Source organism: Copadichromis virginalis, linkage group LG9 (genome assembly GCF_057382275.1).
Source record: "Copadichromis virginalis isolate Kocher_CV1m ecotype Utaka linkage group LG9, C_Virginalis_male_GT1.1, whole genome shotgun sequence".
NCBI lineage: Eukaryota > Metazoa > Chordata > Actinopteri > Cichliformes > Cichlidae > Copadichromis > Copadichromis virginalis.
Genome location: NC_140626.1, coordinates 26,031,786 through 26,175,964, shown reverse-complemented (window position 1 = coordinate 26,175,964; position 144,179 = coordinate 26,031,786). Strand labels below are relative to the sequence as shown.

Below are 144,179 nucleotides of genomic sequence, written 5' to 3'. Positions count from 1 at the left end.
TCTAATTGTTCGAACTCTGTCAGCCTCCGACACTTTGATATTTTTCCCAGGCTTCAAAAGAGCATGACAACAATAGGCTTGTGCCTGCAGGGCATACCGAGGTAGCCAAGACTATATTAGTTATCACGTCTTTATGTCACTGGCACGGCTCAGAGACTTTTACTGGGTGGAGGCGGGTGCTTCGGAAGGAAGGAGACTTGTTAGTGGTTTCTCAGGCGGCTTTTTCTACGCCTCGGGATATTTTTTTGGTTTGCAACTTACTTTTCGATACCAGCTCAGGTAAATATCAGGGGGTGTATGGTGTCAAAGACTCAAACGGGGCAGTGTCTTTTCTATGTTAATAACAATGTTGAGGTTTCTGTAAATGACACTGTCTTACTGTGTGAAATTTTTTACACATTGTTATTCACCCAACCACAAGGCAAAGTCAGTGTTTAAGGGTCTGGGATTAAGGATAGACACGCTCAGATAATTTGTTACAGATTTAAACTTGGCAGCACTTCAGAAACCCTGTGGGATCATTTCAGAGGCAAAGTTTTAACAAACTTTCAGTTGAACCCAGATCTTTAAAGAAAGATGTGACCTTTTGGCATATTACACCGTTTGGTATATTATTGAAATAATACAGAAAAATAAAGCAGCCAAAGTTAGATACCATGCTCAAACTGTGATTAAGCTAAGAGGATTTATTCAGCCTTTATTACCAAATACAAATGTGATTTAGTCTCCATTTTATTTACACATACCTGTTTAAGACTGTTAGGAAAATGACAGTGCATAAGGAACATTTACCTTGGGATTACAAGCAGAAGAACATCTCTGAAACAGCAGAAGACCACACTGGGTTCCACTCCTGTCAGCTAAGAACTGGAAACTGAGCATAACATTTTAAATTTGATTTCTTCTTTATTCGGGTTGAGCATTTACGCTAATTTTCAATCAGACGTAGCCCAGTATGCAACCTAAAGACATCCCTGTTGTTATTCAATTACTTAGAAACTGAGGTTACAATTCACACAGGTACACCAAAATTGGATAACACTGGAAAAATGTCAGCTGGCCTAAAGAGTCTCAATTTTTGCTTAGACATTTACATTGTAGGGTCAGAATTTGAGGTAAACACCATGAAACTATCAATCTATCCTGCCTTATGTCAGTGGTGTAATGCATGGGGATATTTTCTTGGCAAATGTTGCTATCGTGGCAATACAGACCAGAATCTGGAAGTTGACCAAGTTGAATCCATGCCACTAATAATTAAGGCAGTTCTGAAGGCATAAGGACGTCCAACACGGTACTAGGAAGGTGTGAGTATAACTATCCCACTCATGAATCTGTAAGCATTTATATGTCCCAGATCTGCAGAGTTGCTAGGAAGAAGCTAATTGAAGCTGTGAACGCTTAGTGGTTGTAACTTTTAAAATATTTAGTTTGTTTATAAAGCCAAAAGTTGCTGCTTTATTTTGTCTAAGTGTCAAAAGATTATATTTTCTGAGACCATCTTCAGCTAATTGTTAAAGGAGGGAAATGCTAACATTAGCTGGCTCTTAAAAATATCTCTGTAGCATTCTATTAGAATTGTGTTTGCTGATTGAATTCACTAAAATGAGTGTTCTCTGCATGCGCTATTGTTATTGTAGCATTTATGCTAAATCTTTCATGTTCAACTATTGAAATGCATTGGGCTACACAGTAAATTAGCATTTAGCCGTTAACTAGCAAACTGTGTAACTATTACAGCATCAAATCTGACCTCGTTTAAATAGTGTGTTGTCTTCGCTTGCATTCACACCTTTACTCTATGTCTAACTTTCTGAGATAGATGAAAATGAAAACAGGAAACACTCAAAATAAGATAACATTTTAAATTTGATTTCTTCTTTATTCAGGTTGAGCATTTTTGCTAATTTTCAATCAGACGTAGCTCAGTATGCAACCTAAAGATATCCCTGTTGTTATTCAATTACTTGTAATATAATTCTGTCAAGGGATCCAGCACTTGACAACAATAAGCATTAGATTGCGTTACACTTTCTTGTGTTTTACTCCACATAACATTAGTTCACTTTTCACACAACAGTGATCCAATTTCTGTGTTTCTCTGTAACAAGTATTGTTTAGTGTGGAGGTTGCCAGCAGCAGGTTAGCACCTACTCAGCCCTGCTAACATGATATGCATTCACCTCCATTGGGATATGCTCTGCACGTTCTATTTATGGATGCTGAGTAAAATGACACTTCACCCTCAAACTCTACTGTCTGAAAGAAAAAAAAAAACAAACAGAGGCCATACTCATGTTGCGTGGAGGACAAAAGGTGGTCATGCATCCTGAAGGTATGCCTCAGGTGGCAGCACTCCTGCAGAGCATTGGTTTCATTCAGATTCTCCTAACCTCCTAACCAGACGAGAATATTATGGGTTAGTCAAAACCTCAATGATCAAACCACCAGACCCAAATAAATGGGATTAATTTAGTTCCCTCTCCTCCCATCTATGTAATCAATTAAACTACTGCAAAGACTTTTACCAGCTTGAACAGTGTATGAAAATGGTTTTCACTGAGTCTCTTTTCAGCTCTGTGGGATTTCCTCTTGTGTCCCAGCGCTCCTGTTGAACAAGGAGTGGGTGAAGACAGAGCCGCCTAACAAGCTCCCTTCTCCGTCTGAGACCAGACTTTAACTCACTGTTGCAGAAAATGGCACTTTCCGCTGGGACAAGCGAGGTTTGGCCCACGCTTCAGACGCAGATCGCGGCGAGGCTGCTGGCAGTAGCAGTCACTCAATCTCCAGCTCCTCTTCTCCCAGCAGCTGGGAACAGTGGGAGTTGCAGGCCTGTGATTACTGGCCAGGACACCGAGGTGAGGTGAGCTCAGACTCGCTGGTTTTCACTCACTCACCGGGAGCTCTGTTTTTACAAGCCTCCAAATGTGACAGGAAATGGGTAGCAAATGAGCTATGATGTCCTTCGTCAAAACACACCGCGTTACAGTTCGCTTTTTCCCAGGCTAAATATATCATACAATATCTATAATTAAATTCCAAGCTATATCAAGCAGACGTATAATAGAGATGGATAAAGTACAGAGAAACTGTCTGTGTGCATCAAAATGGACATCTATCTGAAAATAGCAGACAGTGTTTACACAATAACCGGCCTTAACACATATGTCCATAAAAGTAGATGCACAGCCCGCAGGAAGCAGTCTGCATCCTGATCTTCAGATATCTGATTCCCTCTTTTTCAGTCTGCTTTCTGCTTTTTGTCATGCATTTGCTGGTGTAGAAAACCCAGTGTGTTATCATGTCTGATATATTTAGGCTTTCCCTTTTATTGCTTTCCTTCCTTTTCTGTCTCCCTGCATGTGGAGCATCACTGCTCCCCCCCTCCGTGCTGATGTGTTTGCTTTGATAAGGCAACAGTGTCGAGCATTTGTATTACTGAGCTGCTTTGGGGCAGATATCGTGCATTTCTCCCTTAAAGTCAGAAAAAGACGCCTATGATTTGTTGAGACAGATGCACATGGTTCAGTTTTAAACAGTCTAGATTTAGACTGGGAGAAATTATTTCTAATTCTCGAGGCTTCTCATTTCTCCTATGTTTGCACAAGCTGCAAAAAAGCCAAAAGAAACTGAAAATCGGAAGGCATTCTTGTCATTCCACCTGTCTTCATGAAATGGCATTAACTATACTGTAAAATGTATTAAAATAACACTTTAAACCTTAAAGCAACATTAAACCAGCGGCCTCTTTAACAGAGAAAATTCTTTTTTTATCACTTTGATAGAAAGCCGTCCTTATGCCATGCTCTCGCCGGGCCATTTCCTCCCATTTTCTTCCTCTGGTGACAGCGAGTGGATTTATGTGTATGCGGTTGCCCAGAAGACCCTGTACTGTACCCTCCCTACAGAGCCTGTCACGCGGGTTGATGTATTCCCCTCCACCCCCTCTCCCTGGCCGAGCTTTATGATGGAAACTGATACAAACACTGTGATAGGGTTTCGGGATAAATTATTCACGCTTCCAATGCTCTCTGCTGCTGTTTCAGTTCTTAGAGGACGTCCATTTTACAAATGGCCCTTTTTTTAGCCCTCATCCTTTTAATTGATCCGTGGCAAAGACAATACATGTGTGATTGAGAGAGGGGGACGATCGCACGGTAAAAAGTTCAGGCGTAACACTTCGGTCGGGTTGGTGCGCGTCGTCGGTTGCTGGCTGCCTGTGCAGCGGGGCAATAGGTGCCTTAAGATTTACTGCCTGGTAAATGAAATGGCTGTCCATCGGTTGCAGGGGCGGCACATCAGCAGAGTCCTGCACTAATGTCTCTACCATCTGGTAGGATAGGCCTTTAATTGAAAAGAATTTCTGGACTGAAAGGGAAGAGCTGGACCAAGTCTCTCAGTCCCCCAAGAGAGAGAAGTAATGAAAAGAAAATAACTTCTCTCCTCTTTAGTGCCTATGGAACCCATAAAGAATAACAGGACATGGTGATATAACAGACGCACGGCCGTAGTGAGTGGGTGAATAACTTTCATATTACAGGCTACCATCTGCTAAGACGGTTTTGGAGCTAGGAAGCCAATTGGATTAAACGTTATGGCCACTTTGCTCACCGCGGCTTTTAGGGCTACCTTCAGGTGGCAGTTCATAAAGCATTTCTTTGTCAGATTTATTTAGACATGAAAGATGTGTTTTTGCTTTTGTGTCAGACGCACTCACTCCGTACTCCCACTTTGAGAGCGGGATTTTTCTTAAAACAAACAGGAGAGTGAGAGGAGGGGATGGCAGACATCCTGGAGGCCATAGAGGATAACTGATGAGTCTAGCAGGACTGAAGGGAGAATAACAACGCTCACCTTTAATGTGGCTTTTACCATTGGGATCCACCGAGTCCCAGACACAGCCGCCGTTGTGTGCGTTTGTATGCGAATCGCATGTGAATCGGAATCACGCAGGATCACTTCGTGCTTTGCACAAATCACGAATCTGAATGACTTTTGGGCTTTCGTCAGTCGTGAAGAAGATCGAGGCACGTCAGGGCTTCGGTATGCTCCCGCGCCACTTTGAAACCCTTCCACCTGACAATATTAGCTTCTGTGATGAGCGCACTGGCAGTGTGCATGTCTGCAAGGGCAGCCGTGAGCTGTGCTGGCTACGTCTGTGACAACCCTCCAGGTTTCCAGACAATTGGGCTATGTGAGAAAATATATCATTTCCATCCACTTAAAAAAGAAGAAGAAGAAAAAAAGAATCCTGCACCAAAATGTGCTGTATGAACCTATTCCATGCTTACTTTGGTTGACAAGTGTGCATACTGAATGAGGTCATCGTCTAAATCATTTTCAGCACCCAAAGGAATCACCCAAACCCAAGGTAAACAGATATAGATACTAAAGGTAAACAAGAGGGGCTGTTTAAAGCAGGCAACATCAATGGGAGATACTGTACTGCGGCAGATGAAATAAAAACAAGACGTAATAATGATGATTTTCTACATGTATTTTTCCACGTCTTTGTAAACATCAGCAGTGTTGAAATCAGGCAGACAGACCCTCTTTGAGCCCACATCCAATGCCTCTTGTGTGTTTTGGCATTTGCTGCCTTCTACCGGCATCGCGGCACGCACGCGCGCAGCTGAAAACGTACACACTGCTTTCCAGGGCGTGAACGCAGCAGCAACAGAGAGATACTCATTTTCCAGTTTTTGTCTAGAGGCGGCGAGGTCCAAGACAGCTAGCAGCATTGCATGTTGCACGCACAGAGACAGGCAAAGGACTGTTTTCACTCTCTGGCCTTGTTTTTTTTTTTTTTTTTTTACTTAGATTTTTTGAGTCAACAGAATAGGAACGCCGTCAAATCCAAATCAGCAAATAAAGAAGGAAAACGCTCCTGTCAACAGAGCGCGAATGCGCAAGCAAGCCATGAAATTATGGCAGGAAAAATGTAATCAGATATATCTACCATTACAAATACAGCACTCAACAAATTGCACAAGGGTAAAGCGCTCTGTTAAAACAATAGCCAAGAATATAGGCGGCATGACATGGGCCCCTGTGTGTGTGTGTGTGTGTGTGTGTGTGTGTGTGTGTGTGTGTGTGTGTGTGTGTGCACAGACATGGGTCACAGCTTGTCCACTGACACGGACCCCATTAGATCAGATGACAGCACTTCATAATATTGACACATTCACAGCATGAGGTGCGCTATTCAAGAGGTCACAGTGCTGATGATATACTGTACGCACCTGACGTGTCACAGGCTAATTCTGATTCGGTAAACCGCCTCAGTCACAACACTAAAAAGGAGAAAGCTGAGCTACATGGAAATATAAGCGTTTAATAGATGGCACACACATATATGCACACATACAGGTAGTGCATGCTGTAGTCGTGCATACATAAAGTTGTATAAAAGCACAAGTTAAACATATAGAGTGTAGCACACTTACAGAGGTATTTGTGTGTGCTCCAATAAAGCTGTATATATGTATTGTATTTGTCTCTAGGCAGATTTATGAGAATTTTCTTTGGAGATTAGAAATGTTTGTTATTGGGAAAGTGAGGCAGTTACAAATGCATTTGTCTCTGACAGATTTTCATCCAAGCCACATGTTTTTAGGGTAAACCAAATGTGCTCATGTTTTTTATTTTACCTCCGCTGAAAGCTCTTGCGCATGTGCAGATTCGCCATTAAGTTTATAGCCACATCCAAAAAAAAGTGCCTGTAACAAAGATCCTTGTGTCATTTGAGTTGTGCCGATTTTTAAACTTACACACTCGGGCGACAAAAATGCGATAGTCAATGAGTAGCTCTTAAAAGAAACAGGTGTTTTCTAAACTTTTAGCAGGGCTTAAGCTGATTTTCTGTGCTCATTTAGGGTTATTATTTTATGCCTATGCACTTATTTAAAAAAAACACACACACACAATCAGGGAATCAACCCTGTCCACTTTCAGAGCTGGTCAGATTACCTCAGAATAATTTGTCAGTGTTTGGAGGGCAAATGGGATAATTATGATGCTGACGGCCAGGAGATGATTCAAACTCATGCTGAAGCCTCCCCAATTATGTGTGTGAGGTAAAGTGGCCTCCGCCAAAGCCAATGAGAGCCACTGTGGCTCTCCTCGCCTCCTTGCTCTTGAACAAACACGCCAGTCAGACATCAATAGGAAGTCTCTCTGTTTTAGCATGCCTGACCTTTAGCCGCTGTCTCAGTCTGTGCCCACCAAGAGAAGGCCTGCACGTCCCACACATTCAGCGGTAATCACTAATGCCCGCGTGAATAACATCATAAACCTGGTGTGACCCTCCTGTGGCTACCCAGCACCAAGCTGATCATCAAAGCGTGATGGACAGATTGCTGCAGAAGACTAAAATAAATAAAACGGGCCTGCTGGGTGACAGCGAGGGGCTTTAAACGGTCGGTGATTGAGCATGGGAAAGAGGAGGAGAGAAGAGGGGAAAAGAGTGAGAAGGCATGATGGAGTGTGTGTCAGAGAGCGGGAGAGAGAATAGCAAAGGCGGGGCCCCTTGTGGGGCTAGCATAGTCTGTGTTGTGCCATGCCACGGGGCCAGCTGGCAGGGCCCAAAGCTGGCATGACAGAATGTGACAGAGGATCCGGAGAGCAGGGACTCGGGGAATCCCGGCACAATAATGCGGATGGCAGAGGCTAAAGCCCAGATTTAATCACAGCCATCACACACCTGCCAATAGAAAATTACACAACCGATATCAATGGCAGCCTCTCCAAAGCATCGAGCCCCCAGCAGTGTTTCCAGGCAGGGCTAAGCTGTCGGTCGCTGTGATTCACATTCAGATCAACGTTTATTAATCCTAAAAGAAGGACGATTAGCTCACAGCCTACTCCCACAGTCAAACTCACAAAACCACTAATCACAAACACTGTTACACGTCAAGGCAGAGCTCAACAACAATGAGGTCAAAAAATAAATAAATACGTATGATAAAAAAAAATAGAATAACAGAGAAATGTTTAAAAAATGAAAAACTGAAGGATGATTAACAGCATTAAGTGATCGAATAGCTGAGGGAATGAAGGATTTTAGGTATCTGTTTGTTCTACATTGCAGTACAAGTCAACGGTGACCGAGATGTTTATAAGACTGCACTAACTGGGTGTCAGTGTCACGAATAACACTGGCTTTATACTCAGTGTTACAGCACCAACTTAGTACGAACGACTAAAAGTTGTGAAACTACTCCAAGCAGTAAAAGAAGTGGCGCTCTTTTAACAGCCAAACAACGTGATGATCGCTGACCAGTTGTCCTGCAGATTCACCGTCTCAGCGGTTTATCGGTGTGTACATTTCCAGAAACATAATGAAGGTTTTTATCATCGATCCTTACACATTAAACATACACGTTTTCATTCAGAAAATCTACAGTTTACGGACGTTTCAACATGATCTTTGTGGTTATGTTTTAGAATATGTTTATATTTTCAGTTTCAGATGTAGAAGTTTTGAATATCGTACAGACTTACAAAAAAAGAAACGCACACACACCCACGCACACGTTTGTTGGGTTCATCAAGGCTCGGTTTCGCTGCAAATTGACTTTTTTTCTGCGTTGTCAGAAATCAAATCACAGAGAATTTAGATTATATAATGACGATGTCGGCCTAGAGCGGCGCAAACACTCTGATTCTAACCAGAGCTTTTTTAGTATCCCAGGCAGGCCTCATTTTCAATCATATATAATCATATACATACACACTAATCTACACACACACACGCACACATTCATCAAGTCAGTACGCAGTGCTCAGACTTGACAGGTAACGGTCCTGTGGTTTGGATACTAATCAGTCTCCAAAAATGTTTACATTTTTCAACCGCGCTGCATGCTTTGACTCTCAGGTGCCCCTGTATGGATTGCTCGGCCACAATTAAGATCCGCCAAAATTGGAGCAATTTTACACGCATAACACACACACACGTACACACACACACATATATATATTCCCTTATGTGATGCCTTATATCTTTAGCTTTCTGTTAGATTAAGTTTGGGTGTTGTTGTTGTTTTTTGTGTCCAAAAATGTGCTAATTTTTCACACTTGTAAATTTCCTTCAAATAAAGTGACATCGTTCTCCACTTCCCGCCGCTCATAACACCAGCTCAGACTCAGCTCGAATCTCTCACATGCTCTCGATTTCAGCCTTTCTTTTATGTGCTTTTGCATGGACTGCGTGTGTTTATGTGTGTGCGTGCGTGTTTATGCTTCTGTGTGTCAGACCCTGACAGCTATCGCATCTGACACAAAGTGGTTGTTTTCTGAAGGCTTTGCCCCGTTTCATGTTCTAATAGCTTCCCTGTGATGGCAGGGAGGACCTCTGCTCCGCACTGCTCTCAGCCATGACTCCTGCAATATTTACATGTTTACGCTCACAATTTCCATCTGTTGTTTCTGGAACAATCAGCAGCAGAGGCCTGGAGAGAACGGCTGTAAGTCGCGCTCAACTTGGGTTTCATGATTGGGAGGCTGGGCCTGATTATGCTCGGCTTGGGTGGAGGGGAGTAGTAGGCGGGGGGGTGGTGGATTCGGTTTTCTTTTCTTCAAGGCCTTCCCAAGGTTTTTGATGGCGGGCTGGAAGTAAGCGAGGGGCTCTGGGGATCTGTTCGAGCTTGCCCTCGGAGAGATGCTTCACTAGGGTGAGATCAGTCGTTGCGCCCCGCTCGTGAGCCAACTGGCTCGGGCCGAGCTCACTAATAGATTTCAGATATGACACAAAAATCAATTGCAAGGGTTCATATTTGGTCAAAACCCATTTTTAATGTGGCTGATTATAAACTGGTATGTTTACAGCAACCATTTCAAAAGGAGTGGAAGAAAATACAGTCATGGTTAATAAGTGGCTTGAGCTTAAGGACAACTTTCAACTTTTACCCTTTCTTTTTTTCACTTTTATGATGTTGACTTTCAAAAAAAGACATTTCTTGACTTTAGGAAGAACATTGTGCACATGTGTTACTTAGTTAGGAGTTAAAGAGCAAACCCAAATCTTGTATACTCTGCAGACCAGAAAAAATAAGGAAGGTTATTCCTAGAGGCTAGTTAGATATTATCAAAGTATCAGCAACATTGTTATGGGCTACAAATGGAACACTAAATAATCATTTAGAAGTCAAAAGAAAACTATTACTACTGAGAAGTAAAGTTAAAACCCCCCAGGGACAAGTGGGAGCTCTCAGAGAAAGGGTGATACTGATGACTGTGTGGATAGAGGGAGAAAAAAAGCAAAGAAACACAGGCAGGATGAAAGGGTGTGTTGGTCCCTTGTGATGTGGCTGCAGACGCACCGGGTCTCAGCGTCAGGCTGGCCCAGCGTCGGGTTTCCCCATGCCGGAAGTGGCGCGTTTCCCCCTGGCGACAAGCTCTTCCTGCAAAATAAAGAAATCATTAGAAAGATGACAGCTGGGCCAGCCGACAGAAAGCCCAGGGGGCTCAGCCTCAGAGAGCTGCCACCCAGCATTAGCTGGCTACATTTGGCTTCGCCGTCGTTTCTTTTAGAGAAGGTAAACCACCGCACTCCAAAGCGATTCCCATCGAGAGCAGTGCTCACTATGTCGTCCTCTGTCCCACTCCTTTCTTTCCACCTCTGATCTCGGTAGGCCACTCGCTCACATCCTTCAGCTTCGTACGGTCCCTGAGGATGACGAGTTAAAGAACAATGTTGGGGTTGGCCATCAAGCGGTGAAATATTCTGACCCTTTGACCCTGAATCATATGAAGCTGAAGGGTCCGGGCTCAGGCGCTGACCCCTGGCAATCATGGCGTGTGGCAGCCACACTGGGGCCTCCATAAGATGACTGTCTGGGAGCACAACACGGCACATTCCAACTCAAAGTCCTCCCAAAGCATTTCCTCCACAAACCATTGCTTACTTCTGTCTGCCAGATGAACATAGAGCCAGGCGACTTAAGAGTGCATTAAGAGAGCTCTTCTAAAAACCATCAGTACTTGACCTCAGCTGAAATGATTACACTGTAAGGAAGATATTTGAAGTTAATCCCAAAAGATAGGCTCATCATGAGCTTAAAGGCCTACAGAGGATCAATTGATGCGGCCTTACAGAAATTATGCTGTACTTGAATTTAGTTTTTTGTTAATTTAGGAGATGTCTCAGTCATTCTTTTTTTTACATTATGAATAAACAAATCATTAAAGACTTGGGGAAATAATTATTGCAGAGACAGTTAGCTTTGATTTGCATTATGTCTGGGACATTATGTCTGGAACATAGACTGAATATTAAAGAAGGGCAGCCTCTGGATCTGAAAAGAAAAACCAGTGCCTTAAAATCCACACTTAACGGCCAGCAGGGGGCAACTCTTCTGAGGGCAAAAGGAAATCTGGTTATGTAAAAGTCAATGCGAAAGTGACCTTATTGATTACTAGACCTATAGCCTACAAAGACAACAACACAGACCTAGAGACCATCTGACTACCGCTTTGTCAAGAGAGAAAACTATGCAACTGGGGGGTTGCTGCCAGTTGCAAGGTAAAAACGGTCACAAGAAAAGGCATGCAGTGCTGCACTGAAAACCTTGCAAGTGCTTTTTTTTTATCTCTAGTTTACCAACTGGTAATGAAAATGAGTGACACAAACTGGAAACATAGACCATTTGCCTTCAAAGTAAAAGTCTTACTCTTACTTACCTATTTCTAGCTTGCGTTGCACCTTTTCAGGTTTCAAGCATTTGGAAAGTGTCTGTCTATGCAATGTCCATACACCTACTGGCAACCATGGCAATCTGCTAGCAACCAAAGGAATTGCAAAAAGAGGCTTTTGAAGCAACACCATCATTGCATCTGCCACCACCAGGAACCAACTGTTTGGTAAATCCAGATTTCTCTGTATCAACCAGACGCATAAGTTGACCAGCGTAGCAAATGGTCCTTTGAAGGTCTTTAATCAATTTAATAATACGGGATGCACATTTTGTAAGATACTAATCTATTCAGAATACATCAGATGATAAAGTAGGGTATTTTTTAGGGGATAGCTACCCTTGTAATTGAGAAATCACATTTCAGCGTGCATCATCCTCACTCCTCACTCAAGCTAGGAAATGCTCAAGTTGAGATGGGTCCTCACAGGTAGCCACAAAAGGGTGACTACTTTCGTCTTTCACATACGGTCTGCACTCTTGATAAGGTGACAATCAAAAGTCAGTTTGATTTTTAAAAAACTAAATACCTAGTTATTTTGATTCATATATAAACAAAAAACAAATCACTCCTCTGGGCTTAAAAATAGGCTGGTAGACAGTGACTTGCAATAAGTTTGGACTTTTGTAGGGAAACAGAAGTATATGCCCATTTGTCTGTTAGAGGTCGCAGCAGCTGTTTACGATAGTTGTCAAGTTTTTTTAAGCTAAGCTAACAAGTGGCTGCTGGCTGCAGTATATAGCTGAATCTAGAGTAATCAGCACTTCTATTAAAACACTTAAAAAAAAAGAATGAAAAAAAGTTAATTTGAATCATTGGGCTTAGGTGATGATCAAACCATGACACAGCCTCACAAACACCTCCAGGTGCCATGACTCTGTTGCCATGGCGATTAGGAGTGACATAGGTTAACACCTGCTAGCGCTCACTCATGGAGATTAATGTGGCTACTCGAGCAAGACACACATACAAAGGCACACACACTCGCATACTCACGCTAGACTCCTGTCCCCTCTAATGGGGACTGATAAAAGACAGGCTCCATCTCTCACAAACAGGACTGACTGGGCTGCTGGAGGTCAGCTCAACCATTTCCATGTGCTGCTGCATTTAGACATTCAGACTCATGACTGGAAAGCGTTGCGCAGTTTCTCTGGATGCGCTACACTTCCTGCGACACTGTGACAGAAGGCCGGTGGTTGCACGAGGCCACTGTGATACTAACTTACAAAATTACATGTCAGCCAATCAGTGCGTTTTGTGTTGGTTTTTCATTATTGTTTGTCCAAGACATGCTTTACATAACCAAAATAAGAAAGACCCTCTCCCCAACCCTCACAGAAAAAGAAAAATCAACTTTTCTCTTACAAATAAATGGCATGGTAAAACCTAAATGAAGCTGGATGAGCAAGTTGATATAAGCTGCTTTGAGGCTGTTGACACACTGGGGCTCATTTCCATTGTTGATGTCTGAGCCAGAGGCCATTGTGGTCATGGTTCAGGCTTATTTACACACACAAATGAGGCTGACAGCAGAGGCAGACGTTACACTGATGGGTAGATTGCCAGAATCAGCACTTGTCAGGATAGTTCTGTTGGATGCACCTAGAAGTGTTTCTGAACTTTAAAAGCATGCTAATCTAAATTCTAGAATGCAGTGCATATCTTCTCATGTATCTTATCCAAACATGATGATAGTCAGGGATAAAGTTTGTATATATAAATTATATTGTTGTATATAGTTACACATAGAGGACTGGCTTTATGTCACATGACCATACGTCCAGGATAGTGCCAAATTGGTGCATATATGTGGATGTGTATGACTGGTTCTTTTGTTTTTACAGTTAGCCTATTTGTGGTTTGATTTATTTTTTATGACAGCTCAGCAAAAGGATGATAATAAAGGATCAGACAATAAAGTTGCTCTATACAATACTATCAATGAAATAAAGTTTGCCAGCCAGAAGACTGAGGTTCATTTCTTGATCAGGACTTTGTTTTCCTTTGTTTGCTGATCACTTGCTGCTTATTTTCTAATGTGCAACACATTATTTCTTAATTTGCAGTGTTAGGAAAGATAAAAATGTTTAAGCTACAATCAGCAGGGCTGATATCAGTAAGTAACGTCACTCAAATGTTTGTTTTCCTATTTGTCAAGCCTGAGCACCCATACAAGTGATATTTAGTTTAGTTTCTGGCTTTTTACTTTCAATTTGACTTGCTGGGCAGGTTTAGGCACCAAAAAAGCTTGATTGGGTTGAGGAAAAGATTAATATCTTCACAACTCTGCATATTGAAAAGTAACACCCAGTGCATTTCAATTTGATGGCAGAGGGCTTTTGTAAAAGTTGTACTTTATGTGACAAGCTGGGAACGAAAGACTCGTCTCATTGTTGCCATCAAAGCGCAGATATCTAAAGGCAAGCTGTGCATGTCTGTTAGACGCCAGCAGCTTTTTACAGAATGGAAGTGTGTCATGGCTGCAATGAAAACTGAAATCAGTCCATTAAGTACTACATGGAGATGTACTACTAGGAGTAAGTGAGGAAAATATATTTTTTAGTAGATGAACCTTTTAAACTGGTATTGCCCACATTTTCAAAAATAATGATCTAATTCTCTTTGATCACTGTCCTGCAATTAAAGACTTTCCCTTATTCAAGAGTTCACCACTGACTCCACAAGTGGTTTTCATTGGGCTGAGCCGCCTAGAGCAGCTACTAGCCTCCATGTCGGCCGGCGTGTGTCCCGGAGCAGTGACTGTAAAATCCATTTGGGACACTAAGCCCATAATGATGACGGGATGCTGAGGTAAGGCAGGTACTCTGCCTAGCCTCCTAAACTCTGATGATTTTGGGGCAATTCTAACTCCCCTGGACTTGGGTGTCCATCTCAGCCAAATCACTCACATGGTACTATTTACTTGGCCTGTTAGCGGGATAATCGGACCCCCCCCCCCCTGCTTTTTTTTCCACCTCCTTTCTTCTTCTCTTTCCCTCCCCCTGGTTCTAATAGGAATTGATATGCGCTATTAGAGGGTATTCGCTGTGTAGTTTTTCCCCACATGAAAGCGGTGGTCTGTTTACAGAGTTCTAAATAATTGGGATTTGGAAAGCATTGTCATCACAGTTAAAACCAGGGGAAGGATACAAGGCACTTAATAACAACAAAGAAAGAGATCCACAGGCATGCCGCACAGACAGGGCAGAATGTTCAATCCATACACTGATATGTAACCAGTAAACTGTGGGTTGGCATGTTTTTATGGAGCACATATTTCCTGGAGAATTTAAGGAAGCGCATTATTTTGTAATGACTTGGAACAATCTGTTAGGCAGAGGATTCCTGGTTCACTGTGGTATTGTTTTGTTTTGTTGGGGGTTTTTTTCAGGAAACTGATTTGATATCAAATATAAAAGACCGTCCAAAACTGCTCCTAACAAAACAAGCCCAATCAAAATGAGCAGCAATATTTCACTTTTTGGAGGGTTTTCCCCATCAGCTAAATCAAATGCTGCAGAATGCAGTTATAGAAATAACAAGATTACTAATAGCAAGACTTTTTCTTTCCCACATACTTCATATGCCAACTGCAGTACTCTTAATTCATGGAACACTGAAGATCTCAATCTGTTCGTGATTATCAACAATGCGTCGCTCAGCACTGAATCTAAAAAGAGCTGCTGTCACAGTGCTGTCACGCTATGGTTGCCACCATAATGGCAGACAACAATAATAAGGCCTTTTGTGGAACAGCCCTATAGGCCACACTGACCTATTCCAGTGTTCCTTAAATTCTTATTCTTTCTTTTTCTCTTTTTTCTGCAGTTGATCTGCCCTGTCATTTTGTGCATTTCTGAACAAGACAGAGGATGGAGTACAACAAAGCTTGGAGGTGCAAAAATAGCCTTGAGGCTTTAGGATGCATTGTTTAGTGTCTCAATACAATAGGGAGGAGTGAGACGAGCCAAGGCTGGGAAAAACCCCAAGGGATGAGAGTGGTGAGGTGGAGGCAAACTAAGAAACAAAGTCCCAGGTGACATTCTAGTGTCAGTGTCACGCATTTAGGGCACGGCACAGCGGTATCGGTGACAAGAACCGCCGCGGGCTCCGGGGCTCTGTCAGTGCTGCTGTGATCCCGACGGGGAGGAGAGGTTTTCAGCACAGACCTTAAAGAACACAGCGTAGATGTTATATAAGGCCCCACTGATTGTACATGTTAAATGCTGTCCCTTTTCATGTGGTGATGGATGTCCCTGTGTCATGCAGCGTATGCATAGGTGAAGTGAATGATTCTTGCTCATCTCTTCAGTGCTGTGGAATCCTGCAGAGCTTAACTGCAGTTCATTTTAATAATACATAAAACCAACTTTTTTTTATTAGTTGCACTTCTTAGTCAAACCATCCTGGTGTGCAATAGATTCATGGTCAAGTTAGCTTAAGCAAAGATAAATACGGTGCCTTTTAAGATAAAATTATAAGGAAAACAGGAAAAACAGCAGAACAGGAAATAGAAAATAACACAGTAACACACATTAAATGCTACTTGAATACCAGCTTAAAAGATAAGTCTTCAGCTGCTTTTTGAGCTCATAGATAACACAGACTAACCCAACACACTGGAGACTCTGCTACACAGCTGAGCTGCTGCTCCCCAGTGTTAAAAAAAGCCAGATGAAGTGATTTAAACCTACCAGTTGCCTAAAGCTACAGTCACACAAGGGAAAACAAGTGATAATTTTGGTTGCAAATATATTGTGGCTGGATTAATTTTATTTTTTGTTGCGCTGCAGTTGGAGATCACAGCACGACCAGTGAAATAGTTGCTTTGAACACAGGGAACAGATCTGTTACCGTAAAAGTACGTTTGATACAAGAAAGTCAAGACAGCAATAAAATGACAATAAGATGGACTCAGCCTGGAATCAGTTTGCTATTGAATTTGGTGGAGTTGGTAATTATATGCAATCCATTTTTAATAACACTTAAACACGGTGATAAATTTGTTGCCCAGTGCAAAGAGATTCATCACAAACTAGTCCAGCTTATCGGCAAAGATCGATTGCTCCGATTGATTGCTCCGATTGATTGCAATGTGTCGGCAATCTGTCTGTGTTTATAAATTAGAAGGCAACTGTTTGCAAACCTTGGTCAGTTTCTTTGAGAATAATAGAAGTCAGTCTGAGTCAAACTGTGATTGTTTGGAGACAAGTTGCCTCCCACGAGGTGACCTGTGCAATCACGATCAAAAGTAGTCGCCCAGAGGTTGAGGGTGTTGCCTAGGCAACCAGCTGGTCTCTGACAGCAAAAAAAATGAAACGCAATCACCGGGCAACCGCTGATTTTTCCTGGTTGCAGTGAGGTCCTATTTTTACTCTGGTGTGAGTGAACTCTAACTACAGTGATTGCCTCCCACTTGGAGGGCAAGTGCAACACACCCTGGAGGTATCAGCTGGTCCAGTAATGATTAAGGATCCCTGCAGGAGTCAGGAAGGACATCACATCTATTTTATTGGGACCCAGATAAGCAGCATATATGGATTCAGATTACATTTCAGAGCTCCGGTTTTGCATCTGTCTCTTTCAGGTGTGAGTCTTTTCTGTTTTGAGATCCAGGCTGGGCCTCCTTCCAGGCACTGTGGTGGTCGAGCATTTTCCTATGACGAAGCAGGGCCTAGAGTAATGGATCCATTTAGCAGTAATATTCCTTAATGGAAACAGCCTAATTACAACCGCAAATAACCACAAGCCTTCACAAAGGATTAAATATACAATAGCCGAAAAAAGGCAGGTATACATTTTCCAAATGATGAAAAAGTGAAACATCTGCAGTTCTTAGCAGGTTCAAAAAAAAGAAAAGAAACGTCTGGCCACGGGCTTGGAAGGAGAGAAAAAAATGCTTTGTCACTTTAGATTTCACAGCGCCGGTTTGAGCTACAATGCAGCCGGTTTGGATTTCAAAGTGCTCTAGTTCCAGAGAGAAAACAAAAACAAATGTTTGTTTTGTGGTTTATTGTGTTTTAATATGGCAGCAAGATGAGACACAAATTGAATGCAGGAAGAAGTAAGATGCAGCTGCTGAAATCAACGAAAAGGATCTCTCTGTCCAACAATCACGAGTAAGCCATGACCTAATCTTCCTTTGAGGAATATTTGTGATTTTGATTACCGACCAGTTTGATTATTTGACTTTTAATCTTTTGATTGTATTGCCCAGATACAGATTTCTTGCTTTTTGGGGGGTTTTTGTTGTGTTTTTTCACTATCTCAAAGGATTTGCTTGTTTTAGTTTTTTCTGACCTTTCAGCTTACACAGTTCCTAGCTCCATGATCTCAGAAATGAGTTTCATTAGAACTTCAATGGGCGAAAGGACAGAAAACTGACATGACCACTTTAAAAACAAACACTTAATATCAAAACTGTTCATGTCAAAAAAGGCTTGGATAGAAAATCCAAATGTCCAGGCTTATTAATAGCAGGCCACAGTAAATGACAGGTATAGTGAAACGAGGCCACCAGGGACTGTTGATTGTGAGTGAAGGCCTACGAGCATCACTCATCGCCGGTCGTTACACCCGTCGCTCCTTTGGTTAGCCCCACTGGCTGCTAAAATTGAATCTCAAGTTGTGTCCTATTTTGGTTGCAGGAACAGGTGATGTGCTTGGCCCAGCTTGTTCCCTTGCCTCTGCACCACCCCCTTGGGGCTGTTAGTGAATGCAATGACAACATAGTTTGCCAAGAAAAGGAGCAGAGGCGAAATGGGCCCTCTAATCCTACGTCGTGGATCGATACCTGATTAGCACGGCCTGCGTGTGCACTGCTGTGCTTAAAATTGGGAATAGACATATTTCCTAATGAGCATCTGGATAAAAGACACCCGTCCCCTGATTTTGTTTGGTACAATAAATCCACCTTGGACAGATAGTGGTAATTAGTCCAGTACTGTTTAATATTACTGTCAACTCGTGTGGCACGGAGCTTTCAGTCTCGCTTTGTTGCCGTTTGTTGACAAATGCTCGACTGACTTGAAAATATCTATCCAAATGAGGCAAATCTTTCATCCCCTGTGCCCTCTAACAGAGTCGCACACCATAAAGCGACTTAAAGCAATAATTTAACCAAGTCACTTTTTTAGTACATTCTATTATATATTGCTCTGGTCTCTAAATAGAAGTCAACACAGAGCAGATTTTTTGTCATTGTCAGCACACCTGGACTTTCCCTTGCACTGCACCTGCCTGTCTGCTTGCTTTCAGTGTAAACTTCTCCCGACGCACTATTTACATGCCGGCCAAATCCTATTCAAATGCCTCCATCCAAACAGAGGAGCGTTTCAAAACAGACACCCTCAGTTGACTTGCGATCATGCATCAATTTGTATAAGGTCTGCTCGGATGCAAAAGCTAGAATAATCAAATCGAAGCTGCAGACATAATCCTTTATTGTTAATAATGCCACGATGGGCCTTTACATATCAAATCTTCAATCTGAATCTGGCAGAGCATAAATATCTTTCCTGTTACTCCGAGCGGGGCCCAGATCGAGGGGAATAATGCAAGAGTGCTGTGACAGAATAGTTGTTATTTGCCTGGCACACTAACTAAAACTTTCCAGCAATCTTTCAGTTATTTATACCATGTGCATGATTACAAGGACAGCAATATATATGCACAAGCAAATTATACTACAATCTGGGATGCTTAGATTCGAATACCAGCATGCTTAATTCCAAAGGCCACACTAGAGAAGCGCATGAATCATGTGAGAAGGAGGAAATAAGAGAAATACAACATGCAGCCAAGAGTTCCACATCCCTGGTTTCAGAGGTACGGAAAGGAATATTAGTGTAGATTTATATATTTTGTGTAATTATGAGAATGAATGTGAGAGAAAAAAGTTCTGAGAGATGCTGAGAAACTACATTCAGGGGAGCCCTGGTGCTGTAACTTCAACTTGAAGAAATGAACCGTTCATATTAACTACAACGAAAGACAAACTAGTACAGTGGTTGCCCTTTCCTGTGAAAGTGATCACATCTTTATGGCTCCCGTCGCTGCTCTTTACAGATCTGTTTCCCAGAGGTATTCGATGGGGAGAGCCAAAGCAGGAGGAAGTGTGGGTCTGCAGCCGGCATGTTAACAATGGCTCCCCTCAGACCCCCAGCCCGGGCCCAGCCAGTCATGAAACACCGTGGAGATGTTATTGACCTCAAGGTTAACTCTCCTCAGGTAAGCCTGGGAGATAATGGACAAAGAGCAGTTCTTTTACAGGTGGAGTGACACGGCATATCCGCGCCGCGCAACTCCTCTCGCATTGACAGATTTTCTAATTCACTGCAGATTCCCATAAAACTGGGTGGCCAGGGTCAGCTCTACCCAACAGAGGGCCCATTCATGCTGGGTGGGATAGGGGGCCTGGCCAAATTAACCTGGATTAATTTAAAAGAGCAAAGGGCCCTTACATCCGAATAAAATGAAGATCAATAAATTAAATGTCCAGGTCAGGATGTCAAGTTGCGGCGATGATCGACTTGCATACAGAAAGCTACGTTCTTTGGCTCAGGCTGGTTTCTTCCTCCCCACCCCCACAAAAAAAAAAAAAAAATGAGAGCGAGAACCTTAATTACTTTATTCCAAGGAAGAGAAGTGCTTCCATGCGTCTCTCTTTACATGCTAGAGTTGTGCTCCTATAAACACACTCATGTCAGAAAAGAATGCTCATTACTTCTCTCATTTGGCCCGGGATTAGTTACTGCAACAGAAAAGTCATCAAAGAAACCACTCAGAGGTTTTTAAACATGTTTGTATTTCACAGCAAGAATTATTATTTAAATGTGCGATTAATCTCTCTCATGGTTTTTCCAGATTTTTTTTCTATTTACAGCTAGATTGTTTTCCACTATATATATAGTGTTGGTGATTTTTTTTTAATCAAGTCTCAATGCGTACATCTTGAATTTGCCAACCTGAAAGGAATGTAAACTTATTCTTAAAGAGTACATGGGCCATAAAGGAAAAAGAAAACGCTGATCGTGGAGAAGCTAGACCTAAACCTGAACCACATCATGTCATTCACTGCACGATCAATTATCCAGTAAGGGCGGCCTTGTAAGGAGGCCATCTCATCATGCAGCCATTAATATCTAAACAGTGTCTGCCTGGAGATGACATGTAGACAATGGAAAGAAGGCCTAAGAAATGACCAAGTGGCCCAAGCCCAAGCTGTTAGCAGATTAAAGTGACTTAAAAACGCAGGGGCATGAGTTCTCCATGACAAAAAGATAAGACTGGTGACACAGATCATTAAGGTTATGTGAAGGTTGTCTGTAATTTTAAGTCAAAGACCAAAAAACATAAAATACACGTTCTTCCTCTCATATTCATATGCAAAAAACACACACTTCACTGTTAAAGGAGGAATTCTTTGTGACTGTTTTGTTTTGTCTTCGGTGCAGATGTTAACTCAGGCCTAAAAGTGAAACTTATTGTTCTCACGCCTAACACCCCTGTATACCCACATTTGTATTTTTATTGACTGTTTTTCACTTTCGTGCCTATATCTGATATTTGGAGTGAATAAATAGTTTCCCACTGACGTTTTACATGTGCAGCCACATACAGAGTGCTATATTGTTCTGAGATGGGTAACAGGGGTTTAAAACACTGTGGGACACTGTACACTAACCTTCACACCAGCCATGCTGGCTATATAGTGGAATGGGCACCGACCAAGGACACAAAGATGGCGCCCAGTTAGCTAGCTAGCCAACTGTGTCGCTGCAATAGACTGTATGAAATATGAACGTAGCTTCCACTTTCAAGTGACTTACACCTGCATTCTACCTGAAGGCCTCAAGGTGATAGCTGTGGTTTCCTGTCATTTTTCAGAAGTCTACAGGAAAATGGTCGTTGGGTTCAGAGAAAGATGGCGATGGATGATGACAGTAATCTCAAGGCCTCGAGTACTTCATAAATCAATGGAATGGTAGATTTTTTTAAAGGTAGCCTGCACCGTCTTTTATAATGTGGTGTTGTGTGGTTTTTGTCCCCCTTACATTGACATCTTTGATGTTGAAGATGGATCAGAACTGGAGGTGTGACAAATACAACTCCCACTATGGCAGTACTGCAGTTTTGTTGTTGTTTTCTTTTTCTTTTCTTTTTTTGGCACTGAAAACATTTTTTAAATTTCCACCTCGACTATCAGTTGCATAACGTTTATGCAGTGGCTTTCCAAATGAAATACCAAAGCTGTTGCATTGGTTGTTTGTGTGTTCACTACACAGGCTTGCTGAGACAGGCTTCACAAATATGCTAGCACGATACTTCCTCAGATTAGCAGTGCTGTTTACACAGTCCCCTGGTAATCTGGGCCACAGGGGACATACCTGTACTGTGTCAGAGACTGAGCTAGAGTTACACAGTGGGACCAACCAGCCTCAACAGCCCACACCAGAGTAAGATCCAAAGGGTCCAGTGGGATTGGCCTGGTTCCAAAAGGGTTGGCACTGGGTACAGCTGGCCTCGGCTCCCCCTGACAGATAAGGGGATGACTGGTGTGTGCATGTGTGTAGTTTATGTAAGGTGGTGAGTGGAGGAGTATACTTGCTGCCACCTCTATATCCTTCCTTCCTGTTCTTATTTTTTTGGGTGGATACTTTTGTAATTAGCTTGTCCACAGGTCCATAAGCTATACTGGCAGATACACATGCATGAACACAAAGAGGAAGCTTTCCGTCAGGTTAAAAAAAAAATGTAACCATGCCTTATGGGCCTGGACAATGACAGCACACAGATAGGAGAATACTGGTGTTATTGTGTACTGAGGGGAGGGCTGTTTTAATGGAGCCTAAAGCTGATGGAAAGATAATAGATAATAGGAAAGAGTTGCCCTGTTTGAACTGCATGTATTGTAATCAGGCTTACACACACACAACCACAAAAATACTATTTTGTGTGTGCACCGGTGAGTGTGTGTATTTGTGTGTGTACTCACTGGACAGGGCCTTTCTTCCAGGCTGTCTTCATCCTTCAGCTGCTTCTGTCTACAAGCAGATGTCTCAGGACAAAGGGCAGGGATGCTCAGCACCTGTCTGCATACAAGCAAACTCAAAAGGTACCATTTTTCTTACTCTGGTATATGTAGAATTTGCTGTTTTGGATCGAAATCCTTGAGGAAAAGCTCGAATGTGTGTCTCTCTTCCAACAGTAACAACGCCAAAAATGACACCACCATAATTTCCTGCTACATGTGTACCAAGGAACAACAGAACAGGTTTGGCACGCTGGCCTTGTTCTGCATATTTCTGTGTCCATCTGCACTTCAGGTTATCTGTATGTCCATCCATCTATCGTTACCACACAAGGATATTCTAACAGTAGGTAATAGTTGACTACACAAAGACTTCCTTTATCACTTCAGGATTTCAGACCACGAGTTCTGTTTTCACAAGCCTATAAAGATCTTCTGCAAGTGTATTGAAAAGACATTCAAACACTGAAAAAATTTCACCTAAAGAATTACACAAACCACCCACACACATGTATTAAGTATGTGGTAAGCTGCAAGCTGCAAAAGAAGCCAACGTAGGTCTTCTGGGCTGAAAGAGCAAAGCAAAACTGAAAGATGGAGCTGGGTGTAGCTGACACAGGAGTGCTGGTGCATTGATCTACTGTGCAGCATCAAGAGGCAGCACCGAAGAATCATCAGCGGGAAATGCAAGCAGACATCTGAAGTATGCAAGCAACAGTGACGGCAGTCATCGTGGAAACAATTGCTATTGACATAGTTTTTTTATGTTTGGTGAAAAAAACAAAAAGGAGAAGGATTTGATGATCGGAACTTTGAGGTTATGTGACACACACAGAGAATTCCACGATATGTCAGCAAATTATGGAAACAAATATTATGCAGTCAGCCAAAGACAAGAAACTGAAAATAGGCTGGCTTCTACAATAGGACAATGATCCAAAACATGGCACAAAATCTGCCATGAACTTCTCAAACACAGGAAATCTGCGGGTAGATCTTAACTTGTTTAAGATCTCAAGGAAAGTGGCAGAAAATTCCTGAGACTTTTAGCTGGCTACACAAAGTATTTGCAAGCTTTAATTCTGCCTGAGTGAGGTAACTAAATTCTGACAGCTTTGCTTTTTTTCCCATCAAAAATCAGCAGAACTTTTGCATCCAGCTGTGTAGTTCAGCTGAAAAGAACATTTGCACATCTGGTGCACTGCTGCAGTCAAACAGAGGCAAACGGAGAGCTGACAGATAGCAATACTGCTCGTGACAATGACAACAATGATGAAGCCATTATCTACCCCGCCCTCCCTGGTCCCCGCCTTCTTCCTTAATGTAGGAGGCAGCTAAAGGGTGTGTTTAACATGCTAGTGAAGCAGGAGGATGATTCTGGAGTAAATCACTTGTGGAAAGGTGAAATGTGGCCAGCACGAGTCGGCCTAATCCATGCCAGACATGTGCAGAACACCAGAGGAGCAGGTGCAAACAATTGAAGCAGCTGTCAGTGAGCTGCCGTGATCTCTTTTGATATCTTAATTGTTAGTCAATCCAAGAGCAATTTTGGCAACATTGCTGTCAGCCCCAGGACTTGCCCCGCTTAGCTTCAATCTGTCAGGGCCTCGTGGGGCTCTGGTGCTGCTGCTCCCTCCCTGACTGAGGGCCCGTGTCTCCTGGATGTGTGTGTCCAGCCCATCGAGCATCTCCGAGGGAAATCGGGCCTGATTGCTGCCATTTCCGCTCACTTTGGAGGTTTGGGTCGGGGGTGCAGGCTAATGCTGATAATTGCCTTGCTTCAAAACTACTGGAATTCCTCCCACCCAACTCCGTCCGGCCCCGTCCCGACCCCCCTCGTCTGTTCAATATTCCCAAACATTGTGATTAGCATAACAGCAGAGTGTGTGTCAGTACTGATTTAGGTCTCCGATCTGAGACTCTCCAGATACTTCTGCTGCGGAGTCATTTAGGACAGGGGTGATCAGGAGCTACGCGGCTCGAGCTCGACAGATGTGGGGCCGAGCAAGCAGACTGTAAGAAGCACCACCAAGCTATGAGCTAATGCAGCTCTCAGCCAAATCTAGCCGAAGCAATTGTTCTAATTTAATGTGATAGCTACATTAAAATTCAGAAGTCCTTATATAAAAATGAAATGACACATTCATGTTTTCACACACACACACAAGCACACACACACCCAAGCACACCCAGACGCTCACACACATTCGCAGACATCCAAGTGGCGTCATTATAAAGAGATAACTCACAGTGCAGTGACAGTAAGTGACCTGTCTCTATCCATTCAAAGTGAGGTGAGGCCCGACTGTAAGGCCCAGCCTGACCCTCTCCGGGTGATTTATGTGGCCCCAGTAAGCCGGGTCTATTTGAGGGTCCGGCGAGGAATGAAAGTGTTAACAGCGGGTGTTGGGGAAGGTGGGTGCTGAAGGAGAGTTATGAGTTTTCTCAGCTGAGCGCCCAGCTTTGGGTTTCTGACATTGTTTCATCGGGGAGGGAGGGCAGAGTGAAGTAGTAAAAGGTGGTGAGCAGGCGGGGGGGGGCAAAAAAGATGGGAGCAGAGAGGGGAGTGGGTGGAGCCCGCAGGCTTGAACTCCACAGCTGAACCACTGACCCCGACCATCCATCAGTGCAGGGGTGTGACAAGGCAGGGGCAAGGGTATGTGACAGGAGGGGGCAGGAGTGATGGGAGATGGAGGTGGGGGGAAAGGGACTGAGGGCTCTAATGGGCTTCGGGACATGGGAGGGGCTGGTCACTGAGGAGGATAAGGAACGGCTAGTGTACTGTAAAAGGATGCAGCAGACTAATAGGCGGCGATTTCTGGTTAAGACAGAACACTGATGTAGGTGCTGTGCATTACAGTCATTTGGTAGTGTGCAGGTCTAAAGATGGGGCTTGATTGAGGTTTGACTATGATCATATTTGAGGTCAGAATGCTTTGCTTGACTCCTTTTTGAGCAACAATTGCAAGTGACCAAAATGTAAGAAGTCAAAACTTCTACTGAGTAGCTTTTAAAAACCTAAAGTTAAAACAAACGCTTGTGCTTTTGGTTCTGATCTCTACTTTTATTCACCGTGGAAACAAGTTGGTCTGTTTGAGCACAACCGGCTGCAAAGTTTGTTATATATTAGTTTTATATGCGACGCCACTTTTAGAAATAAAGCTACCAGTGCTGGTCAAACCACCCAAACCTTTAAGAGGCAGAGCAGGTTCGCAACTGACTGCAGTAAATGTTTTGCACATTGCAGTTTGCTGATAGAAACTCGGGAAAATAAAAGATTTTATATTTATCAAAATGTTGCTTTGATGAGTCCATGTGTTACCAACTTTGATCAAGAATTAAAAAAAATTCTAAATGGGAGTCGAGCCATTCCTCTTCTGTAGACAATGGCTACAATTCTCTGTTACACTGTTTCCACTTTTGGGAGATTTAGACTGAGCTCAAAGCCAGACTGAACCCTTCCCCCATTTAGGCTCACGCTGCCAGCGTCTTTCAGCTGTTGCCCAGGACTCACTGTCACTTGGCTCCACTCACACAATGCATGGCCAGTGGGTAGACTGGACCCCGGTATCCGTCCTCAAAGGGGCATTGGCCCTCAGCCAGACAAGCCTGAGCCGCCCCCCTCGTCACACTGAAAGACTAGAGGAACACTAATGGTTAACTCTGAATCGGGACATGAGGAAGAGTCTGGGAGAGAGGGAAAGATGGTTTTAATATGATCCAGTTTGAAACTCCATAACACATATTCCGATTTCATTAGGGGCCAAAGATGGAGCCTTATGTCGGCAGCATTAGCAGTTATAGGGGTGACTGTGTTTGTCTGCTTGACACTGTGTAAAAGAGGGTTAGGGTCTGGAGGATGAAGACACGGAAAGCGAGGAGGGGGCGGTGGAGAAGACACGAAAAGGAAGAGAGAGTTCTGGACCCTCCCAGTTAGGTTATGGCACTGCAGCATGGACAAATCCATGAGCAAGCGAAACCACTGTTTTAAATAGCAGGTATCTGGTGTCACCCTACCCTGAGAGAGGCCCTCTCCATCAATATGTTCCTTTGCCCTTGTCTGCTCCTGATATCTTTATCTTGTCAGGACCTCTCCTGTATGTTCCACCTCAATGGCTTCCGTCTGTGCTCGCCCTCTCCCGTGCAGATGGACCTCTGCTGGTCGATCCGCTCCAGGCTCTCCAGGCTGGATGGCGGAGATGGGGATGAGCGGGGTGAGGTTAAGGTACAGCGGGGGTGAGCTGTGAACGCAGTCTTATGTCAACCTGTAGTCTACAGGGGCCTCATTACAAAGACGCCAAAGGAGAAGCTTTTAGGGGGTAATTCGACCATTACAGATAGCCAGGGGAATAAATGGGCACTCCTTATGTTGTCTGAATAAATGAGATGTTAAAATGTGCAACTATTCTTTTCAGCTTCTAATACATTTGATACATTGTTACTGCTGGGAATAGTCACATTTGAAAAAACCCAGCAGTTTACATGCTGAACAAAGAAATTATACTGCACAGGCATGTTTGATTAATGTAATTCTTAACATTTTAAGTGTAAAACAATAAAATATCCAAAGCAGTTCAACTTTTCTTTTTTATTATTTATAAGCCGCAAAACAATAACAACAATAAGTGCTTTTTCTCAGCGTAGATGCCAAAGACCTGCTCCTATCACAAACCCACTGTGTTGAAATAGACTCAGCGTGGATTGTACGAGAGTCCCGCTGGCCAGGAGGAAGCTTCCCCTGTTCTTTCCTGTAATTTCGAGCTTACCCTGAGATGAAAATGGGCCCGGGATTGTGGGAAATGACAGATGCTGCTCAGGAGGGCCATTGAAGAGGTCATATGTCATCACGGGGTCGCACATGCCCTTTGAGGAAAGGCTGAGGTGGGGAGGGGAGGGGGGGTGGGAGTTTACCCTTCCCACACTACCTGGGGAGACGAGACTTGCGAACACAACTAACCAGGACCCGACTGACTCCTCTCGCCGGTCAGTCTGGTGACGAGCAGACAACCCTGCATCGGCGTATGTGTTGCTGCGGTATAAGAAACTGCTCCAGCAATGCGATCCAACCCTAAAAAGACATGAAAAGGCATTTCCCTTGTCTGACTTTCTATATTGCCTACACTTTCGCCTTCGCGTCTATAGTGGGAAGCCTTGTGCTGTAGATCTACAAATATTACACACATAAATCATCACCATCATCAGTGACATGCTCCTTTGCCTGGTATGTCCTGTCTGTGTTAGAGTTTCTGACAGACAGGCGCCTGCACTATATTTCATCTCTGCCTCCCTCTCCTTCTCTTTTAGACTCTTGCAGTAACTTGCAGTGTGTGTGTATGTGTGAATACGTGGACTCGGTGTGTGAGGTTTTAATGGCCGTTGGTTACCTGCTCACATATGATACCCCTCCAGCTTGCTTGGGCAGATGGCTATTACTTTCCAGTTGTGAAAATCAAGCTTATATAAACACAGGCAAGACTGAGATGCACCGAACCAACTGTAGTATCCATCTTATAGATAGTATTTGTGTGTGTGTGCGTGCGTGTGTGCGCGCGCAGGGCCGATTCTTTGGCGTCTGTCATGCACAGCCTATCCTGTGGAAATCATTAAGTAGGAGCATTAGGCCGTCACTTCCTGGCAAGGCATGCAAGTGAGATGAAGAGCTTTATCACTTTCCAGGACAGGTGGGAGCGTTATTGAAGGCAGGGCAGTATTAGTGTCAGAATCAAAAGTGAAAAGCAATTTTCACCTGTGGTTGATTTACTTTTGATTTTAGCTCTTGTAAAAAATAAAATAAAAAATAAAATTTTAAAAACGTTTTGTGGAATCTTTAAACACTGAAGCCCGTTTTTATATGCTCTTTTTAAATAAAGAAGAGGTCATTAACATAAATCACTGCAGCACTTTTATAAATAATCCACAATTTATGTTATTTCCCTGCATCTCATAAAAAATAATTAGCTACTATATTAAACCCTTTACGGGACAGCTTTGATTTGAATTTTCCGGTTTCATTAATTGCGGCCTCTCTATGTTAGGCATGAAACCTGAACTTCTCACTGTCTTGAAACTCAATATTCCTTTTAGTGTCAAGGTTGGCCCTGTCCTGTTGCCTCTCTTATGGAATCTGCCGTCATGTGACTTGCACCACTGTCCCAAACTCCCTGGATTATTGATCACTCGCTGCTGTGAGTGAGACATTTACTGTAGCCCATATCGCTCCGCAGGAGAGCTGCGCACGGATCGCTTCTTTTCTCAATCGATAGATAATACAGTGGTAAATTATTCAGCCACTACGACATGAGAAATCTATGCATAATAATAATAATAATAATAATAATAATAATAATGTGTTGTTGTTGATGATGCTTTTGTTATTATTTTTAACGCATTTACATTTTATAGCAATACTCTAACAGGCATGCAGCATAAAGGAGATTGCTATGTATTTTGTGTAGTAGACCAAGCAAAATAAAATTAACACACAACAAAATAAATAATTTCGCATATGTGTAAAATTAAACTCTAAGTTGTGCAATTTAAACGGTTAGATTAACTGAAACATTATGCGGTAATATTTAGTGTATTATTCAGTTCTAAAATTACAAGAATAGAATATTACAACTTTTTTCACATTTTTTTTGTCATCGACTTGGAAAAATAGCTTAGTCTTTAAAAAAAAATAGAATGAAAATTGGGAGTAAATTTAGCCTGTTGTATATTAAATTTCTTTCCTTTTCTTTACCATCACTAAAGGAATATGATCCAGAATTATTTTTTCTTTTCTGTCCTTATTACTATAATGCATGCATATTTTTCATAATCGTTTACGACATTAGTTGCGCTGATTTCGGGAATTCTGGAAATGCAACGAACAGCTTTGCATCGAAGACACAGGAGTGGCAGGCTAATTGTCTCAAATCACTGAACGGTATTTATTGAAAATCTAATTAGGCACAGCACAGTTTGCTTGAAACCAGCCGAAGCGTCGGGCTAAATATTGCAGAGTGGAGATGAGTGTAATGAGGCCGATCAGGTGTCTGACTGCTGGCCTCTGGTCGCACAGGGGCAGCCGGTGACTGGAGCCCCGGAAGGCCGGGGCCGTGGATATGTGTTTTCGTGTATATATACCGCCATCTACTGGACAGAAATGAACCAGGAACACAGCTATTCATACACACACAAAGTCAGATAGTATCTTAAAATAAATTCAGTCCAAACCATACCCCAGATTTTTAAAAATACACTAACCAGTAGAAATAAGAGTAATAATTATAGGCTTAATAATAACATCATGGGCTTGATTAACTACTAAGCAAAAATCTGCTGTTATCAAAGTAAATGAACTTTTATCATGATACTTAAAAGCTATTTTTCATGCCAAATCAGCATGAAAGCTGCTATCAGCATGTTGTTGTTGACTTGATATTTGTGGTGCGGTTACACTTATATTTTTTTCTGGTGACCACTAGTTGACAGCCTGTGGACCCCTCGTAAATTTTTTGAATCTAATACATTAATATTATGTTTCGTCTAACCTCATGATTGGCAGATTCAGATGCTCCATCAGGAAAATGACACAGCAGGTAGTCTGTATATTTCCTCTAATGAATCCTAAAAGTCCATTCAGAGCTGCCCAGTGGACCATATTCCTAAAAGTTGAAATCTTTACCGTTGCAAATGTGATCCGCATCGACAGGCAGACCTCACCCCGTTGGTTGAGAAAGCAGCAAAGGGCCTTATAAGCTAAATATTTTACACAAGCCAAAAACCCTGAACAGAGCTTTGTAATAATGCTAAAAGTCTCTCTGTGTGTATGTGTCTGCCGGTGTGTGTTTCCTGGGAGGAAATCCCACATGTGCCTGCCTGAACTCAGAGCCCTATTTGGGTATGCATGGAGCCCGGCGTGGACGGGACCCTTGGGTGGCCTAAACTATACTTTTGCTCCATAAAATGATCAATAATAATTATGTCAAATGTAAAACTCCTATCACAGAAGACGTTGCCAATCTGGAAAAGCAGGGGGCTGTTTGTTTGAGCTCTCCAATGACTTATTAAGAATAAAGCACTTCATTCATTCTTGCTTGCTCTTATGTACGTTCCCTGACCTTTGAGCAAACCAGCAGACATTCTTTGTCCAAAAAAAAGAAAAGGAAAAAAACAGCTTTTAATTCATTTCCACTTCCCCTGGTCAACTTTCACCCAGAGTCACCTCTGACCGCACTCCTCTATCTGAAACCTTCATAAGCTTTCCACAGATTTCTCCAACAACTTAAACTTTCAAACATCTTTGGCAGAAATTACAGCCTGAGATCCCCTTGGCATAGGCAGAATGCAAAATAAACTGCCTCTAATTGTAATGCTATGACCATCTTCCTTCTGACTGTTATTTAGCTTGGCCGCTGCCTGGGGCTTTGTGGTTTCAACCAAATAGCTCAGTCAGTGTGAGAGGGAGAGCGCATTATTATTCTCGCTGCCCGCTACACTGCACATGCTAATAAGGGAAGACCACTGGGATGTTTTTTTTTTAAAGAGGGGGAGACGGTGATGTCATCAGTGTGCTTTATCTGAGTTGAGATCTGAAGGTGCTGGTGGTGGTTTGGGGGTAGCTTCCTCTGGTAGACTCTGGGGCCCAGGAGTGAACCCGTGGCTTTGCCAGGGACCCTTTTTAAGGAGATTACTAAGTCACCACACCTTTGTTGCATTACGGGCTAGACCAAAAGGCCTTGCACTGTGCACATCCCATTGAGATGCCATGTTGATAGCTTTTTGACACTCAAATGAAAACAGATAGCAGCAGTCACGTGAGCCGAGCATTTCTGCTTTCTATAAGTTTGAGGAAGTTGGAAGGTTGGTTTTTTTAGGCAAGGGGGCGACTCTTTAGTTATCGGATTCCTGATTAATTCTGTGAAATGATGCTGGTGGAACGTTTCATCATTAATTGTCAATAGCAGGACCATGAATTCAGACAAAACTAAAGACTACCTCATGTATATGTGCTAAACAAATTACTCTGAGAAAAAAGAGAAAGACACGTTTTGAAAAGAAAAGAAGGATCACTTGGAAATTTCTGCTGATCCACAATAAAATTAGGTCCTTATGGCCTTGTGAAAGTCCCCTGTTGGACTGTATTTTCAGTAATGTTAGAGGTATGAACACCGAGCATTTCTAGATAAAAGGCAATAGTAAACCACAGTAGCCTGTTTGCTCAAAACTGTAAAAAGCTCTGACTTATTGTTTTGCCATAATGAAAAATTGTATGCCATGAAAATGTTTAAGTTGGTTTTAGTATTTTTTTAAAACTATCATCGCATTTGCTATTACAGAAAGAAGCTAGCTAGCGATGCTAAGTTTAAATCTGCCTGTTTGTGTAGATTTCTGTAGCTACAGCTTAAGCAAATGTTTTACCCCAGTTATTAATAAAAAAAAAATCCCATTAAATCCAATTAATAAAATCACTTTTGATAAACTAACACTGATACAGTGGTGCTTATTAACAAAAAGAGACTGTAGCTAATTTTATTAAGCTAACTAGCTTAGACGGTCTCAGCTGCCATTTTATTAGACTATTAGAATTCATTATATTTGGTTTTGTCAAGCATAAATTCACATGAAACTAGATCATATGTAAGTTAAAATCAGTATTGATTATTTATCAGTATAAAAATATATCTATTATATATGTATATGTGTAAAAAAAAAGAAAATAATTTGTGTAAAATCTGAAATGATTAAAAGAAAATTCTATCTTTTGTTCAAAATATTTAACAAAATATTTAAACTGCCATATCCAAAAGATTGGGCATATACTGCATATGGCCCATCTGGATTTCATAGGTTCTACAGTAAAATAATAAGCCTAAAAAGCAAACTGAAGGCAAGTTTGAGTCTGTTGTGTTGCTTTTTAGCCAAACTTGAGGTAAACTTTCCCCTTATTGGCCGTGGCAGAAGAGGAATGGGGTGGCAGGCTGAGACTCAGCCCGATCCCAGTAGGCGGGGGAGTTCCACAGTCTATTCCAGCCACACAGAACCTGATTTTATTGCCCTGATAAAACGTCCTCTGGGGTAATCATGACAGGCAGTTGCCCCCTTTTCATGCATACGCTGGAATGGCACCGCAAGAAACCAGAGAGAAAATCACACATCCCATTTCTCACACCGACCTGTCCCTGTTGCTCAGGCCCAAAAGGAGTTTTATGGTCATTTCCCTCCCATTCACTGCAGATGGGTTAAATATTACATCAAAGGGTCTTTAATGTTTCACCTCTCACATTTCTTCTCAGTATCGAGTTCAAAACTAGTGTAGGCTGCGTTTTAGTAGATTTAATGGATCAATGTCCATAATCACATTAGCACTGGCTTAACGTATAACAAATTTCACCATACCAGCATCAAAGACCTGACCTCTTGTTATAATCAGGCATAGCATATTTTGCTCTACTCAACATTTTTGGCCTTTGTGATACTGGGCGAAAAAGAAAATTGTCAAGGGGGTGATAAGCTGTTGTGTACGCGGCTCAGAGAGAAAATGTATGAGAGAAAAACGTTTGTCCCCCCCATACTCATAAAGTCACAGATGCTTTGTACGCCCCCTTACAGTTTTCATGGCTCACCCTGATAATCATTTCCTTATCAGAAGACTCTTTTGCCATTTGTGTTTCTCATCGGGGTAAAGCTCTAATCCACAGGGAGTCCACGGATTTTACAAACTTTCACTGGTGGCCATACTGATTGATGCCATTTTGACAGAAGGAAGAAAAAAAGAAATCATGATATATGATGTTAAAAACTATACCACAGTGGCCATCGCTCAGCACTTCCTGTTTAAGTCCAATGGGCCATCAATGAATAATCCAGATTAGCAAAAGATTCAAATAGACAAACTGCAGACAAACTAGAATTGATGGCTTCCACTGAGCCGCTCGAGGAACAGGCCATGACGTAAAAGGAAAAACATGTCAGGTTCTGCCAGCCAGGTTAATCAAGACAAGCTTCCCTTGCACAAAGATGTGTGTGTATGTGTGTGTGTATGCTAGTGTGTTTGATTGCAGCCTTGTGCATATGTACGTGTGAACCCATTGCTCATTCATAATATGCAATCTTATTTTACGGCTGATTGTATTTGCCATACATAGGCTGTATGCATGAGGTCCTCTTACCCATATTTCTACCCTGCACAGCACAAATAAACAAGAACACTGGATAATCCATCATCTTGTGCGCTGTGGGAGTGTGCCCAACATAAACATGGCTTCTGTTTTCTATCTGTGTCTATGTCTGTGCGGGAGAAACCGCGTGTGCGGGCTGGGATGGGTAGCACCATTATGTTAGTGCACGCTGATTGTCCGTGGCTGTGAAACATAAACCTCCTGCACTAAATGAGGATTATACAAATGAGCTTCCTCTTCGCTCTTTGTTTCTGCGTCCCACTGGCTGGACAAGACGCAGAGCGGGGAGCACGCTTTGCTTCAGAGCTTTGAAGTCCTCTAAAGATGACTCACATGTGGGTTTGTGAAGAGCCGAAATGGGGGTCAAGGTGACACGCCTGTAATTGTTTTAACATTTATTTTCTATTAGCTTAGCTCCAAGGAACTGGTTTTGATTTAGGCCAGTAAAAGAACTTATATCATACAATCGTGTGTTAGTCTACATAGAAGGGAGGGTTAAGTCTCAAGCAGGATCAATTTGCAAGCAGTAGGTGATCAGCTACAACCCCTTTCTCACCTGAGATGTTCTGTTTGCTCAAAACAGTCATAAACACCAATTTTCTTCTTAATAGAGATGAGGTCAACAGTTTAAGACGTGTTTTCCACATCAGTGCACTGATTTCCATTTTTCAATTAAAAATGTGGGGCTATATAATAACCAGAGCAAATATTAGGGCCATATAATAACAGACAATCCCTTTAAATCAACATTCATATTGCTCAATAAATATCTAAATAAGGAGAATGTCTCCCGAGAATTAAGATATGTCTATCTGAGGTTAATTCTCCACGCTAGATGACTCGTTGCTTCAGGCAAATTGATGCCTTATGTCAGAATTATAGCAACAACTGACCTCATATACAGTAATTTCTGCTTAATCCCAGATTGACTTTCCCTCATTGTGCCTCTTGACATACAAGACTGACAGCTACTCCGTAGCAAAAATCCTAGTAGTAACGATGGTAAGACCATTGTACCCACCATAATGCATACAATATCCTCATTCATTGTACGAGAGCTTTATTTACAGAACCCTCTGGGTAACGCAATGCCACGCTGTGATCACACACACCAGCCCACTGCATGTAATTATATTCAGCCTGCTCTCCAATCTGTCACTGCCCAACCTAATTTGTAAGTGTGCATGTACAGTGATTAAAGAAATTTCTGTGCCACTGCAAAAAAAAAAAAAAAGGGGGGGGGGGGGGTCTATCACTCCCTTCCTCCACATTTGAGGAATTCTCCCAGAATGAGGCGACGCTGCCATGTCAGAACGAGCCAGGCAGACGTGTACAGATCGCCAACACTGCTAATGCATCTGAGGCACTGGTGTAGCAGTCAAGCCATAATAATTAAAGACATACAGCATCTTAGGGCTTCATTAATCATAGTTTATATGGACTTTGAAGCCCTAATGAAAAACAGCCTGCCTTCCCGGGTTTATTGTGTCTGTACAAATTGTGGGGATGGTGTATGCCAGGAATCCCCCCCCCCCCTCGTTTCTCCAACTCTGACCGGCTGTTCCAGGATGTAGTGATGGAAAACAAAAAGATAAGATTTGGTGAAAAGTTTAGCGGTGGTTATGGAAAGGTCAGCGGTCAAGACTGTTTACGTAGACATGGAGTGCCATTCAAATCAGACAAATCAGAGCCGGTGCTGAGGCGGTGACAGTGGGTGATTGCATGCCTTTGGGTTGGTACTGCTGCCGTGTTGTGCGAGTGTTCGATAGCACCGCAAGATCAGGCCTTTACTTGGCAAAATGGAGACCTGTGGTGCTCTGAAGATTCATCTTTGATCTGGGTCTAGTTTCTCAGATTCTCACCGAGCGCTCCAGCATTTTCTGGAGGCGCATTTCAACGAGATCGGAGTTAGAGATTACTGGGTATTACGCTCTCAGTGCCAGAAGTGGAAATTACTGTGAGGCTGTCAACGCCAGCGTTCTCTCTGCTTGTTTTCTCCTGGAGACAGGGAGGTAATGCTTTACTCAACACATTTTATCCCAATGGCTTGCGACTGTTCCCTGGCAGTGCTATCAGTGGTGAGTCACCGCCATATGTAGTTCGACAAAGACCACAGAGAGATAGACTGCTTAGGACTCCAGCACAAGACACATGTGTCTTCTCCCAATAAAAATCCCTCTGGCAGATTTACATTGCATTAGTTCACTGAGCCCAAGGAAATATACAGTAGAGGGCAGAGAGGTGCGCATTCATCATCTTAAATGCAAAGGTTGATGTGATTTTGGTTGAGAGTCCTCCCTGCAGGTGCTAATACCCAAAGGAAAGTTGTTAAAAATCAGCATCACGGACAATCTACACATACATTTCTGTCTTTTTGAACTATATCTAATCACCTTTGTGTTCTCTAAATATGCACAAATCAAATGCACGCCGTGGAGTTGGAGTGTGTCCGATGAGGTTCCACAGTAAAATTCTGTGCACTACCTGGCAGTGATTCATTTCCTCTCCAACAAAAGTTGCTCACTTAAATTTGTCATTTTATGGAGTGCTTCTGACACGGCACAACCGACAGATGAAAGTTAAAGTGGCCTCTTGGAGTAAACAAGTCAGAAAGCTCAGAGTTTGGCTAAATTAAAGGAAGGCCAGGGGTGAGGGTGGGGGTGGAGGGGGACGTGCTGCGCTTATTTGAGAGCCAACAACCATCGTGCTCTCTGGACCCTGCGGTTTGTCAGCGTTCCTCCCAGGTGAGCTCACACTGGGCCACCCTCCCCTCCCCTCCTTTTCTGCCCAAGCCAGGAAGAAACAGCGTCCGCAGCTCTCTCCGGCTTGACTCATACAATATTTTGCTGGTAGTCAAAACAAAATTAGCAGTGGTTTGTTATTTCTGGTTAGCTCATCCATGACCCCCTGTCTTCACTACTTCTCAAGAGGGGAGGGGGGATGTTTAGTTGCCACCTTTCAGTTTCTGAGTATTAGGATGCTGAGGATCCTTCTGGTAGCTACATTTACAGTAATATTCAAGTTCAGTGACATTACTGAAGTGGTAGATGATCCACTCTTCAACTCTTGGTGAGCATCTCGACTGTCCAGCTTTCCTGTTTTGTGTGTGATCCTGTACTTGATCAGCTGAACTTTTTTTTTTTTTTTTTTACTTTTCGGCAAAAACAAGCGATATAAGGCAATGATATATAGGTTAAAGGCTTAAATAGTATACTTAGGAATCCTAAAAAATCAACTACAGTATAATTTTAAAGATTATGGAAAATGTTAAGGAGAAAACATTAGAGGGATTAAAAATGACTTGACCCCATCTTTAAGTAATCTTTCATGCTTTCTTACTAAAAGAACAACTTTGGTGGCTTTGTTACTGTTGCTCACGCCACCATTGAGCTCACAGCCTAGATAATGGCGCCATCCTGTGTTGAGCATATGCACTACAGGTCCACTTGCAAGATTTGGATATACAAATGTTACACTGCACAACGCTTTGGTTGGTGCTTCACCAAGCTGCTAAGGGTAGAAATGCTAATATGGGTGGGGTGATGCACTGACAAACAAGCCTTTAAGAAGCACAACAATGTATTTATGTTGCTCTCATCACTGGTATATTATACTACACACACTTGGGGGAAATCCTTTATTTTATTAATCTTGTCTTTCAGTTTCTTCTCAGATTTAAAAGTCATGTGAAAACATCAAGAGATAATTCTGCTTTCATTAATATTTGCAGATTACCTACTGTATTGCACATTGTAAGAATAAATAGGTAAAGAAAAAATAAAATAGACATTCAACCACATATATTATTGTCTAGCTAGCCACCAATAGTGCAAATGGTACCTTCAAAACCTCTAAAAGCTCCTTTATTTTATCTCCGTGTGAAATCGTTAGGCCGGTTGAATCTGTGCGTGTCTTTTTGAACCCTTTTACACTAATTTGAAAAAGAAATTCTTCATTAAGGTTTCAAGAAGTTCTTGATTCTTGCAAGTGACTTTGTTTCCTTTCCCGGGTCGTCCACCTCATCCTCTTCGCGCTGCACCCTTCTGGGATGCAGTTGGACGTAGTACAAAATGAGGCACACCAGTCCCAGCACTGAGCATCCACAGATTAAACCACTGATTGTCAGCAGCAAAGTGCTTGTTTGCAGCTCCGGCTTCAACAAAGCCATCAACGACGGCGACATAATGTTAATAACGGTGCAGAAAATGTAGTAGGTGGTCATGGCTACTTTTGTGTCTTGTCCTTTCACATTAAAAAATGTGAATGTCAGGATGACTCCTGCAACTGCCCTGTAGAGAAACTCCAGGCTTCTGCTTGAGCAGAATTTGGTTTCAAGCAAGTGTGTCCATATTGTTGCCAGCAGCCAGAGGACAGTGAGCGCTACTGTGGTGTAGATACTCAGTATGAGAAGGAGGCTGTAGCTGAGAATGAGGCTGGTGATGGTACAAATTTTGTAGAGGAGGTAGATTGCTGTGGGGAGGCCAGAGGGCATTTCTCTGATATAGGGGAGAGATCTCCGCAGGCAGCGGCGATAGTCCACCAGTGACCATGCAATGTTACAGAAGGAGAAGGCCACAGATAGACCTGAAAGACAAGAACAGGCAGTGTAAGTAGTGATTCTTCAAGTTCGCACACATGTGTAGAGTATCTTTTGTCTCTACTTACACTGCATGACTGAGACCTCGTTGTGGCCCAGTAATATGTAAAGCTGTAAAAGGAGCTGGGGGGCACTCTCCAGGAAAGTCTCAAAGAGCTTGAGCATGCTCAGATCGGTGGCCACGCAAAACAGCTTCTTGTGAACTTCCCTCAGCTTATCCACCCCATCGCCATTTGATTTCGTCCAAACCACTTGGAAACCCTCTTTCAGCAGGTGGTAATACCTAGAGACAAGGCAAACACAATGAAAACAAACAAGCTGCCACCCTGCAGTGCACGTGTTATTGCATAGCGTGCTATTGCTGCATAGACGGTGATTCATTTGTAAGGCTTTTATCTTAATGCCATACAACAAGTTGAACACAGCTTGAATGTGGGCATTCCAGTTTATTAAATACCACTTTGTCAATGTGCGTGATTATCATAAAGCACGTTTTGACTCACAACATGCAGGCACTCCTTTTTGTAGGTACAGCAAGCAACCTCAAGTTAATTTGCAGGTGTTAAACTCAAAGGTCATATCCTACTTCGGCTACTGTGGTCTCATGAAAGCTGTAATTTTAATGGCATACCTGGTAAAGATGCCAAATCCAAATGCATGCAGGACAACAAGCCCAGGTTTTGACATGTCTGATATTTCTTTTTTTCCTTCAGGGTTTAAGAGAGGGTCATTCAAGTCATCCCAGTACCAGGCATAGCTGAAGATCTGAGTAACCAGTAGCCCGATCAGAATAAACATCACGGTGAACCCAGTCCAGACGTATTGTTCCTCTTGAAAATATTTCACAGCCAGTACAATGTCTGTCCAAATGTCCCCGACATACAGGAAGACTCCAGCGATGGTTAATAGCCATCGCACTTTGGTGTACCGAATGTCTGGCTGAAGCATCGTGTTGTCACTTGAAACTTGAAGTATCCGTCTGTGTTGCAGACAGATGTGCTTTTGCCTGAAGTTCAGTTTTGCTTTGAAGGGTCTGGAGAAATGCTGCTGTGGACCCTTTCCAGTGTTTCAGGGGCCATTCTGGTCAATCTGCAAAGAAGGCACACAAAGAAAGACATATATATAATATACGTGTGTGTGTGTAACATTTTGTCTTGTACAAACTGCTGCTTGTTTTTGTCATTGATATGAAATGCAGCGTGACTTTAGTCAGGTGCTGCGTGATACTGACCTTTGATCCATGTCATGAACACATAAAAAAGTCCTGATAAGCACTTAATTTATGTAATAGAACAATTATTGATTATTTCTATCAGGGCAAATCAGAGCATTAGAACTCTTACATAAGAGACTGGATTGTTCTTACATTTCACACAACAAATAAGCCAAATCTATGTTGTTCAATTAGGAATTTTCAAAAGCTGGCAAAAGAAACATTTTGAATAAAACAGCACTGCAATTAAAAAAAAAAAAGTTTATGTTCAGGTAGCTGATTTATAAAATTTTCAGATGTCATTTACAGATCTGTTTGATAATATTCAGTCTACACAGTTATCATTGCGTGTTATCACACTGAAATCAGGCTACAACAAACACACACAAGCATTTTAACTTACCAGTGCACTCTGAGAGGAGAGAGGTGTTCATTCAGGGAAGGAAACTGTAAATGCCGCTGTCCTTTCTCTTTTAAAGGGCTCCACCTCACATAACTATACAGTCAGGTCGGAAATGTGTATACGTGTATAGGAACAGGGTCACAGTTCACACTTCCCTGTAACAGTTTCATATCTGATATCACCAGCAAGTGACGAAATGCCCGGGTTTCCACATATTTTAAAACTTGATAACAGAAAACTCGTGCACGACGATCTGTGTACATACCTTTTAATTGCTCTGAGCACATGGGCGTAGACAGGTGAAGTTATGTAACACCTCAGCGGATTTCCTGTAATCTGAATGATTACTGCAAGCATGTGATTACCTTTGCCTGAGCTCAATAAGCAGCTTGCCCTTCCCTTTTTCCAAAAGTGAAACATAGAAATGGCAAAAATAGAAATTAGTTTAAAAAAATAAATAATATATTGATAGATAAACATTGATATTGGCATAACAATGACTACTGTAGCTTCCTTTTATGACAACAGGCACAGGATCCTCACTGTAAGTTTTTGGATCTTGTCAAATATTCAAATAGGCTAAATCATATATTCATATGTTTTTCATTTGTTCATAAGGGAGCCAAGATTTGAGTTCCTCCCTTGCTATATACATAAAAATCACATGAGGGCAACAAACACTGTGGCCTGAGGCCGGGTGTGGCTTTGCCCTGTATATTTTCTGAGTCAAATAAGCAGCTGATATCATTAAAACCTCTGGCATATTGATCAGAGGAAGGTGTTAATCAGTTTCACCTGCTTTAGTGTTAATGAAATTAACAACAGGTGCACTAGGATGGCACTTCTCCAGGATGGCACATCAATATGTGCCATTGCCAGAATATTTGCTGAGTCTAAGTCTAAGAGCATGGAGGAGATTCCAGGGGACTTATTCTATTCAGTTATTCTAGAAGCTGAATAGGGCCTTAACCCATCAGCAGGACCGTAACTGTTTCTTTGTGTAAGGAGGAACAGGATGAGAACTGCCAGAGCTACAAAATGACCTCCAGCAGGCCAGTGAAGTGAATGTCTTTGTCAAGACAAACTTCATGAGCGTGGCCTGAGGGCCTGATGTCCTCTTGTGGGCTCTGTGTTCACTGCCTGGTACAGTGAAGCCTGATTGGCATTTGCCATAGAATACCAGAGTTGACCATCTCTGGTGCCCTGTGCTTTTCACAGACAAGAGCAGAATCAAACTGGGCATGGAGAATGTTATGCTGTAACATTGTTCATCATGTCTGGTTTGGTTCCTCCTGGCATGCCACAATTCCCAACCTCGTGAACAGAGTTAGTTCCTGGAGGATGGAACTGATACCATTGATTGACCCCCACACTCACCTGATCTAAATCCAACAGAACACCTGTGAGACATCATGTTTCAGTCCATCTGACGCTACCAGGTTGCACCTCAGGTTGTACAGATCTGAGAAGAGATCCACCCTGGACGCCATCATCATCTCATTAGGGGCATGCCCCGACTTTGTCAAGCATGCATACAAGCACTTGGGGGCCAAAATGGACTCATTTGCCACAACATTTTTTGGGGTGTTTCTGAATTCAGCCCTCTGTCGGATGATTATTTCTATTTCTATCAAATGGTGTGGCATCCTTTCATTCCAAGCACATGAACCATCCTGTATCACTGTGGGTATCCAGCATTATTTTTCCCCCACTGATAGTGATGGGTCGGTTGCGAACGAAATGGCTCTTAGAGCCGCCTCTTTGACGTGAACGACTTGAGCCGCTCCTTATCGCGAGCCGTGTTTTTTTTTTTCCTTTCGCTCACCCTCTCTCTTGCACTTTTTTTTCGCTTCACTCCGCATGCAGCCTTGTGCTTTGCGCTGGGCAGAGGGGGGAGGGGCGGTGGCAGTAGCACAGGAACAGAGCAGGAGGGAGAGAGAGAGAGAGAGAGAGCCAGGGACAACAACGTCACAATAGAAAGGTATAGTAATCATCCACAACTAGTTTCAGTTGCAGATGATAAAGGATTCAGAAAGTTTGTTCATGCAGGCCCATATGACAGAGAATATGCATCTTCTTTTTGTTTTCATATTTTCATTTATATTTAATTGTGTTGTGGTTTGCAGTGTTTTGTGTTGTGTCACTTTAAATTTGTAAAAGGAAAAAGCTGAAAATTTAAATAGTTAAAAGTTGAAATGTGAATAGTTGATTTTTGTATTATATGATTTATTTATTACATTTTATGTGGAGTGAATAAATAAAAGTATATTTACGGTGGCCCCTACAGACAAAGCACATACAAACTTCAAATCACGTAAAAACACGTAAAAACTCCAAAACACGTAAAAACCTCAGAAGCACATAAAAATTCAAAACACGTACAAAAGACAACAGAAGTGCTCCAGGATGCTAGGGGCAGTGTTGAACTTTTGTTACCTAGTGACTACACAAGCCAGCAAGTACCAACGACCGGATTTGGTGTGTGGTAGTAACAGGTAAATGTACTTTTTTTATTATTATTATTTGACTATATATGAATGCTTGTGTATAAATACACAAACAATACACATATGCTTTCAATTGTGTAATTTAAATGATCTAGGTCAGCGGTCCCCAACCCCCGGGCCTCGGACCGGTACCGGTCCGTGAGTCGTTTGGTACCGGGCCTCGAGAGTTGAGGCTCAGGTGTGAAATGTATGGTTTTCAGGGTTTTTATCGGTATTCAGCGTTATTTTGTTATCGTTTTTATCGTTTACTCTGTTTTCCTGGGTCTTTTCACGTGTGTTATGAATAAATCTTCTTTTTTTCGGTACCGGTACTAGTTTTATTTTGTTGTATTTATCCGCGACACCTTAAAGGCCAGTCTGTGAAAATATTGTCGGGCATAAACCGGTCCGTGGCGCAAAAAAGGTTGGGGGACGCTGATCTGGGTAGCTCTGTTTTGGAAGTTCAGTTCATGCTAGAAATGTGTTTTGGAGTTTGTACGTGTTTTGTCTCTAGGGGCCACCGCATATATTTATATATAAACATATATAAATAAAACCACTTTTCTTTTTTACATTAGTAATTCATTTTGTGCATAATTTTATATTATTGTTAATAATAAATTAATTAAAGCAACAAAACAACCTGAAGAGCCGGTTCGGAGCCGAAAGAGCCGGCTCTTTTTAGTGAGCCGAACCGAAAGAGCCGGTGTTGTGCCAAAAACTGATTTCCGGTATTTGCCAAAAACTGATTGCTCGTATTTAAACTGCTATAAGTAACTTGTTGGGCTATAATATGTGAAACATATGTCAAATGCATCCCTTATGGATGACAAAGTCATCTTGAGCCACAAACAACATTCGTGTAACAAGGTAGAAGCCGCAATCAGTTTTTGGCAGTGACTTTTATATAACCTTTATTTATGCAGTTAAAAAAATCTCATTAACATTAAAATGTCTTTTGTAAGAGTAAGTTGGCCAAGAGCACAGCAGAAATGGCAGCAAATATTACAATAGTTCTGTAAAAATATTTTAAGTGGGGATAAAGGACCGGATTGGTTATAATGTAAGTACAATAACACAGAGTTGTAAAGATACTTGAAAAACGGATAATTTTTTAATTCTCTATATAACCCCTTTGTAAACCCTGTTCACCGAAGTCTATTTACGAACATACGTAAAGATATTACACATAAAAAATACACAGAAACACTGGAAATCAGTTTTTGGCAGACAATCACTTTTTGGCACAACACCGGTTCTCTAAAAAGAGAAATCCCATCACTACCCACTGAGTTTTCTTTCTTTCTTTTTTTTTGACCAGTGTATATTTGCTCATAAATTGTGTTTTTCCCTATCCTTTAACAAAATGACATAAGAGTGCAAACTAATTCTCACTATCTACTTTATGAAGGTGTGGCTTGGTCCAGGTTATTTTTAGAGTAAATTAAGCAGCTGATATGATAGAAAATATTTTAAGGGAAGGCTTTCTCCAGCCACTAAACTCAGCTTACATCTTGTACTCCGAACCTCTAGGCAGCGACAGAGAGCCCCAGCTGTTACTCTCCTGTGCGTAAAGATGGCTCGTTGGTCAGGCGCACCAGCTCTATCCGTGGGCCCTCCCACTAGTGGAAGAGTGACACGCCATTCAATTGCTGCCTGGCCCGCTGCATGTAGGAAACAGGAGGGAGCTTTGAGCACAAGGATATCTTACTATCAGGCAGGAGGAGGGAGAAAACCCGGCTACAGTGAAGCAAAAGTTGGACGAATCGCGTCGACATGGGGATCCGAAAAAAGACTAACAAGAATCCGCCGGTGCTGAGCCATGAGTTTGTCATCCAGAACCATGCAGATATTGTTTCCTGTGTTGCTATGGTGTTTCTCCTCGGCTTGATGTTTGAGGTGAGTCCACATGTTGAATGGCTTATTTTAAACTGTGGATCACTCGAGGGATGCTCGGCAGGAAAAGTGAGGGGGATTATCGCTAGAATGAATGCCGAATACTCCCAATCGGTTCTCATGAGAACTGACATGGCTGTCTGATCTATTCTTCACACTACTTCCTCTCGTAATCGAAACTTTTCCCCATCACGATGGCCTCGCGTTTGCGTTTCATTCCAGAGCGTTCTAACCTCACTCAACTGCTCTCGGGTAATGTTATTTACAGTGACTAAATATGAGGTTTTTTTTAAAGCGTCGTGGGAACTATTTCACTCACATCTGGCTGCTTTCCCACCTAAAATTCGACAAGCTATTTAAGAAAAAAAAATCATCGACACTAAGGCCCGCGGATCGAGTATGCACGCAAAAAGAAAATCAAAAACAAAAGTATTTTTTTGCGATATGTTTTGCAGAAATTTCCCATCAAGCGGCAAGTTTGCATTGCAGCACTTTATCGAGCTCAGTGGTTACGGTGTTTGGCAACACTCTGGACTTGGGTTAGTTTGTATGTGTTACGTGGCAATCGCGCAGCGGTTCACACAGCGCTGTCATCACCGAAACCCGCTTTCTCCGTCACTCAAAGTTGTCACCGGAGCTGGGAGAGCGCTTCAGACGTGACCGGACACAGCGAGCTGACACACGGGATCGTGTCACACAGCACGGCAGTGTCTTAACGCGCTTCAATCTGCTCTGCTTTGAAGCAAATGTGCGTTAATGTCAAAGCGCGTTTCATCCAAGGCGGAAAAAAAGCACCACCGCTGCTGGTGTCCAGCCGGCCATAATTAAAACCGCTTCCTGTTTGTACTTTCCAAAGTAAAACTCCTGGGAACTACGTGCTGTTGGCAACGTGGATGTTGAAAAGCGTGATATTTGCAGGAATTGTTAGATTTATCTGTGCTACTTTAGCTTTAGCTCTTTTTTTTCTTTGCTTTGAGATATTTATTTGTTGCAAGCCGGGTTGTCTTGCTGTGAAGGACTAATATGCAACTTCCAACTGATATCTCATTAGCTGCCTGCCTTGATTAAGTTATCTTTACTTTCAGTGAGGGTAAGGAGTTTGTTGCTCTACATAATTCACATTTAGTGTCATGCATTATCTCGTGTTCTTAAATTTTCTGACTAAAAATATTGTATACAAAAAAATACATAAGCAAAATGAAAGTAAAACAATTGGAAGGCATAGAAATGTCAAGTATTTGTACCTGTTGTTTTGCTTTCTGTTATAGTTTTCCCTCTTTAGGCCAGGAAAACAAATATCTCCACTATAAATATAACTATAACTGCACAAAATTAGTGGGACACAAAGGAAAAACTCTGACTTCTTGTATTAGTTAAAGCCTTTTTACTCATATGGACACGAGTATCTGGCCACCTACACACTGCACCTGCAGGAGCTTTTATGACATCCCATTCTAAGTACATAGGTATTACATAATATGGAGTTGGTCCCCACCCCCCCTTCCTTTGCAGCTACGACAGTGTTCGCTCTTCTAGGAAGGATTTCCACAAGAGTTTGGAGTGTGTCTGTGGAAATTTTTGCCCTTTTATCCAGAAGAGCGTTGTGCTGAACGAGAGGCCCTCGCTCAAAGTCTTTCTTTCAAAGAGGTTTTTGTTTTTGTTTTTTTAGATCAAGGTGGCACAGTCAAGTTCTTCCTAACCAAACGCATCCACCCATTTTCCTTGCTTTATACACGGGGACACAGTTGTCCTGGAACAGAAAAACTCCTCCCCAAACTGTTCCCACAAACCTGGAAAAACCTAGAATTGTCCAAAATGGCTCGGTAAGATTTAAGATTCACTGGGGCTAAAGGGCCCAGGGGCCCCCAAAACAACCCCACAGCATTCAGTGATTAAAAGATAAGGGCCAGAATCTTTTGTCTATATGGTGTATAGCTTAATAAAAAGACTTTTACTAATATAAACTCTAAGTGTTTTTTTCCACTGTGTCTATTGTGCAGAAAAGTTGTGTTTATAGTGATGATATGTTTGCTTTCCTGGACCGAATAGGGAAAAGCATAACAGAGAAAGCAAACAGGTAAAAATACTGAATATCGGTAAGTTTGTGTTAAACATAACAGCATTAAAGCAGGTGTGTTATATTAGCACTATATTCATACACATCCTAAATGTATTATTTCAATTTTTAATAAGCATTTTGACTTGTATTTTGTACAATTGCTGTCTGACTGAGATTGACACGACTGCCTTTTGTCTGCAGGTCACCTCTAAGTTTGCAGTCTTCTTCATAACTGTCCAGTACAACGTCACCATATCAACAAATGGTAGGTTAACCAATGGTGTGTGGGGAGAACAGATGTTTCAGTGCAGTACTTTCTTTTACTTGCTGCATTCCTCTCATTTGGATTCTAAAGTGGCACTTACGCAGCCCTGCACAAACCCATTTCAGGGTTCTTCCCCCCCCCTGCTTCCGAGCTAAATTTAGTCTGCCTGATTTATAAAGTTCTCTTGTGGCAAGGTTGCGCCGGGCGAATATGGGCTAAGGTGTAATATAGGCCTCACAATCCGAGTCCTGCTCCTTTCAAGGTTAACAGAATCTCTGCCAGCTGACTTCAGATACCGACACTGCAGGACCTGTTCGTGCTGTGTGTGGTGTGCAGGCTTCCAGCTCGGTGATTCAGCTCTTATCTGCTGCACCTGACGACTTGCCGTATTCTGTAACTTATTTACAGCTCGAATCTCATGAGCCACATAGCATCCAGCGTCCTAATCTCTCTGCAGTGAGTGTTCTGAAACGATTTCAATGATGGCTGCTGTATTTTTGGATCGATTTCTTTGCGAGTTTCTGTAAATGATGACCAAAACCACTCAGTCCATCTAGAATACTTGCTGGGAACTGTGTTCACGTATCGGCTATATCTGTTTTTATGGACACTGAGCTCAAGGGTGCATGGAAATAAATGTAACTTTAGAAAACTAGAAGAGATTCAGCGTGTATATTAGTTCAAATACAGTCTCTTGCGTTTTCAAAGCGGTGTAATTCTGCACAGCCGGGGCTCACTAATCCAAACATCTCACTCCAGGAAAGCGCACCTGACATTTTGGATGTGAATCAATCACAGATGGGTGTTGATTTTTCACTCTGCGTGACTTTTGTGTGCTGCAGAAGCACCAGAGGAGACTGCCGTGAACCACTTCCACCACGGGATCAAGGACTTGGCAACTATCTTCTTCTACATGCTGGTGGCTATCATAATGCATGCCATTATCCAGGAGTATGTGCTGGATGTAAGTGGGATAAAGACACGGAGTTAAGGTCATCTCTGTTAGAAACTGTTCTGTATTGTTCACTGCTGGTCATCTTTGCAGAAAATCAACAGGAAGAAGCACTTCTCCAAAACCAAACACAGCAAGTTCAATGAGTCCGGCCAGCTCAGCGCCTTCTACCTCTTCTCCTTTGGTTGGGGCACAAGCATCCTGCTCTCTGTACGTACAATAGCCAGCTGCCTTTGGTTTTTGTTTGCTTATGCCTGGCCCCATAAAACATACTTAAAAGCTTGCTTGTTCTTAGGAAAACTTCCTGTCCAATCCAGTCAGCCTGTGGGAGGGTTATCCGCATACACTGATGCCGTAAGTTGTGATGCTGATTGTGGAAATTCATCAATCATTTGGGACGTTTCTAAGCTTTTTGTAATGTCTCGCTTTCTTTCAGATTCCAGATGAAATTCTACTACATCTGTCAGCTGGGCTACTGGCTGCATGCTCTACCGGAGCTGTATTTCCAAAAGACAAAGAAGGTAAGAGGACGTGCGGAGCCAGTTGCTTTGGGATGGGACGATGCGACGCAGTTTCCTGTTTGACTTCCACGGCCGAGCCGCATTGTTTCAAAGTCTCATCATCCTCTCGCTTAAATCACCATGTGCAGAGCCGCACTGCTGTAAATATTTTGACCATGTTTGGCCTCCCACCCTTTGTGTTTACTGTTTAGGAGGATATTCCACGCCAGCTTGTGTACATCTCCCTGTACCTGGTGCACATCGCTGGCGCCTACATTCTAAAGTAAGAAGCGCCCACTGTAGAAAGCCTTTAATTAAGTGTGTGAGTTGGTGTGGCTTGTGTTTGTACACTGCCCTTTAGGAGAAAGTTTGTGGTGTCCTTGTGGGGTTTTTTTTCCTGTCATTTGTAATGAAAAACTCTCTAAAGATGTTTCTTTGTGTGTTACAGCCTGAACCGCCTGGGTCTGGTCCTCCTTGTGTGTCATTACTTTGTCGAGCTTCTGTTCCACATTTCCCGTCTGATCTACTTCAGCAATGAGAACAGGCAACTGGGGTGAGTTCACTATTAGGAGGTTTTAGATCGAAAGAGGGCAAAGCCTTAAAACTTGTCCTATTGTTTTGCAGTTTCACCATTTGGGCGGTCTTGTTTGTCCTCGGACGGCTGCTCACCCTGTCCCTATCTGTCCTCACCGTGGGCTTTGGCCTCTCCACAGCTGAGAACCAAGGTTTCGATTGGGCCGCAGGAAACTTTAACGTCCTTTTTGTTCGGTAAGTGTTTCTGAGAGTAGAAACTGAAATATCTGAACTTGCAAACGGAGCTGAAATTAATTTCTTTTGCTCTGACAACCTTTTTTAAAATGTGTATTTCGTGGAGATTGAAGCTAAATTTCTTGATATTTTTTTTAAAAATTCATGTGCGGCAAATGCAAATTTGTAAGAAGCGCTCATAGACTGCTCACAGTGGAGACGTGAGGCCTTCTTTGTAGACCTTTAAGAGCATGTTGTATAGAGCTAAAATAAACCTACAGCAAGAACATTGTCATACAACAGGAAGTGCACTCCTGCGTCCATAAATGAGCATGACGCGCAACCACAATGCATCTTGTGCTAAGCAGATTAAACACTTCCTACTTTGTTTTTGTGTGCCGTTCCTACCAGTGTCTTGTGCGTAAGATAAAGTGCGATGCTTTTATCCCTCTCTCTACTAGGGTAACTGTCCTGGCTGCCATCTGCCTCACACAGGCCTTTATGATGTGGAAATTTATCAACTTTCAGCTGCGCCGGTGGAGAGAGCATGCCCAAGCTCAGACCTTGAAAAAGAAACAAGCTCCTTCCAAGAGCAAATCAAAGAAAGACAAAGGTGAGAGCACGAGCATGAATTAGCTCCCTATTTGCAAAAACATGGCTGGAGGTTCCTCTCCCAGGATTAATTAAGCTTATAACTTTCCATATTTAAAGCATAATATCTAGCTGTTTTTTTTGTGTGTGTGTAAATAATCCTTTCATGCCCTAGACTGGCTTGAATGTAACTCTACACCTTTCTTTCTTGGAGTATGTTCGGCTTTGTGGTGCATATGCAAATTAGTCCTCATCTCCAACTCCACCTACCCTTCTACCACTCACTTCCAGTGCCATCATCATAGGTGCTTGCATTCAGCTCAGCTTGGACTATGAAACTGTTCTGTAGTAAAATAGCGTGGGCAGTGTTTATGTACGATAAAAGGAATTGTAGTGGAAAACTGCCCTGAGTGCTCAGAGTAGAAAAGCACTATTTGAACACAGCTCTCATTCACACAGTGGGATCACCACAGTTGTTCTTTAAAATACACGATTAAATGTCTTTTATTTTTCAGTTTTTCAAATGACAAAACAGTACATAACTTAAAGGCTTGTCTGCTCTTTCACATTTTTGATCTCTCCTTTTTTTTTTTTTTTTTTTTAGCCAACGGAGTAAATGGAGTTAACTCTCACCAAGCTGATTCACCAAGAGCCAGAAAAGAGAAATCCTCATAAAACATTCCTCTCAGCCCTTTCCATCGCCTCCCCACCTCAGAGAACTCTCCTCTCACTCTCTGTCCCCTCCTCACGTCCGGCCCAGCAGATCCTCCGGCTCCTTGATCTACGACACGCATCTTCAGCTCCCACACACGACTGACCTCCCAGCTGGACTTCAAGGACCAGAATGCAGCTTCGCGTCTCATCCAGCACACCGTCATTTCTGAATCTTTGCCCTGCTGTGCTATTGTGAATGAAAAGAAAACCAATTAAGAAAATAAACTATGAAAAAAAAAAAGAAAAAAAAAGACCTTTATTTAAGAAGTGCCTATTGATACGGAGCGTTTTTTGTACAGAGTGTAATTTTAAAATTTCAGGAATGATCACTGCAGTGTTTTAATGTTTCTCCCATTTTATCTTTTCATGCTTTTTCTAAATACTGTGTATTTCAACTCGTCTCTTCTTTTTTTTTTTTTTCGTCTCCTTTTATTTATAACCGCTCGCTCTGCTCCTTTTCTTTGCCACCGACTCCTGCCCCTCTGTGGGGGGATTTTGCAGACACTATATGTGAATTTCCCTGTAATGTCTCTTGTTTTCCCCTAAGTGAGGGATGCGAAAAGGAAACAAAATCTTATCTTTGTCTTTCAGATTAAGACTGGGGTCACAAATCGACTCAAACTCAGTGTTTTCTCCATTTCGTTCTTCAGCGGACACCTATAGATGGAACGTAAGGTAGAATATGGAGAATTTTAAAGTCCCCTTATGAATAAGAATAAAGGTGAGTGTGCAAAAAGCATTCGAGGAAAACAGGAGACATCTTTGTGTAATAATGTAAGTAGATTCACGGTTCAGTATTGTGCAAAACTGCCAGCAAAGTAACCTGATGTAGCATTAAGTGTCAGAGTTCAGAACAGCTTTGTACTGAGATCATAAACTGTTGCGTTTGTATCTATAGTTCTAAGAAATAAACACGCCTTGTGTTTTAGCTTTGGATGAGATGACTTTCTAAGAGAGACGGAAAAGACTTAATCAGGCAATATGTCGGTTTAGTGAGTTTGAATCGCTGTCTTGTATGATCCTGCCTCATTTGCTGTTTAAGTGGAATTGTTTCCCTGTGTTTGTATGGCCTGCTTGAAAAATGTTCACATGAATGACTTGTTGTAAAAGCATGGACCGAGAATGAAACATAACTATGTTTTGTTTAGCTTTTAACACCCCCCTCCCCTCCCTTTACCCTACTATTCACTGTGCCATATGAGCCTGGTTGATATGCCTTTTATTTACATGCCATAAGATAAATTTGCAAAGCTACAGAGAGCAATCAAATACGTTTTCAAGTAGTTTCCCAGTTAACACCGGCCTGTTCCAAAAGATTAACCCGTTGGGTATGCAGTGGTTGCCTTTAAGCTGCATGTGGATTTCTGAACCTGTCCTGAGGGGTTATCTTGATAAAGGAATAAAATGTATTGAAAACAAATTCTCGGAGTTGTGACTTGTGTATTATTATCCGTGTACACATTTTAGTTTTTATTTGAAGAAAGAGGCACACAGTTGAGATAACTTAGCTGAAGCCTGGTATTTAACGTTTGAATGCAATCACTTCTTACATAGACGCAACACCTGCTGGGAACCTGGAGTGAAAAATCAAGAATAGTTCATTTCACTGATATTTAATGCGAAGGGGGCAGTGTTACGACAAATTATGCCTCAACACTGTATGAAGCTTTTATTTTAGACGCCGAAATTAAGATCTCTAATTGTTTCACTATACAAGTTAAAAGGGGGCTTTGTGTTTGTCGTGATTTTCTGTCACGTAGGTATGTGCAGTTGTGGTAAGAAGATGACATCCACTCACTATGGGTGTGAATTTCATGGTAATTTGGGGATTTTAATGATTTCTTTTAAATGTTTTTGGTTTGTTTTCCCAGGATTGGACAATTCAACGACATAAGTGGCTTCAAAAAACAAAACAAAAAAAACACACAAGAACTGGGTGCACAAGTTAAAATTTATTTTGGATTTTCTATAATCCGCATTGTCAAAAGTATATTTACATACAGCCCCACTAATTTTTGGTTAAGTGTCTTTTAGCAAGTTGGACCACAACCATATACTTTTAGTAGCCATCACAAGCTTCTGGCATAATTCTGGCTGGATATTTGACCGCTCTTCTTGGCACAATTGGTAGCATTTATTTCAATTGGTTGGTTTCCTGGTACAGACCAGACTTTGAAGCATAGCCCACAAACTTTCAATAGGGTTGAGGTCAGGGTTTGGGAAGGTCGTTGTAGAAGTACAATGTTAGCCTGCTTTATTCGTTCCAGAACAACTTTTGATGTGTGCTGTTGGATCATTGTCCTGTTGGAATACCCAGCTGTGTCCATTTTTCAAACATCTAGCTTTTGACTTGAGGTAAATTAGAAGAATTGGGAGGTAGTCCCCCTTCTTCATTATTCCATCCACTTTGTTCGATGTACCACTACCACTTGTACCAAACCAGACCCAGAGCACGATGTTATCACCACTGTGCCTGACAGTTGGTACAGTGTTCTTAGGGTTTGAAAGCGTCACCTTTACTACTCCAAATGTACCTCTTGTCATTGTGGCAAAATAACTCAATCTTTATCTTGTATGGCCATAAAACATTTGGTAGACTTGCAAATTTAAGTCAAGCTTGAAGGTGCTGATTTTGGAGCACAGGCTTCTTTCTTGGTCAGCTCCCTTTTAGCCCATTTTAATGTAAAACTTGATTCACCAATGGATAGCGGCACTGGTATTCTAGCAGTTTCCAGTTCATGGCAGATTTGACCCTTGGTGGTTCATGGTGGTGATTGTTCCTGAACATCATGAACAATTTCCTCTTATCTGAGGGTGATAATTTGGGTCTTCCTACAGACCATGACATTGGTATGTCCAAATAACTTGTATTTATGTACAGTTGTTTGAGCCAAAAATAAAGCTACAATTTTCGTTCTTGGATGTTCACTGAGGCAACTGGACGTTCCTATTGTTCGGAGTATTGATCAATCCAACAACTTCTGTCAAACAAATTAATTTTTGTGCTGGCAAAGAGAATTAACCTGTTATAGTCAATCACAATCACTAACGGGAAGTTAATAGGTCTTGGCCTCAAAGAAATCATTAAAAGCCCATAACTACTATAATGTTCATGCCCATCACGAGTGGATGTCAGCTTCTGACAACAACTAGTTATATGACAGAAAATTATGGACAACATGAGACCCCTCAAAACCTATATAATAAAAAAAGGTGTAAATTAATCTACAACTGAATACGAGACAGGAATGACTTATTTTACCACTCAAACAGCCAGTTTCAAGCTATACATCCAATGCTCTTCATACAGTTAAAACCACATGCCAGCCTTTTTGGTTTGTAGTTTCATACACAGGTAACGAAAAGCAATGTGTTTATCCCTACTGTAACTGATGCAGTCTTTGATGCCTAAAATCTGGGATATGGTCACTTTATGATTTATATATAGGAAATAGCTTTGCCTTCTTTTAATAGTTTTTCTCAAAAAAAAAAAAAAAAATTTAAAATAAATAAATAAATAAATATATATATATATATATATATATATATATATATATATATATATATATATATATATATATATATATATATATATATGTAGGCCACACACACGAAGCTATTTGCTATTTGCAGCTCAGGTATTTTGTTTGATCTAATTCAGATTCTCACCCTTTATATCCTGGCCAGTCAATTTTAGATTGATTTTTTTTTAATGCAAAATTGATTCCAAAGAGATTGTAAGTAAAATCTGTATAAAGCTACACAGATTCACACACACTTTTGGGACGTCTTCTAAATTACGCGGATAAACAGTAAATCTATTTCTATTGATTTCACTGCTCAGGGTTGGTCTCATTAAATATCTCTGTTAGTGAGCATGATGTGAACATGATTGTTGTATCTTCTCTGTTGGCGAGAGTGTGCATTCTTTCGAGGTGGAAGGATTCTCTGCGCCCAACATCTGGCTAGTAGATTAGAGGGGTTATATGTTATATTCATCTAGAAAGAAAAGATCAGGTACACCATCAGAAGAGCTGCTGGGAAAGTCTAGGTTACCTGGCAACCATTCATATCCTTTGTTGAAAGCATTGCAGCTGTTGTTATTAAATAATAATTAAATAATTTCCCCCAGGGATCAATAAAGTATTCTGATTCTGATTCTGATTCTGATTAACACATAAAATGACGATTATTTTTTATATATATGATTGAGTAAGTATGCTAACGATGTCTGACTATGTCAAGGACATGTGAGAGAGTGGAAGACGGCGCTGGGTATCATGGCATGCCATCTCTCGCTTCTCTTGGTTCTGAAATATTTATGTTACCAGTTTTTAAGTTGTATTTTTTTCTGTATAGTTTTATTTATTTATATATATTTTTTATCTTCAAATAGCTGCTTCATAAATAAAGTGATTATTATTATTATTATTATTATTAACATAATCAAACGGGTGGTAAAGGCCTGATTGTTTTTAAATAAAATATAATATTTAATAAATTGTAATAAGAAAAATCTAGGAAAAATAGTAAGGGCACCATAGTTATACCATAGTAATTACAATGTCTTTTGTTTTGTTTTATATATACATCACATGCCATATCTTTGAAGAAAGTTTCTTTTTTGACATTATTACAGAGTTACAGCAGCTTCACCAAGTACCACAAAGCAGTTGTTTCGTACTCCAAAAAAAAAAAAAAAAAAAAAAATCGACTTCAGTGTGCTTTCTGTGTAACATTCACATTCCGATGAAAGCGAGTGGAGCAGCCAGGGTTCAAACCACCAACCTTGCAGTCAGTACATGAGCTGCTCTAACCTCCTGAGCCACAACTGCCCTCTATATGTTAACTTCATTGAACTTGATTTGCAACATAAGAATGAAAAGGTTTGCAAGTCACACAAGGTAAAAATTCTAAGGTTGTAATTTTCAATTTCCATGTATTTCAAATAGGGTTAAAGGTCTCCGAGGGATTTCCATTCTAAGCCTAATTTTTCAGCTTTGCACCACTGGGAGGTGATGTTGTACAACTTTTAAATGTAAAGAAAACGCCTGCTTGCTCATTTGATCCACAGATAGTTGACCAGACAGTAAATCAAGGTAGCCAGATAAGCTGGAAACGCCTTGTCACATTTTCTAGGTTTTTAAAGCCCCTTTAGTATTTTTAAAGGTCCCTTTCGTTAAATAGCCACCAAAGTGGAATAGTGTGGTGAATAATCATGGCCTTGCTGTACATTTCCCTCATGCATTTACTGTATCTGACGAGTGTAATAGCGATTTTTAAACTAGGGTTAACCAGGACAGACCGAAATTGCACTTTTAGGGCTGTGGTTGAAGGGAAGCCCAACACTGCTTTCACCAGGCGTTTTATTCAAGGCACAGTGCTTACACACATCATTTATAGGCACACATAAATCTTTATGACCTTACATGTACACACATCTTGACGAGCCATTTCACCACAGCTCTGGGGATATTTTCTAAATATATACATAAAAATGCACTTGTTTCCTGTGTGAACCTGGAGTTGGGGAGTTGCTCGATCCGCGCATAAAAGTACAACACATTTTTGAAATATTATTGACACTGACGTGGCACAGTGGCGCGTCAAAGTAACTGCTTGTCAGATAAAATGTTGCCAAATCCGACGCCGATCAATCAAACTGCAAGTGGCCGGGTCATCGTGACAGGTAAATCGCCGTAGGACTGCTCACGAGTCCCCCGGTCGTAACCGAGCTCATAGCGCTGTGGAGCCCCAGTGATGTGGTGTGGCGTGTGTGTGGGGGGAGGATAGGATCGCTACCAGCCAGATAAACACTCGGCATTGGTTTGCAGAGCAGGAGTAACATGGCGGCACAGTTAGCCAGCAGAAATGTTGTTTCACTATCGCGAAGGTCAGAGCTGCTTCGGATAAGCGGAATTTAACAGCGAGGACACGGCCAAAAGTGTTAAATCGTAAGTAGCCACACGCTTTTGTGCTCCTTGTCGAGACGCGGCTTGGTGTTTTTGTTTTTGTTTTCTATGTTTTTTTTTGTGTGTGAAATCCGCTGAGCAGGAGCGAGAGGCTCTTCAAATCTCGGTTGTGTCTTGTCTGTCTGGCACAGGCTCTCGCTTCGGCGTTAGCTTAAATTAGCAAGCGCTAGCTGCTTGGCTAAGCTCGCCGCCTGTATCGGTGGTGTTTTCTGCAGCAAACTTAATTAGACGACACGGGCAAAAAGCGAGCCTTGAAGCGGGGAGTTACTGCAGCGTACGCGCTCCGCTTTTTATTCGGCGGTGGCCGCATGTGAAATGGGCAAAAAGTGAAAATGCGAAGTGCACAACACTTTCATGTGTCATTGTGTGTGTGTGTGTGTGTGTGTGTGTCTGTTTTTTTTTTTTTGTGCTGAGTGAGCTAGAGACCGTGCCTACAACACCGGACGAAGTTCGCCAGGGTAAGCAGGAGCCCAGTTAGCATGCTAACGATGTAGCCGCACAGGCTGGAGTCCCTTTTTTTTATGTTTTCCTTCTTTTTTTAACGTTGTTGTCAGAAAACGTGAGTCAGGACAGTTCCCATCACCATGTGCTTGAGCGGGCTGTTGTTGTTTGTTGTTGTACTATCCAAGCCTCATTACTACTTGACACATTAGGTAAGTTGGCGATTCCCCCCCTTTCTCTAGGGAGCATAGACTACTTTTTTGTTTTGTTGTTGCTGGTTTTCATTTCTTTTTTTCTTTTTTTTTTCTGAACTAATGTTTCTCCTGTGTTTGACGGTACTACTCGTGGACTTGGTTACAGCAGTCAGAATCAGCGCTTTGTAACTGTAACTTTGTAGCAGTTTAAGTCAGTGTCAAAGTTGCCCATGGACACATGGTCACATGACACGAGCACAGATTGGAGGTTTTTTTTTTTTTGTAGTGTATTTTGGCCTTGCTTTAAAAGGGTAAAATTGCCATGGATTCACACATGCACCAGTCGCATGTTGGTGGAGGAAGGAACTTAATCTGGAATACAGTTTTAGGCATTAATGCAGTGTGTGTGTGTGTGTGTGTGTGTGTGGTGGGTCTGCTTGTGTGTTGCATTGTTGTGCCTGTGTTGAAGGAGTGCAGCACTCTCCTTTTTAAGGGCCCCTCTTGCATGACTGATTCTGGACTATACAGACAACACAGCTTGTGCCATTTCAATGTCTGTCAACTGTTCTCTCAGTAATGCTGCAGGAGCGCATCCCGTGGAACCAGTTGAGCAGTTTCTGTTGCATCCCTCTCCCCACCTGATGGTGCACAGGGCTTGTCACATCACCAATACGAGATTTAACATGACATGCTGTCCAGCTGCAGGTTTGACTGTGGCTTCACTGCTTATATGGAAATGGGATGAGATGGGAGTCTGTCAGATCTCACAGTAGTCATATGCAAATTCTGGAGAAGATGTAACAGACAGAAAAGTGTATGTGTGCTGCTGTGCATGTATGTCTGCATGCATCTTGTAATCATACATCTGAAGTATGACCAGAGGAATATGCAAAAAGTGTATTTCTTTAACTTATTGTGGGGGTTTTTTTCAACCCCCCCCCCCATCCATGTATGCATGTGTTGTGTGTAAACCGCTTTGAAAGTATCCCTCTTTGCAAGCCTGAACAGCATTTAATCTCCAAGGCATAGAAGTTGTTGACTTTGTAGTTTGCACAGAAAGAAAATTGTTCAGGTATTTCAGTGTGTGGTGGATCGAGGCAGATTAAACTGTTCGTCCTTGTGAGAAAGTAAAGATGTCCTCCTGAGCTGACCCGATTTAAATTTTCAGGCTGTATTAGATAAGGGGTGTGGATCTCTTGTATGACGTGTATGTGACAGCCCACTACTGGTTAAAGGAATGCAGTCCTATTCAGAGGCAAACCTGCTTTCCAGCGCTGTTGTTAGATGCCTGTATGCTTTTTGTCTAGTTTAAAAGAGGAGACATACTAGACTACTGAAGAAAGGGGGGGGGAAGAGAAAAAAGGAAAATATTTTTGTATAGCTTTCACTGAACAGAGTGAAAGAATGACTGCTGGGATTCACACAAGCATGTAAGCAAGTATGTGGATGTTTATACAAGGATAACTGGGTGGAAGTTTTCTCACACTCACTTGGCACTATTTGTGCGATGGGCGTTTCCTAAAAGGAGAACTCAGCCTGAGCGCATTGTAAACTGCAGCTCCAGCAACAGGTGTGTGGCACAGACGTGCTGGTCACGTCACATGATTCAGAATCAAGCCTTTCTCCTGCATACTTGCTTTCTTTTTGTTGTCTCACTTGGTGACAGACTTTTTGTATATTGCCCTTAAGGTCCTTGTGGCGTCCTACTGCCTGTTAACCGTGTGTTCATAATTTCCTAAATCAAGCCAATATGTTGCTGTGAACTTGGAGATAAGCCCCTCCTAATATACGTGCTGACTTTTGTCCTATTGTGAGTTGCTTTGTGTCACACGAAGTGATACTGTATTAGCTTGACCTTTGTTCTGCTGCATTTGTGTTGCCAATTCTTGGCTTTTTATTTTTTATTATTCCATTATCACAGCTGGACTAATATCTAGCCCCAGTAATGGGTCTATTTTGGATTTCAGTGCAATTATAGAATTGCATGCAACTTGTGTGTTTAGTGATTTGTACAGACTTTCATTCAAAATGTCATCTTTGGCTGTGAATGAATATAACTGAATTTTAGGGAATTTAATATTTGTCAGGCAAAGCAGGGCATATGAAGACAACTTTGACAGTGGTAAAGGAATGATCGATTTATTTATTTAGATACAGGGTGTATCAAAAAGTATAAAACAATTTCAAAGTGCTTTAAATCAGTGGGTGTTCACGGGTTAGCCTTTGAAACACGTACTGTTGAGAAAGAGGGGATTTGTGAGTTTCACGTGGTTGCTGGTAGGTAGCAGTGGCTGCAGTGATGCCAGATGTGCTTGGAAAACATGTGAAAATTGAAAGTTTTGTATGTAAAACTGTATATTTAGCCATATTTTTTACAACTTACTGCAAGCTTATGTGTCTGTTACTTTGAAAAATATAGTCTTTTGAAACCAGATTATTATTTTTTTGATACACATTGTTTTTATTGACCGATAAGTTGGCAAGCTAAGTTTTCCATTAACCTGTAAAGAAAATCCTCCCACAGCACTATAAACAGTTTTGTTAGACCTGGTGGGGGGAAAAAACTGTAATGATGTCTGTGGTCATGTTGCAATTTATAAATGCTGTTAAGACAGTAAAATAATATATAACAATAATAATAATATGTGATTCTGTTAAGTTTGAGTCCTGTCACAGGGTCTGCCTGCCATAACTCTTATCACTGTGGTCTCAGCTCGTTTTCAGTTTTATTTTATTTTATCTTACTTTATTTGTACAGTGTGAATAACTATACCACATGCGCAGGTGAATTCCTAAATCATAAGCTTCCTGTAATCTTTGTCCATTGGTATTTGAAAGGAGAGGTAGCACTCAGATGCTGGCAAAATTACTGCTTCGCATTTTAGGGGATGGAAGATTGTAATTCAGTATGATCAATTAAGCTAAACAATCGCATAAATTCTTAACTAAACTTTGAGAGGCATGCAGCAAAGAGAGATGTGTCAACATGACGCTCGGATAATGTTGCCATGGGTAGTTTCACAGCTGACATCTGGCACCCTGACATGTGTTCAGACAAATGTGTTTTTAACAAGAGAGGGGAAAGACAGCACTAGCATCAACAGGTTCTGATTGACGCTGCATTGGACACACAGAAACTAGTTATTGGTACATTAACGTTTATCTTAGCAAATCTGTATATTTTAGACTTGTAACCAAAGTTCTATTCAAATAACAGTTAGTTTTAGTAAAATAAACAGTGACTGACGACTCGTGTCTAGGATTCGAAACCCAGTTGCAGTCGATGACTTATTGAGTTATTAATATGATCTGTTGACAGTAATCACTTGTATATGTTTTGGTAAGATTGTTAAGAGGTAGTTGTAAGCTGCTTTCTAGTTCGAGTTTACAGTTTTTAATTGTAGTTGGTTTCTTTAGTCTTCTTGGAGAGTTAACTGATGGTCACTGGGGTTGTTGGTTGCCTAAAAAAGGAATTTCAAAAGGAAAATTATGCAGAACTTGGATCTCCCTCCAGGGAAAGCCTTGCTGGAGAAATCAGCCTTGTCATATGGCAGACCTTCCCAAAGTGTGGGGCCCACCCCTAGGGGGGCGCAGAGCCATTGCAGGGGGGCGCGGTATGAAGGGGGGGCTTGGACACTGCTAGCACGGGGTTCCCACACAAACGTAAAGCAGGAGATGAAGCATCGCTGAATATGTTTCCAAACCAACCTCATTCTAAGCCACAGACTAGAAAATATGGTGAAGCATATCTGCCCTTTGATTTCACCGGCACAAGTGCCGAGGTAGGTCTCCCCTGCATAATTGGCTTTCCCTTCGTCGGGAGTAGCGCTGGGCTCTTCAAATCACGGACAAACAGTATCCCACATTCTTGATTTTTAGTTCACAAACACTTCTCATAATGACTAACTACTCCTGACATTTTGGAGATGTTAGCTCTTTATACAGTAAAAGTACAGCGGGATACATATAATATCAGGCTGATCCTGCCACAATTTGTTCCCCCGGTTCAAATCCCGGACAAACAGTATCCCACAGCTGTTTATGTGTTTAAACCCATTTTGCACAGAGAGACATTTTTGGAAAAATGTATTGATAGCAATGTTGAATATTATTACACAGGAAAAAAACAACTACACGTAAAATAATCACACCATGATGCCTCTGCCTTTCTAAATGGAGGGACAGTAACTGTGTGTGTATGTAAGCGTGTAAAAACTGAAGATAGTCAGATTAACAGTATTTCGTCTCTATCTGCCATTCTGCAATTCATCTCATGTAAACAATAACGTGGCGCACAGCGTGACGTGAAAAAAGGCACATACCTTTGACATTGCATGACGAACTCTGTATTCCTCGTCCACACCTAAACGCAAAAAAGGAGTTTTTTAAAAAAAAAATGCAGTTTTCGGTGATTCGAAACGCCGTTTACGTGTGGATGAAACAGCTGCCTTTTCAAAAATACCCGTGTAGGTGCGGACGTAGCGTAACAGAGTTAGTAGTTTATTTTATTACTACCTGTAATTTATTGCAGATTACTTGTATTTGCTTAATTGTTTACTAAATGTTTGAGGTGTGAAATAAACCGCAATGGAGCAAAATAGGGGTGTGTGTGGTTGGAGGATGTGTTTGTGCGTGTGCGAACATTATTCTTGTAAAACAAAGGGGGACCTAGCAAAAAAAGTTTGAGAACCACTGTCATATGGTACCTCTGTGACCCATGAGCAATCTGGTGAACAATGATAATGCTGGGTTAATTTTAACACACAAGTATTTAAACAATGACATCAGAAGCCTTTTTAACCATGTCACATTTTAGCGGTGAACAAAACTACTCCTCTTGTTACTACACACAGTTGCTAACATTGTTAAGCTGACTCATTTGAACCAGGCTGGAAGATGACATCCATGTGTCTGCTGCTTAGCACAGTCCGCTCTGACCATCACCACAGACCTCTGACTTACTTGAGGGCTTTAATGTTTTAAAGACAACAGCTAACACTCACAGTTGTGCAGCTTCATATTTATGAGAATGTTGAAATGTATCGCTGGTCTGTTTTCAAGTGTGCATATTTAATTCAGTGTGTTTCTTTGCTTTTAACAGAGTTTACAGTGACCACTGGGGAATTATTACCTTAAAGTGGCTCTTGTTTGTAGGTAGGTTAGATGTACCAGATTTACCTATGCTGTGTTATCTATCCATCACATGCTGTGAGTGTTTTCTTGACATGGTGCACCCCTCCCCTTGGTATCTATATGCCTTGTCTTGCTGGGCATCTCACCCTGCTGTCTCTGCGTTTGTGTTGTCATGGAAACAGCAATGTGACAGGTCCTGGGTGGGCGTGAGGGATGAGCTGTGGGGTAATGGCCAGGTTTTTACAGCAGAGGGAGAGAAGAGGGTGTAACGGCAGAGGAGAGGTATCTGAAGCAAGGCCGAGATGATTGGTGAAAAAGCTGTGAGGGCTTTGACGCCAAGAGGAGAAGTGTGTGTGGGGGGGGGGAGAATTTATCCCCTCTGTGCTTCAAGACTGTTTTCATTGTGTTATTAAATGAACTCAAATCAATCATCTCATCTATTTGCGATTTGGAGTGGAAAGAGAAACCACATTGGATATGGTTTCTCTTTTTAGTTAAACTGCTTGTGGGCTTTCTAGAAAGTTCTGAAGATGCTTTCTCATCATATATTGTCAGATAAGTTGATATACAGGATTGGAACTGATCTATTGGACAATTATGTTAATTTTTTTTAATGCATATGTCCTTGTACTATGTCACGCGTCAGTACAATTTGGCTAGAAGGCTAGCTACATAGCGTTGAAAGAGCTAACAACAAAGGGTCTCCAGTATGGAGGCATTAAAGGTTCACTTTGCCAACAAGTACTCTTTGTTTGTGCTAATTTGTGTCAAAATTTTGATTTAACCGCAAACTATGGGCAAGTCCTTTGACAATGTCGCTACTGTCAGTTTCGCTCTCATTTTTTCAGTTTCTGTGTGTCCTTCCTTCCCGTGACGAATACTGGATATTAATTTCAGTTCACTTTTATTTATATAGAGCTCATTCACAACAGATGTCAAGGTGCTTCATGAGGGAGTGAAGGAAATTCTACAGTTTGAAAATCAGACTTGTCTTATTAGCAAGTAATTGGCAACTGTAGGAAGGAAGAACTCCCCTGTTTGTTTTGTTTGTTTGTTTTTTAACTAGAGCTGGGCGATATGAGATTTTTTCATATCACGATATGTTTTTTTCATTTCAGGCGATAACGATATCTATCACGATATAAGCCAAATAACTATATTTGTAAGATTTAAATGTGCCGTTGCTCACAAGTAAAATGTGAAATAATCAGCAGCTTGTTTTTATTTAAATATTTATTTCCCATAATAAGTTCAACAGGGTAGATGTACTTAAGGAACATGAGACTTTTTCAGATAAATAAAGGCAAATATTGCAAACTACACAAAAGGCAGCCACTAAAGCGTTTAAGTTTCAAAATAGAACAAACAAAACAGACTAAATTGTCAATTCCACTTAGAAACAAAATATTAATTCTAAAAATAAATCTTAGTTTGTTTTACAGAAGAACAGACAAAACTGACTAACTTTTGTCAATATCAAATAAACTGAGAACTAAAAGGAAATTCTCAATCTCTCCTTGTTGTATAGCTGAGCTTTTCAAACACTTTTAACAGTTACTTTAGTCTGACAAAAGCCGAATGACGAATTAGCGCTTCCAGTCAGAGACTGAGGCTACGTCCACGGGTACACGGGTATTTTTGAAAACGGAGATTTTCCGTTTTCGTTTTAAAAAATAATCCCGTCCACACATAAAGGCAGAAATGAAGGAAAACGCTGCTATGAACATGCCAAAGCAGCAGGTGGCGCTAGATTCCTAACCGTGCAGAAATGTTGGCCAATCAGAAGTCTAGAAGCCTCGGTGGGAAAAAGTAAACAAAGCTGCGGCATAGAAGCAGAACCGAGTCGTATGTGTGGAGGGACAGTAACTGTGTGTATATGTAAGCATTTAAACACTGCAGAGAGTAGAATTAACAGTATTGTAGAAATTCATTTCACCAAAACAATAACGTGGCGCACAGTGTGACGCATGCACCAGTTTATTGTATTTCCAGACTTGCTTTCGGCACAATTTACAGTGCACGCTACTCTGTTTTTTGTCAGACTTGAAATAGCCGAAATACCTTCACACTACGGAACTTCTATGGCTCTTCCGTTCGACAATCTCTCCGGCATTGGAACCATCATCTGTTTTCTCTTCGGTCACGCTCGGTTGATTTTTCTAGTCGGCACACTCATTTCCTCCATTACCCGCTGGCTCCATTACCCGCTGGCTGCTTCCCAAACAAACACACGTGCGGCTTGGCACTTGTGCTGTACGTAACAAGTCACGCGGACGTGACGCTGCGGCTGTGATTGGTTCGGCTCTGCGCTACTTAATTTGGATTGGCTGACCTTTTTTTTTGAGGACAAGAGCGGCGAAGTCTATCGCGATAGCTTAATTTCTCTATCGAGTAAAAGTTATATCGCGATACGTTATCGTTCTATCGCCCAGCTCTATTTTTAACCAAGAAATCTTTAGGCCAGCTTCAATGATTAGATTGGGACTGTATTATTCCGTAAACAGAGCAAAGGTAGCTGTGCTGATATCAGGACTCTAGAAGTTTAATTCTGAGGTTAGAGTTATAACTTGTGCCTTAAGCGTGCTCAGTATTTGGCATTCAAGGACACCAGTCTGTGCTAAATAATGAGTATGTCAGTTTAATGTAATATTTCAGAACATTTAAGCTCAGTAAGTAAATGTTATTAATCTTGCATTTAATCATAATAAGGGCGGGCTATTTCTCTGTGGCATTTAGCTTATGAAACACCTGCACTGTTAAGGGTGTACTCCTGGCTTAAGATGGGCCTTTGATGTAATTGTGATACATCAACTTGCAGTCTGTGTAGCCTTATTTGGACATCAGTGCATTTTCCTTTTATGACCTTTAGTGAAACTATTTAAACAGATGAAATCTCATTTAGCAGATCTGTTTAAAAAAAAATACTACAAATGCTGGTGATTTTCCTCTTCTGGGGGTGCTTCTGTGCAGGAGAAACCCTGCGAGATGTTTGAGAATGTTTTGACATTAAGGTTTTAAAAACATCAACACACAAAGATTGACTCATGCCCTACTCCCATGGAGACTCCACCAGGCCTCTCGGGATGGTGATGCTCACAGACAATCCAATGATTTCAACATTCTGCGCTCCTCCACTTATGTAGGTCAGCCACAGCAAAGTGCATATTGATCTCTTAAGCTAAATGATATTGTGATATCTACTGCTTATTGAGAAGAAGGTGCCCTTAGCCTGTTTGGCTTTACCAGAGGAGACAGCAGAGGTCACATGTCTGTGTGGCTGTTCTTCTGCTGCTGTTTGCCCTTTTGTTTGTTAACCTGGTATGGCTCAGCTGTACAATACTGTAGATCTAACAATGCGTAAGGTGCTCATTATTATTTTAGAGGAGCTCCTTCCACAGTCATCGCTAGTGTAATGGAAAGATTACTTAAATAAAACTAAATGTCTAAATAAATAGACATTCATGGAGAGCTTTATGATAAAGGGAGCTTGGCGTTTTCTAATTTGATGCATGACAGGATGTAGTGAGTTGTAGATAAGGGTCTTTGAGTATGCTGTCTTAATTTGTGTGAGTGGGTGAATTGCCTTTTTCCTCTGCCACAATGTGTTTGTGGCTCTGGGTGCTAGCATGTGGTTGGCATCTTTCCCACTGCCCAGGATGGAATCCTTGGCACTGAAGGAGGGAGAGAAAACTTGGATTGAGCAAGCTGCCTGCTGGAGTTGGGTGGGTGGTCCAAAAATATGCAGTGTGAATTGGTCTTGAGAAAGCCATGCATTCACTCTTGTTCTAGGACAGAGGTAAACGCCGCACTTCCACCGCCATCACAGGCCGAGCTAGGGTGGCAGGGAATGATGTGCAGAGCAGCAGCATTTCTCACCCGCTTGTCATAAAGCCAGAGGAATGCGGGGATTGAGTTTCAGGCTTTTCACTTCTGTGCACATTGTGAGAGTCAAACTCTGACCAGTGCGGTTTCTCCTAACCCTCCCATCTCTCTCATCTCTCTGTCGACCTCTTTCTGCTGACTCAGCAGCGTTTCATCAGTGACCTATAATGTGGTTTTGCGTGCTTTGTCTTTACTGCTTTCCGTGGGCATGGGAATCTCCTTAGCCAACCTGTGTTTTCAATCTGGACTAGAGTTTAGGTATAAAGCAGAAGTACTGTAACCAAATAACAACAGCACTTCAGCTGTTGGGCTTTTATATAATTGAGGAAATAATTAACAAGAATTTGCTGAACTAATCTGCTTCGATTATGATAAGTGTAAAGTAAAAATTGAAAGATTTATTTTTTGTTGTTGTTGAATGTAGAAGAGAGCTTGTGATGAGACCAAACAGCAGATGGGTTTGAGCATAGTCAAAAAATTTGTCTGACTGCTCAAATTATTTCAGCTCTCAATCTAAATCTACTACATGCGGAAGGAGAGAGTAGTAAAAATAAAGCAACACGTATGTTGAGTTTTTCCTCTGTGATGTTTCACTTATGAGTGTTTTTTTGTTTTTGTTTTTTTTTTTTTTACACAAAACCATCTTTTTTTTTCTAGATGTTAAGTTTAACAGGCTCACATCATGCAAATACTGACAGCGAGGCTGACAGCCTTAGAGATGTAAACTTAAGTCTTTGTTCAGAGTACTGAAAGTATGCATGCATACCACCATGCAAAAGTGTGGCTCTGACATTTGATTTTGGTAAACAGTGGAGTTTTACCACCTAAGATACAGACGAGAACAATTTTAGGCTAAAGAGATGCAACTTGCTTGTAGGATAAATGCCTGGTTTGGGTTAGCTGTTTGGTAACCTTAACCCATCCAATTCCTACGTCAAAAAACCAAGGTGCAGTTAAAGCCCACACACATCCTTAAAGGCCAGCTCTTATAGTGGCCTTAAGCTGGAACCTGGTTTTGTTTTTGCGAATTTTATAACATTTAAGTGCCTGTTTTTCACAAAAATCTCTAGTCCGGATTTAAGCAAAAAAAAAAAAAATAGTAATTGAAATTCACATGTGCAAGCATTCAAATGCTTAATAACTTAATAAAATGTTTTCTTTCCTGTCAGAACTGTCAGATATTTGTCGCTCGTGTTTGTATGTGAGTGTGCATGTGTTTGTTTGCATGTTAACGTGCTACCATTCATGCCTGAACTCTAGAGATTTGTGGTTTTGGCACCTGAAGATGTGGGCTGTCAAAACAAAACTCCCTCCCATCTCATCTGGCAGTGGAGTTCAAAACAAAGGCCCTCGCTGGAGAGGAGATTACACAGGAGAGGCTGAGCACTGATGCTACGCCGTGGAAGCCAACTGACAGTATCTTAATTTAACAACTCTTCTAGTGGGGAGAGCTTTCTTTGGTATTAAAAGCAGTGCTGACAGGAAATAATTTCGTATCCTCATAAACTGAATATTTAAATAATATATCACTAATGTTTGGAAAGTTGCCTGGCACTTCAACTTCTTTTTTTCTCATTCCATTTTTTTTTTAAATCAAAAATGTACTTACTTTTTCTTTGGTTATTTAAGAAATTAACCAACAGAGACAAAAAAGACAAGAAATGCCTCCAACAGTTTCACTCATGGCAGTCCATAAAGTCTTTCCTCAGAGATAAAAAGGCAATTATAGTAAACAAAATTCTAAAAGAAATAAAAATCAATTAAAGAAGAACTACATAACCCATGACAAACAGCTACTCTTGCTGTTCTCGGCTTGATTTAAACTATCCTAAACATTTGGAGTCTACAATAATTTCCAAATGCTTTTATCTGTTAGTTTGTTATTCTTTCAGGTACAAGCTGGGCAACATTTATCTAGTGCACAATAGCCATGTGCACTAAAGGTATAAAACCATTATGCACTAGATAAATGCGCACTAATAAGGACTGAAAGGTATTGTTGGGTCTAGTTAAAATTCTTTTGAAGTCACAGAAAAAAACATTTTGGAATGAGGCCAAACGCAGTAAAACGCTACGTAGACATCGTCGACAAGACCTGCTGAAGTTCAAACTGGGCATCAGGATGGAGGAGGAGGGTGTTTTAAGTGACTTTGAACGTGGCATGGTTGTTGTTGCCAGATGGGCTGCGCTGAGTATTTCAGAAACTGCTGATCTACTGGTATTTTCCCCACACAACCATCTCTAGGGTTTACAACGAATGGTCTAAAAAGAGAAAAAATCCAGTGAGTGGCAGTTCTCTGGGTTAAAATGCTGCTTTGATGCCAGAGGTCAGTGGTGAATGGTCAGACTGCTTCAAGCTGATAGCAAGGCAGCAGTAACTCAACAACCACTGGTTACATGCAACCAAGATTTGCAGAAGAGCACCTCTGAACACACAAGTTGAACTGCAGGGGCAGAAAATCGCACCTACTAAAACTTCTAAGCTATTTTCATTTATAATCTTTTCAATTTAGATTTAATTTGTGCTTCAGTTCTTCAGAAAACATGACACCAGAGTTTAAGTGATCCAGATCTTCAGTCTTTTCAAGCCGTTTAGAGCCTAACATCCAATGTGTGCCCAATAAGGAATATGTAACCCCCCAGCAATCACAAGGCAAGTTTAAGGAACTTAAGCCCTGGCTTTTCTATTTGTCCATCTCTAAGCATCTCTATGTTTTGAAAAGTATGAATTTCTGTTGTGTTAGATGATTGTGTGTGGGGGTTTTTTTCTTTTTTTTTTTTTTTTGGCAAATTATGAAACCAGGAAGTGAAACTGTTGAGATCAAGAATCTTTTGTGTGGGTTTTTCCCCGCCACCTGGACACTAAGTTAGTGCATGACATTTACACAAGTTTGAGGATAACCATGCTTGCATTTGAAACCAGGACCTTCTTGCTGTGAGGCAGTGGTGCTACCAACTCAGCTACTACTGACTGCTTCCTGTTAGTAATTTCCACTGAGATAGTCAGTGTGTGCTTTGCCAAGTGTAGGTCAAATAGGTTAGGGTCTACTTGACCTGGCATATACAAGTGTTTCAGTGGGATACAGTGTAAATGGAAGGAATGGTGAGAGAGGAAGAGAAGGGTGCTTTGCGTAGGTCTTTAGTCTGTCTTGTCCAATTACATGTTCCACTATCAGAGCAGCAGCAGTTGTCTTAATCAGGTAATGCTGAGGTTTAAAGTCATCCCCCTAAACATGCTTCACAGATGATTACCGGGCTCATGCTTACAGTGTAGCGTGAAGCAGAAGACAGCATTTGGAACCGTTTCCCTATCCTTGCTACTGTCATAGAACTAAAAACTGAAGCACGTTTATTTAAGCCTTTTGCAGATTCATCAGTCTTTGTGTGTGTTTGCAGTGACTGTTAGCCTGTCACATTGTCTCAGTCTTTGGCTGAGAAAGTGACATAGTTGTGTCAGCTGATCTGCCCCCCCCCCCCCCTCCGCTAACATGGAGCCTTATCCTGATTCTGCTTCCACTGTACAGCTTCAGGCGCCATGGGAACTAATTCCTTACAAACTGTGACAACCAATAAAAGATGGCAGACCCACCCCCACGCACACACACACAGATATGCAGTCGATATATAGAGAAGTCACAAGACAAGTTCCAGATCATCCTAAAATTTGATACAATTGGCCACAGATTATTCTTTCTGTTCACACCCTTTCTCAACCTCGTGTTCCCGTGGCTCTTTTAGCTACACACACACATGTATCCATGTGCTTCCTCTTGTCACTGTGACTCACCTTTCACATCACACGTTATTAATGTCATTACGGTCGTTATACATTTGCGTTTACTCCCAGTGAGGTCACAGTTGAAGGTGCTAGCTGTTGCTATTTGAGCAACATATGTAAGTGCACCAAACATCGGGCTTCATCTGCACCAGTCTTTTGAATTATTAATGAGCGTATCTCTGTATATGCTGATCTCACTGATCACTGGATTAAAAATCACTGAATTTTTAGTCAAATAGTTTAGATAGCAGGCTCTTTCCTTCTCTCCCCTTCTGTGCTTGCTGCTTGTATTCTTTGTAGCAGTAAATGAAAATCTGTACAAGTTGTTCAGAATGATTATCATCATCCTACGATGACACATTTATTTCCTGATAAGAATGGTATCCAATGGTGACAATGTCCCACTTCATAAGATATGAGGGGGGGACTCGGTGTTTAAATAAGTATGTGAATGCTCTTTGCGTTTGCGTTTGCGGTCACTAGATCTCAACCCAACACCTCAGGCTGATTCTGTTTAGCTAGCACTCGCCATCAGCATCATCATCATCATCACAACTATTCAAGATCGTAGGAAATCTCAGTTTGGCAAAATGCTGTACACCTTGCAGTTTCTCCTTTGCCTTTCTTTTTACCACAGCGTCTTGACCATATCTTGACATCACAATGGCTTAAAGGACTTAACGGCCAGGTATTTCCATGAGGATAGGCATCAACCTTTTTTGTTTATTTTTATTTTTATTTTTTAATTAAATTGATGGCCATTAGTGCCCTATTCAGAAGGCACATAGCTATAGCTCCATTGGTGCTTAACCCTTGTGTGACCTGGCTCTTATGGTCATGAACTATCTACCCTTTGTCCAATGAAAACCTGATTGGCTGGCTTTGTAGCATTGTTTAGCCCAGCCTCAATGACAAAGTCTTTGACTCAAAATGAACAGTAAGCAGTAAGGGATTGCAACTACTAAGTTTTGGCTTTAGATAACGGCATCAACCAGAGCAAAAATGTTACCAATCAAAATTGCTTTGGTGTGGGGTACCCAGTTTTGGCTTTAGAAATTTCTGCCCTCTGAGTATAATGGAACTTGATGGCACTTGCCTTGTGGTACTCAATGTGCCAAAAAAATACATTTGTCACTTAACAGCAATGTCTTTCCAGGAATCATGACCCGGTTCCTACAAACTAAGGCTATGAACTAAGGCTTGTCTGAGGTCTGATATATCTCTGAGTACAATAGTTTTCAAACTGTGCAATGTTCAATAGTCTGTCTTGCTGTTAAGGTTCAACAATACAATATTATCATGATACTGCTGAAAAAAAGCAACATGGACACTAAAACCTGTTATAAATGTTACCGTAAGACAGAGTCAGACTGCTGTCAGTCTGCGATTAAATGGGATCAAGTTGGCAATTACATGCAATCTGTTTCTGATAGTACAGAAACTAACTGTGACAAGTTGTCGATAATCATATATCTGTTGCTGTGTGCATAGACAGCAGATTATTTACGGATGAGAAGTAAAAAAGAGCCGCCAGGTGCTAAAAAAATAAACCTTAGACTCAAACGTTAGAATAGGCTTTTCCCCGCAGCACGCCATGTAATAAATACTCAAAAAGAAAACGGCGGCCGTTACAACTTATGTCTAAAAATGTATAGTTTCATGCATCGGTTAAAACACTCGACTCCAGGTACACGATGCGCAGCTGGAAACACTTCCCGCAAGTCGAGCTGCCCGAGATTACAGAAAATGTTACATTTTTGTGATTTATATTGTTGTCGGGACGATAGAATTGTTATATCGGGATATGAGATTTTGTTCATATCGCACAGCCCTAAGTGGGCACCAAAAATCAAGGAACACACTAACAATAACAATATCTATTTATTTTATTCCTGTACTCTTCATTTTTCTGCCGTAATGATTTCCCAACCCCAGGACTAATAAAGGGAATTTTATCTCGTCTTATCTTATCTTGTCAATTAGCACCGCACTTATCTACATGGATAATGAGCACTACAAGCCAAATGTAAAGTACACCATAACTGGCTCCTTAGAAATGCTGATTAGGTCTTGAATAGCATATCTGAAGAGCCTGTGGCAGAGTATGCATCACAGCAGAGCAAACTAATGTCAGGATATAACACAGCGGTAACATGCTGCCTCTCTAGTAAGCCCCTCTTCCAGTGTGGTCGACTCCCAACTTCACTAACTAAAAATGTAGTGGGTGATTGTAGTCCCTGATTTAGTGAGATCCACATAGCAGCATCAGCTCTCCATCTGATGTGTCATATCAGAGAGTGGAGTGCAAGTCTCACGCACACATTTGATTCCACCTTATAGCTGTGTAAACCTGGAAGTAAACGCTATTGATAAAATAGTAGTTCATAGTTCCCTCATAGTTTGTAGCTTCTCTTTCATTCAGCTGGGATTTTTGCTGCGTATAATGAAACTGTCTTTTATCAGTTAACTGTTTAATTGGCTGAAGTCTGTTTAAGGGGAACCTGAACTTCTGACCTCATGATCTTTGACCTCTTTCTAAATGCCAACAGATGGTTGGACTGAGGCCATACAGAGCGCAGTGACAGGTTTTGAGGTTTGTGTGACCAGCACTGTTAGTGAGTCTGCAACTTTGTGACTTCTAGTACTGAGGTTTTGTGGCCTTTTTAGTAGCAAGCGTCTTTTGTGTGTCTGTGTCTTACTGGATAAATGTTAGTACATAACTCAGTTAATGTTGCGGCTTAAGCACAGTGGTAGCTTGGCTTGACAGTGTTGTGTGTGTGTGTGTGTGTGTGTGTGTGTGTGTGTGTGTGTGTGTGTGTGTGTGTGTGTTTGGTTTTTTGTTGTTGTTGTTTTTGCAATCACAACATGAAGGTTCCATGGATCTAAAGGGACGCCGCCTTTTTCTTAGGGGCAGCTCTGCTCAGTTTTAATTACATAATTTGTATGCTTGTGTCTTGCATATTTCTGCTATGACTCTTGATCCTAGTCTGCGATGACACCGGTAATGTCACCACCGGGTTCCCTGTGTCACAGGAACTATTGATATTGTTAGATGAGATTGGAGAGATGCTACCTGCCAGTTAAAGTGATGTAATGGGAAGGATGCTTCAGCATTACTCGTAACCCACCCTTTTCCCCCCTGTGGTGCATCATAGCAATAACTCCTCATGATCCAAACAACAGATCCGTGAGATCCATTTTATTTTTGATTATAGCTTCTGACATGTATTGATCCAGTTGAGCATGTACAGAATATTAATGTTAAAGCAACTCTATAGTGTTTTCGCACTCAGCCCACAGATTAAGGGTTTTTTGTGAGTTCGCATGTGATCGCATTAGTGAAAATTCCTCCAGAGGATGAAAACTAAGAGCCACTAGAAAGAGGACATGAAAGGTGGAGCTGATAAATACAGTAATACTGACATTTTTCTTTAAATGAAATTGACTGTAGCAGTTTTTCCAGACATGTGAGCTAATTCGTGCAGATTGACAGTAATTGTTAATTTATTTTTGTCTTTAAAGTATTTGGTAACCCTTCCCTGACTCCTCTTAGATGCCAGGTATTGAAGTGTGTCGTGTGCAGCAGTTGAGAATGCCAAATATCACCTTTCCACATGGCTTCTAGCCGTGCAGTTGTGTAGCGTTCACGAGAGGAATCAGTTTACTCTTATGTCAGCACATGACATCACATGAGTGAATTCCTTCGGCTGACTCACTTGGCACCTTCATGCAGAAGGACGACTGCGTGAGGCTACTGAAGCCTTTCATTTACTCCCCACCCCCCCACCCCCCAGTGTAGCCAAATAACTTGGCAGAGTCCTTTTTAAAGTTACCATTGCATTTTATAATTACCCAAGTGGGAATATCATTTAAAATTGAAACCTTTTTTTCTGGATCTAATTAATTGTATGCCATGATTAAAAAGGTGCTCACTGTCTTCCACGATGTAATAGGCTTCACAATCCCCAAGGATATTATAAGACTGCAGACGACTAACTTGCAGTTTCACACTAACTTAATGTAAACTGTTAATGCTACAGTTGCAAGAAAATAAGGTCAGGCTTTCTGCTTCGTGATATGTCTTCACTTTACAACATGCAGATGTTGCATTATTGACTTAGAACATGTTCTAATATACCACAGTTACAGATTTAATTTATTTTTGTCCTGAGTTGTGCTGATTCACACTGTGGACTGTGGACCCCAATTCTGCTGTTATTTCTTTCATCAGGGAGAAGTGGATGATGCATAAAGGTTTCCTAGCATTAACGTCTTGCAGCAATGGCCTGAGGGACTCTCTGGACTGAAGCCAAGGTGAGAAGCAAAGCCAAAGCCAATTCTTGTTTAACGCAACTCTGCTGTGCAACATGGCAAATAAGCACTCCTCTCCAAACACAGAGAGACCAGATGTACTGATGATGCAAGGCTCAAACCTTCTTTTTTTTTCTTCAATCCTTAATAAGTTATGGGGGGGGGGGGGGAGTTTAGATTTGTCTTCAAGCTTGTCTGAAAACAATCTTGCATGTCTTCTTCAGCACCTTGTTCATGTGTTCTATTATCTCCAGCTTCTTAGATCAGTTTTGTAGTTTTAAGAGAGGAGCAGCTACACAGTGAAGATTTTCGTTACAGGTTAGAGCTCCCTTTGGAGGGATCAGTCTGCCTGATGCAGATATTACTGGGAGATCGAGGCCTTCTTAACCGTCTCTCCTGATCTACCACAGCTCTTGCCTGACCCCTTTCTTTGTGTTTAACCCTTTAAGACCTAGCATAGAACCAAGTCCGCCAGAGCTTACTTTATATTTTTACATGCTGTAGTGCCATTTTTTGGGAGCATTTCAAGTTGCTATACATCAATACAACCATTATAGCCCAATTTTAATTATATGTATGCATTAAGTCCATAGTAACTACATAAATTGCAAAAAAGTGCAATAAACTATAAAAAAATTGAAAATCGTTTTTGTTTTTTGTTTTTTTACATATACTTCTACTTGGAGAAATTTAATGGGTTTATCCCTCAAAACTTTAAATACAAAAAAGTTGCAAAAAATAGTTTACAACAACAGGAAATTTATTTTGAGTGTCTTCATAGTTTTATTTTTGAGATACACCAATTATTAAATACTGCAGAAAAAACAAACCTATGATGCAAATTTGCAAAAAAACAGCATGTGCATCAAAATAAACTATTTAAAGCAGTGCAATTTGAGTTCTAAGCATCCCAGAAACTATTCAGAAAAGCATAAAGTCAAACATAACTTTTAAAAACATCAGTATGGGCTTTTAAGGCCTACAAGTAAAAAAAACGACATTTTCCGTGAAAATGACGTCACTTCCAGTTTCGGGCAGGTCATGTCGGACATGCGATCGTTTGCGCTGACGTCTATTTCAATGTAGGAAGTTTTACGAACAGCTGATCGGATCGGCAAAGCGTGTTTCTGGAATATTATGTTTTTGTTCCTGCAAGCACTTTTTATGCAATTTTTGCAAAGCTATATGTGGAAGGAAACCGTGACCTAGGACAAGCTGATGGCATAAGATGTAAGTACAACTCCTCCGGTTTCATATGCAAAAAAAACTATTGCGCTAGCTTACATGGTTCCGGTTCTATGTGGGATTTAAAAATAGTTCTGCAAAACGGAGCGTGCCCGCTCCGACCGGCTTTAAAGGCTTAACAGTGTCCAGATTCAGCTGTTCTTGCAAGTGAGAGACCTTTTCAACCATTTTGTGTGTGAGGGGAGAGAATGTTGATGTTGATGAGGTCCGCCCCGAGTTCCTGAAGGCTCTGGACGTTGTAGGGCTGTCCTGGTTGACACGCCTCTGCAATGTTGCGTGGAGATCAGGGGCAGTACCTGTGGACTGGCAGACCGGGGTGGTGGTCCCCATCTTTAAGAAGTGGGACCGGAGGGTGTGTTCCAACTACAGGGGGATCACACTCCTCAGCCTCCCTGGGAAAGTCTATGCCAGGGTGCTGGAAAGGAGAGTTCGTCCATTAGTCGAACCTCGGATACAGGAGGAACAATGCGGTTTTCGTCCTGGTCGCGGTACACTGGACTCTTTATCCTCTCCAGGATACTTGAGGGTGCATGGGAGTTTGCCCAACCAGTCTACATGTGTTTTGTGGACTTGGAGAAGGCATTCGCCTGTGTCCCTCGGGGTGTCCTGTGGGAGGTGTTGCGGGAATATGGAGTGTCTGGCCCATTGCTACGGGCCATTCGATCCCTATACAACCGTTGCAAGAGCTTGGTTCGCATTGCCGGCAATAAGTCGGACTCGTTCCCGGTGGGTGATGGGCTCCGCCAGGGCTGCCCTTTGTCTCCGGTTCTGTTCATAATTTTTATGGACAGAATTTCTAGGCGCAGCCAAGTGGCGGAGGGCTTTCGCTTTGGTGGCCTCAGAATCTCATCTCTGATTTTTGCAGATGATGTGGTTCTGTTGGCTTCATCGGGTGAGGGCCTCCAGCTCGCACTGGAACGGTTCGCAGCCGAGTGTGAAGCAGCGGGAATGAGGATCAGCACCTCCAAATCTGAGGCCATGATTCTCAGCCGGAAAAGGGTGGAGTGCCCACTCCGGGTCGGGGATGAGTTCCTGCCCCAAGTGGAGGAGTTCAAGTATCTCGGGGTCTTGTTCGCGAGTGATGGGAGAAGGGAGCCGGAGATCGACAGACGGATTGGGGCTGCAGCTGCAGTAATGCGGACGCTGCACCGGTCCGTCGTGGTGAAGAGGGAGCTGAGTGTAAAAGCGAAGCTCTCAATTTACCGGTCGGTCTACGTCCCTACCCTCACCTATGGCCACGAGCTGTGGGTAGTGACCGAAAGAACGAGATCGCGGATACAAGCGGCAGAAATGAGCTTCCTCCGAAGGGTGGCTGGCCTCTCCCTTAGAGATGGGGTGAGAAGTTCGGCCATCCGGGAGGGGCTCAGAGTAGAGCAGCTGCTGCTCCACATCGAAAGGAGCCAGCTGAGGTGGTTCGGGCATCTGACAAGGATGCCCCCTGGGCGCCTCCTGGGTGAGGTGTTCCAGGCATGTCCCACCGGGAGGAGGCCCCGGGGCAGACCCAGGACACGCTGGAGAGATTATATCTCTCGGCTGGCCTGGGAACGCCTTGGTATTCCCCCGGATAAGCTGGAGGAGGTGGCTGGGGAGAGGGAGGTCTGGGCCTCTTTGCTTAGGCTGCTGCCCCCGCGACCCGGCCCCGGATAAAGCGGATGAAGATGGATGGATGGATGGATGGGAAAGAATGTTTTACTCTTGGAACCAGTACTACTACTACTAAGTTTCTGTTATTTTAAAGGTTACATTTCAGTTATTGTATTGCTCACTGTTCTTACACCATTTTCTGAGGGGATTCATCATCATAATAGTTTGCATAAGATGGCATGGTTTTGGTTGCTGTTGCTAAAACTGGATTTTCTTCTTCATGTTCTGAGTTTTGTTGTATTTTTGATGCAGCCTGCACTTGTTTAACGTAGCTACACTCTAAGTGTGTCTGTGTGGCTTGAATGCGCTGCCACGTGCTGATCCACAGTGGCACAGTGAATATTTAAAAAAAAAAAAAAGATGGTATGCAGTTCTCAGCACCGCACAGTACAGTTGCAAAATAAAGTTTGAGCTGTTGGAGTGCTCTGTTTTGTTCTCATCTACATCCAAGTCATAGTTTTAGACACACAATCAGACTAAACTATTAACATGAAACTCTAACTTTAGTAACTCCTTTCCTGCAGATACTTATTGCACAATTATTAGGAGGAATTTTAGACTGTTCCTGTTCCTTTTATACTTGAGTATTTGAGTGTTTTGTTTTGGGGTTGTTGTTTTTTTTGTTTGTTTGTGTGTTTTTTTTAATTTTTATTGAATAGACCTTTCTGTCTTGCCAAAGCATCTTAGTTCAGTTAAGGTCAGTACTCTTCAATTCAGCCTTTCAAAAACCTGAATTTTATCCTTTTTAAACTTGTTCCACTCCTATGACAATGATGACTACATGACTTGTAGACATTCTTGGTGTCTTTTTTACTTCATGAATGCCAAAGTAATTAGAAATGCTTTTCTAACCTTTCTTAAATTTTATGCCACTTCCTCTGAGATCATTTGAAAATTCTGAGCGGTTGGTGGGAATTGTGCCTCAATCTTAAGACATGACATAAAAAATGGCTTAATCTAGAGGGAGGGGAACCTTCTGCAAGTCACACTTTCAGTAGCATCTCCTTGATTGGAACACCTGACTCTAGGGGGATTCATTAAAACAGAGATTTACGCACTTTCAGTACTTTCATCAGTGCATTTCTACAGTTGTGGTTTAGATGAAGATCAGGCTACATTTTATTGACCTTTGTAGAAACCGTGGTAATTCCTTTAGTACTGCCATATACAGCTGCAAGTAAATAATCAAGCAACTGATACTTCAAAGATCAGCTCATAGTTTCCCTACTTCCAGCTTCTTCCGTAATCGGATTTGTGCAGTGATATCTGAATCTCCTTTCTGGCATTGCTGTCAGCCACAGATGAATTGTTGACTGGATTGTTGTGGGGAGTCGCTTACTTATACCAGTTAATCAATTTCACCATCCCTCGATAGCTGACACTTCACTTCACCTATCTGACCAATCTTGTGTGTTTCTCGGACAGCCAGAAGCCAGCACTCTGTGCTTATTATACCGACAGACCTCTGCTTCGCATCCTGCGACATCCTGAAGTGACTGCCAGCGTTAAAAGATTGATGAGCGTGATCAGCTTTCAGTAAATGGGGACCGGGCTCTTGGTTGCACTCGGGCACTTTAGAGCCATTACCTTGCAGTGATTCTAGAGCGGACAAATGCTTGAGTGGGACTTGGTAGCAGGCAAATATCCTACCTCTCTGTTGATTTAATCAGCAGTGGTCTGTTTGTGTGTTTGTGTCTAACTTTTTGGACACATGTAATTTGAATAAAGAATTTACTTTGTTTACTGGCTAACCCTCATAACAATGGTTGTTTAAATGTCATGGTAAGCGTATAGGTGGGTAAGTGATTATGTTTTTGAGGAGAGAACTGAAAGTTAACCTTTGTTGCAGATTTGAACCACTCATTTGAACCACTAAACACAAGCCATTACACTCTGCAAACCTTCTCTTAAATGGGGAAAAAACAAAACAAAAGCCAAGACAAAACAAAACGTGCTGTGTTGCTGTCCCCTCTGTTCATTTACTGACTCTGAATTATTGTAATCACAGTTCACCATTGATTCCTCTACATGGAATATATCTACAGGGAAATACCCATCACTCAAGCGCCATTGTCATATTGCTCCAAAACACTAAATCCATCACCACATACATCCCTCCATCTCTTTTTGCCTCTTTCTCAGCCCAAGCCTAATATCACAACATCTGGTTTAAGGTAATAGCAGCTGTCAGCAGTTCACTGCAGACCCCACCCCACTGGGTATTTTGCTGATATTTATATTGTTTTTAAGACAAACGCATTTGTCTTTAATACCATCTTACATGATCCCGTCATGTTTCTTTGTGTTTTGGCACTCTCTGCACATCTTTTCACCCATCGCAAATATCGAGAGCATAAAATGAGAAGCCACGAGTCCTCTGTGCCCCTCCCCTTTCACTATTTCCCCTTCAGTTTGTGGGAAATAAATGGACCATGTTGCAGCGCTCCAGAAGCAGTCTTTATTGGTGCACTCTTGCTCTCCGTTTCTCTCTCAGGGGGCCTGTTGAACCAAGGAGCCAACTGAGGAGAGATTACACACCAGCGAGACAATGTTCAGTGCCCCACAGAGGCTTTGCACTTTCTGGAAGGGCTCTCATTATTATAGTGCAGGAGACTTCAAACGATTCCCCAGTAGCTTTTGATGCAGTTTGATGCATAGTCATGCCCAGCTCTCTGAGCTCCAGAATCACTGGGTGTGTCTCTATAATCAAAGCCCTGCTAACCCACATGATTACAGGAATGGCACACTGGCACATACCCTCTCCTCTTGGCAATCAGACACAGTCCCACCCCCCCACCCCCCCCCCCACCCCCCGCGTTGCATCCCTTTCCCCCATCATTATAGTATGACTAGAATGGGTGATTCAGTGTTTTTTAAAGGCCCCCTTTGGTGGCACACATTAAACCTGGTTCACCTTTTGTGGGTATATGAGCTGTATACTGTTAAGAGTATTACAAACCCATTTAAGGTAGCAGAAACCGTTGCATTGTTAACGGTTTGGAAATACAGCTAAAAACATCAGGGTAGGGCTGGGCGATATGGCCCAAAATTCATATCTGGATATTCTTTAGTTGGATGGCGATATACGATATATATCGCGATTATTATATATTTTTTTTAAAGCCATAAAGTAAGAGCAAAAAGAGTTCTTAGTCATGCTGTGTCCCAGATCTCACACGGGCACTTTTATTATCATAGAGCGTAGATGTACATAAAAAAATTACTCAAATAAATTATCAGCATTTATTAAACAATAATGCTCCATAAATAAAATAAAACAATGTTGGTTTTGTGCATAACAAAAAGCTCGCAATTGTGCAGTCAAAATGTAAACTAAAAGACGCTGAGCATAATAACAAAGACAGATTTTGCAGCTGCTCTGTTCCCAAGTTCTACTGAGTGACTGACACCCTGACAGCAGTTATGGCGTTAACGTCATTTTAACGAGATTAACGCTGACAGCACTAAAATCGTAATCTCCAAATGTTTTCTTTTTACCGACCAGCTCCTCTTTGATAGCTGCCGTGTCCATCTTGTCGTTGCCTGCAGGGGAAGCGATGGGGGAGGGGAAGTTGTGTTCAGTGAAGGAGAAAGGCGAGGCAGAGTAACATTATATAAACGATATTGTCACATAAAAATATATTGATATATTTATGTCTGTGAAGGTTCTCAGTCATCCAGGTCATCGTAGTCTAAGGAGCTTGGAAAGAAAAGCGTCTGGACTTCTTTGAGTTGCTTGAAGACGTTTCACCTCTCATCCGAGAAGCTTCTTCAGTTCTAAGGTCAAATGGTGGGGAGTCCCAGATTTAAACCCAGTGGGAGTATCCCCCCCCCAAATCTTTGGGGGGGAACTCCCAAGTGAAACGTCTTCAAGCAACTCAAATAAGTCCAGACGCTTTTCTTTCCAAGCTCCTTAGACATTGATATATTTAAAAACTCAATATATCGCCCAGCCCTACTTCAGGGTGTTGTAAATGTTTATAAAGTCCTATCTGAATTAAAATGCTCTTTCCCAGCCTCTCTGTGTGCATGAATGAAAGTTCAATTATTAAAATTGCTCAAAAGATTTCTCACATATTACCCCATAAAGGTGGAGATACTGCACATTAATCTATTCATCTTACTGTTTCCCAGCTGAGTCGCTGCAGAGCAAATTCCTCTGCTTCTGTGTATTCTTTAAGTGAAGTGTTTTGTATTGTGCCATTCTCTCCTCACAGATGCAGATAAATTCTGTTTTGTGCTGTGGATGTGCTCATTGCCATCTAATAGTGTATGTCATGTAAAGGTTGAAGCAGCTGAGTTTGATCAGAGGAAAGATGGTTGCCTCAAGCAGCAGAGGCAACCTTAGCAGCAGCCCCTCGTTGTCTCTTCAGTCCATCCTCGCCAGACTGGTTGGCTCCAGGTCCGTTGTGGAGAGTCTGCACTTAGGTGACACCTAAGATATAAGCAATGACACTCACCTATGAGCACCTCCCTCAAGTGCACAGAGTACTTTCAAAGTCAATTGATTTCTCCAGCTTTTTGCTTGCATTTGTTTTTTGGTTTATTTTTATTTACACTTTGGTGTTTTAATACGCTGGGAAGCATTACATATTTGCATTTCTGTCTAAGTTCTGACAAAATCAATAATTCTGATTAAAACTGATCGGATACTTTTATTGGAAAGTCATCAATGTTGTGTTGCTATGCTAGTGGGTGTGGCTGTTACAGAGGTTTAATTACCTGACCTTTAATTCAGCCTTGTGAATCAGCCACACAGATGCGCTAAAGATGTAAAACTGTAATGAAGTGTCAATTTGGGGCAGTGGGTAAGTGTTTACTGCACTTACATGAGCTGAGACCTAACAGCTTTCAAGTTGTGGAAAATCTGCATGGAAACGTGTGTTAGAGGACCTCAGTGACCACAGGATAATTTCCAAGTGCATTATTATGCAGGCATTATAGTTTCCACGGCCAGTGTGTGATGGCCGGCTTGTGTACGAGTGACGTTCTGTAATCAGATGGTACATGCAAGGCTGTCTGCAGGCGACCACATGCCAGAGGGTTTGTGAAAGACACTAGACCACAACACGTGCAGCAACTACTGCATGTGCCCTTGAGGAGAATTTCTCAAAGTGGATTTGAAAAGTATAGAACAGGAATGGCTGCATTTTCATGTTATATGGAATTGTACTTTCCCATTGATTTTTTTTTTTTTTCCCCTCCTCTCTCTCTCCTCCCAGCCCGCTGCAGCCAGCTGTAAAGTATGTAAAAGACATCCCCCTTTTAAACAAATTGATTCCAGATAGTCTCTTACAGTCTACAGGCTAATGTTTGTCATGGTTGCATGGTCTTCCTCATGATATAAAAAAACAAACAAACAAAACTGACTTGCTTACTACCATAGTTACTACTACACTCCCCATGATGCGGTATTGTTTGGCTTGTTTGAAAACTGATATAGTTAATCACAATGAGAAAAGTGAAAGACATTATACATGAAGTGGCAACCGTGGCGCTGGGGGTTGGGAAGCGCATCTGTAACCGGCAGGTCGCCGGTTCGATCCCTGGGCTCTCTGTCCTGGTCAAGACACTTTACCCTACCGCCTACTGGTGTTGGCCAGAGGGGCCAATGGCACAATATTGACATTTATTTTTTTACTATGTACTTTTTTTTTTTTTTTTTTTTTTCTGTCAGTCTGCCCCAGGGCAGCTGTGGCTACAGCTTGCCTCCACCAGTCTGTGAATGTGAGAGTGAATGAATAATGGAATTGTGAAGCGCTTTGGGTGCCTTGAAAAGCGCTATATAAATCCAATCCATTATTATGAAGTGTATAATGAAAAATTGGTATAAAAGGTTGTGTTAATCCAGTGTATACTGACATGTTAAAGAGGATTTCATGATCTAATTTTGATTATGATCCATGCCTTATAGTTGACAAATGTCAAGAGCAACAACAACAAAAAAGCATAAAATGACATTGTATAGCAAAGCAATTTTTTTTTAATGAGATTTAGATTATGTCTTATTGTTATGAACCATTATGAAGTGCTATAGGTACATAAACTACAAATAGATGGTTTTAACCCATTGGTAGGAGGCCGCTAGGCAACATAATGACATCATAATTAGATGTGGGAATCACCAGAATGTTAATGTAACATGGAGTTGGTCTGCCATCAGTCTGCAACTGAATGGGGTCAAGTTGGCAATTACATGCAACTTGGAAATGTATCTGATAATATAATAATTAGCTGTGATAACCCATCAAAAACGCATATCTGTTGCTGTCTACATACATAGGAATTCACATTTAATTATTACATTTGTGCTCATCAGCCTTCCCGTTCTATAGGAATATGACCAGAATACAGCCAGCAACCAGTTGTCTACATTTATAAATCAGTATTATTTGCAAACCTGTGGCCATCTCTCTGAGTGCAGTGGCAGTCAGTCCAAGTCATGCCGCGACTCTTTGCAGAAAGATTGCACAGGTTGCCTGGTAGGAGTCAATCGTTGCAACGCGAATACACATTTAGTCAACACAGCTCGTAGTCATTGGCAAAATGTGGGGGGGAAAAAAATCAGTACACTGACCAGGCAGCCATGAATTTTTGTTTGGTGGATGCAAGGAAATTGCTGATGAATTTTTACTCATTAACTTGCTCTGAATTAGGAGGTGTCTTTTTTGGTTTTGTGGGGTTGATTTTAATGTCAAGCCCTCTTGTTGCTACTATTCCCTGACTATTTTCATTTATTTAATGAAATACCAATATTTGGTGTCTGTGTATTGTTACAGTATCGCTATGTAAAATTCCACAACACTATTTTGTTTTTTATTTGTTGATTCTCATACATGTGTGCTAATTTGATTGTGCAACTCCTAATTGCGTAGGAAGAGTTCATGGAGAGGCCCAAATTTTGTGTATGGGCACACTTCTCTTTTCAATTTCACTTTCTTACTCCAGTGGACATGTGGTATGACCAGCTGAGGTACTATCCGTCAGTTCTGTAGCTCTTTTGGCTTGTGAAGAATATTTGTTTAGAAGTGGCCCGGCTCTCTTTTATTGTGACTGTGCGAATCTTGGCAAAACCTGCTTGGTCTTACACAGATGTCACACTGTGTATGACTAACATAAGGTAGCTTGTAATGAGTGATGGACCATATGTCTCAACTTACAGCACTAATGAACTAAATGAGCTGACAGCTTGATGAACTGAACATTTGATAGATGCCTTCCAGAATATGCCAATCACTCCCCTACATAATGAGGTTACTCTCTTATGCGGTCATTAATCTGTGTTGAGTCTCATCAGCCCTGTTATTGCAGAGTTTAACATAGCCTGCATTAAAATATCATTTAGTCCAATTAAATTGTTTTGAATTGCACTTCTCCCCTCGTGCTACTACCTAGTCTGCTACAAGCAAAATGCAAGTATGGTGGTAAATTATTTATTTATGTATTTTTTTTTTTTTTTAATTGAATAAAGCATATGCATATGGGAAGTCGGTAAGGATCACGGCAGAGTCGTTAGGCATAGCCATCCCTGCATTTGGAACTATAACTGTGATGTTCTGTGTTACCTCTGAGATCTCTGTCATCATAATTGTGTACATCACTTCAGGTCTGGGGGATGGGGATAAGAATTTATCATGCCAGAGACACACTTGGGGAGCATGCCACTATTCTCTTCCTTCATACCTGCTGTGTCCAAGAGCATTTAAGCTTTGAGGAGCTCTTCCCGAGGGGGTGATGTTGATAATTAAGTCAAATCTTAGCTCCCGTATAGTAAGTACTAACACCAGTGCCCAGCTGTTTATAGCTGCCCTGGGAACCAGCGCATTTTCCAGGATTAGAAATCCTTTCCTAGTTTGCCCATGTGAAGATCAGAGCCCTCCCCCAGCAACAAAAATGGCCTACCAGCCTGCTTGCCAGGGTGTCTGGCTGTCTGTATTGGTGTCATTGAGACGTGCCTTCTACATCCAGTCTCTCTTATTTGTCTCAACGTACAATGACCCATCATTACTGCCATGTCAAGGAGACGGAAGCAACCAATCATATCTGGCCTCGCGGGGCTGGTGGAGCCAATCAGGTCTAGAATTCCCATGGTAACTTGTGCCTGAAAGCCAGGGCACAGCCAATCGGAGCAGAGAGTGCCACTTAGCTATTAGGGTTTAATTGCCTGTTTCCGTTGTCATTAATAAAAGTTGTAACCTCTCTTTTTAGAGACTGTTATACATTCAGTGAACAGCACAGTGCCTCGGCATGAAAGCAGCCTAATGGCATTTGAAAGAGCGTAACACAAGGGCACATGCACAGTGACATTTGTGTATCATGCTCTGTTCATTCACTGTACAGGCCAACAACAGTGCTCAAGTCGCTTGTCAACCGAATGTCTTTTACCCTTCAGATTCTCCTCTGTCTCTCTGGCCAATCATGACTGCTTCATCCATTTGTGCACAGACCCTACCATTAGCTTAAAGTAGGTCATTTCAGGCCAGGAGGGAGCCAGACTCAAGTTTGCATGGTCACTTTCTCTCCTTTTAGTTTAGCCTGCTTCTGACGAGCTTTTCCTTTCCACTCTGCTCTACATTGTGTTGTTTTCTGCTCTGTTCTTCCTTATGTAATGGCTGAGCAGTAAAGCGGCGTGTGTGTGTATGTCATAGCCGTTTCCATGGTTAGAGTGGCTGAGAGCGTAGAACAACACAGCATGCCCCAATCTTGGGCACTGTAGTGAGGAAAGACTTTTCCATTTTCTTTCTCCAGGTTTGCCTGTTTCTTAGTCTTAATTGCCTTTAACCTCCCCTCCTTTGCTCTGTCAAACTCCGAAAGCAGAAAAAGGTGTAGTTAATCATGTTGCATGAGCCAACGCAATGTTGTTTTTTTAATGCATTTTTTTTTATAAAGAAGGATATCCTTTTATGTTGAAACCCAAGTCCATTAGGCACCATCAGATGTTCAGATCAGGTGGTAATTAATAAGACATTACTCTGATCAATAATTGATTGTCTTTCATTTAGTGGCAGCCTATGGTTGCTTTCAGGGTTGGAGTAAAAGCAGCATTCAAAACGTGTTGGCATGTAGGGTTTGAGACAAATTCAGCAAAGTCTCAGCTTCCTTGTCAGTTCTGATAACACAAAACGGTCACAACATGATTTCTTACTCACTGAAAATCTTACAGTCTGTTCCATAAGTTCAGAGAGAACAGACAAGATATGATTCCTGCATTTACATTTTAAGCGACTCTTACAAACCAATGTGAAGCATTCTCAGAGGCACTTAAACAAAGAACACATGTTGTCATTGTAAACCCACTCTGCTCTTAATGTGCACCAGCTTTGCTTTGGTTTTGTGTAACAAATGGGTTTTTCTTGGTACATGGTTGAGCGTGCAGTCTGGTGCTGTGGGCAAGGTGCTGTGTTCTCATTTCAGTCTCTCTAGGGAGAGCTCCACCATCAGAGAGAAATGATTGAATTTCTTTCTCTGCTCCATTTTCACTCATTTCTCCTGGAGTGGATCTGCCTGTGCCCCCAGCACATTGTAGAGTGTGCGTGTGTTGTATGCAGATTCCGATGTTGGCATGTATACAGGCCAGCATGGGTGTTCTTCACATTATATAGCTGCCTATGCTTGTAGTGCTGAAGCATTTCTTTCAAATGTAAAACTCTTCTTTTGTGCCTCTTTGTGTTCATTTTCCAGACGCTGATATGCATTGAGGATGAGTGGAGTCGGCGAAAACTCATCTGACCCTGGCAGGGCAGAGTCACGGAAACGCAAAGAATGTTCTGCTGAACTTCTTGGACCCAGGTATTTGGTCCCTTTAGGAGTTATGTTTTTGACATTTCTGCGAGTTTTTGCTGTGTACAGTTAAATGTAATGTGGGGCAAAGTAGTTATCATGCACTAAAGGTCAGATCCAGTTTTAGTCGGTCCACACAAATGAGTAACGACTTTGCAAAGTTGTCCGGTTCACAATCTCCTGCACACATTTTTCTTTAACCTATTGTAACATAAATGGAGTAGACCTGATTTATTAGCAGGCTGATAATATCGACCTATATTAGCTATTTGCCAATCTATCGGTATCTGCATTTATAACTGTTAATGAAGGAAAAGACGAGAGAAACACCCTTCAGCTGACTGACGCTGAATAGTTTGTAGACCAGAGGGCACCCTTCAGTTTCCCAATCACAAACACAGCCACCTGCTGACTGAGCAGAGTCTGGCAAATCAGAACGTAAATAAATAACTATATAGATCCAATGTGGGGGAAATGTTTGTTTCATGTGTACGAAAGAGAAAAATATTGGCTGACATATTGAAATAAAGAGTTTTTAAGTCGGCAAGAATGTTAAAAATCCTATATTTAATCGGGCTCTAAGTGTAATATTGGTTTACCCTTGTGCCATGTTAGCAGCGTGAAAGCTCCTAGAAGGATGAATTGACACTAGTGTTGACTCTCCTCGATGCCTCAGTAGATATATTGCACTGTCAGTGTGCTGTCATTTGGCAGCTTTCAAAATGAGAGGCCTCTTCAGCCCTACTCAGGAAAAATGTGTGGACACTGGAACCCTGGTGTAGTTTTATAGATGGATGGACTTTGCTACCCTGGAGCTGTTTGATGCACTTCCACTCTCTTGAACCTTTAGCCATCAATCTGTATCGCCCGTGTTGTGTTACTGCTGTCCTCAGTGCAGTTTCTCACCCTTCTGTTTTTGTCTCTGCAGTCCCAAACGGAGCAACGAGAAGCGTAACCGCGAGCACGAGAACAAATACATCGAAGAGCTCGCCGAGCTGATCTTCGCCAACTTCAACGACATCGACAACTTCAATGTCAAACCTGACAAATGTGCAATCCTGAAGGAAACTGTGAAACAAATCAGGCAAATAAAGGAGCAAGGTACAAATGGCAGCCTCTAATATTTTTGAAACGTGATACTTTGTTGCAGAAACAATCAAGATCCCTACAGTGCAACAGCGAAAGGAATACGGAGTTATTTGAGCTGTTTATTTTATTTTTTTATTTCTTTATTCCCATGAAGTTCTGTAATTTTCCCCTTTTAGCTTTTTTTTATGTCATAAAGCCCAGTTTTATACCATGGCTAACCTTAGTGAAAACACGTCAGTGGCTTTGACACAGCTGCAAATCAAATTCGTTGCTGTGTTCTTAGTTGTGCCTTTAAAGTTCGACACAGCTTCCACGGGTGGCTTTGTGTTGACAGAAACCTCAGATCTGATAGCATAAATATTATGATTTGGGATCTGTTTCATACACAGTAACTGGTGTTCTTATTAAAGAGCAGCACAATTGATTTAATGTTCCCTCCAACACTCCATCATACAATGTGGATGAGCCAGAGCAGTTTTTTTATTTCTTTTTTTTGTTGGCTGCCAGTCTTTCCCAGGAGCGCTCTGAGCCAGAACATCAGGCAAATCGATCAGCATGTTTGGTTGTACTCGCTGCTGCCTGTGTGTGTGTGTGTGTGTGTGTGTGTGTGTGGGTGGAAGTAGGGGTCTTTAGTAAGTGGTAGAACACTTAAAGCTTTTAAAAAAACAGGGCTTCTTCTCTTGCTTCAATTTGAAGGAACGTGCTGATCTTAATGTTTTACCGTCGCACAGCCGAAAAAACAGCCGAGTGGCTGGTAGACAAAGAGTGGCCCACTCGAGGTGTGTATGAATCAGACCAGCTGATGATGTCATCATGTTTTGTGACTCACAGAGCCAACTGTTATGTAATGGTGATGCAAAAATCACAATCAAATTCTTGCTAGCGTCTGTTGCTCCCACCCCCTTTTTTTGATGTCTTATTCTGTGCTGCCTTCTTTTCTACCTCCAACACTTCCTCTCTGCATTATCATCTTTTTTCTTTCTTTTTTTAACCCTTTGCTATAATGACATCCTCTGCCTGACTCTCAAGGCAAAACATTTTAGTACAGAAGGAACCCCTGAGGGAAGGACTAAATTTTCCTATTCTGCTTTGTCCTCCATACGTCAGCGGCCACGTAGATGAACCTGTGTGTGTGTGTGTGTGTGTGTGTGTGTGTAGTTAAAGCAGGAAGCTACTGCATCTCATCCTGCACAAGTGAAGCGGGGATGCTGTGAGCTTATGTTATGTCCTACTGTTATTTGCTTTTCATTGCACCTCATGTGTTTAATGTGATCTGAAACAGAGGTGTAGTTATTTTTTAGTAGTATATATTTTTTTTTCTGTTGTCCACATTTAGTTTACTTTCTGCTTATAGCGACAATATTACATGTATTCAAATACACTTATGTGACTTAATATCTCTCTCTGATTGGTGACTTCCTGTAGAGATGTGCCATGTGGTGAAGATGGCCTTTGGAAAAAGGAATGAGAAAAAAAAAAAGCAATGAATTCATCCCTGTTTGTTCCTCTCACACTGTCTGCGTACATTTTCCACCCTGATTTGGAAACTGGTTGCAATTTTCTGCGTGTCTTTTCTCTTTCCAGCTTGTTGCACCTTCACAGACAATATGTGGAGAAATATGCTTATAGAGCCTTTAGAATAATGGCATAGCCAAGAGTTTTACAGCTTTTTTTTTTCTTTCTTTAACACTCCGTGTTGGCAGGAGCACCCAGTTAAGACTCATAAAAACTGTGGACTGGGGTCTGTGTAGCTGCTAAGCTGAGCCTAGTACATTATTTATTCCAATATTCAAAATATAAAAATAAACTGAGCAAATTGTTAAATATCTGAAAGAAGGAACAGTATATAGCAAATGTCTTGTTAGTTGTGTGTTAAGCAGCAATTGTTACCCAACTGGTCAGTCCCTCTCTGTGTCTGGCACAGTTCCACAGTTCTCCAGACAGAAAGGCAGGGAGGGCCACACTGACACTGAGTGATGGGTCTGCACCCAGGGCAGCTGTGCTGGTCTACAGGGCCCCGCTGGGCCCAGAGAGGCCCTGCTGATGCGCACATCATTAATGCTGAAAGAGATGAATTTGTGTCTGTGCGATGGTGCACAAACCCACAAAGCCAAGGGAACCCTGCATTTGCTTTCACCCTTCCAAAAAGAAAATACAAGGGACGGGATAATTTTGTTTGATTCTTACCACAATATTTATTCACCATATGGTCAGCCTGCTTCTTGGCATCGTGCGAAAGCAACATGCCCCCCCCCCCCCCCCAAAAAAAAAAAAGAAGAAGCCAGAAACGACAACAACAACAAAAAACCCAATGATATTCTGCCTCACATCATCATCTCTAAAAGTAGGGCAGCCTACGCTTTGAACATAAGGCTTCTCTGCATGGTTATTAACCCACTCAAACGGACACATGCATCGCATTATAGCACAGGTACAGGAGCTTACAGGATATTTATTTATGTTTGTTTTGTTTTGTTTTTTAAGTGGATTTTGATTGGACATAAGATGAAAACAGTAGTAAATTATAAGCCATACGCATCTATGTGCTCAGTAATTCATACTCTCCATATCCATTAATAGAAAATCAACAGGAGTATTGACTGCTACAACTTGTTTTCCAATTTGGAACAACATTGCTTGGACACCATCAATGCTTAATTGTTTCCATATTGGCCTTTTTTGTTTGTTTGTTTGTCAGGGCTTTGGCATAACAGAGTAATCTAAACAGTGACTGCCCCCCACAAGGCAGCTGTGTGCTCTAACACACCTTTCGCACTGTGCTGCTGCTCTGTGCTTCGGTGTGAGCCATGGCCACATGGTTTCACAAAGGGGACCGATGTGTTTGCTTTGCAGCAGCATGGATACCTGTTAAAAGACTCGTCAGTGGGTGACCTCTTTTATAGTATGTGGGTTAGTTTCAGAGGAAAAGTAAAGTTGTTTGTTTCAGCCTTTTCTTTTTCCATGTTTGACAGTACAGTACGTTACAGTTTTCTTTTTTTTAGTAACTTCCTCATTGTGAAACAGTAAGGAGCCCTGACACAGTCTCTTAAATTTTTACTAACTTCGCTTTTAACAGAAAAAGCTGCAGCAGCAAACGAGGAGGAGGTGCAGAAGGCTGACGTCTCATCAACAGGCCAAAGTGTGATCGACAAAGACGCCTTGGGACCAATGATGCTGGAGGTGGGTGCACGGCCTTTTCCTCCTTACTCATAGCGCCATATGTGAAGAAAATATTATGAAATGCCAGACTCGTGCTGAAGTACCCCACACTCCACTCATTTGCTACCACTCACACAAGAGATGCTCTCCTCTTTAAATCATGATTGCTATATAAAGTGTCGCATCTACAGAGAACAGTTAAAAACGAGCCAACCGTGGTTGTGTGTGAGCGTTGCGGAGTTAACGCTGCCAGCATCTTGTATCCGCCCCTGATTGGCTATAAATCACAAGCGGGCCAATGGGGCCCCGTTGTACCACGAAGGACCACTGGAGTGCTTACATATAATAGGAAAGAAAGCAACAGCCTGGCGGATGAATCAGTCCATTGAGCCTGTCCTCTCACTCACTTCCTCCCTCCCTTTCTCTCTCCTGCTTGTTCAGTTCTCTTTCCTCTGTCTCTCCCTCCCCATCTTCTCTTCTTTCGCCTCTAGATCTGTCCTGTCATGGAATATTTATAGCTCTCCTGGTCCAGCGTCACTGAATCGACATACTAACTCGCAGCTAAATATAGACCAGTGCAGCCTGCAAGCTTTCCCATCTGTCAGCAGCCCCAAAACACAGCGATCGGCCATTCACACCCGCTCCGCTCTAGCCATGTCCCCGTCCGCCAGCCCAGGCTAATTACAGTGTGCTCTGCGGAGTATGGCTGTCGGCAGGAAATGCACCCACGCGCCCCATGACCCTCCTTCAAGGCCTTCTGCTGCCCACTCTCATGCCAACTCAAAGACGGACAAGGCTGTGAAGAAACATTAGTGTGCTGTTGTTTTAACCTTCTGGGAGCAGTCTTCTTCTGTCACATGATTTATTGTGGCATGTAGTTTGCATCCTTGCTAGCCCACGCGGTACAGAGGCTGTTGTGTGTTTCATGCATATTTTTGCCTCTACCAACAAAGTGTTAAGCATCACTGTCATACAGTACTAGAGGCATGTTTGAATTGCTTTAAGACAGAAATGTAGAAAATGGCTAATATTAAGCGAGAATTTATGAGAAGAGAGAACTCTGGTTGCAAAGCACTGCTCAGATTTAAATAATCCAGAGAAATTCCCAGATTCCTACCCTGCTGCAATTCATTACCTGCTGTGTAGCAATATTTAATCATATGTGAAAACAATAGGTTCTATGATATCACTCACAATGTATTTATTCAGGCTTTATTAATTTGTAGTTGCTGTAGAAATGTCTCTAGTGTTTATATTTAGTATTTAGGGAGGGTGTTGCAAATTAAGGTATTGGCTAAGAACATTATGCAAGAGTGTCTGGAGGAAGGCAGGCGTTGGCACTAGAGTGTTTGCTCTGTTTTTGTTTGCCCTACTTGTGCAGTTCATGGCCTTTCTTCATGCAGACTGGACTTACACAACCGTGTTTTTGGAACAGCTCTGCTTCATGCAGTGATAGATGAGATCTCCTTAATCTATTTTCAGATCGTGCTGTGTTAAGGCGTGCAAAGGAAAACTTTCTTCTCAACATGATCATGTGTTCCCGGGATATGGGTTTGCTACATCCAGACTTGTCTGTTCACTGTAGATTTGTTAGGAAGTGTAGTTTGAGACATATACACTATAGTTATAGATGAGCAAGGATGCCAAAAACCCAACACGATACAAAATAAACATTTACGTTATAAATCCTCTTGCTACCCATTGAACAATTCATGTGACCCTACACGCTGACAAGTGTGTGTGTAGTGTAGATAATGTTTATTTAAGCTGAGGTGAGACACCTTGAGAAGAGTCTCTTGCGTCTTATCTTGACATCAACTTTACAGCATTACAAGCAGCAGAATTCCCTTTTTAAGAGCTCCCGGTGATTTGATGGCCTAATTGACACCATCTTGTGTGTAATGGCTGACCTGGGGCTGTATTCTTTCAATTAAGTACTGCTCCTCCTTCACATCCGCCCGTCTCTGCAGGCACATGCTTTTATCCTGCTTTTTATCAGCCACAGCGATGGTGAGCGTCTGTGGGAGTGATCCATGTACCCGGCACATGGCGTACTAATCGTTCCTCTTCAGACACAACTAGTACATGTGTCGGCTGTCATGGGGATGTTAGCATCAGCAGTCGTTGGAGTTTTTAGATAAACTGTGCCTTCACTGAGTCGCCTGGCATTATCTGTGAGATCATAGAGGTAACAGTGCATTAGATGATGTTGCGGAAAATAACCAGACGTGGCGAGATTTCCTTTTTTGTTAGGGAGTTGTGGAAGTATTGCGTATTGTAGAATTTGCCATGATTTGTGCCAACATTTTTGTGCTGTATAAGCATTCTTGCTGGAGCACACTAATCACATCTCAGGCACAGTAGGCGCAAATAGAACATCCCTAATGATAATGAGCTAACGAGCTAATTGGTAATTAAGTTACAATAAGACAAACAAACAATAGAATTCAGTAGAATATACATCTTTCTCTGCATCTGTTTGTGGAGTTTATATGCTTAAAACTGGATATCCTGACCATTAACCAGTGAAAGAAAAATGACCCAGTCCATAGTGAACAAACTTCTGAACTGTCTTTTTTTTTAATCCTCCAGGCTCTGGATGGCTTCTTCTTTGTGGTGAACATGGAGGGTAACATTGTGTTCGTGTCAGAGAACGTGACCCAGTACCTGCGCTACAACCAGGAGGAGCTGATGAACACCAGTGTCTACAGCGTGCTGCATGTCGGGGATCATGCTGAGTTCATCAAGAACCTGCTGCCTAAATCTCTCGGTTGGTTCAGAGATTGTTTTTCCCCTTTTTTTTCTTCTTGCTGTCAGTTTCTGTCTCACTGTGTCTCTTTTAGTCCATGTCCCTCGCTTTTCCTGACTTTGCATGTATGTCCTTTGTGCTGTGCTTCCGCTGCCTCTTAACACCCTCGCCTCTCTCGTTCTCCTTATTCAAACAGGTATGTTGTAGGTGGCTGTTGTTGCAGTGATGTCAGATTAAGTAAAACATTTAAACGGTCACGGTCAGAAAGCATTTGATTCAGCTGTTTAACAGAGACTTTTAGGATGCTGCAAAAACCTATAGGTTCTTCATTTGTCCCTTTTGCTGACGCTCAGCCCAAACATTTGCTCGCACTCGTCCTCCCTCCCTTTTCAGCTAATTAACTTCCTTTTTTTGGCTTCTCTCCCCTGTCAGCAGCATCGTGCGCCTCCTATATTTCCATTTCATGTCCTTCCTTCTCCTTCTCTTCACTTATTTGTGTCATTCTCTCTTTCTCTGCCACGAACGCTCACCAAGTTCCTATTTTCATGTTCTCACTTTCCCATTTTTTTAGCCCACACACGGAAAACATTGCGTTTATCCTCACCTTACTCCATTTATTCTGTCACGTAAGATAGAATTTACTTTCATAGCCGCGGCCATTTAACATCCTGCCTCTGCATGACTTCCGCACGAGAGGTGATTTTTGATCTGTGCCATTGGAGCTCATCAGGAGCTCGAAGTTCTCCTCTCCTTCTCTCGTGGCGCTTCGGATTGAGGTCTGAGTACCCAGCCCATCTGGGTGGGAGAGCAGCGCAGAGCGAAGCACCCTGGAAACGATCAGTGGGCTGTGTCCCAGATACTGGGAGATTATCAATGCACTGAATGAGATCACAAACCAGATGGAGTGTGATGGGAGTTTGTTAGAGTGAACAGAGTGGCGTGTGTGACTATACGTTTCTTTCTTTGTGTGCACGTACGCGCACGGCCACTTACACATGTGTGTGCCCTTTCTGGTGTGTTTGCTCGCGCCTGTGTAAGTGTTGGAGAGAAGAAGAAAGATTGGCAATGATGTTTTACAGGACATGCATATGGAGGCCTGGCTGTGATGCATAGCTGTGGATAGATGGCGCAGGGCTCAGGGTTCCAACTGCTCATTATGACTGATCTCTACCCAGCAACAACCCTCTCTTTTTTACACTTTTTCTGCCTTCATTCTCTCTGTCTTGCTCTCATTATGTCTTTCACTTGCAGCGTGGTAGCCTCTCTTGGCTCGCTCGTTGCAGCTCCCATTCTCCGCGTCCTGTTGTTCAGTTTTTGCTGCAGTACAATTTGCTTAAAAAAAAATCTCCTGTTCCCTTTCCTCCCCCTCGATTTAGTAAATGGTGTCCCGTGGTCCAGCGAGGGTCCAAGAAGGAACAGTCACACTTTCAACTGCCGAATGCTGGTCAATCCACACGGCGAGAGCCAGGAAGAGCCACACGAGCACGAGCCGCAGCAGCAGAAGTATGAGACCATGCAGTGTTTTGCCGTTTCGGAGCCCAAGTCCATCAAGGAGGAAGGAGACGGTATGCAAGGAGGGAAAAACGGAGACTAAAGCGGCACCCTATGAAACACACTTAAGCATTTCCTACTAGGCACAATTGCGTTGAATGTTATAGTTTGCTTTGATTAAGTCTAAACCATTTGCAGTAACCTTGTTAAATAGTTTTATAGTATGATTAGGTTCCAAGAGCGAGAAAATAATATAGCCTGAAGTACAAAGGTGTTTGAATCATTGGGGGAAGCATTTTAACATTCAGCAACCTGACCCTTTTAGAAATTGCACACACTTATGTCAGCACGTTAAAACACTTGACAGAGGACTGAAAGACCTCTTCAGAAAGTAATTCAATTAAAACTGACAGTTTGCTTTGGAGCGTTCAATTAAAAAGCAAACAAAAGCAAGGATTTGTCTACTCGTATAACATTAGACTGAATTCTGCCCTCTTCAGTGGAGAGCTGAGTCGAGGTGAGCGGGATCAGACTTTTTTTTTTTTTTTTTTTTAAGTAGTGTAAAGATATACACACACCATCGACAAAACCTGGAGAAGGAAAGTAAGAAAGCTTGCTTGTCTTTAAGAAACGCTGGTTGCCACCCAATGTAAAATCATTTAAAGTAATAATCAGCTGCTAGTCATTCATAGGGCGTTGATTGTTGACCATTATCTGTCTTATAACTGGATTTGTATAGCCAAATGATGAAGAGCAGTGCTGCTGCCACTCAACTTACACCCATGAAAAGTTAAGTGACACAAGGGAGACGGGAGGTTGGGCAGCTGTCATTAAAGCTCATCTATAATTCATGTACATCCCTTCCAAACCTGGGCTTATGACTCCAAGGGAACCATGTGCTTTAACCATGTAATGCAACAGCAAAAGCAGTCATTCAGTACTTTTCACAACAGCTTGAACACAACAACAGAATACAAACAAACTCGACACATTTGGGAGCATTTGTGTGTAAAGAAAGAAGAGGAATTTGTGTTAGCTTCTTGTATAAACATCTGCTCTCCTTTCCAGGGAAGCGATTTTAAATTGTATGTTGTTTCTGCTCTGCTTTCGGAGTTCAGTCACTGAGAGGTCACAGGGCTATTCCAGTGGTATTCAAGGCTTTAGATGGGAGCATGAGATGCTGAAGAGTGTAAAATTCCATTACAAACGACCTTTAGCCAGAATATTTCAGGACTTGTGATTGTACAGCAGCCTAAATCCCTTTTGTTCAAAGGCTATATTGCCAATCTTTAACTCAGCGGCAAATTAAAACAATAAGCAAATGTTTTACTCCAAATCTAGTTAGAGCCTTTTCCCCTACTCTCTGGCTTGCTTTTTGTGCACCAGCTGTTTGCCAGCCATACTTTGGCAAGTAGGCCAAATAGGACTCGGGCCAGAGGTGTGCCAGTGTTTGTGTGTACTGAAGTGGCAAAGCAAGATGAGTGGTTACCAGTGCAGGAATCTGTCCAGCTATAGACAGAAACAGGGGGAATGGAGGCGATGGAAAGCAAGAAATTAATGTAGATTCACAGATTTGAGGGTCGGACCACCCAAGAGGCTTTTTAATAGGACTGTGTGCGAGTGTGCGTGTGCGCGTGTGTGTTAGTTCTGGCATGCATTCATTTACAAGAAACGTGTATGGGAGTGTGGGTATTACTGGCACCGAAAAGTTAGATGGCAGACTTTTTGGGGTCACCCCAGTCCTGGACTTGGCAGTGTCATATTTGCCATCAGTCAGTCAGCGCTTCACACACACACAGACTTTAATGTTGAGCCAGGAGAGGTGTCATCAGTGTTAGATGTTCCTGCAGGTGAGAGTAGCCAGAGATGGGCATTCAAGCTCTCTTACACACACGTGCACACACACACACACACACACACACACACACACACACACACACACACACACACACACACACACACACACACACACGCCTTCAAAGGTCACACTTCATCATTTCCCTTGCCAGCGATAGCTGCTCCTCCTCATGAAAGGAGCGGAGCCCTGATCCCTATGCTCATTAATAACTGTATTTATTATGCTGCCTGGGAATAACATGCATTTCATTTTCTTTCCCTCCCTCTGTCTCTATCATTTACACCCCATCCCTCCCCTCTCTCCCATCCCTTCCCCCTTTCACCTCTTCTGTTTATCTCTCTGTTTTTGTTTTTTTTTTGTTATATACTCCATCTCCTATTTTCTTTCCTGTGCTATTCTGTTTTCTCTTTCTGAGTTTTTAATTATTTTTACTTTATTTTTTTTATTTTTTATTTTTAGACTTTCAGTCGTGCCTGATTTGTGTAGCTCGCAGAGTGCCAACGAAGGAAAGACCCATGCTTCCCACGCACGAGAGCTTCACTACACGTCAGGACCTACAAGGTACACGAACATGTCAGCCGGCAGTGAACTACAAACCGCTGTTCACAGAAAACTTTGCTCTTGATTTTTTTATTGCATCTTTGTTTTAGCATAGCATCTTTCCATATGTGGCTTTTCAAATAAAACTTGGCCCTGCATCAAAAGAATGGTGTAACGATTCTAGTAAGGCAAAGTTCCAGCAGTACCTTATTTGATGTCAACAGCTTGTAAATCACTTTGCACTACAGTTAGGGATTCAAAGAATATCCTTGGTAAAGATCCTTAGGATTGAACAACTTAGTAGACCCAGCTTCCTACCACAGGCTGCTCTCTGGGAGGTAAAGTACCTGCCTGAACGCTGACACACAGACACAGACAGCTGTTTGTGTTTCACCTGGTCTTTGATGTACCCGTACCACTTGTGTGGCACAGACACACACACACACTTAGTCACTCATGTATAGTAATTTACTGTGGTTTCCCACACAGACCTCAGTAGCCATGCATCTAGGCAGGGCTATTATTTATTTGCCTCTTTATTTGGACTGCACAATTTTAAATAATTGCCGTGATTTGTTTTATTCTAGATTGACAGCATTATTTTTCTCTCATATTTTGCTGAAAGTACTGCCTCTACATTCTTGTTATGCCTACAAGAGCTTCTTGGACATGGTGCGGAGCTGTGAATAGTTCTATTATGGATGCTAGTTTGACAAGTCTTTAGTCAGTCCCTATGGCTGTCATTCAAGCAGCAGTGTGCTTGTCACCCTTTCAAATGCATCATACTTTCATTTAAATTGTATTCCAGTGAGGGACAACTGTTACACTGCTGTGACTGTGTTTACACACGCAGCATGAGAGTACTTGTTGGGCTCTAAAGATAGTTGAGGCTGAGCTGCCCTGAACTCATTACCTGCTGTAATGAGTGGTCTTTTTAAATTTATACTGACAGCACTTATAATTGTATTTCCATGTCTAATCCTATATAGTCAGGACCTTCTATTCTGTTTACTAACACAGAAGCCATTTCTAACGTTGGGTAAGCTGTAATTAGAATGTAAACAAAGATTTATAATGTATTCTTTAAGTAATATTAAACCACTGAGATCCTGGCCGAGTCAACAGAAGAGACATTTATTTTTAATGTCGACATTAAATCTTTACATTTGTGTATGTCAACCGAAATGCTTTCCTTTATGACTAAGGTCTCTCTAATCCCGTACTGTGTGCTTAGGTAAGATAACATCCCTAGATACCAGTCTGCTACGAGCATCCATGAAGCCGGGCTGGGAAGATCTTGTGAGGCGCTGCATCCAAAGGTTCCACCTACAGAATGATGGAGAGATGTCTTTTGCAAAGAGACACCAGCAGGAAGGTAATTCCATTAACTATGAGGACAATCGTGTTTAATTTTTTGCTCTGGATATTAGAGTCATTGGGGATGGCTGCATTAGCATGAAACGGTTGTTTAAAGAGGGGCTGCAGCCACATTAAGGAAATGGTCAAATGAAAAGTGTTATTTTGCCATCAATGTGTGTACATGTGTGCCTAGTGCTCCGACACGGCCAGGCGTTCAGCCCCATCTATCGGTTCTCCCTCTCTGACGGAACCATCGTCTCAGCCCACACCAAGAGCAAACTGGTACGCTCGTCTGCCACCAACGAACCTCAGCTCTACATGTCCCTGCACATCCTACAGAGGTATGTCCTACCTGCTCCACGTGAGTCAAAAAGACTGACATAAACCCGAGGCATCAACTTGCTAGCATGTTTTGTCCTGCGAGTTCCCTGCAGCACTGCCTGTTGGCTTCATGGAAATTGTGAGGATGGCACGGTTTTCAAAATATGTGCTTCCAAGTGTTCTTGGTCAAAATCAGACAGCGATATGTTACACCCCCCCAAAGAGAAACAAAACCAGAAAAAAAACCAAAACAAACATATTTTCTCACTTCCTCCTCATGGTAAATTCATGTAGTTGTATTCATACTTTGTCTCATTGTTGGCAAACAGAAGAGTTTTATTACATGTCATATCCCATCCTTGGCATGCACATTGACATTTTTCTTGCAGTATAGTTTATACTGTATAGATTATTTACCCTTTACCCTATTGATTTTCTGCACATCTCATTGTGCATGTATTCATATGATAGTAAAAAGCGTATTTGAAGAAATGCAGAAATGTTCCTTTTCAGTTTAAAGCAGCCAGTTTTCTAAGATTTCTAACTCCCATGTACAACTTTTGGTATTGTTTTTTTCTAATGTGTGTGTTTGTGTTTTAAAATCCAGGGAGCAGACAGTATGTGGAATGGGTCAGGACATGGGCCCTGGCAATCAGGCCACAGGGATGGCTCCCAAACCAATGAACTCTTCCACTCCCTCCATGACTCCTCCAACCCCAGGCAGCTTGCCAGGTTCAGGGCCTCAGGGCCAGGACACTACCATCAGCAGCAACAGCACGCCTTTCTCCCCCCCAGGTCCTGCTGGTCCCAGAGAACCAACGGCTATGGGGGGGCATATGCAGGTCTACCGCTTTGGCTGTCCTCAGCCACACAACCACAATGGGAGCATGCAACCACCACAGCAGGGCCCCAACTGGAGGATGAATAGCCCCTCTCGTGCCAGCCCAAGCCCAGCCGGAGGACCCCATCCACCTCCGCAGAACTCTATGCTATCACCCAGGCACCGAGGGAGTCCTGGGGGTGCAAGCAGCCCTCGTGTAGCAGGGGGTCTGCATTCACCCTTACCAGTGGGGATGTGCAGTGGAGGGCCTGGAGGTGCAGGAAGTAGCACGGCTAGCACCCATGCTAACAGCTATACTAGCAGCTCTCTGTCAGCTCTGCAGGCCCTTAGTGAGTGCCATGGTGTAGGACACGGGCATGGTCCCCCTCATACACATACACTAGGGTCTCCAGACCGGAAAATGGGCTCCCCAGCTGGGGTCACACCAGGGTCAGCGGTAAACGCTCATCTGATGTCAAAACTTGGAGGATCCACCAGTGCTATTGGTGGTTCAGGAGACTCATTTGGACCTCATTCAGAGATGAGTCAGGGACACACCCAGGCCCAAACAGAGGGGAACTTAGTGGAGCCCAAGGAGGAGAGGGATGGACCCCTCGAGGGCCATGATGCTCACAGCCGTGGACATGACAACAAGGGCCACACCAAGTTACTGCAACTGCTCACCACCAAGCCAGAACCCCTGGAGACTCCTCTTTCCCCTGGTGCAGGAGTTGAGGGCAAGGACCAGGCTGGGACAGGGGTCCGGGGTGGCAACACTCACGCCACGTCCCTTAAAGAAAAACATAAAATCCTCCACCAACTGCTTCAGAACAGTACATCCCCCGTGGATCTTGCTAAGCTCACCGCAGAGGCTACAGGCAAAGAGATGGGCCAAGACCAACCCCAGGGTTCCGGTAGTGCTGCTTCTGCGGCAGACATTACTCCTAAGCAGGAGCCATTGAGCCCCAAGAAGAAGGACAATGCCCTGCTACGCTACCTACTGGATAAGGATGACACTGTAATGAAGGACAAGGTCCCTAAGCTAGAGCCTGGGGAAGTGAAAGTCGAAGGGGGCAAACACCCGCAGGTCAAGGCGGAGAAACAAGATGCAGGATACGACCGCGCTGAACAGGTCAGTTTAACGGAGTTAATCTTGTTTCCTGTCTTTTTCTTCTTTGAAATGAGTAAAGGACTAGAGTTACCCCAAAACTAACTGTAACCTCTTTAGCCTGTTGCAAAAAGCAAAAGTTTTCTGCCCTCTATTGCTCCACTTGCCTCTTCTCTCTGTTTTGCATGAATCTGGGTTAGGTAGTAGATGCCACGTCCATGCAGGATGTTGCAGCTAAATGTACAAACAGTCAGGGAATGCAGAAGGCAAACAATATTTGTTGCGCATATATACATTCCGAATGACCAGCATATACACTGAACTCATTGTGTATGCTCTTTATTAATGTATATAAACACATCAGGTCCTTTCACTGCCTGTGTGTTGGCAGCTGAGGGAATCTATCCGCCAGCTTCAAACAACTGTGACATTTGGAAGGAGCCCCTGTGGTTCTTCAGCCATTTGATCCTGGTTGCTTTTGGCCAGATTCCTCAGGTTTGGCACCGTGCTCAGATCAAGACTGGCGCTGAAAGAGAGAAAGGAGTCAAAGGAAGTGAGCGGGCAGAGTGTTGCTGGTGAAACTCAAAATTTCTTTGTAGCTGATGTTCTAGCAAGGCAGAGTGTTTAGAACAACCTGCTGATGCCCTAATGCAGGAAAGAAACCCGGCATCACAGACACTCACAAGCTTTCATACAGGAAACCTGCACATGACACGCTCTACTAAACACCTATGCAAGCCTGCAAGTGTCATTCTATCACATACTCTTCACTGCTAAACCGCAGAATTACAATAAATGACATATAATTACATAAATGCCCTTCCTTTTCTTTTCTGTCTCTGTATCATTAGCTTCCTCTTCTTCGACCAGTCACGTAGTCTGGGTTGCATGCATGCCATTTAAATGTCAGTAACACTGAACAGAGGTCACATTTTTTTGTCAAAGTGCATGTTCATTTTTTTTATAAAAAGGTAATCTGTGTGCAAACTGTGCTTACTGTGGATCAGGGTGCAGATAACCTGGTTTGATTGTCCAATTTGAAATGTCCGCCTACAAAAGAATAACCTGCGTCAGAGTGGGTTTTAAGGGAATTTATAAAAATCAATCTTTTTTTTATTATTATTATTTATTTTTTAATATATTTTAGGCTTTGTTTGTTTTTTTTCTCCATTCACAGAGAGACAGCGGCACCGACTGTCACGCAGCTATGCACGCTCGCAGTGTATGTACAGTATGTGCTCGTGTGCTGGGGTACATAATGTGAAGAAGAGGGAAAGGTGATTGGTTGGATAATACAGTAAGAGCCGCTGTTAAACTGAACAAAGAACGGGAGAGGAGAGCGGTGTAGATACCCCCAGGAGAGGCCAGCCTCGGCAGGCAGAGTGAAAATGATGAGCCATATGCTCCTGCATGTCCTCTCTGCTACCATGGAGATAGAGGGGAGAGGGAGTGGTGTGTTTGCAGAACGTGCAAGAAACAATAAAGAGAATTAGAAATTGAGAGAAATCCAGGTTTTAATGTGTAATGCCAAAGGGTTTTATTTTGTGGAAGTGGCCAGTATACAAGGGAACACAGTTAGACTGTATTTTAAAAGGATTTCGTTTGCCCTACATTTAAAGTGCAGCTGAAATGAGGGAATTCTGGGTTTTTGCCTTTAGTACGTTAACACACTCACGACTTAATGTGGTGACACATTCCAGTTTAACAGATCTCATTAACTAGAACAAGAGCATTTTGTTAGACGTGCACTAAGCTGAGGCTTCATTAGAGCCTTTACATGTGTGTGAGTGGGCTTCTGTTCCTTACTGGTGACTTGCTGCTTGGCCATGTGTGAGAGCTGACTGTACTAGTTTGAGTCCACTCATCCTCCTCTCCACTAACCTCACCCACTATTTTCTCGCTGACGCTCCTTCCCTTCCTCTGCCTTTCTCGTCCTCATGATTGTTGAGGGCTGAATTATTGATGGCTGGAGCAGAGCTAAATGAGAAATCAGAGCAGAGCTCTGATGGAGTTATGAGTATGGCTGAAAACAGGGGTGGTTCAGACTTGTACCAAACTGCCGATCAGATCGACTATTAGCGATTGACGAGGCAGTTAACAGATATTTTCCCTGACAATGATAATCTTTGATATTAAATCCGTAAAAGTGACTCTGCTCTTTAATCCCTAATTTAAGGAAGTCAGTTTGTTATTCCTTCATCCGATCTTTAACTTCATTTTTCATGTGCTTGCTCATGACCAAAGCATCTGGCTTTGTCACATGTTCGCTGTGTCACATCTGCCAAATAAGATTAGAAGTTTAGGTGACAATGAGGTAATAGGCTGTATCTGACTCACTCTCTTACCTGCTTCACTATCTTTACATTTTCTGTTTTCTTAAGACTATCTCTGAAGCTAAAATTGACTTCTTATTGTACCATATATACACCAATAGACCACACCGTCAAAACCACCTACATTGTTGTGGTGCACCGTGTTCCCCGTTGAGACATGGTACTCACATTATGTCTGAGTGTGTGCTTTTAGGTTCAGTTTCAGGCACCAAGAAGTTTAAAGTAGATCTATTTCTTCAAGTTGTTAGGTTCTTCTTTCCAGCATGTTCCACAGATGCTCAGTGTGATTGAGATCTGTGAAATTTGGAGGCCAAGTGAAAACTTTGAACTCACCACTATCGTTCTTAAATCATTCTTGAGGAATTTTTATGATGCAAACATTATCCATCCGAAAGAGGTCACTCCCATCATGGATTAAGGTGTTTCTGTGGTCTTAATATTTAGCTAGGTGATATATTTTAAAATATATCACATCAATCCGTGAATCTAAAGTTTCTCAGTTGAATATTCCCAGAGTATTAACGTACCTTCACCAGCTTGCCTTCTGCCTTCTCTTCCCAGGGTTAAAAGCCCACAGGTGGTCAGACTAGGCCACATTCCCCAGTAGTGGTGCTTTCAGTAGTGGACATGGGGCAGCATGCAGGTTTCACCAGTTTTTACAGTAACTCTCAGACTAGTCTTCACTTCCTTTGGTGGCTTCTTTGAGCTATCACATTTTGGCTCTTCACAAAGTGAGTCCAAGTTTTTTTCCGTTGCCTATTTTTCCTGCGTCCACCAATGTAACTTCAAGAACTAGCTGATCAATCGACACCTAATTTTGGATCTAACTGGGGGGAAAAAAAGAAAATTGGTTTAAATTCTGCTTCTAAAAAGCTAGAATTAAGCTAGTCTCAAAAAACTGATTTATTCAAAAAAGTAAATCAGAATGACTGAAATAACTTTTCTGCACCAAATGCAGAAGCAGAAAATCTTCACTTGTACTCCCAGTTAAATGTCAGATGTCTGTGCAAGTGTTGCAATTAATGTTGGAGCCATGTGTTGTCCTGACTTTTATTTTATTTAACACTTGTTTACATTTAGGTAACAAAAGAGCAGCATGACTCTGGGGTGACTTTTTCCTTTTTCCTTACTTGACAGTGCCACTTCTGCTTTTCTTGGCCTTTCTCACTTCCCTTTCCTATAAAATTTCATGCGCTATATCATGGCTTCTGGAGGGCTCCTGTGTCCTTTTGAAGTCCACATCACCATTAGGGCACTGGACGTTTAATGGAAGAGTTGGAGATTACTCGCATGTCACACTCGCAGTGTTGGTCCGTTACTAAATACCAGTACTTTGAAAGCGTGCTTTGAAATTGTATGTTAACTAATGTTTCGAATACAACTATTGCAACAGATAACAGAGTTTTTAAGTAGTGCTTTTTGTAGTTGCCATTTGGATTTTTTTTTTCTGCTGGACCTTTTAAAGACTCAGTAAAGAAGTTGTTAGGTCAAACATCACGAGCGCTGGAATAGTTTACTTGCAGTTTACTTTGATGCCTTTTATGATACAAGTGCTGTTTATAACTCACATGTGGCTTCAACTTACAACTAGCCATGTGTCCCACTTCATATATATATTGTGTATTTGTCCTACAAAGGCTGCTGGAAATGTAAATCAGCTCTGCAGTGAAAAATGATCCTTTTTATGGTTTTAAAATCTTTGATTTCTTTCATTATTTTGTTTTAAATGAAATACAGTAAAATGGTGAGAGATGCAGAAAAGGAGGGCTCACATTGCATTACATGCACCGACATGCATTTGAAAGTGGAGTGTAACATGAATTGATAGAAATGGGACCCATTAAGGGTAAAAGCAACTGGAGAAGTGGAGAGAATAGAAAATGGGAGGAGAGAGAATTGAAGAGGAGGAGGAGGAGGAGAGCAAACTGAGAGTGTACAGAAGCATTACATCATTCCTGACCTCATTAGGGCTTTTCTCTCTCCCACCACCACCGCCACCCCTCACTCTGTTACTCTCTCTAGCTTTCCTACATATCCTGTCTGCTTCTAGCTGTGATCAGCTATGTGCGGCTGTCTATATTCGGCTGTACTGAGATACTATTTAAATAAAATCTTCCAAGATGTAAAATAAATAAATAAATAAGAAGTGCATTTGGGCATAACCGAGACGAGGCTGCAGTCCTTGAGCCGTCTAGATAATTTGTTCTATCAGGCATATTTGGCAGCCTTCTATCTGTAGCAGCAGTTACATGCCCAACAAATACATGTCATTGTCAAGTACAACATTGAAACAGTGCTGGTGTGCTGCTTTCCTGCTGTACAGTATGTCATGATCAGGGGATTCAGTGATTCTGTATGTGCTGCACTCTGGTGGACAGTTGCAGCTAGTGCAACTTATTTACTCAAAGTCCCTCAAGCCTCGCTAGAAAGTGCCCGGATCACTTTTGTGAAATTGTAGTTTCTTTTTGGTTGTTGCTTATTAATGCTTTGACAGTTGTTGTTTTTTTTTTAAAGGGTGTGGGTTGCCGAGATGTTTTACTGAGCTGCATTATTCAAGAGTTCCTGTTATTGTGTCCTCCGCATCTGTGACAGAAAGATAAATACACGCCATGCCAGTGTTGTGAAACGGACACTAAGAAGTTTATTCTTTTGTGGTTCTTCCAGTTCTTTTGTTCAAGATCAGGTCCACAGCATGCCCTTGTGTTTGAGTGTGTGTGGAGAAATGAAACAGAAATTGTATAGAGAGTCCAGCTGTGTATGAATGCAGCTTCAGGCTGCAAAGAGTTGGCTCAGTACAGCTGTTACAGTAAGGAGGCAGAGAGGAGTTCAAACAGTTGGCATTAGCCCGACTGCTGCTTATATCTGCTCTACTGTTTTATTTTGGCAGGACAAAGTTTAAGTAGCCACATGTTTTCTGTATTTGTTTTCTTAGTTCAGTGGGAGTAAAATTTTGGATTTAAAAGTAGAGAAGTTGTAATAAACCTCCTGAAAGAACCACTCAGCAAGCGCAAAGTAGAATGAGAATCTGGGAAGCTAAGTCAAAGTGAAGTCTGGCCTAGATTTGATGTAAAGTGCTCCATTTTTTTTTTTCTTCTAGTTATCCTGTTTTATAAACAAGGCCAATCCCACTGAAAGACACCTCGTGGAAGTTTGCTTTCGGTAGATGTGCTTAATAATAATTTAGATTTGTGCATTTACAGGTGAATGAGTGAAGGGTTTCTTAATGGGAGCCTTAACAGCAAATTTAATTCACTTTTTTCCCCCCACTTGTCTATCTGTCCTCTAGTCATCGGAGCTGGATGACATCCTGAATGACCTGCAGAACGCTCAGCCACAGCTCTTCTGTGAGCCGCGGCCTGTTTCGTTGCCCAGTCCCATGGACAAACAGAACATCATCAATGACATCCTGCAGATGTCCGAGAGCAGTCCTGTCATGGCTGCACAGCCGCAACACCGGGGCCTTGGGCCCGGCATGGGACCCACTAGTGAGTCCCTTTCTTTGTTTGAAAAACAGAAAAAAGTGCACTAACCACATTGTATATTCATAAAATACTCCAATGAGCATGCAGGAATAAGCTGCATTTATTCCTGTCTTCAGACTTTGGTGGTGTTCGACCAGGCCAGCCAGGAAGGGGTTTGTCTGTTAGAAGTGTGTCTCTGGACGTGAATATGTCCCCCCAGCAGCCATCATTACAGTACCCCATAAGGACCACAAGCCCATACACTGTTATGCAGCAACAGCAAGGCATGGTGGGGAACCATGGCATGATGGGTAACCAGGCTGCTATGGTCAATGCAGGTAGGTGTGATGGTTATGATTTGCAGAAGCTTGTATTTGTCTGAATGTGTGTGATACTGCCTTCACACCTCACTATATCCTAAAAAAATGAATTAAATCCATGTTTAAATGCTTGTTTATGCTCAGATTGCTGGATGAAAATATTCAGTCTGTAAGAGTGGCTTATCTTGTTACTGTGCAGGTATTTAGCTACCAGAAGCTTTGTTTTAGTTTTGTAGTCTAATGATAAATCACATTTGAGCAGGCTTTAGCTGCATGAAGGAAACCCTGAAACATTGGCCGTCTTGCTCGGAGGCTAAATCTTGAGATCATTGTTTCTCAGATTACATAGCGCTGAATGTGTTTCCTCAGTTTAGATTGACTGTCTGTAATGAATCTCTTTTCAGTTTTTGACAGGTTTTTGTGAAGTGTGATTTCCACCTTTCAATCTCACAACAGCCAAACAAGTAGAGACAGAAATGTATTTTTCTTCTCCTAGATAACTGTGGTAACACTTAGAGCTGCTCCTGAGTTCTGAGGAAGGACTTCGTTCCTCGTGTGTGTCGCTCACCCTTTAACGTATCATGCCATGGCACTGTGACTCACTTCCTGTGACAGGAAACAATCACCCACACTGGCACAAAGTTCTCTGACTGCTACTCCCACATATTAGTCTTTCCTCCTTATGTAGCATCATGGGGGCAGCGGGCATCTACTGAAATCTGTCCTGAGATTTTTCTCATTGGTTCTTATCTTCGTGTGTGTGTGTTCCCCCAGCACTGATGGCTCCAAGTGGTCCACGGCCAGGCATGCAGCAGCAGGAGGGCTGGGTAGGCCCAGCTTCTGCACCTCCTATAGGAGCGCCGGGCCCTGGCCATCAAAATGCCATACAGGGCAGGACGGGACCCAGTGGTACTCCCATGAGGCCCAACAGCCAACCAGGGCCCCGACAGATGATGCAGTCTCCAATTATGCCTAATAGTAAGAGCGCTGTGTACCAAAAAAATACATATTACAATGTTTTAAATGCAGAAAGAACCACACTGCTGGTTTTCAGACTGAGCAATGCAATAAAGCTATTTCCCAGCCCCTAAGAGAGTACCAGATTCTCCAGCATGTCAGTATAGAAACCCAGAACAAAATTACTTGTACTTTGTGGAAATTAGATCTGAGTTGTCAGGTGTGATCCATCTAAAACTCCTTAGCAGATATCTACTTGTCATACTTGTAAAAGCTGCCATCTAGTGGTTAACCACAGTGCAGCACATGGCGTTAACTCAGATCTGCTACCCTGCACGTTCCTTTATTTTAAAGAGTATTCACTCTTGATTCATCATGACCCATAAGTACTTCACTGTCTAATATTTAGCCAATCTTTTTTTTTTCTTCTCTATTTAGCCCAACCAGATATAGACATTGGAATGGTTGGTGACCATTTCTCACAACAACAGGCTCCACCCAACCAGACGGCCCCCTGGCCAGACAGCATGATGCCAATTGATCAGACAGCTTTTGTAAACCAGAGCAGGTAAGCTCATTACCAGCGTAGCTCAGTGGCATAATTTTACACAGTTAACATTTTTATTCTCATCAGACTTCTATATTTTTTAATAGTTTAACTGTTGGTCTAAATGTTTGCTGTGGCATATACAAGACAATGTTTTTAAAATATTTGTTTGTCTCCTCTTCGCTCAGGGCTCCACCCCAGGATGATCTGCTGTGCAATACAGGGCTCAGCTCAAGTGATGGCAGTGCAGTGGACGAGGGGGCTCTGATGTCTCAGCTGTACACCGCACTAAAAGACTTTGATGGCCTGGAGGAGCTCGATCGTGCTCTGGGGATCCCTGCTATGGTAGAACAGGTGGGATTTCCATCCTGCCAAACCTACATTATAACATTCTTGGTTTTTAAGTGATGTTTTATTATTTTTGTTTGTGGTGCTGCATTTTTTTTAATAATATATGGCTGCCTGTTTCAGAGCCAATCACTGGAGCCAGACCAGTTCCCCCAGGAACCCTCGGTGATGTTGGATCAGAAGCCCCCCATGTACACCCAGCAGTTCGGTCCCCCAGCATCACACATGGCACCGAGAGGCTACCCTGGTGGCCCCATGCAAGAGCCAGGTTTCCACCCGATGCCTGGCCAGATGGGTCCACGGCCAGGTTTCCAAATGATGCGAATGCCGGCCCGGCCAGGACTCAGGCCTACTGGAGTCGTCCCCAACCAGCCCAACACACTACGACTGCAACTCCAGCACCGGCTTCAGTCACAGCAGGTGCACATGAATCTAGACTGTCCTGACACTGCTGGAAGTACTCTTGCTCACTGATTCTTGACTCTACTATAACCTCTCTCTTTAGGATCGAGAACACACGGACAGGAATTGTGTTTTTATCCTTGAGGGTGACATTTTAGCAGCTTCGATGACAACATAGGAACTTTTAAATCTACCTGCCACACATTAGGCTTCCAGTGGACTTTAGCCTAATTCTAATGTAAAACTATAGATTATGTTATTTTCAAATCCTGATTAACAGTGTCTTCATAAAAATTAGATTATTTAAGGGTTTTAACCCTCCAGGGTCATGGATATAATTGGCCATTTTTTCCTACTTTTAATTTACTTTATACTTTTAAAATTAAGTATAAAGTTGAAATTATTTTTTTAAACTATGAAAACCACAAATATGTTTAATGCATCATATTCATAACTTGAAATGCAAATATAAATTGTTGTTTGCTAAATTTGTACACAGGCATGAAACCTTCGAGGTGTGTGACTCCTGTTGTCCACCTGCAGATAGCGTGTACATTTCAATCTGCCTTTGGTGGCTTTTTGGCCATTTCTGATATTCAGTAGTGGCTTCATTGACACACAACGAGCGGCCTCATTGTTTTGACACACACAAACAAAAACATGACTACACTACACACTAACTGTAGAATCCAAACATGCTAAATGTCTCGAAACTTGCTATTTATATCGCTCTCTTTTGCCATTACTTTCATTTTTTTCTCCTTTTCCTTAGCAACCAAATACCACATGTTGCCATAGAAGTGTGTGATTGGTTGATGTGATGTATTTTTCCACCAATAGGAAAGGTGTCTTGTTTTTGTTTTGTTTTGTGTTAGTGCTTTGAGGGCTTTCCTTGAAAATCCTGTTTGTTTGTTTGTTTGTTTGTTTGTTTTTGTTTTTTTAGACACACAGCATCTCCGTCAGCTACAGAGGGTTAAAAAGTGTATATTTCTCTCTGTAACAACCATTTTCCTCTGTTTTTTCTTCCAGCAGAATCGCCAACCAATGATGACTCAGATGAGCGGTGTGTCAAATGTGAACCTACCTCTTAGAACTAATGCTCCAAACCAGGTATATGCCCACTATCATTACATGAGCCGCCTGCACAGACATGTTGTGACTGTAGGTAGGGTTCATCTCTTTAATAGCTTGCAGTAAATTAAAGGCTATGATGTCAGTGTTGTGTAGACTTGCTTTTTGTAGATGCTGTTAGTGGGGGTTTTTGTTTTGTTTTTTATATTCAAACCACCTCTCTTACTTGAAGGGAACCATCAATGCTCAGATGTTGGCACAACGTCAGCGGGAGCTGCTGAGTAATCACCTGAGACAGAGGCAGCAGCAGCAGCAGCAGGTGCAACAGGCCCAGCAGGTCCAGCAGCAAAGGAGCATGGCCATGAGGGCTCAGGGCCTCAACCTGCCTCCCAACATGGCCGCCGGAGGCATGAGTAACCCTCGGAATCCCCAGGCCAACCCCCAGCAGCTCCCCTACCCGCCCAGCTACGGTACCAGTACAGGCCTGGCTTCGTCACCTCCCCCTACCAGCTCCTTCCCCTCTCCTCTCTCCCCCAGCCTGCCCTCTCTTACCCCCAACCTCCACCTGCATGGCACTTCCTCCTCTTCCTCCACTCCCTCCTCCTCCTCACAGATGATGATGGGAAACACAAACATGATGGGCGGACAGTACGGGGCCGTACTCAGCCCCCAAATGCAGCACAGTGCCTTTCAGTTTCCCAACTCAGGTACTGCTCCACCACCCCAGCCAACCACACACCTCACCCTACTACCTGTGTTCGTGTTCGTATGTGTGTGTTGATGTGACCACCTGAGCTGCTTCATGTGCTTTTTGGTAGCTGCTATCATGCGATTTGTAACTTTATATACTGATGACTAGAATAATCAGCTTCCATTGCATCATGCAAATCATACTTAATATTCTCCCCTTTAAAACGGAATAACTTGTGAGTAGTTGTCTGTAAGTGTGGCCATATGTCTTTATTATTTTGTGCGCTGTCCAAAAAGGGTGACCTGGCTATTCACTCTTGCTCCACCAGGGGACACTAGAAGCACAATAAAGCATTATTTCATGCTCCACACTGATGCCAAACTCTAAATATTGTGATCAGTAAGGACATGAATCATCTCTGGTACCTGTCAGTCTAACAGCTTGACATGCAGCCTGGGTATGATCTATATAATTTGGTAATCTGGTTTGTTAGAGAACTTTTTATTTATGGCTTGTGGGTGCCTGCAGAGCAATAGTTTCATCTCTCTCTCCCCTTTCTCCCTCCTGACCTATCTCCCAATCCATTTTCTTTCTAGTTCTCTGCCTTCTATTTGTCACATGCATGACGGAAATATAAATTTTGGCTAATAATTCTGGAATGGGCTATTATCGCGTGAGGTGCTCGTCAAAGTGTTTTGTCTTTATGTGGCATGTTTGTGTCATTTGCATGGAGTCGACTACACTTCCTTACTCATTGCATTGGTTTATTAACAAGTCTCCGTGGGTTGAGTCGGGCTGACCTCTTTTGATCCACAGGTATGAGCCAACAGGCAGATGGAACATTTGGAGGTCCCGGCACACCACAGAGCCCTCTGCTTTCACCCCGCATGGCCCACACACAGTCCCCAATGATGCAGCAGGGCCAGCAGAGTGCTGCTTTCCAGGGTTCCCCTGACATGAATGGATGGCCGCAGGGTAATATGGGAGTCAACAGGTAAGGATGGCTGATGCACCTCATTACAGCATCAGTTCATGTTGTCAACTCGAGTTCTATGAATATATGCGTAGCTATTTTTAGGAAGGGCTCGTGAGGAGATTCATGATTATCAACAACATTGTTGATATCCATAGAGAGTATTGACATCCATTATCCATAGAGTTGTTTGTACCACTTGTTAAAGATGAAAAACTTGCCAGATTTCTCTGGCTGACCGAGCAGGTCACACCCCAAAGTGAGTGTTGTCACGTACTTTTCTTTCTGCATTCATATTATTGATTTTGTGTTTACTTACACAACTTCTCTCTCCTCCGCAGTATGTTCTCGCAGCAGCAGGCATCGCCGCAGTTCAGCCAGCCGAATAACAGCAACATGTACAACGGCAATGGCATAAACCTCAACAACGCGTCACTGGCCTCCAACATGGCAACCAGCAGCATGGGCCAGATGGCCGGACAAATGAGTGTCACGTCCATGGCCTCGGGTCCCTCACCTGGCTTGCCCTCCATGGGGCAAGAACAGGTAAATACTTTCAGGCCAGTCCAGATACATTGGTCCTTTAAATGAGACAACATTAGGAAGCTTTTTTATATTTTTTTTCTAATTGTTAGAGCAAAAATGGTGAAACTTGAGTGGTTTAGGAAATACCCACTGGTGTTTCTCATCCTTTCACAGTCGGGCATCATCGGGCTTGGCCTGACCGAATTAGAGGTGTTCAGGGGCTCCTGTAATATCCTCAGGGTATCTCTTTACAGTCGTACTCTGTAGAAATCAGTTCCAGGTTAACTGAATGGACCCCACAAAGTTTTACACAGTAATCAGGGGACCAAGAAATACTAAAAGGCTTTTCTCTCCACTCCTGGCTTCTACTATCAGTGTTTGTCTTATCATACGACCCCGAGTGTTTGGGTACACTTACTGAACCAGCAGGCTAGTGAATAATTTAGTTGTTTACGTAACTCTTCCTTGCTGTAGTTCTGCTGCATAACTTGAACTTAGAGGTCAGTGATGTAATTAGCAATGTGCACTTCCAAGCCGGAGCGTTGAGACTGTAGACGGCTAAAGACGGGTATGCCGATCAAAGACCAGCCTCTGTCAGCTGTGGACTCACGAGCTGGTTGGCTTAACATGGAGAGCTTGACTCCTTAAGGCCTCAGATCTGTCAAATCGCCACAGCCTTTACACACATTCAGGAGAGTGACCCTACGTCATTAGGAGAGGTGAAGTCATACTTGCATGTAGATAAGCTACTTCTCCCACTCACTAAATGTGAAAATTTTTCACTTTGGCAGCACTTAGTTGCTGGTGTTTATCATTGTTTTAATGTTGTCCAAGTTAATCCTTCTTCCTTTGTCTCACTGGTATTGTTAGCTTGGTATATGGAAAGCACTGTTGTTGTCCGCGATGCTTTTAAGCCAATAAAGGGCCATGAATATTTAACCAAGGGGCTGCCATTCGATGTCTGCACTTGAGACTGTTGTAACACACCAGTATACGTGTCACTTGATTTATCTCCCTTGCAGGATTATAGAAAAATATTGGCACTTAGATTATTTCAATTATTTACTGTTTGCCCATTAGTGCAGGCATCTGTGATATATCGACTTGTTTTTGAGCCGACGATGCACTCCGCTCTGCAAACAAGTTTAGGTTCTGCAAGTTCAAGTTAACCAGTCAGATGTGCTGCTGTTGAATTGCGGATTCAGTAACTGCCTTTCTAGTTGGGACTTACAGTGTGCTGTTTCTCTGCAGAAATACTGTTGACCCCCATGGAGCTACTCACCTGGACCTCAGTGATCAACCTGGCTCAAGAAGCGCGTCGGCCCTTTAATTATTTAAAAAAGAAAAAGAGAGAGAGAAAGAAAGAAAACACGTAATCAACCGACTGCCCCTTGAACCAGCCAGGCCGTGCCCTGACCCCCGACCCCTCGCCCCTCCCCAGCTCAAGTTTGCCGTCTGTCCAGCTGGATCCCACTCAGACACTGGCTGGGGAAGGATCGCGGATATCTGTCCCAACAAGCCTAATCCTCCTGGAGGGAGAGCCTCGTGACGAGCCAGTCAATCTGCCTGTCCACCTGCATTCACCGTAGTGTGACTTACTGTAGGCCTCCTGGTGGGGTACACTGACTTAAGGGGGCGGCAGTGGGTGGATTTTGTTCAGATGAATGTATTCCTCTCAGTGGACAGCGGCCATTTACAATCTCATCTCGAAAGATCACATACACTGATTTCTTCTCTTCTCTACCCCCGGAGCCCCCTTTATTCTCCACCCCCTCCCCCAACCTCTGGATCGTTGGAGAAATTTCCACATAGTTCCGAATGGCAGCAAATACTCCCAAGTTATGTTCACACTTATGGATGGAGCTCAGACACTTAGCCGATTTTGCCTTTTTGCTGTTCTTTATTTTATTGTTTTTGTTATTATAATTATTATTATTGTTGTTGTTGTTTTTTTAGATTTTTCCTATTTGTTTGTTTCTGTTTGTATTTTTGTTGTTGTGAAAATTTAAGATGTAGAGTGAAAAATATGGTGTTTAGAAAAGAGAGTGAGAGAGAAACTGAACGTGGGGGGGAAGAAAACACTGCAGAAGACTGGTTTGAATGGTGAATTCTAAGATTAGATTAATTAAAGAGGTTTATATAGTGTATAAAATTAAGTTTTATTTTCTGTATAGATTCATTTTAATTATTGTAGATTATTCTTTATCTTAGTAGCAAGAAGAATATTTCTAAAATTGTGAAAGAGGCACTTCTTTTTATAATTTTAACAGCAATGGTTGTATTCTTTCTGAGAAGATTCTTCTATTAACCTGAATGGTGGATTTTGCTTTGGTCATGTAGTTTCAGAAGATGTCAAAATCAAATATAGTTTGAAATTAATTACAGAATTTGTACATAACAATAAGTAAAATCGTTTTCTTTCCTATTTATTTTATTCCCTGGGGCTTAACGTCTCTCAGCCTGGTCCCCAACTGCCTCCTGAAGCAGAGCAGTGTTTTGGGGGGAGGGGTTGTGTGTGTGTGTGTTTTTTGAGGAAGTGGAGGGAGAACCTTCACCTTCTTAAAGTTCTGGTACAGTGCAGACAGGGGTGCGGGCGGGAGGTAGGGAGGGTTGTAAATGGGTGTGCTGTGTATACAGTGTACAGATTATCGCTTGCTTCTCTGCCTTTAGCATAGAACACAACAAAAATAAATAAAAGAAGGAAAAAAATCAATTCAACACAGCCATACACTAAAAAAAAAATAAAAAAAAAAAAGATAAAGTGTGCTTTCTATGTTGTCTGGAGTGGAAAAATGCTTCATACAAGCTGCTAGGTGCAAACTGTTCTGTGTGTTGTAAACAAGCAATAACAATTACTTGAGAATCTTTTGGTTTGGTTTTTTTTGGTTTGGTTTTTTTTTTGTAATTTTTGTACAGTTTCCTGGGAAAAAAGGACACGTTTTTCCTCTGCGTTTGGATGCAGTATTAAACACAGTTTTTTATTGCAGTTTGTACCAAGAAAGTCTACATCCACAGACACACACACATACACAGCACACACACACAGCGTTCCTATTAGATTATGCAGCATAGGCTGAGATCTGGAGAGGGAGTTAGTTTGTGGTCCCCATATTGACACATGCCCTCTCTGCCTCCAGCCGTTCTTCTATAGCAGAGGTCAGAGTTAAGACTGCACGCTTCACAAGAGCTGCTCTGACAGACACTTAGCCATATTTTATGACCTCAGGCAGTTAGTTCACCTATAAAGTGTTCAGTAATGACCTGCTTGTTCTTGTGCCCCACCAGACGGGGGGGTTGGTTTGGCCTTCACAAGATCTAAAGCGAGTCATCTTCTCTAACCTCAGAAGATTTTCCTCAAAAAAAAAAATAAACTTTTTATATTGACTATTTTAACCCAGGACAGACTTTGAGCAAGCCAAATAATCTTCACATTTCAATTGGATTTCTGAATTCTACTCATTTTCTTTTTATTTATTTATTTTTTCTAAGTAACCATTTGATGGTTACCATGGTTTGGCCCACAGGAAAAACAAGAAATTTATGATGATGTCACTCAACAGGGTCTGATGTAAACGTTACATCATAAAACAGGAAGAGAATCACTCTGAATGTATTGTCCATAAAGGCCTAAGGATGTGACTGGTGGTGCATTGAGGTGTGGACAACATGTGCGGTTACACCGTGCTCTTCTCGGTGTTTCTGACGTTATCCATCGTTGCTTCTTTTTCCTTGTTTTTTCCACTTTTAATTTTTGTATGAAATTTGAAGCTGTAGCAATTCAACTGTGGAACAAAGGAAGCCTGCATTAACGCTTTGGTTGTTCTGCAGGTGCTTTTTTTGTTGTTCTAGTTGTTGTCGTAGACCTACAGGAGATCCCACCTTTTTGATAGATGCTGTTTTGATTGTACAAGAAAAAAAAAAAAGATGCGGCCGTGCAGAATCAGCCTTTTGAGCCATTTTTAAAAAAGGAATCACAGCCCTTTGCAAAATTTCCAAAGATTGTTAAGATTTTAAAAAGACTTAAAGCCATGTTGGTAGCAGTGCATTTTTTTTTCTTTTTAGCACTTATAATGAGGACAGGAGCAAATAAATGATTTTTGCCCCTCACAGATATCCAGGCTTTGGACCCATGAATCAAAAATATTTTTTTTCCTCTGTAACTTATGGTTTTGAAGAACTTTAAATGCCCTTTTGTATTGTCTGCCAATTTCTTAGAGCTAAGATGCAACCTTGAAATGCTAAAAACCCTAGCATAATGCCTTAGATTTTGTCCGTTCTTGTACATTACACCGCTGTCTGTATAAATTTGTATAATGACTTGTGTACAATATTGAATGGGTGCATCATTGTTCAACTCTTCTCAGCTGCTGGGAACTTGGTCACGGTTCTCCTTTGCTCTCTGTTCCGTGTTGGGTCATCTCCTCGCCCTCCGCTCACTGTTTGTATGGACAAAGGTGATGATACATAGGGATACCGAAGCAATATGTAATATACTCTATGGACTTTCTGAAGAAAGCTTACTGTTGTGTTTTACCCCCCTCCTCCCGAGATATTTTTTCTGCATTGTTCACGAGTCACACTGTATACCCGCATCGATCATTGTACCCCTAGTGTGTGAGCGTTTTATGCAAAGTTAGATATACAAGAGAAGTTAAAACCACAGTTATGCAAGTTGTGAACTAATATGGCTTCGCTGATGCTATTTGCCTTGTAAATAAAGAATTCTGTTATTGCATTATTTAATCGAGCGACTCTTATTTCATTTCCCAGCGCACGAAGATTAGTGTTCAGGTTTTGTTTTTCTAACTGAAACATAAAAAAGTTATTAGCTGGCTACTTAGTGACATCTTTATTTAGTTTTTCATAAACATAACAAAGTTGAACAAATATATTTCAGTATATGATAAGCTATTGTAAATGTTATATAATTGGTAGACTTTTTTTTATTAATATAAAAGATCGCAAGTCATCGAATCGCCAAAAGTTTCGAATGAAATATTTCATTCGCCAGTAAAAACTGAGCTTTTTAAATGGTTTTATGAAGCTGTAGGCCTCTTATGTTTGTTTTATTTTTCCAAAAAAACACAAGAAGCTCCGCGGATCTAGAGCACAAGAAAATTGCCTGTTTAAAATTAGCAATAAAAACCTTTTATAAAAAAGCAAACAACTTTACATTTGCACTTTACTGAAGTATTGATGGGGATTGGGTTAAGTTTTTTTTCTGTATACAATAAAGGTCGGAGCAGTGATCTAATAAATGCCTGGTCATTTCCCCGCTATTTTTTTTTTTAAATCTCTTCTTTATTTCTAGCGTCTAAGTGTGAAGCACGATAATCCACTCCACGCCTCGTGAGCAAATTGAAATCTTAGGCTCGTTCTCATAATCGGCCTCACTGTGGCAAAGAGAGCCGACTCCGAAGTGCAAAGAACACGGGGGTGGGTTGGCCCTGAGAAAATCTATTCCTATGGGGTGGGTGGCATTGAAATGCATGAGGTTGAGCTGACTCCTGGCCAATAGGAGTAAGGAGATAGCTGTATACGGCATAGGTGCCCTCAGATGACCACAGAGCAGCACATCCTCTCTTAAGTTTCGGCTGCTCCCGGCAGAATCTGAACGTTTGTCTGCAGTGTTTGATTTTACAGCACGGGAGGTTGATCAAACTCTGGCCTGTGGGCATGACGGACACATCGCCCGCGTGAAGCTCCTCTAATTGTTTTCAGAAGGTAAGCTTCTTTATTAAAGTTCACAAAATGTTTGTAGCGGTCCGCTTTAATTTCAGTCATCATTTCACATGATTCATATTTGTTTGTACCTTTAAAAAAGTAATTTTAAAGCCCCCCCAGCGGGCATTACGCACTCCTATCGCGACCCTATTTCCCTTCATACAGCGGGCTGATTGTAAAAGTCATTAAAAGCTTCATTAATGTTGACCTCTGCTCTGGCCAGCGGTTCTTTAATTAGTGTCATGACCCTGATTTGTCTCTCTATTTACTGGCTGACTGGTAAACTGTTCCTAAAAAGCACACCATCATGCAGTAGGGTCATCTGAAAAGCCTCTGATGAACATTTGATGTGTGGCTTGTGTGTGACCCTTCAGCTGGAAATAATGCAAAATCGGCTGTCCGAGTTCACTGCGGATTGCTTTCCCCCTTTATGTGCGCAGTATTTTCATCTGTCGCCGACAGTTTCATTGCTTTTCATTTTAAAAGAAAAACACTGCGAACCTGTTGTAGATTTCAATTTCTTAGCCATAATCATCTGCAGTTTGTATCAGTTCCACATTTAACCAGAGGGTTGCCAAGCTTCTTAACACCTTTGGAAAAATCTTAAAATATTTGGAAGAAATGCTCATAACTGGAGAGCGAAGTAAAGTCTTACGTTCATTAAAATAATCAGTTCTGGTGGGTTCGGCCTCTTTTGATGTCCTGTTTCCTTTTTTAGATTTCTTACATTAAACTTTTATGACTACACCCCCTCCCCTCTACCCACGCTCCCACTTGCTTCTATCTCTCTTCCCCACAGAAGGCTACATCATCTTCTCCATTTGACCCTTTGCCTCACCTCCTGTGCTGTCATGTCGGTGTCCCTGTCCAGCATCCCTGTAATGCTGAAGGAGAAGAGCTATCCAGCCGGCATGCTGAAGGGCAGTCCTGCCCGCGGCTTCTACCCAGCTCCTCTCCCCGGCCCTCATCACTATGTGGACTTCTTCCCGCGTACGCACAACCTTCTCCACCCGCTCAAGTCCCTCGGTCGTCTGGTGTCGGACGCTCAGGCTTCCCTGCCGCTCAGCCTGCACGGCGGGGCCACTCCCTTTCTCGGCCAGGCCGGCCACAACGCCTCGGTCCTCCACGAACACATGTTGAGCGCCTCCAGCATCCCGTATCTGAGCCAGATGTTGCCCGGACACCCACTCTACTCCAAACCGGAGGAGCTGGCTGCTGTGGTGACCGAACACGCCGCCGGTCCGCTGTCTTCAGACTTCAGCAGCCCGTCCAGTGAACGGTCTTCTTCTGCTCCTACATCCGCCAACACACCGCCCAAGGAGAGCTTCCTTCGGCTCCGGAGCACGGACCATTCCACAGAGAAAAAGGGCGCATCGTACAACTTCAGTGAGGACGACTTGTTCACGGTGCTCTACGGATACTCCGGCAGCCAGGAGCGTAGCGTGGGTCACGCCATATCAGGAGTGGCCCTGCCGGAAAACTCAAGTGAGAATTCAGATTACGGACTATGGATTAAAATGACTGGCGTTTCATTTTGTTTGGTGTGCGATAATAAAAACTGCCCTTGATTTCACGCTATCCCCCAAACATAAATGTTTCCCTGTCACTACTATTATAGCCGAATATAACACATCGATCAGAATCTTTGTAATGCAGTTAAAGATGAAACACTACTCAAATACTCCCGCTCAAATAGTAACGATAAACCTTTTTTATCTCCCTATTTTGTTCACATTTGTTTGTTTTCTCTTTAGTTTCTGACTCACACATTTTCCCACTGGACAAAGAAACTCTTGAACTTCCAGAGGGTAAGAAGCCACCATTTTTATCTATTTATTTATTTGAATCACCTTTACGTGTGTCCTTGATTGCATGATAGAGTAATGAAATCTGAGACCGCTTTGGCTCTGTGCTGCAGGGTTAACCATTCTCCAGGCATCCTGGGGAAACGCTTCGAGCTGTGGTGTTTTTGCGAATAAACGCAGTATTCCTAAAGGCGCCCGTTTTGGACCTTTCCAAGGAAAACTAGTCAACACAAGCGAAATTAAAATATACGACGATAACACCTTGATGTGGGAGGTAGGGTGGTGAATTGTCTCCTCACAGTACTGGTCTTTATCTAGATTTTTTTTTGTCGATACTTCTAATACTTCTAACACACCCTGCAGGTGTTTGAGAACGGCCGCCTCAGTCACTTTGTGGACGGAAGAGGGGGATCTGGTAACTGGATGTCTCTGGTGAAGTGCGCTCGCTTTCCCGAGGAGCAGAACCTGGTTGCCGTGCAGGTCCAGGGCCAGATATTTTACGAGGCCTGCAAGGAGATCACGCCAGGCCAGGAGCTTTTGGTGTGGTACGGAGACTGCTACATCCAGTTCCTCGGGATCCCCCTCACACTGAAAGACCCTAGAGAGGACAGCAACGCGGTGCCTCCCTCTGAAGGTCAGGATTTAATCTTCTTCAGTTTTTTAATCATCATACATATATTTAGTGTTTTTGTAAAAAAAAAAAAGTTTTTCCCCAGATTCAAGCGAAGGCTTCAAGTGTGACAGATGTGGGAAGGTTTTTGCGTACAAATACTACAGAGACAAACACCTGAAATACACCCGCTGCGTGGATCAGGGGGACAGGAAGTTTCCGTGTCACCTCTGCAACAGATCTTTCGAGAAGAGGGACAGATTACGGATCCACATCCTCCACGTCCACGAGAAACACAGACCTCACAAGGTACAACATCCCTGCATCCGTCTTGCTTTTGTGAGGGATTTCCACACAAACCTCCCTTTACATGGTTGTGGTCTGTGAAAAGTTTTAGATGGTGCTGAAAGAACAGCTCCTACACTGCGTCACAGGGACCTTCAGATTTTTATTGGACGTAAAAAAAATAAAAAAAAATAATAACATTTATATGAGACTTGCATTTTGTTTTGTTTCTGAAAAGCGAAAACAACTCCGAAATGTATTTAAACCCATTCACAAAATGAGGTTAGGTTCTTTTTAGCTTTATTTTGAGCTTAATGCATTCGAGTGACACTTTGTGTATGTGAATTTGCTGCAGTGCTCGGTTTGTGGGAAAAGCTTCTCCCAGTCCTCCAGTCTCAACAAACACATGCGCGTGCACTCGGGTGAACGTCCGTACAAGTGTGTCTACTGCAATAAGGTAAGAAGCTTTTTTTGTATTCTTTCTAAAGATGCGTTTGGCTTGACAAAGACGAGACCGTTTGACAATTGGCTCGATGCTGAAGAAAAATAGGAATAAATCCTGGAATTCGACTTAATTGCTGGTGCCAGAATAGTTTGAATACGCCATGGGTGTGCTGCCAAAAATAAATATATACAAAAAAAATAAAATGAAAATCTTAGAAACATAAATTGTTTTACCAGCAATAACGACACTGTCCTCTGAGAGGTTTTTCCCAACCTGCTTCTATTAGACCTGCAGGCTTTCTACTCGTTCCTCTTTAAACCATTTCGGGTTTCCTCCTGTTACGGTGCATTTGGCACGCGCCTCTCCTTATTGTTCCTCGCGGAGGGCACGCTCTGCATAGACACTTACATGCTAATTATCGCCAGATGTACACCCACCCCTTTGTCTGCCAAGATTATACTTTTATTTTATGGCCCTGGAATGAGCAGAAGTTTTTTTTGTTCTCGATATCCTTCCCTTTTTATGCGGACTGTGGACGTTTTGTTCAAGCTGTTCCCCTTTCTCCTTTATTTCGACTATTTTAGCAATGTGGCACGAGCCCAAAGGTTTTTGCCGCCTTTGAGCACTAGGCTGCCCCTAAAAATGCCACAAAAACAGGGGGAAAAAATCCTTTAACAAAAGTGTTCACGAAATGTTAAGGAGCATTAAAAAAAATCAAAAATCAAACCTTTTTCTGAAAAATATTTTTTGGCTCCTGTGAAAAAGGTAACTGTTAGCTTATAAAAAAAATAAACAACGTTTATCTTGCCTTTAACTTGACAACTGAAATTGCGCTTATTTACCCAGTGTTTTAAACTCCACTCTCCCAGGCCTTCACTGCCTCCAGCATTCTGCGCACACACATCCGACAGCACTCCGGTGAGAGGCCCTTCAAGTGCAAGCACTGCGGGAAGGCCTTCGCCTCCCACGCCGCCCACGACAGCCACGTCCGTCGGACGCACGCCAGAGACAAGCCGTATCCATGCGAGCTGTGCGGAGTGTCTTTCCAAGAAGAGCAGGAGCTTAAATACCACATGAAAAGCCACAAAAGTAAGCGCTCGATTTAAAATACCCGCATGGGAAGTGTTTTAGGCTAACAGCATGGCATCAGGTGTTTATTTTATGGGTTCAGACGTTTTTATGGGTGCTGTCTAAAGCTTCATTACAGTAGAGCAATTGAAGCAATCGAATATTAAGAGGAATAGAAGTTCAGTACTATTATTATTATTATTATTATTATTATTAATAATAATAATATTCCATAATAAAATTAACCTAAGACAGTTGAAATATTAATTAGCTTTGCTACAGACTGCTGTCATTGGCAATGCCCTTAAAAAAAACTACTGCAAACTGCCAAACTAAAATGTTGCATACTTTTTTTTTAAACTACATATTTTCTGGTATTTTTCTTCCCCGCAGAAAGGCAAATCTTGGACAGCACCATTCTCCCGTCTTCTCCGGAGAGAGGATTGCAGGAGGAGTCCCTGTTTCCGCTGAAGGACCATCAGAAGAATAGCGGACAAAACTTTCCTTACAGCGGCTTAACAGTTTTAAATCCAGAATATCGGCCCTGGAACTAGACTCCACTTTCTTCTGTAAACATGACTGATCCTGTGATATATTCTAGATGATTTGAGACAGCACAAACACAGCGAAGAATCTTTACGCAGTATTTGTGGTGAGACTGTGAAACATGAAGGTAAATTTGTTGTACAGGCCTATTCAAATAGGTAGATAATAACTGGATAATTTGAGCTGCTGGGCAACTGTGTCCGCGTCTGTTTATATATGAACATGTTGTGTATTGTCATATGGCTTAAAGCTTCTCTACTATTGTTGTGCGGGACAGTTTTGATGCATTGTAATGCCTATTATTGTTATTATTATTATTATTATTATTATTTCCTTGCGTCATCTACCGCTTCAAAAGCAAACCTATTTTATCGCTGTAGATTTGAGTCGATTTGTGTATAAATGTACCCCCCCCCCCCCCTCCTAATTTATAATGTATGATAATGTTTTTTACTGTAATGTTAAGCTGCCAGAAAGCAACTACAAGAGTCGTCGTTTGTTCACTTTGAGCGTCCACTTTTTCATGGTTAACCTAAAAAACAAAAATCAGCGCATGCAACAAGAGTGTTTTTGCTCTTGTTTATTTCCGAATGTAGAAAATGTATTTCTAAAACGAATAAAATAAATTAACATTGCCCACACTGTGCACTCTGGCTTGTTAATAGTCTTAAAGGGTTTTTTTTGTTTTTGTTTTTTATGTTTTCATGATGAATAAAACCTTTAAACAGTTGTTATTTACCATTACAACCAAGAAGCAAGAGTTTTATTTTATGTAAATTAACATAACTGCATCTCAACATGCCTAATGCAATCTCCATTCCCAATTCCAGACATGCATCCATCCAGTCAGGCACATGTCACTCCATATGCATTTACAGTCTGCCGAGCTTTTTTTTTTTTAAGCCACGTGATGAATTGGATGCGTCATGCTCACAGTAAAAATGAACAAACCCCACAGGACCAAATGAATGACAATGAAATGAAGCAGTAAGGGTCATTTCTCCACACACAAAGGTAGTCGCCATGACTGACATCTGCCCTCATGCTGGCACAAACTGTCCCACATGTGTTCCCCTGAGATCGGATAGATAGAGAAAAGTGTGTGTGTGTGTGTGTGTGTGTGTGTGTGTGTGTGTGTCTGTGTCTGTGTCTGTGTCTTAGGGTTAATTTAAGGAAAGCCCCAATTGGTAGTGTGGTGGTGGCAACAGCATGAGGTCTGACAGATGACACAGTGTCCAGTCTTTGTCTCTGTGCTCTGTTATGTCACCTTTAACCTCTTGGCTGCCATCCTTCAAACTGTTTGGAGGAGTAATATCAATCACACTGCAAAGGTAGGTTCAAGTAGAACGTAGAAGAGGAAAACTATGAAGCAAGACACTGAAGAAAGTGAGCGAAAACACATCACGAAGCACAACATTTTACAAGTGCCAGTAAAACAAATTAGACATTCAAAGTTGCCATCAGCTCAGAGCAATTAAAGACTGAAAATTAGACTTCCTCCTGGGTTGTCTGCAGAGATAAGAGCAGTAAAGAGATTAGCAATCACTCCAGCCTCTCTGTTTATTTTCTATAATGGATGGACAGCAGTCGTCAGGGTCAGGGGTCACCTCCTTACTCAGTGTTTAACAGCCTCCCTCTCTCTTCAAATAGCCAAAATATGGATGCTTGAGCAAGTCTAGATCAACCTTCAATGGACTAGCCCCTCCCACGTATACAACCCCTCAAGCCACCATGAATGGGCCCACTGTGAAAAGACAAGATACTCCCCTTTGTGGTCTTCCAGGAGCAAAAGGGGTGGAGGAGAAGGACGGGACAAGAAACAAAGACAAAAAGAAAGACAGAAGGAGAAAAGCGAGAATGAGCTGCCAGAGCTGAAATACTGAGATTGTTAGCATGCTGTGCTAAAAGACTGGTTTTACTAGCGCCTCTGTGATTGGCTGATTTAGAACTCAGCGCTAAAGCATGGAAGAATTTTTATTTAGGTTGTTTATGTGGATTGATTTCACACTTAACCACCTGGCAAGCTAACAGGGCCCTCTAAAGGGCAATTCATCGGCTTCATCTCTGTATTAATGTGATATTAATGATTGGAGGAGTGGAGTTTTTATGGCAGTTAATTCCCTCTGAGGTTGAAGCAATAGAGCATAACATTCCACAAAGCAGTTTCAATACTTTGATACTCTGTAACACTCAAATGCGACCCGTAAGAGTGCAACATTCAGTGGTATGATTCAAATATTGAGCTAATCATGCATTTACACTCATGATTAGCTCTTCTCTTCTCTTCTCTTCTCTCATACAGAGCTGAGTAGTCAAATGCTCTGATGTATTAGCTTCTATCGATTGCCTAATAGCTGTCAGTGTGTATGTGTGTTTGTGTGTGCTGTAGTCTGATGTCGAGGCTAGCCGTTGCTCCAGACAGGCCTCAGATCTTCAGCTGAGTGGACTCTTAAAATACAACCACAGCAGCTCTGCGTCCATCTGTGCCTGAGCCTGCGTCAAACCACACAGCAACTCACTGATGAAAAAGATACATGAGAACTTTAAAACATGTTTCTTCTTGTTCTTTACAAATGGTCAAAGTTTAGTTTTGATTGCTACTGCCCCCTTCATCCAGCGTTTACCTGATTGTCTTTTGCATTTCGGTCAAAATATGCAATTTATGCACAAAATATACACAAAAGAAAAAGCTGACAAGGGTGACTTCCTGTACCACCTCTTGCCTGAACTCTCTTAGCCAATATACAGTTCAGTTTTATTTCTATAGAGCTAAATCACATGTCACAGGTTCAAGGGGCTTTATATTGTAAGGTAAAGACACTGCAATAATACAGAGAAAACCCCAACATTCTGACGACCCCCTCATGAGCAAGCACTTGGTGAGAGTGGGAAGGAAAAACTCCCTTTTAACAGAAAGAAACATCTACACCAGTCAGGGAGGGGCAGCCATCTGCCAGATTATTAATCGAGATAAATAATTGAATGTAACCTCTGACGACTAGTATTTCACGAGTGAGATGTGATCCATTGTTCATCATGGTTCTCACTTTAGACAGAGTTCTCCTCTTTGTCACCGTAGTGGCTCTGTGGTGTAGCGTTTTGACCATTTGATTAACTAACAAAAGATCCCTGGTTCAGTCCTGGGAGAAAGCTCAAACCCAGAGGGATTCGTGTCAGGGAGGGTGTCTGGTGTAAAAACTCAGCCAAACCAAGCATGTACAGCTTCCTGCTGTGGAGACCCCTGTGAATAAGGGAGCAGCTGAAAGTAGGTTCTTTATCACCATGTCCAGAGAGTCCGAAGAAGAATCAGAGGAAAGATTCTGGTCCTCTCTCAGTGATTTGTTTATTTCTCAATCATCTGTTGTTTCACTTGTACTTCGAATGACTGTAATGCATCTTTCATTTAATTTAATTTTAATTAATTTTATTAGTTTCATGTTGTTCAATTGCATGTAGGCACTGACTCTGCAGTTGTTTTTGATTTTTGCATGTGTTAATTCAGTCTTTTAAATCTACTTTGTTGCATTTTTAATCCCAGCTTTCTGACATTTAGTTCATCCTTTCAGAGAAGGTATTCTCTGTGTGACCCTTTCTTTCAAAGAAATATTAGACTTAAGTCATTTTAGTTTGAAAAGACCTACTGAGCTATGCCACCCCCTCCTGTTCCCTCAGCTGAGAGATGAAGCTGATCAGCTTGTGTCCTGCCATTCATGCCTCGGGTTGAAGATGTTTTCTTCGGCCAGTGATTTCCACTGGGACAGTGGACAGTAGAGGAGTAAGACATACAGAGAGGATCAGCATCCTGCATGCTGCTGGCTGGATGAAAGCAGATCAAACACTGTCTGCAAAGCCCCTCCATATTGCTCCTGAGAGTGTGTATCCTCTAGGTGGGATTGGTGTGTAGGGTGGGCAGATGGCCTTATCCTTCCCTGTGGGGGCTGGTGTGAGGTTCCACTGTGGTCCCATGGGGCAACATATTTGCTGACACACACTCTTACAAACACACACCTCACATAACCCCCAGCAACTCACAAAGCAACCTATGAGAATCTACTGTATACATTATATCTGAGTCTTCTGGTACCTATCTATCAATCCATCTATTTATATCCACCCATCCTGTTTGAACTATTTAACCCCTGATGGATTGCAGGGCTTCTCTTTCGAGTCAATTCATATGCAACTAAGCCGAAAGCAGTGATTCTTCTTGTAGGCTGACATGTGGCATTGTCATTCGGGATGTTAGAAAGTGTTATAGAGTTCTCCTCCCCATGCGTTGCGCTTTACAAAAGTTTTTCTCTGTGTGCTATCTGAGTGTCTTTAGCCGCAAGGCTTTTGTCCGTGCCCAACTGTTATTCCTGCGGGTGATGAAGTTGGTGGTAGGTTAGTGAGGAGAGGACTTAGTGTTACTGTACTGCCCTTGCTCCCTCCCTCTTTCTTTTGCTTCTGTTTCTACAGTACATCATCCCACCTTTTCTTGTGACGCCTCTGATGTGCATGCATTGAAATACTTCTTCAGAACCTTTTTAAGGTTATTTGATCCAATGAGAACTGGTGTAAATACTGTATATGTTTTTTTGTTTTTGTTTGTTTTTTCCACTGACACACGCTGACCATGTAATTCCTTTGGAAGAGCTTCCTCATGTTGTTAGACCCCCAGTTGTGCATGAGTCTTTTCTGGGGTGAGTATTTTCTTCATTCTGGTGCATACATGCATTAAGGCACTTCAGGCATCCTTAATGTTTTGTTTTTTTGTGTGTTCCTGAGGGAAGGATTTACAACATATGGACACTGTACTCCTGAAACATGCGCATCCATGCACAGACAAGGTGACCTCTCTGCCTCTAAAGATGTTTGCCGTTAGTCCAGCTAATCCTGACTAAGCTGTCCACTTAGATAAACACTTGGAGGGTGTCGCTCCCGTATGGTATACAAAGAGTAAGTGCCAGAGTTCAGTTCACGTTCTCACTTTTACTGTCACATCTTGGGGAATGGATCCTTCCTTGGGGGAGGAAAGAGAGATAAAGATTTAGAGACAGTCTTACACATAGCTTATTGTACCAGTGTCACTTTTCTACAAATACTGAAGAGCACAGAAGATGTGAACATGGAGGAAGTGGGAGATTTCATTCCTCTTGGGGTGGATTAGCTAATAAGCACCCTTGTCTTTTCCTCATCTTCCTTGTTTCCTTCATCAGTTTTTCCCTGAGAATGCACAGTCACCAGCCACACAGGACAGCCAGTGATTGATTTTCCCACTGACTATCACGAGAGCATAGGAGTGAGCTGTGCAATCTACTATAACCAGTGAGTGTACACTGGACGGCCACAAAATTAAAACCACTGACAGGTGAATTGAATAAGATTGATCATCTCATTACAGTAATGTGCACTGTAACGTCATCCACACACAGCCCACTATAGTAATGGCACTCACTGATGGCAGCGGCCTCCCTTTGGAGGACAGTGCGCCGCACCAAACTGCAATAATTGCTCAGAACAGCTTGGGGAACACAGCAAAAGGGTGTAAAAATGAGTTTTTCCTTCCCACTGTCGCCAGGTGCATATTTGTGATAGGGTCATCTGAAGCTAGTACAGTCTCTGTAAATATCATGCTCTTCCCTTGCCTTTAAAAATGTTGTAATTCTAACTATGCTTCTATTGTTTGTGAAACAATTTACTGTGACCCCAGTCAGCTCCCGCTGGTCTGTGAGGTCAAAGGATAGAAGAAACTAAAAGGCCCCAGGGTGTGGATGTTTAGCAGCTACCTCAAGACTGACATGACTGTTTAAGCACCTGATGGTTCGCACTGGTGCCAAACATCGGCAAATCCGAGGCCAAACGGTCGTAAACCTGCTCATCCAGGAGACCAGAGGTAATGATTCAACAGAGCGCGAGCTGACAGTGATGGAGATGAAAGGACGAGGCGGTTGCTGAGTGCACTACCACAGCTAAAAGTACATGTGCTTCTGCTTTGCGGGTCACGCCGTGCATGTGTGTTCCTAAGTGTATTGTCTATCAAATGTTTGTGACTGTGCCCTGCCACAGGAAAATAAAGTGTCTTGGCCCTGGAGCCGCAGTCGTCCATCCCCACCCCCAATACTGAGTCATGATGGCTTTTTGACAGTAGAGCTTGGAAGGCAAATGCCCCCGTCCTGCTGAAACATTCATGTAGCCTTATGATCCTCTCCTCCAACTAATGTACCCTAACAGGCCTTTATGGCCTCACTCTAGCCTAGCGTCACCTTAGTGCTGCTTCCCGGCATCTAAGTCCTTAACACCCTGCTGGTCTTTTAAGCCCTTTCAGCAGTTTTACTGGAGAGGCCTTGCCTTAGGAAGTTTTCCTTAGCAGACAAAGGAAGGCTGCGTAGTCATTACTGCAAGAGACGCTCTAAATAAAGCTGCATATATGCACATGTGTGTCCTCCATGTCTTTGGGGATGGCTAAGGCAGGCTCTGTCATTTGCTTCCAGGTTCATGTTGTTTCCCTTCTTGTTTCTTTCATCCTTCACATGTGGTCATTGACAGTTTTTGCAACCTGACTCCTAAGCACTGCATTGATCTGTTAAGATTGTCACTTTAAAAAAAAAGCCCCATTAGGGTTTAAGGTTTGACAGTTGATATCAGCATCCGTTAGTGCTGCGTAGTGACCCGGAGAGCAGACAGGAAGGCGTTGAAGAGCAGGAAGGGACCACTGTGTGTAGTTACATAGTTTGCTTTTTAAAAAAACAAAAAAAAAAAACAAGAAAAAAGTCAGAAGATAAAACTTAAGAAAAAGTCAAAGTGCTGTAAAGCTTTCTGCACTGAGCAAAATGACCTCAGTGTGTCATTGGACCGTGTCCTCTGTGTGTGTCCACCCTGTGTGGGTCCACAGGGAGATCTGGCCTGAGCAGTGTGTTTTACTATTCTCTCGGCCTCCCCACTGTGTTTACCTCTCCGTGGTAAAAATGCCATATGCTAAATGGGCTAGTGTTACGGCTCTGGTTTCCAGGCGGCCCATCGGCCCCACACACACTCCAACATCAGTCAGAATGGATATCTAAGCTATATCTAAGCCTATAAAGTAGAACATCATTGATCTGTTTATGCTTTTTTTTAACAATCTCCAACACATGAGATTCATCTCGGTCACAGACAATCTTCTGATGCTCATTGATTCATTTGGTAACACCAGACCAATTAATTAGCGGTAGCAATCATTGCCGTCCTTTGTTTTCAGTCCTCATTGAAGCATGATCTATTACCTCACAGTGTTTACAATTCAGGAAGTCAACTGAATAATTGTTGCTTGGTTTGTTTTATTTTTAATTAAGCATTCAGCAACACATATAGGCTCACGCCACACAACTTTACACCCCAGACTACATTATTGACAATGTTCTTATTGACTGAGATAATAGTCATAGAAAATGCCTCAGGATACGGTAAGGACCAGTCCATATCTCTCTTAATGTACATTCATCAGAAGAAAACTGCACACGTCTGCAAGAATTTTCTTCACTTCTGGAGTGAAGTGAAGAAATGGTGCATAGTGTCTACATACCAGATATAAAACTGTGTCCAAACATCTTTATTGTATCTGTTTTACTAAACAGTTTACTAAATTTAAATTATCCTAATTACAAGTTGTAAATCACTTCAACTGAGGGCTGAAAAGCACAACACAATACAAGCAGGCAAAAAGTGAGCTTTTACTTACGAGCTGCTACACAAAAATCTATGCTAAGCTGACATTAAATTAAAATTTTAAATAATGCCCAAAATTAAATCATTTCAATTCAGGCTCAAGGAAGATGGGCTACAAAAGGAGGCAGGATGCACATATGAACTGATAAATAAAGGGCAAAGAGGAAGTTTTTCCAGATGTCCAGAAATTCCAGAAATATTCAGTGTCACGAACAGAAAAGAAATGGACATAAATGTGTTATTTAAATTAAACAGATGACCAGTTTGAAGAAGACCATTTGAAATTTAAAAAGGCTGAATTTGAGTTTTAGCCTTTGTTACATTCCAGGGATGAGGGAAAGGGAAAAAAGGTGTCCGGGTTGAAAAAAAGGAGACATGGGGGCAAAATGGATAAATTAAAAGGTTTTATTAATGTTCCTATTACTAACTAAACTGAAAGAGACAGACAAGCCGCTTTCAACTTTTAAAGAAGGAAAACAAACCCAGGCATTGGCCAATAAACTGAAAAGTAAGTAAAAAAAAAAAAGGGGTTAGTTACTAAAACACTCATTTCCACAGAGCAGGAGCAATCAACCACCATGCACACAGCTCACTAGCTGCAAAACCACCAAAGCTCTCTGGCATTAGGGCTCACCTTTCTCTGGCCCTAAGCACTCTTAATTGCGGATGGGAGTCAGCTGTACAAAAAAAGGTGGCACCTAAGGCAGGGGAGATGGCATAATCCTGAAAACACACATCACAGACTGGAAACAATGCCAGTGTGATACTAGGTGTCATCAGATAATTGAGTTATCACACACACTATGGGAATTGTGGCTTTACTAATCTGTGGTACTGACAAGAAAATAAGTATACAATAATTATCATGCATTGAGCAGTGCTAGGAAGAGAAAAGACAAGAGGAGGGAAGTAATGAAGTACAAGTATATTTTTTACTGTACTTAAATAGCGTTTTCAGGTATCTGTACTTTGGTATTTCTGACAACTTTTTACTCCCTACATTTAAACACAAATATCTGTACTTTGTACTCCTTACATTTACCAGGCTTATTACTTTAGGTTCTACTGTATAATTTATGGCTTTATAGGAGTTAAAGTGGACCAGAGCAAGTTGTGGTACTTTAGCATTAAGCTAGCGCTACAGACGAGGGGCTAGCATAAAGGGAGCAACGTTATTTCAAATGTAAAACAAACTGTTTGCGAGCAGTCTGTCGCACAGTGTGTTGGTAGCTGAAGGTCCACCTGCTGTATTTCACAGGGAGAGATAAGGGCGAGAACGGTTTTAGTCGGAGGTGGAGAAAGATGTAAGAAAGAGGGAAAGGGATGGAAGAAGAGGGGATATATTTAAAGGTAAGATCTGATCAGTGACACTTGATATACTGCAGATTTAAAGAATACATGTAATTTTACCATTTATAATCTATATATGATGTGTTTTCATAAATTATGTATTTTCATATTGTGAAACATCCAACCTTGTGTTATTCAAATGTTGCATGAAAGGACTTTTTGTGCAGGATAAACAGGTTGCCTTGGAGTACTGTGGTGAATTTACAGTAAAGCACTGTGTTGGACTGTTGCACAGTGGCTGTGGTGCTCGTGGTCAGATTTAGGTTGAATTCAGTTGTATAAATCCACAAGAGCAGCAGGTCAGCTGATCAAAGTCTGTACACAAACAAAATCTGTTGGAGCTCACGTTTGAATTTTTTTAAAAAGTTGTAGTGTTTTCCCTGCGCTGAGCAACTGCAACAGATCTTAGGGTTCCCCCATCTGCTGAAGCTCATGACTTTTTCTAGTGTATTTTTTTAACACATATATCTGTACTTCTACTTAAGTCAAAAATGTCTGTAGTTTTTCCACCTCTAGAAAGACTTCATATTTACATATGAGGCTGATAGGAAGTTAAGCCACATCTCAAACTGAAAGGAGAGGAGCAGACAACTGCAACATACATAAACTCATGAAGTGATCTTAAGACGTTTTTAATGTACTCAAATAAAGGACTCAGCATGTTTCTGCAGAAGTTTTCTTTAACATTGATTTATTCTCTACTCTGAGACTACCAGACCCTCACTAAGCTACCTTTCAGACACTGTTAAAATGCCATTTCAGAGGACCAATAAAAAAACTAAAAGTTTCAAGACCTTTTAAATATATCTGCAAATTTTGTTTTATTTAAGAAATAACTATACAGACATTTTGTTCTTTCCAGAAAGTGTGAGGAGAGTTAATTTGTTTGGATTTTTTGGGATACACCGATGACAGGTCTGAGCAAAGATAAGCATGTGGCATTAGTAGCCCTCATTGCATGATTTTATATCCACTCTGGGTCCGTCTCTCAGGCTCCACCTCAGCTCTCGCCCAGCGAGCTCCAGGAGCAGATCAATGTGTCTGAAATGGAGCCGACCCGCAGTCGGCAATAATGGTGCTCGTATCATCTTAAAGGGCTCTTCCCAGAAGACCTTCCTCCTCACACTCTGATACATGCGTCAAACACAGTAGCCAGCAGAGGGGAGACAGAGGTCAGTCCAGTGTTTAGCTTAGCGAGGCCTGCTAACAGTCAGAAGCTTACATTACAAGGTCCTGTTCATTAAGGACCCCAACAAAACCAGCGGTAGTTCTCAGACTTGGTGGCGTATCGCAGGGAGGGTGGAGTGGGTGGCTATCATATGATCTGCATGTTCTCTGCAACAGGAAGCATCTGTTTTCTTGACATGAAAAATAAATCAAGCACCTTTCAGCCTTCTTGTCTCTCTCTCTCGCTGTGTGTGTGTGTGTGTTTTCTTTTTTTCTCACCGACCGCAAAACATCAATTATGGCACCTCCTACCATAAAAAGATCGATTCACGGGCACCAAAACATTCTGAATATGATTTTTTTTTTTTTTTTGCAGACAGGGACAGGGATATGACCAGTGGATAACAACTGGAGATGTCACCTTCACCACTGAAAAGTAGTGACTGCTTATTGGAAGCCAAATTAGCTTCACTGATGAGCCACTCATCTCTAAAGGTCCTGGTGGACCTGAAAGGCCTCCTCGGGGGAGAAGGGTTTAGATGTGACCCTTCCTTCCTCTGCTTTCTACTGTGGGAAGGCCTCCTGAGGACAAGCAAGCAGAGGGACATGGTAATGCATGAGGTGACAATTTTTATGGAATTTTTTTCTTTTTGTGGTGGTCCAAAACATATTGGTACCATATTTATGAGTCCACCTTTTCTCGCAAATAAGGTCACTTGTCTTTAAAAAAAAAGAAAAGAAAACACTGAACTCAAGGCTTGAAAACAGCCTAGAAACCAATGGATGACGTAAAAGTACTAGATCTATCTTTTATATGAAGTCTATGGATCTTCAGATGGATTAACCACATTGTTGTGAATCAAGACAAAAAATAAAGTGTTGATTTAAAAAGATAGAGTAGAGCAGGTTTCATTTCAACCTTGCATTCAGGCTCCCTCCAGGTCAAGGTCTTCTTTAAGTTTATGCCTCATTTAAATGGTTTTATAGTGACTTATAATCAAGAGAAATGAATAATTCTGTACTTTTGAAGAAACTCAGAGGAAGAAAGCTCTGAAGCCTCCTCAACTAAGAGTAGTCCAGGAAATAAATCCACTTGTACTCTGTACTATCTCCCCAGAGCATCCAGATTGGTTACACATGCTAATCATGTGTGTTGATTTGATTTAATCTCAGCTGCCAGTGAAGAGGGTCAGCGGCACAAGAGTTTCCCTTCTGTCCTTGCGGTGTTCAGGCCCAGCGCCTTATTGATCAGAATGAGTAAGTTAATAAGCTTTAGACTCATTCATCAGCAGGGTAGAGACTGGAACTGTGCACGGCAGGCTTAATCAAGTCATCAGTGCCCGTCAAGCATGAACACAGTAATTAAAGGAAGAGGGAACATAGCGATGGGGAGAGAAGCAGAGCAGGGGTCTATAGGGCTTGCCTTGAAGAGAGATAGAGAGCTTAAGTGCTTCATTTATAAAGCACCGATTTATAAAGACAGTGGCTGAGCAATGACAGAGTTACAGTCATCACTGTTTGTTTTGCCAGAAATAGCTTTCACATTAATCCGACCTTAGTTAATCAACAGCTGAAATACAATCAACCAAGCGATCCAAACAGTAACCCGAGGACAGACAATTCATCCCGCCTTGAGCAGACCCTCCTAAGTGTAAAAACACGTGTGCATAAACAAGACAAAGGACAACACACCCCTCCTCTTCCTAAAGATGCACACAGGCGAGGAAATTGCCAATAATCACCCATATCATCATCGTCCTCCTCCTCCTTGACATTTCACCGCTGCAACAGAAGCGCCACGTGAAAGAAAAAGGATGATCTCATTCGGTTTTCTTGCCGGATTGCTGAGGCCCGCCAGATTTACAGCAGCAGCTGTGAGTGATGATTTTTAAAAGCCGTCGCTGCTGTCTGGAGCAGGGGAAGAGAAAGGCTGGAAGAAACTCTAATGGGCTCCATGCACTGATTTAGAATCACAGCCCATCTGAATCTATGGATTCTCGCTGTTGCTACAGATGTGCGTGTCAGGTCATTCGAACAGGCCTCCTGCTGGTTATTTTAAAAGGGAGGTTATGAACTTTGTCACACAAATATCCTTCATTTGTTTTGCTTTGAAAGAAACATGCTTGACTTTGCTAATTTGGACGGCTGAACATTAGCTTCAACGTACAAGGAGACATACTGTTTACTGTGCATAAGATATTATTATATTTAAGTTATTTAAATTTCTAATTAAACTTTAAAGGGTTGGTTCTTCCATTCATATCATTTGTGCTTATAGGATCATGCTTATGAGTGTAACATGTGAGCAATGGGCTTCACTCAGGTGCTCCTATCCCCCTGTGCCCCATTATTTTTAAACCTGACCATTACACTGTCCCTTCAACTCCTGTGACAAACACACACATAATGAAGGCAGCTCCCAGACCGAGCATCCATTAACTGTGACTGTTGTTGTCCTGTAACATGTCTCTACCTTGAGACGAGTCTCTGAGCTGAGAGGCGGTTTTGATGTGTGTGGTGAGGAAGCTGACAGGTATTCAGAGGTGGACAGGGAAGCACAGGTGCACGCACATGCACAAGTGGGATGCACATACCCAGACACATAAACTTGTTTAATTTAATTAGCATCCCTTCTAAGTTTTGGCAGCTTTTTTTTAGTCTTTATTGCATTAGAACAGAGAAACCATGAGAAGACACACAGTAAATAGCCTGAGGACAGATTTAAGCCCAGGCCTCTGCATCCAGCCTTCCAGCACATGTGTCTCCATGATTTTTAAGATCTTTCAAATGCAACGAAATGACCAAAGCGAAGTGAAGTGACCTATGTGCTTGCTATTTCTGTTCTTTGCATTAATTGGTTTAACATCTCAATCCACACGTCTCAATCCCCTCCCCCCTGGTCTTTCTAATCACACAGTGCAATGGACAGGATGAATACTGATCCCCCTCTGGGACGAAAACCAACAACCACAATCACAATCTGCTTTACAACTGATAATTAGCACGGGGAAAACATCTCCCATTTGGGCTGAGAGTTTGAAAAACACATGCAAAAAAAAAAAGCAACACTGTGTGTCTAAACGATGATGATAATCCTACATGGAGCATACCTGGGGCGTATACAAATGTGCCTGCAAACCAGAGCACAGGCACACTCCCACAGCAACTCAATTACAGCGCGAGTCCTTCATAGATCTGTTAGTTTATCTGATAGCCAGATCACCTGATCGATAGAGAACAACCACTGAGGGTTTATTTAAGCCTGCCGATCATTAATGTGGGGCCTGCAGTGCAGAGACGGAGCAGGGATGGAAACCTGTTGGAAGAGCTCAGCAGCACAAACAAGGCCAGCACCAGATGTGTGTGTGTGTGAGGCTGTTGTCGGAGTTTCTGTAAGCAAGATCGAGAGTTGCGAGCTTGATTTCTCACTCTGGTTGATGGAGCGAGGGCCGGGAGCTCATCTCATCTTAAGCAGCAGTCGCCCTCGCTGTATTGATCCCCATATAATCATTGACGGAGCAATCTCTAAATGACTGGCATGGGATTCAATTAAAGGCTCAGCCCACTGATGATTTCTTTTTCTCATCCACCTTGCATGACACCACCTCCCTCAGTGCCTCAATAGAAACACCGTACCTCCTCAATTAATGGGTAACTAATAAATGAAATAAATGACCACTTGTTTCTCAGTGACAAAAGACCTGTGATGAGAGTGGCCGGCCTCTAAACACAGAGGCACGGGGCAGCACACTCCAGTGTTTGCATTAAGATGTCGTATAAAAGTTTGGCCCATTGTGGGCCATGCTTCCTGGCCCATGGCGGGGCTTACTGTCACAGGGCTAATTGTGCCTCTGCTTAGTCCCTTTGTGGCAAAGCACACTTCTCTTGTGTGTGGGGCGAAAGAAAGACAGCCTTTTGGAGCTTTTGGAGGGGTCTAGGGGGGTGGCGGTTCAGGGCATGAGGAGGAGGGTGAGCACCGGCAGTAATGAAGGAGCAGGCACGTATGGCCAACAATGAGATCCATGGGATTATGGTACAGACAAAGACAGTGTTGCGGCAATTACAGTGCAAACACCGCTGTATTGTGTTTATGTGTGTATGTGTGCGTGCATGTGGGTCCACAGAAGTGAGGGCATTGCTCTGTTAGCAGCTGTGTCTCAAGAACCTGATCGCTGTAAGAAGAAGAGGTGTGTGTGTGTGTGTGTGTGTGTGTGGCCTGCAGAATGATTAAAATCAGAGAGGAAATAAAGGGAAAGAAACCTGCAGCTTGTGTATTTTTGTTTGTTTAGGGTTTTTTGCACCAATAATGAATAAATATATAAAAAAATGGCAGTGATGTCATACATTTCAGTCTTCATCAGCAAATCTCTCAAAAAGACAGAAATTAACAGTGTGCAAATTTATTTCTCACGAGTGAAAAATACCTAAAATTCTTAGTAAATACGTAGTAAATAAAAAAAACTGACTTTTCTTCTTTTACTGGACGAGGACAATGAGAAAAGAAGACTCATCGTTTAAAGTGTTTGTTTTAGTATTCCCAAACTACATTTACAGTTATATTATTTTAAATAAGTGCGTATTGTATTGTTTTAAAATCAGCTAAAAGTCTACACAGCACAATGAGAAAAACAAAAGACCTGTTTGAATTTAAAAATATCCCTTTGAATGTGCACACAAAACTACTCATTTGTCCTTTTTTTGTGATGATCTCATCTCATTCACTCATTTCCTTAATTAACCGCTTATCCAAAGCCTCAGAATCACAAACTCTAAACTACTAAACTGACCTATTTTTATTACACTATCAGTGCTAAGTGTCTTTTTGTAGATGCATGCACAAAGCAGTGCTTACTGTTTTCTCACACTGTAACACGAAGCACACTTGCAATCTAAGATGTGCATTGATCTTAGCTCACCAAATGCATCTTGGGAACTGTTACCAAAACTTGTCAAACTAAGGCCTTTTGGTCCAGCCTGTCATTTTCATTGAAATACTACCATTTCCTTCATTAATGAAGCTCAGGCTTATTATCAGGAGTGGCCCATTTACAGTATGGCTAGAAGGTAATTAGTGGGATGAGCTGGGCAGAAGGATCCTCTTCAAGGGTTAAGAAGCCACACACTCAAGTACCCCTGGCTTCTGAAGACCAGTGGAGCTGGTGTGCTTCTGGGTGGCTTGATAACAAAAGGAAAGAGCTTCCCTTTTAGAAGCACCCGCGCTAGCACCAACTCAGTTCAGAGGCTTTGGTTTATTTCAGTCACAAAGTCATATTCAAAATATTTTATTTTCTTCAGGAATCATGCTTCCTATTCAAAATGAAAACATGCAAGAGAAATAACCAGTTTAGCATTTGTCTTGCTAACTTGCTAGCAGGCAGGTAGAGCCCACACATACACACCTTCCTTTCCACTGACAGATAAGACAGAACCTCTGTTTGAGTGGCTGATGGTGATTACCTGTGCCTGAGGGCCTGAAACACTCACACATACTACAGATAGCAGCTTAATCCTCAATTATTCCATTCATATGGAGGTAATTGTCTCCCATGAATATGAAATGTTTGGCAGTCTCTCCTTTAACACTGTGAGAGCTCTGTTGATGCTCCTGGTGGAGAACAAAGCCCTCAAGGTATGTCCCATTTCCATATGGGGGAATTGAGGAAAGCTTGAAACATCCCACTGTTTACAGTAAACTCCTGGTCCCTTCAGAGGATCTGGAAAAGCTGGCACTCATACCAGCAGCTTACTCTTTAACCTTCACCCGCCAGCTGCTCTTCATTTAACTCCCCGAGCTGAGATCATTTCTCCGCATGCACTGCGCAGAGTTATTTTAAATTTTGATATACGATAATCGACTATAACATTTCATTTGAGTTCCTGATGCATTCAGATTTATGATTAGAGATTTCATTTATTATTTACCAGCACTTGCTGTTAATGTAGGCTGTTAATGCAACAGCTTGACCTATGTGTAGCGCAGTCGTGTCTTTATTTTATTTATGCTTATTGAACTGTATGATGCTTTGTTTATATATTCTACATAATGATTTCAAGTTTCTGTTTTTAACTCTTACACTGTTACAGCAATCTATAATCACATTAGATTAGTTCTAAGCTCTGAGATGTTTTCCAATGCCGCCCTCAGCAGGAGATGGTTCTCGGCCATCACTGCGTAATTAACTTTGCTAATCAAACCTGTATTCTATCAGTGTTAAAGATCCCTACAGGGAAAGGAGCTGTTGTGCTCTTTTCTTAACAAGGCACATATTTGTTAATGTCCTCCTGATTTATTGGGAAAGGGACATTCAGTGAGCCTTTGTCATGGAGAGACCTCTATACAAGAGCTCTCATTGGGTGAGCAGGACTACCAATCAGGCTTTTGGCGGTCAGAGTTTTTTGGAGGATGGGCTGGGGAAAGCGGGGTGAGGACTTTAGCATAAGCATGGGCTCAATCTGCTAGGACTGCTCTGCACAGTAAGGGGCCCTCCACAGGCTTGTACCAGGGGTCTTTATTTCAGGGTTCTTGCACTTTTTCCCCCCTTTTTAAAAAAACCCCACAGCAACTACATCAACCTTCTGTCCTGACCTGCTTGACTCATTCATATGTATCAGTTGCTCTCTGGGCTGCGAAGTTTCCAGATGCATGCCTGCGTGAATAGGTGAACTAATTTGGGAAGTAGTCCTAAGACACAGACAGGGGATCCTGTCCACAACACAAGAATGTAGACTTAGAAAAGCAGCACAAAGAGAAGAGCTAATTTACAAGGATGCCGTTCTTGCAAGCAGAAGATGGTGAAACAGTACCACAGAGGGTTATAGTTCAAGCACAGAGTTCTCCTAAATCTTGTGCTGCTGTAAAGCCATTAGCTGATGAAGCCATGCAACAGTCAGCAGAAACTGAATTATATCTTTTCAAACAGTGACGCAAAAACAGCAAAAGACCTAAAAAAGATGCATTGTTATTATAAAGATTAAGTAGTATTTCTTATAAAGAAAGTATCACATTTGCTCAGTGGTCCAGGAATTCATAGTAACACCCCTGACTTCCAGTTACAGATGCACACACCTCCGTGTCTACCATTATTAGATTTTTCCCGTATGCCACTCGGTGGACATGATGCTCAAGGCTGCACATACAGGAAAAAGTGTGGATTTGAATAGTGGGGGATGGGCATGTACAGTATATATATATATATATATATGTGTATATATATGCATGCACAAACATGCCAGTGTGTGTGCCGTTCCCTGTAACAGGCAGACACTGTGAGCTAAGAAACAGACAGCGCTTCATTAGTGATTCCTGTAATGTCAATAAAGTTGGGATGGTTAACAGGAAGAGTGTGGGATGGGGCAGGGGGAGACCGACCCAAGGCCATGGGATGTGTTGGACCAGGCTGATGACGGTGGTGAGCCCATCACTCATCAGCTGACAGAGAGAGATCTCACTGTCACAGTAAATATGCAGGAAGCACTCTGAGTATTGTAAAGACTGTGTACAATCGACCAGTGGACAACGAAAAGCTTAAATCCCCCAAATCAAAGGCCTACCGAGTATTTGTTTTTAATGTGATGTTTGAGAGAACACATTTTCCCTTCTTAACATCCAGATGTTGGTAATTACTATACAATATTTTCTGAAACATTTCACACTTTAATTCAACCCTATCAGAGCAAAGTTCTTTTGGTAATTCTCAGCATCCCAGTTTAGCTGTCCATTGCACATATTATAATTATTATAAGAAAATGTGTAAATGTAATATTTCCAGGTTCAGTACGAACAATCAAACACATAATGAAGTCATACTGTATTTATTTAATTAGAAAAATAGTAGAAATATCCTAACTTTGAGGGCACATGAGACAACATATCTCTTTAAGGACTAAGGATCTCAGAGATTTTGGTCCATGTTGACACGGTAGTGTCACACAATATCACACAGTTGCTGTGGATTTGTTGACTGCACAGCCTTGATGTGACTTTCCCGTTTCATCACATCCCAAAGATGCTCTGTTGGATGTATATCTAGTGCCCGTAGAGGCCATGTTTAAGAAACCAGCCTGAGATCGTTTGAACTTTGTGACATGGCATGCTATCCTGCTGGAAGTAGCAAATAGAATATGACTACACTGTGTTCACAAAGGGCTTTATATTGTCAGCAGCAATGCTCCGGTAGACTGTGGTGTTTAAAGAATGATCAGTCGGTACTGAGGGGCCAAAGTGTGTCAAGAAAATATCCAACCCATACCATCTGGATGTTGCATCAGGAATTGAGAGTCATCAAATCAGGGAATGTTTTCCAGTCTTCAGTTGGAATGATTCGTGTGAACTGTGGCCTCAGGTTCCTGTTCTTGGCTGACAGGAGTAACACCTGATGTAGCTACTCTTCTGCTGCTGTAGCCCATCTGCCTCAAGGTTCGACGTGTTGTCTATTCCTGTGCAAACGTTGCTTGTAAAATGTTATTATTTGAATTACTGTAGACATCCAGTCAGCTTAAACATCCTCTGACCTCTGGTATCATCACACTTATTTTCACCTTAGTGGTGGTCGTCCAGAATAATCCCAGTAGATAAGACGGTCAGATACTCAACCTGGTACCTGCCTGACACCAACAATGTCTCTGTTAACAAGCAGTCCAACAGGTGTACCTAATGAAGTGAGTGTACAGTTAGGTTTTTGTTCATCTGTTAGTTTGTTTTTTAGGAAATTCGCTGTTTTCAGGATTGTTATTGTAAAACAACTTCCACCATTCCCATTAATAACTGAATATATGCATTTAATAAAACCAATGAAATATTTTAGAAAATGTAAAACGCATTCAACCCTGCAACAGGATTGCAGCCCCATTATATCAGGAGTTCTGATGAGCCTGGAAATCTTTGCACTATTGACATTATTGACTCTAGCAGCTATCAGTACACCACATGGCATCATTCAGTTGAGACATTCGTGGGACATTTGTGAAAAACTAAGATTGCCAGAGTCCATATATAGATACAAATAACAGAAAATCACTGAAAATGAATCAGAAGCATATCTGCTGTTCACGTGATTTAGATGCTACCAGAAAGATCAAACCACTAATTTATGGTGGGGGTGGGAAGTGTTTGTATTGCAAGGTTGTGTAACACATGTGGGTAAATGTTTCAATTTCTCTGGAAATCATTGTGTACTTTTAGAGAACTTTGAAAAATGAATGAATGAATGAAAAAGTGCTGTGCTTATTCAGCATAACCAAAACGTTCTGAAGATATTTCCATAACTTCAGACATAAAAATACTCAAACTGTGAGTAATGGCATTATGTAAATACCGAATCTGAAGAATGAGGCTACTATTTAAAGGGGGACTATGAAGCTTATTTACCACTTATGATTTCTATTCTTGGGCTCTTTTAGAGTAGCTTTGCATGAGTCAAGTTCAAAATAATCCTTATTTATCTTATACTTCAGGTAGAACATTAGGAAAAACATTAACCTCCCAAGACCCGAGCTCTTCCATGGCATACATTTTTAATTTCTCTTTGATATTTGGGCATAGTGGGACCCAGTGAATGTAAAAACAAAGAATTACCAGATTGATTTTTTTTAATCTGATTTTTGTTTATAAGAAAAATGAGAGCCACATATGAGGATATTCGTATAAAATGTTGATAGATCAGTGGCAGTATAATGTCCTCATAAGTGGACATCAGGCCCTTGTAGAGCAAAATGTAGTGTTTTGGTCTAAATAACCCAAAATGTGATGTCCGCATATGTAGACGCCAGGTCCTAGGAGATTAAAAATTAAATAATGCACTTAATGGGTGAGAAAGCCATTTTCTGTTTTTCAGGATACACAATGAATCTTAAGGGGCACCTGTGCAATTTATTCTTAAATATCCACATCTGATATGGCTGATTTTCAGTTGTTAGTCAGATGTAACCAACATGTAAAGATGTGTCTTAGAAGGTTCTTGAAAGAGCTGGATCTAACCTACCTTACCTCATCATTTCAGGTGTTACTACTAATAATAATCTGAGAGCCTGAGATGAGAAGGGTTAGTTTTTCAGACATGCAGCAGATATGGCTAAGCAATGCTCTGCTTGATTAATGCATATCTTCATATTTAGTATCAGAAAAAAATTATTAGATAAACTATGCATTTAGTCTACAACCAGGAAAATCAGTGCTGTATGTCTTCCCAGAAGCATCCTCTGGTTGAAGCTGCTAATCTTGAGGTCAAAGCACCATCTACTGGTCATCATTAAAAAGCCAAAAGCGCTGCTTTTAATAGCTACTCTGCATGCATCCATGCACTAGATGGTAGTGTTGTACTTGTCTCATCCAAGGGACCAGCGCTTAGTTTGTGCCCCTACTTCATATTACAAATACAAATAAAAACTAAAGGTTTTGATGTTTATTTGCTGTATATTCCAGTTAATCCTTCTGTTTTTAAAAAAATCCACAGTGCCGGTCTCCCTCTTCAGTGCCAGTTCAGCAGAGAATGATCAGTTTCTTCATAAAACATCCCTTCTGTGTATTGGCCAACAATATTGAAATTTCCAGTAGTTTGATTTCTGACCCCATATGAGTAATAAACTATTCTGCAGTCATTATAATAAGTGGCTGTAAATTCTTACTGGTGGGAATATCTGAAATGCAATGCAGTGATAATAGCTGGCAGCGCTTGT

At 42.0% G+C, this 144,179-nt stretch overlaps 4 protein-coding genes and 1 long non-coding RNA gene across 11 annotated transcripts; 4 read left to right on the top strand and 1 right to left on the bottom strand.

Annotated features, from left to right (window-relative positions):
* Positions 1 to 37,645: 37,645 nt before the first annotated feature.
* Positions 37,646 to 39,547, bottom strand: xkr9 (XK, Kell blood group complex subunit-related family, member 9). The gene is made up of 3 exons (XM_085469222.1): positions 39,123 to 39,547; positions 38,560 to 38,774; positions 37,646 to 38,478 (listed from the first exon to the last, which is right to left on the bottom strand). Exons 1-3 carry the CDS (start codon positions 39,437 to 39,439, stop codon positions 37,850 to 37,852), a joined length of 1,161 nt encoding a protein of 386 aa, XP_085325348.1. The 5' UTR covers positions 39,440 to 39,547; the 3' UTR covers positions 37,646 to 37,849.
* A 4,643-nt stretch (positions 39,548 to 44,190) lies between these two features.
* On the top strand, positions 44,191 to 50,568 carry tram1 (translocation associated membrane protein 1). The gene is made up of 11 exons (XM_085468494.1): positions 44,191 to 44,492; positions 46,750 to 46,813; positions 47,656 to 47,777; positions 47,859 to 47,975; positions 48,061 to 48,119; positions 48,202 to 48,286; positions 48,478 to 48,548; positions 48,714 to 48,818; positions 48,890 to 49,033; positions 49,474 to 49,625; positions 50,208 to 50,568. The coding sequence occupies exons 1-11, from the start codon at positions 44,370 to 44,372 to the stop codon at positions 50,276 to 50,278; spliced, it is 1,113 nt and encodes a 370-aa protein (XP_085324620.1). The 5' UTR covers positions 44,191 to 44,369; the 3' UTR covers positions 50,279 to 50,568.
* A 5,375-nt stretch (positions 50,569 to 55,943) lies between these two features.
* On the top strand, positions 55,944 to 117,554 carry ncoa2 (nuclear receptor coactivator 2). 7 transcript variants are annotated; one of them, XM_085468486.1, is made up of 22 exons: positions 55,944 to 56,006; positions 73,949 to 74,031; positions 86,599 to 86,706; positions 87,626 to 87,798; positions 90,863 to 90,966; positions 93,538 to 93,715; positions 95,071 to 95,259; positions 97,503 to 97,604; positions 98,818 to 98,958; positions 99,136 to 99,283; positions 99,871 to 101,215; positions 106,811 to 107,009; positions 107,123 to 107,323; positions 108,080 to 108,283; positions 108,701 to 108,830; positions 108,998 to 109,163; positions 109,281 to 109,577; positions 110,589 to 110,669; positions 110,863 to 111,337; positions 112,138 to 112,315; positions 112,636 to 112,840; positions 114,071 to 117,554. In XM_085468486.1, the coding sequence occupies exons 3-22, from the start codon at positions 86,618 to 86,620 to the stop codon at positions 114,080 to 114,082; spliced, it is 4,617 nt and encodes a 1,538-aa protein (XP_085324612.1). In that variant the 5' UTR covers positions 55,944 to 56,006; positions 73,949 to 74,031; positions 86,599 to 86,617; the 3' UTR covers positions 114,083 to 117,554. The 7 variants fall into 7 exon arrangements, with proteins under 7 accessions (XP_085324612.1, XP_085324615.1, XP_085324617.1 ...); XM_085468489.1 differs by lacking the exon at positions 55,944 to 56,006 and adding an exon at positions 56,017 to 56,271 and having other exon boundaries at positions 108,998 to 109,154; XM_085468491.1 differs by lacking the exon at positions 55,944 to 56,006 and adding an exon at positions 56,017 to 56,271 and having other exon boundaries at positions 110,592 to 110,669; positions 110,863 to 111,100.
* Positions 117,555 to 119,394: 1,840 nt separating this feature from the next.
* On the top strand, positions 119,395 to 123,498 carry prdm14 (PR domain containing 14). Its single transcript, XM_085468492.1, has 8 exons — positions 119,395 to 120,028; positions 120,298 to 120,351; positions 120,462 to 120,622; positions 120,712 to 120,982; positions 121,065 to 121,267; positions 121,599 to 121,700; positions 122,558 to 122,777; positions 123,150 to 123,498. The coding sequence occupies exons 1-8, from the start codon at positions 119,395 to 119,397 to the stop codon at positions 123,308 to 123,310; spliced, it is 1,806 nt and encodes a 601-aa protein (XP_085324618.1). The 3' UTR covers positions 123,311 to 123,498.
* An 8,250-nt stretch (positions 123,499 to 131,748) lies between these two features.
* Positions 131,749 to 134,357, top strand: LOC146702004 (uncharacterized). The gene is made up of 3 exons (XR_014922399.1): positions 131,749 to 131,946; positions 132,247 to 132,338; positions 133,882 to 134,357. It is a non-coding gene; the product is annotated as an uncharacterized LOC146702004 (long non-coding RNA).
* Positions 134,358 to 144,179: the final 9,822 nt, after the last annotated feature.

Excerpts from the sequence above, each read along its gene's own strand:
- ncoa2 (XM_085468486.1), top strand. The coding sequence starts at position 86,618 with ATGAGTGGAGTCGGCGAAAACTCATCTGACCCTGGCAGGGCAGAGTCA. Across the intron at positions 87,799-90,862 it reads CAGGCAAATAAAGGAGCAAG|AAAAAGCTGCAGCAGCAAAC; the intron begins GTACAAATGGCA and ends CGCTTTTAACAG. Across the intron at positions 101,216-106,810 it reads GATACGACCGCGCTGAACAG|TCATCGGAGCTGGATGACAT; the intron begins GTCAGTTTAACG and ends TCTGTCCTCTAG.
- tram1 (XM_085468494.1), top strand. The coding sequence starts at position 44,370 with ATGGGGATCCGAAAAAAGACTAACAAGAATCCGCCGGTGCTGAGCCAT. Across the intron at positions 47,976-48,060 it reads GCACAAGCATCCTGCTCTCT|GAAAACTTCCTGTCCAATCC; the intron begins GTACGTACAATA and ends GCTTGTTCTTAG. Across the intron at positions 48,549-48,713 it reads GCTGGCGCCTACATTCTAAA|CCTGAACCGCCTGGGTCTGG; the intron begins GTAAGAAGCGCC and ends TGTGTGTTACAG.
- xkr9 (XM_085469222.1), bottom strand. The coding sequence starts at position 39,439 with ATGCTTCAGCCAGACATTCGGTACACCAAAGTGCGATGGCTATTAACC. Across the intron at positions 38,775-39,122 it reads GGATTTGGCATCTTTACCAG|GTATTACCACCTGCTGAAAG; the intron begins GTATGCCATTAA and ends CCTTGTCTCTAG. Across the intron at positions 38,479-38,559 it reads CGAGGTCTCAGTCATGCAGT|GTCTATCTGTGGCCTTCTCC; the intron begins GTAAGTAGAGAC and ends CTTGTCTTTCAG.
- prdm14 (XM_085468492.1), top strand. The coding sequence starts at position 119,395 with ATGTCGGTGTCCCTGTCCAGCATCCCTGTAATGCTGAAGGAGAAGAGC. Across the intron at positions 120,623-120,711 it reads ATAACACCTTGATGTGGGAG|GTGTTTGAGAACGGCCGCCT; the intron begins GTAGGGTGGTGA and ends CACACCCTGCAG. Across the intron at positions 121,268-121,598 it reads AGAAACACAGACCTCACAAG|TGCTCGGTTTGTGGGAAAAG; the intron begins GTACAACATCCC and ends AATTTGCTGCAG.